We start from the raw sequence: 144,179 nt of genomic DNA, 5'->3' as shown, positions 1-144,179 counted from the left end.
AGGGTTGGGGGAAGAGAGAAACATTGATCGGTTGCTTATGCATTCCAACCCAGGATCGCATCTATAACCTAGGTAGGTCACTGCATATTGCTTCCGGGACAGGCCTGTGTAGCTTCTCGTGGTAGTTTTGTGTGTATATTTATTTATATGCTTAGTTTTTTGTATCTGTCTCGTCCACCCTTCCCCTCACATCTTTTGTTCCTTTTGATTCTCTCTCTCTTCTGGTGTGAGTTAACTATTTTCCTGGTTTGCCAGCCCAGTCACAGGTGGAGAATATTTATGCAACGCAGAAACTGCCAAGTTCTAAGTTGCGGCTGGAGAGAAACGCCACCGTGATTGTCTTAATTTTGCTGCTGTTCTAGGAAGAGCGGATCCCAGGCAGGTGTGTGGAACTGCATGACGCCCCCCAACCTTTCCCCATCATTTTATTCTCTTGACAGCATGATGAGCCAGGAATCTCCTCTGGGTATCACATTTTTCAAAACACCTAGGAAAACATTCTGAAGATGATAATGGTTCTTTGGCTTCCTCCCTTTTAGTACAGTTCCAGTGGCAGGAAGGAAGGAACTGTCGGAAGCTGGGGTGCTTTGGAGAGCACTGATCTGCACCTTCCCTTCGCGTCTCCCTCGTGCCCAGGGCCACGGCCATCAGGAGCTGCTGATTGTAACTTCCTCGTGCCAGTTCTTGGTGTCCTTGGGTCTGGCTGTTGCTTTTGTGCATTAGCATTTACACTACGCTCCCCCCTTCCTTCTGCAAGGTGATTGGCCATCCCACATGCCCGCTGTCTCTCCGTGGGTTGCTGGAGCCGGCCCACTGGGACTTATGGGTATCCTTGGACTTGATCAAAGCTTGGCTCATCGACCGGTATTGTTTTATGGACCGTAGGGGGCAAAGTTTGATTTCATGGTGAACAACGTAGATTTGTGATCGAGAGAAGACAAGGAAAGAGATCTTTTTTCCTTTGTGCAACTTCTGAAGTAACTTCTGAAGGACTGCCTCTTAAGACTGCAATTAGAGGGAGAGATTTTGTTTTTTGTTGTTTTTGTTTTATTTTACTTTATATTTTTAATTACTTTATTGATTAAGGTATCACATATTTGTCATCAACTCCCCCCCCCCATTCCCATCCCAAACCCCCTCACACGCATGCCCCCATCCCCCTGTTGTCCGTGATCACTGGTTAGGCTCATATGCAAGCACACAAGTCCTTTGGTTGATCTATCTCCCTTGTCCCCACCCTCCCCTACCTTCCCTCTGAGGTCTGACAGTCTGATCAATGCTGTTCTTGTTCTTCAGTCTATGTTGTTCATCTTTTCCCCTAGATGAGTGAGCTCATGTGATACTAGGAATACACTTATAGGAACCGAAAATGAGACAAGCAATAATGGTTATGCTGAGAGGCAAATGAATCAGTCTATAGTGAGTTTCTTTCTGGGCCAACAGTTCTTTTGAGTCCCGATTTCTATGTCCAACAGTTGTTTATGTGTTCATAACAGCAATGATATTTCAGTTCTGGATGGTGGACAAATGGTGGTAATGCAGGTCCGACCCTCTCTGGTTTGGTCCTGGGCAATCTGCAGTGACGCACAGCTGCTGACTGCTAGTGTGGCAAGGCGTTGTCAGCATCTTCCATCTCTGGACTGTTTCTCTTCTGACTTCATGGCTGGAGCACTCCTGTCAATTCCTCTCTGTTTCAGGAATCCACATGGTCTCAGAGTTGTTTTCTGAAAATATACAAACATATTCTCGACCAAAAGTTAAAAAAGGAATATTTTCTATAAATTTGACTTGCGATCCTTTTTCATTTTTTTGCCCAAACGATTTAGAGGAAGAGATTTCGAATGGGACAGTCAGGTTGGCAGTGTATTGGAAGGGGCCCCCAGCAGCCTCCTGTTTCCAGTTGCTGACAAACCTGGCTATTAGGACAGAAAACCAGGTGGAGTCCGTAACTGAAGGTGGTGCAGCCCCTGCCATGATGGAGCCAGGAGACAAGCAGCATTTCCTGTGGTGACAATGGTGACACCCAGTGTTTCTGTTCTCCGGGGGCCTTCCCAAGGCTCCTTGGGGTAATAAATTTATAGACGAGGAAAGTGAGGCTCAGGGGTCAGGTGATTCGCCCCAAGATTCAACCTTCTGAGTGGGGAAGGAGGACCGAGGTCTGTGACCCCAGGATCACGTTCTTACCACCTCTGGTAGTTCTGATGATTGTAGCTTAAGGTGGCCGAGGCCAGACACATTTCCAAGAGGCAGCCCAGCAGCTGCATCTCAGCTCCAAGCCTATCGCTTGGCTCCTCAGTGGTGAGGCTGTTGTATAAACAGATTTTTGTGTTGAAAGCTTTACCTATTGTCGCCACCCCCGTAGGACGCCCACCACCTCTTTCCCCGGGGCCAGGATTCTGACTTTACCTTATTTCAGGCCTGTGACAAGGTGACTTCTAGAAGGATCCCATCACAGGCGGGTGTCTTCCTGTTGCCAGCTGGCAGTCTTGACTTGGAAGATTACTTTTTGGAACCGTATGAAGTATGGATTGGTTATTTCCTATAAGCGAGAGGATGAAGACACTGTGTCCAGACTTATTTTAGGATGCTATTACAACCAAGAAAAAAAAGATCAAAAATACTGTATGTTCTATTCCTGGTGAAAGTGGCGTTTCGATAACTCCAGCTCATTGTAGTAGAGAATCTGTAAGGGCTGTTCCTAAAACTTGTTAAGTTTCTGAAACTAATATGTTCCAAACCTGGTGGGCTTTTAGAAACATACTGTTCTGAAGGAAAAAAAAAAATTCAGGTCAGGTGCTTAATATAGGATTATAGGATGTCCAAACTCAAATCAATAAAATATCCACCCAGTAAAAGATTGTTACTGATTTATCTTGTTTCTCCAACTTAGCTATCATCCAAATTGGGTGGAGGGTAGATGGGGAAGAAAACAGATTCATGGTAATCTTTTCATTCTTCCCTAGAAAGGGGACATCTGCCTTGTTTATTATTTTTATTTCTTGCATTTAGTGTACTACTTGTTTGTATTAGAAAGTCAGGAAATACTTGTTTAATTCACTTGAATTCAAAGTTTGGGATAAAAATAATGTAGAGAAAGAGTAAAATAATATAGTGCTTGAAACTTACTCTCAACTGAGGAAGTTTTATTTGCATCCATAGGTTAACCCTGTGGATAGGTGATCTAGCCCACAGATCTGCGTAGTCTAGAGCTTGTATTCTCTTCTCTTGGGGCTTTGAAGTATGCTGTCCTTTTCTGATTTTGAAGTATAATTTATTAGCATTTTTGAAAGCATTTTTCCAGTGTATTGATTGAGGTGTAAGCACTACAGAGGAATGTTCTATTAAGCTTTTTGCCTAGTTTAAAGGACTTTACCAACTCACCCAGAATTGTAGTTTGTCATTTGATTGATTGATTTAGTTAGTTTATGAATAGCTTTTTATAGACCCCCCTCTGACAGATCTTGACAACCTTTTCCATTTCTTCACAGTACTGTGTTTTTCCCAGTATTCGTTTAAATTTAAACTAATCACTAATACTGTATTAATTTGGGACAGTTTTTAAAACATTTGTTGGGATGGGAGAAGCATAGGAAGTTTTCTTTGTAGAAACCTCGGGAGACATTTATTTATTGAAAAAGGATTTTTTCTTAAAAGGACCTGAATGGCTTTTGGGCAGCCCCTTAATCCTAAAGGGTTTTTTATGTTTGTAAGAGATTGATAGAGTCTGGGAATTTGCTCTAAGTTATCAGACAAAAACAAGGAAGAAAAAAAGAGGTGACAGAAAGGAGAAGGAAGTGAATTCTCCATGTGGTTTGTTCCCTCATCCACACAGCTCATGGGAATTAATCATACCGTGAATTTATGACATTACTATCTTTCTTGCTTATTATTTGATCATTCCACTTACTAGAATCTACAGGGTGGGGCAAAAGTAGGTTTACAGTTGTTTGAATGGAAAATAATGTAATAATCCTATAAAATAAAACCCTAATATGCAAATGGACCAAATGTCAGAACGACCAGTGGAATGACCAGTCGCATACTGACCACCAGGAGGCAGACGCTCAACGCAGCAGCTGCCCCCTGGTGGTCAGTGTGCTCCCACAGGGGGAGTGCCGCTCAGCCAGAAGCTGGGCTTACAGCTGATGAGTGCAGGGGCTGTGGCTCCCAGCCCACAGGCCCTGACCAGTGGCAGTGGGGGTGGGGCCGGCAAGCGGTTGTCGCCAGGCCAGCCAAGGTGGGTACGAGCGGGGGCCCTGATCACCCCACCGGTCACTCCACAGATCAGCCAGCCATGCCTAGGAACCCTACCAGTGCATGAATTTTGTGCACCGGGCCTCTAGTTAATAAATAATAATATAAGAATAAACAAAGTGTTTCGCATACTCATAACTGTAAACCTACTTTTGTCCCACCCTGAATTGTTTATTTTAATATATATATTTTGATTTCAGAGAGGAAGGGAGAGGGAGAGGGAGAGGGAGAGGGAGAGGGAGAGGGAGAGGGAGAGAGAGAGAGAGAGAGAGAGAGAGAGAGAGAGAGACAGACATCAATAATGAGAGAATCATTGATTGGTTGCCTCCTGCACGCCCCTACTGGGGATCGAGCCCACAACTCGGGCATGTGCCCTTGACCAGAATCGAACCCGGGATCCTTCAGGCTGATGCTCTATCCACTGAGCCAGACCAGCTAGGGCCTACTTAATTCATTAGTATCTTCAGAGAGTTGGATTCTGGTGGCTAGAACAGTTGTCTTCTCTTGTTTTTAATATTATCTGGTAATCAAAACTTTGAATCCCTGTTAGTTTAATCATCTAGAATTGTTTCTCTTCGATGTAGCATTTTTCTAATTGGATCTTATTTCCTCACAGCTTTTAGTTCTCACTTCCTTTTTCCTAAGGTGCCGAAGGAAGCCATGGAAAATATGCACAACAGCTTCCACCCTGGAAAAGGGGGAGCTCGGAGAGCTTAGAGCATGTTTCAGTTCAGGAGAGAATTCTAATGCTGCTTCCTGCAGTGCTGGGACCACAGGGATGCGAGTTAAGGGCTGGTGTGGGAACTGGGGCTGGGTACTACCCGTTGACTTGTGTGTCTGGCCTTTTCTTAATGGTTCTGTAAATTAGTTTGCATCTTTAGGACACCTCTTCAGTGTTTTCAACTACATTGGAAGCTCCTTGATGTCAGTGATCCTGTCTTACAGCTTTATTCCTTGAACTTAGGGCCTGTTTCTTTAAAATAAAGATGAATATTATAAAATTACACATGCCAAAGGTAAATATTGCATATAAGGTCTCGGTCTCTCTCTCTCTCTCTCTCTCTCTCTCACTCTCTCTCTCTCCTTCTCTTTTAAAAATATATTTTATTGATTTTTTTACAGAGAGGAAGGGAGAGGGATAGAGAGTTAGAAACATCGATGAGAGAGAAACGTTGATCCAGCTGCCTCCTGCACACTCCCTCCTGGGGATGTGCCCGCAACCAAGGTACATGCCCTTGATCGGAATTGAACCTGGGACCCTTCAGTCCGCAGGCCCACGCTCTATCCACTGAGCCAAACCGGTTAGGGCCCTTCTCTTCTTTAGTGGTGTACTCAGTCTCAGAACTCTGGCTGCTGTGAAATTGCCATGTATAATACACACATTTAACCAGTTGGAGCTAATCACTATTCTTTTTAAAAAATATATTTTTATTAATTTCAGAGGGGAGAGGGAGAGAGAGATAGAAGTATCAATGATGAGAGGTAATCATTGATTGGCTGCCTTCTGCATGCCCCACACTGGAGATTGAATCCGAAACCTGGGCATCCCCTGACCGGGAATCGAACCCTGATCTCCTGGTTCATAGGTCAACACTCAAACACTGAGCTATGTTGGCCTGGTGCTAATCACAATTCTTAATATATAAATTGAGCATTTTGATGTGTTTTTTTTTAATGGACATTGATTATTACTATACAATAATTAGTTGCTGATAGAAGTTAATTTGTTTAAAAATATCTTTTGCATTAACAGTGCTGTTTTTCTCCATCCATCCCTATGAATAATTAATACTTGACCGTATCTATTTGCAGTCTCCTACCTGGTGAGTTTAACAATTTACTTGGACCACACAGGAGAAGATATGGCGTGATACTTCTGTAACCACTTTGCTTAGATGGAGACTCTGCTTTTATACATGTATTTATGACCTGTTTTATACAGCTTCAAAGCATGCTATATTTAAAAAAATATTGTTGCTTCAGGACCGGACTGAAGTGGCTGTGTTTGCCAGGATTAAAGAGGCAGGCTCCAGGGATGACCGCCAGCCCGTCATTTAATAGCAGCATGAAACCATTTCTGGCTGTCCAACGAATGGCTGCTTTCTGCTCAACACAGCGTTGTTTTTGAAGCCCATAGACAAGTTGGGAGCTAAGGTGGATGTTCTGATCACAGAAGGCGAACCTGAAGAAGGGTTATTGGGCTGGCTACACCCGTGGTTTGCGCCTGGTGTACACACACACACACACACACACACACACACACACACACACACACACAATCCAGGTTATATCAGCAGCTCCATCTGGTATGTCCTATGCCTGCCGTGACATAGCACTGTTTGTTCTAAAGCAACTCATTTTAAAGCTGCAATATGTTAAATGGGCAGCCCTTCATGGAAGGCCTTGGGTGTGTTGGCAGTTTATCAACAGCAGGGTTGTGATCCTGCCACTTCTTGTTAATGAAGGCTTTTTATTTAGCTTAGCAAATCATATCTCCTGTTAACATCCACTCTGTACATGGTGAACTTGAAAGGGGTGTTTGTGACTTTTTATTAATTAGTAGCCATCAGGGCGCTTGTGATGGCCGCTTTGGTATATTTCTTCTGCTGAGATACAGCTTGCCTTCAATTAGGAAAACCCCCAAATGATTAAAATAATCCTTTGTGTGTTTATTTTTGAAACGGTTTTGTAGCTGTCCTCTTAGGTGGCCATTTCCTCCCCTCTCAACTTCCCTTCCATTTCAACATTTCCTAGCGGGGGTTTCATCAGAGCATTTACTTTCCTGAGGCAGCAATTTGACTTTTCAACAATTTGTTATTTCTGGACAGCACCCCCCCTCCCCCCCAAAAAAATACTTTGTGTTTATATTTAACGTGCATTTCTTAAATATAGCAAATTCAAGGACATCAGAGAATGTGCAGGCTGGAGGGGTCCTTACCCAGTGTTGACCAACACCCTCATTTCATGCATGCGGAGGAAGGGATGCTAAAGATGCGTTGCCTCATGACTTACGAATAGTGATAGCGGTTGGTCACTCCAGACCTATGGCTGGTTCCTGCCATGCCTTTTCTTCCCTCAGTGCCCTCTCCTCTACACTGCTGTGTTATTTTTTTAATTTTTAAAATGCAGGCAATGCCTTGGTGGGACTGTAAATTGCTAAGTTTTTAGAGGTTTTTTTGGCAGCAACTAGCATATTTAAAAAGGCAAATAGACTGCAGACCAGCAATTTCTAACTTTAAATTTATGTTTTTACTCTCTTGTATAAGGTATTTATTGTAAGCATATTTTGAAATATTGAAACCTTAAGTGTTTATTAGTAGCGGTTTCGTTCAATTAATTTGGGCGTATCTATCAAATAGTCATCTATAAAGAAAGATTTCTCTGTGTGCTGATATTTAAATGTAAAAACCAAGAACAAAGAGCATTATAGAAAGATCTGTCCCTGTGTATTTGTTTTCCTCATCTGTGCTTGTCCACTTTTGTGCTCCCTTTGAAAATGTTAACATTGTTAATGAATCTGTTAACCTCTGGGGTGTGTTGGAAGAATTAGATTTCAATCTCTCATTTTGTAAGGGTCAACAGTTATTTTTTTTGCATCACATATTTTTAATTTTCAAAAATATTAACACATAATTACTGATTACTTCAAAAGATAAACCCCCCGTCTATTTTTCAGAGCATTTTATTAGATTCTCAATATTATCTACATCTAAACTGTTTATTAGTGTTCAGTGCCTGTGTTGAGCCGAGCTTTATGCCATGTCTTTGGGAGTTCAGAAGCAGTACGATATGGATGCTCTCCCCAAGTCTAGCTGGCAGCCCATAGGCAGGAAATGGGATGAGTTGATTATGGGGTTCGGTAGGGGCTGCTGCCTAGTTGGGAGAGGGTTCATGAAACCTCCCAACAGTGCCATGGCAAATAAACATGGCACTGTTGGGAGGCTTTATGTAAGTGGAGGGAGACTTTTTTCTCTAGGAGAAAAGGAGGGTAATTCAGCATGATGTCCTTCCTAGCATTTTTAAAAAAATATATTTATATTGACTTCAGAGAAGAAGGGCGAGGGGGAGAGAGAGAAACATCAATGATGACAGAGAATCACCAATTGGCTGCCTCCTGCATGCCCCCACCTCCACCCCCATGGGGATCAAGCCCGAAACTTGGGCATGTGCCCTGACTAGGAATCAAACCATGACCTCCTGGTTTGTAGGTCAGTGCTCAACCACTGAGCCACGCCAGATGGGCCTTCCTAGCATTAAAAAAAAAATGTTCCCACTGATCTCTAGAGAGGGACATCGATGAGTGCTGTGACCAGGGGCTGTCACTAGCAAGTTTTACCTTGGCCCGAGCCTCAGGTCTGTCTTTGGGGCTGTGTACTAGCTCTCAGAAGTTTCTTGTAGCACTAGCGTTCTATGATTTATTCATGTATTTTTTATAGTGCTCTCAACACTTCACTTTCTATAAATAACACACATGCCCACACATCTACGTGCACGCATTTGGAGCACTTTGGAAGGTCACATGAGCTAAAAATGCACCTTGGAGTAGTTCACCTAAGCGTTTTCTTTTTCCCTACATTGCTTTCATTGTCCTAGTTTGTTTCTTAAATAGAAATTGACTAAATGGTTCTGTGGGTGTATATAGAATCTTAACCTCTTTTGTCAGCTGTTGAACACATCTGCACTTAAAAAAACAACTCTCCAATGCATTTATTTCCTCCCCTAATTAGTCATAGGACTAGGTGGGTAAGAAGGACGAAGGTGAGAGATCACCCAAACCACCACGGTCAGGCAGGGCTCCACTTGTCTGTTCCAGGTTGCTATGGTAGTTGGGAGAAGAATTGCCACAGTAGTCCCTTCTTCCTTTAAAATGCAAATTGGGGTTGGTGATGGTGAGTGGATACCTAGTTATTTCTCTGTATATGATTCCACATTTAATATTCTGTTAGAATTAATTTCTTTCAAGTTTCAGATTTGCTCATTTACACATTTCCTGCATTTTATTTGGATAACAAGTTCCTGAGCATTATCTTTTCAAGTATTCAGACATTTATATACCCTGATCTGAATGAAACATACTTATTCTTAAAGGTACTGATTTCTATTTAAAAGTAAAGTTTTTTTGCTAGGCTACCTGTGGTGGATGGGTGAAGATCATTGATATTTTGGATTTCTTGTTGCAAGAAATGTCTCTGAAAATTCTGAAGTCCTTGAGGGCAAAGAGACACTTCTTTTTTTAAAGTGTCTTTTTTTTTTTACTGATTTCAGAGAGGAAGGAAGAAGGGAGAGAGAGATAGAAACATTAGTGATAAGAGAGAATCATTGATCAGCTGCCTCCTGCATGCCCCCTACTGGGGATCAAGCCTGTAACCGTGGCATTTGCCCTGACTGGGAGTGGAACCATGACCTCCTGATTCATAGGTTGGCGCTCAACCACTGAGCCACACTGGACACTTTTATATTGTGATAGTTCCGTGTACACCATAGCTTGATGTTTATTGAGTGAATGATATAAAACCAAAGACTTCCTTTCAAACCAAAGACTCAGTATAAGCAATTATCACTCTTTTAATTTTTGGAAATCCCTGTAGCTATAAAAATGAAATCTTCAAACTGAGAAAATTCTGCCTCATTTAAAAGAAGGCAGCAGTGTATCTAGCTAAACACCTTTTGATCTATATATCTTTATATCTGTTTATATCTACATACATGTATAAAATTTGAGGTGATCACCAGTAGTGGTGCTTTTGTGTGTATTTGTTTTTATATTTCATTAGAGGCCCGGTGCACGAAATTTGTACACTTGCGGGAGGGTTCCCTCAACCCGGCCTGCACCCCCTCGCAGTCTGGCAGCCTCTGGGGTATGTCCAAACCGGCAGTCAGACATCCTTAGTGCTGCTTCAGAGGTGGAAGAGGCTCCCGCCACCGCCGCTATGCTCGCCAGCTGTGAGCCCAGCTTCTGGCTGAGTGGTGCTCTCCCTGTGGGAGTGCACTGACCACCAGGGGGAAGCTCCTGCATTGAGTGTCTGCCCCCTGGTGGTCAGTGCACATCAGAGTGACCGGTCATACTGCCGTTCGGTCAATTTGCATATTACACTTTTATTATATAGGATACTTTCAAGTGTTTCCTGGTAAGGGTATCTCTAAAGGCAAAGGGCTGTTTTGAGAAATAACATCTGGAGGGCAGTGCATCTGTTACCTAATCCAAATAGAAATGAAAAGCAAAAATGGAAGGAAGGATGGGCTGCTATGCCATTCACCATATTGAGGCTTAAAACTGGGTCCAACTGTAAGGTTTATTGGTACATAATGGACCCCGGATCTGAAAAGCCCAAAAAAGGCGCGCTTGCTTTGCAAGAACAGGAAGAGGTGTTTATGCCAGCTTTCCTGTGGCTTCTGTTTGACAAATGAGAATGAGATCCTCTGAGGAGATTTAAAAAGCATTCCCTGCCCTTGAAGGGTACCCATTATCAAATGAAAATAGACCTCAATTAGTGTTCGAATAGGAATTTCATACATTATGTGCTTCCCCAAAATAAATTTGAAGTTTAGTTTTAAGCCTTCGTGAAACTTATTTTGAGTAGTTGAATTTTTCTAATTATTAAGCTCACTTGCTGAAAGGGATTCCAAGTTAATTGGAAGTCGCTTTCTGTTCTCACGATACCTAGGTTACGACAAGTTACGTCAGTAAGGATGAGGATGATGACCTGCAGTGGTTCTCAACCTTTTTAATGCCGTGACCCTTTAATACAGTTCCTCATGTTGTGGTGACCCCCAACCATAAAATTATTTTCGTTGCTACTTCATAACTGTAATTTTGCTACTGTTATGAATCGTAATGTAAATACCTGTGTTTTCCGATGGTCTTAGGCGACCCTGCTAGTGGTTCTCAACCTGTTGCGACCCACAGGTTGAGAACCGCTGCTGTAGAGCGTAAGACCATCGGAAAACACAGATATTTACATTACGATTCATTAACAGTAGCAAAATTATTACAGTTATGAAGTAGCAACGAAAATAATTTTATGGTTGGGGGTCACCACAACATGAGGAACTGTATTAAAGGGTCACGGCATTAGAAAGGTTGAGAACCACTGACCTAGAGTCCTTGAAAGCCTTTCTAAAACTTCGGTGGTGTTTTAAGAAAGCAAATGGGGCCGCAGTCCATTTTAGGTTGCCCTTGACCGGGAGGAGAGGGCTGGGGGAGAACCTGTGCTCAAGGTAGCAGGTTCCCATTGAAGCACACTGACATTTGCTTATCCCTGTGTAGCTGAGCTGCTCTTGGGCAGCACCATCTGGGGCTGTGCAGTGGCCCTTCCATGAGCTGACAACGTGGGGACACCTGCCGGTGTTGGGTGAGCTGGGAGGAAGGAATAGGAACGCTTCTGTTTTAGAATTTCATTGTTACACCCGAGGTTAAGAATTCAGGGTCCTTATTCAAGTCACCCAGACTCGCCAAGCTTTCCAGCTTCTCACCGGCAGGCAGATGGGAATGATGATGACACCGGCGATGAAAGCTTGGAGTAGGATGCCGTAGTAAAGCTCTCAGAAACGGTAGTTGTTTTCTTTTCTGGTTCCTGAGTCGGAATTCTTTGGAAAACTGGAGATACTTGCTAATGTTAATGAGATCACTTTATGAGGAATTATTTGACTTTAGGGCTTTATTTCTACAGTATTTAGAATCCTTTGAATTTTGCATGAGGTATCGGATCTGTTCTATGTACCAGAGACCCCTTGGATAGCTAAGGTGAAAGGCAAAGCTGGCTCTCAAAGCTGGCTCTCACAGCTTTTGGGAAAGTGAAGAGAATGCAAAACTAAAGAGGTTGGATTTCTCTTTTCAGTGATAAATAGAGCCCTTTCAGGGTTTTCTAATTCTTAATAGATTTCTTGCCCAACTGTGTGTCTCCTGTTTGGTGTATCAGGTCCCTAAAGAAGCTTAGTCTAGCCAGAAGGGACCTGGGTGTGGTAAGGCAATTACAGGCTCTCAATAGATGAGGCACTAATTAGTGATCCACATCCCTTTCAAACTGGGGTGTCGGCTGCCTGGAGTAACAGGAGTTACTATTAAGCACCAATGACTAAGAATTAATCTTATTTAGCTGGGAGTGGGGGCAGAGATTGTAATTAAATGTGAGAAGCACAGTGATCAGACTTGAAAATGTAGGCCCTTTAGATTATTTCCGTTTCTCCCACCCCGAGGGTGGGGTGGAGGGAAGAGTTTTGTAATGGAAGAGACCTGGGTTCCAGCCTTGCTTTGACCTTGAGTGTCTCAGGAGAGCACATCCTTCATTCTCCGGGTTTTCTTCTCTCTGTGTGCTTTTCTCCTTTAGATATCTGATTTGCTGATGTCAAAACCAGGGGAAGGGTTCCATGCTGTTATGAGTGACTTTGTTTTCCTGTGTAGAAGTAGTAGGTGAGAATTAAATAGTTTACCTTTTATTTTGGACATTTTGTGGGCAGTTGTTTGGAGACAGGTGAAAAAATTTAAAAAGCTGCTCAGAGAGTGTCTGTCATAATTGGATAATAATTAGCACTTTGGAAGGCTATTATGATCAAGTTTTTAATAGTTCTTCTGCCCTTCACTTCACATGACCATCACCTGTGAGAAAATTTTGTGCACCTATCAAGGAAGAAAATGATCAAGTTTTGGCTTTAAGAACCTAACTGTTAAGTCTTAATTAAATGATACCTATTAGGTTGTAATTACATCTACCCATATGAAAGAATGATAGCAGATTTGATTGCTGGTTTTCTAAAGCAATTTTTTAAGATAATGAGTTTTAATTGCGTATGTATGCTTGGGAACCATTTTAGACCATTGAGGGGAAAATAGAAAAGACATATTGAAAAGGAAAAGTGTTTAACTAGATATTTAGCTTTTAGCTTGTGGTTTTGAGAGGACAGGAACAGAAAAAACTGACCCTTTTGTCTCTCCCTCCTTCCCCCCTCAGGCTACTGAATCAGTCAATATTCCTTCATTTTTATATGAAACTAGAGGCCTGGTGCATGAATTCGTGCACTAGTGGGGTCCTTCGGCCTGTCCTGCGGGATCAGGCTGAAACTGGCTCTACGACATCCCCCAAGGGGTCCCGGATTGCGAGAGGCTGCACGCCAGGCCAAGGGACCCCTCTGATGCACAATTGGGGCCGGGGAGGGACGCAGGAGGTTGGCCAGCCGGGGAGGGACCGAGGGAGGGCTCCAGGGCGTGTCTGGCCCATCTCGCTCAGTCCCGATTGGCCAGACCCCAGCAGCAAGCTAACCTACCAGTCAGAGCATCTGCCCCCTGGTGGTCAATGCACATCATAGTGACTACTTGACCGGTTGACTGTCTGCCTCCTGGTGGTCAGTGCACATCATAGTGAGCAGTTGAGCTGCCTTAGCATATCATTAGCATATTGCGCTTTGGTTGAATGGATGACCGGACGACCGGGCACTTAGCATATTAGGCTTTTATTATAGAGGATAGGATGTTAGAATATCAGTCAGATGTCAAAAGGATATGTATGGCATAGGAGTGGTTGTGTTAGCATCACTTGGAAGGAAACTTTTTCTTTGTGCCGGGCACTGATCTCAAGTTCTCAGAGCTCTTGACAGAAACTGCAGCCCAGAGAGGTTAATGTAAGCCCAGGCACAGCCAATGGCAGAGCTAGAATTAGAGCTCATGCAGTCTGGCTCCGGAGTGCTCGGTTATCACGGCACTGGAGTTGGGTGTCCAGGTTTTGGACCTAACATTGTGGGCCAGTTGGAGTACTGTTTGGCTTTTGTAACTTTTTTAGCATTGGTTTTTCTGAACCATCTCCTTGGGTAAAAATAACTTTGTGGAATTTAGACACATTGAGTTTAGAACCGTGTGTGTAGGAGACGGGTGAAGGACAGCTCTGGCTCTGCCACTCCTGCCTGAAGCCTCCCCTGGCTCCCGATAGGCCCGATTTCAAACACTTTCAGGCAGAGCTCTCCATTCTTTCCCAAGTGCCATGTTCACCTTAGGAGCTTAGCCAAATGATATTTTTTTACTTGAACATGGTCAATGGATTCTTAACCCATGCTTTTTATTCATTCACATATCTCATTATAGCAATCCTAAATCCTACACAATATCCTTTTTCACCTCCTCTTATCCCCTGTCTTTTATTTGTTCTGTCATTATCTCCTCCTGCCCCCCAACCAGAACCCCAACTTTCAGTTTTCATTTCTCCCAGTGCCTGGTATTCAAGGCTCATTTAAGTGTGTATTGCATGAGATTAACCTTACATCATGAAGATGACTCACACATTTCTTCACTTAGTATTGTTTATATTTACACCGATCCTGTGATGTATTACCGACTTAAGGATCATGCATTTACTTAGGGTTGTGTTTTAAGATTTAATTATTTTTAGAAAAGATACCATTTTTGAAGTGCTTCTGTTTGCATTTTTTTTTTAATTAAAAAACATGCTTATATTGTTTTATTTAACAGAGTGGATGGATGTTCACTTGGTTTTAAACAAAAAGTAGGATTTATGCTAGATTTTGGCTCATTTTTCCCCTCAAAACTTAAGCTGTTCAAATCCTATTGTTAGCAGCCTGGAACAGAGCTGGGCAGATTGTATCCATTGTATAAATCAGGCCATTGGAGCATAAAGGTCAGGTTAATTCAACCTGTGTCCACTTAGCTAAATTGACTAACTACCATGTCATGCCTATGGGTTGGACTCTACATTAACCAGCTTTGCTTTCCATCATCCCATTCCTCATCCTATATGCATCCCTCATCTATCACATGCATCCTTCCTGTTGGCCATACACAGAAGGGGGATAAAGCGAGTGGATAAGTAAACCTAAATTCCTTCCCTCTATTGTACTAAATCAGTGGTCGGCAAACCGCGGCTCGCGAGCCACGTGCGGCTCTTTGGCCCCTTGAGTGTGGCTCTTCCACAAAATACCACGTGCGGGCACGCACGTCCAGTGTGATTGAAACTTCGTGGCCCATGTGCAGAAGTCGGTTTTCGGCCTGGGCGAGTCTATTTTGAAGAAGTGGCGTTAGAACATTCAAGGGGCCAAAGAGCCGCATGTGGCTCGCAGGCCGCGGTTTGCCGACCACTGTACTAAATGGTCATGATATTGGCCCAGTAGGGCTACCTATAGAAAGGACATAGACAAGTGCAGTTTGGGATATTGTGTTTTGAAGAGGTTTAATTATAGAACTAAGATTAAATGCCTTCTTGTTCAGATAATCAAATCTGTACATAGATTTTGACAATGACAATGTCAAGGCCCCCTAAGGATGGTAAACCCTGAATACCTTACTTATCAAAAATCATACCTAGTGAGATAACTCACGGATCTTGGACCATAATGATTCTATAGCAGAATTATAATCTGGCAACTTTGTGGGTTTACTGTTAGAGTGTGAAGCTGTTTTTGCCTTTTGGCAGTAGTTTGCTTTCATCAAGATGATCTCAGCTTTCATTAAGTTTTCATCTAATTGAAAAGATTGATTTTCGAGTAGGTGAGGCCTTTTATGCAAAGTCTCAAAGGACAGCGTATGGGTCAAATCACTCTTCAAATGGAGGGTAATTGTGAAGAAGAGGCTTTTAAAATGGAGATAGCAAGTTACCCAGAGCTTATTGGAACTAAGAGCTTTTATATGTAATAACCTTCTACATTTGTAAATACCGGGAACCTCAATAACCCAACGAAAGCACCGAGACCAAGGCTTGAACCAGAACTATGCTTTTACCTTTATTACCCTTCTAGTACTATGTTTTATTGTAGGCACTCCTTCCGTAGTGGGACCTAGAAAGTTCTTTTTTTTTTTTGATTGTGGAAATATTGTCCTCTTCATAGTTCTGTTTCCTGTAAAATTAAGACTCAATGAAAACTCCAAGGACAAAATGAGTACACTTGCTCTGTGTGATATTCCACAACCTGGTGGGGAAAAAATAGTGAGATCAAGTAAGTCATTCATTTAAGTGTTTTCCCCAATCTGTAAGAAGGTGGTGGTGCTACAGAGCAGGTTGTGAAGAGGAGTAAGTATTAAAAATGATTGCTTAGCTCTTGGAAATACTTTCCTGGAAACGATAAATAGCAATACATCCGCTTTTAGAGAGGAGACACATTGCCATTAAATGTCTTGTTTTTGTGTCAGCTTTGTAATGAAAAAAGGAATGTTCTTTCTTAAATATGTGAAATCTTGAGATTTTTAAATTCCATTGTAAGATGTTTATGAGTCCTACTCTGTTTGAGGTCATTTTATCTACTACTAGAGGCCCAGTGCACGAATTCATGCGTGGGTGGGGTTCGTCAGCCTGGCTGGCGATTGGGGCCGATTGGAGCCATCTTGCCCAGTCCTGATTGGGGTCAGAGCCAACCTCCCACAGCCCCTTCTCCCACTGGCCAGCTGGATTGGGACCCGGCTGGTGGGAGGGACCGCGGGAAGTTGGCCAGCCAGGGAGAGGGACCATGGGAGATTGGCCAGCAATGGGAGGTTGGCTGTGGGGACACAATGACCACCAGGGGCCAGCTCCTGTATTGAGCGTCTGCCCCCTGGTGGTCAGTGCACGTCATAGTGACTGGTTGACCAGTCGTTCGGTCGTAATGGTCGCTTAGGCTTTTATATATATAGGTTAGTGACTATGAACCTATTATTATTCAGTACTTAAAATGGTGTCTTGTTAGTGTCTTAATAGTCACTGGTAGGATCTTGAACTCTCAGAATCTTTTTATAAAATATAAACCAAATAAATTACTTGCTTAATCTTGAGCCTATTACTCTTATGGTGTATGAAGGCAGGGGCTTAATTTGTTTTTCAGGGTTGTTGGCTTAGAAAATCTGCTTAGAAATGTGTTTTAATATCTAAAGAACAATAATGTTGTTTTACTCCTGTGGTTTAGTTTGATAGTTGTTGATTTGTAGGGTATGTATACAGGTGTCTTTTGATTTGTGTGTTTGTTTAAAGAGAAATGTTAATCCTTTTAGCTTTTGCTAATTTTTATTTTTCTGGGAGCTACATATAGCTACCATGTATAGTCCTGAGCCTTTGCTTATTACTCTAATGATAAAAGGCAGAAGTATTAATGCATACTTTGCCATATTTAAATTTTATCCCATTGGACAGTAAATCTTACCAGATTTGAGAGAGAGATGCCAAGTGGTTTTGTGTACTGGCTCGGAAAAGATTAAGTTGCATCTAACCACGTACATTTTAGAATGATTTCTCTTAAACACTAGGACTTGATTGTACAAGCTTTGTGTAATTTTAATAGTCTGGTTTGACTAATGTAATTAATTATTTGATCTGAAAAGTGTTGATATTTTGGAATTCTCAAATTCTAGGAATTTTTAAAATGGAAAGGTTTCTTATTCAGCCTTGCATTGAGAAAGGGGCTCTCTAACCAGTAAGGATTAGAACATATCTTTCACCTCTTCAAAAAATTGTCCTCAGAAGCTCTTAAGAACTCTGGTAGGACAGCTTGCCTTTTCTCCTGCAAGAGGCCTGCTGTACATGTGTTGAACAGTCAATCTGTCTTAGAAAGTGGGTGGTTCTTTCCCCTTTTTTTGATGGGAAGCTGATGGCCCAGCCCTCTTGGGCACTTGGTGTTCTAGGAAAAGAGAAATGTGAAGTGTCTGCATGTTATACTATCCGTTTGCTTCTGATTCGGGACCCTGCTTGTGGATCCACGTGGTGTCATTTCTCTGTACTCTCACCGCCGAGTTAGAGTGGGAAAGCGGCGCATCCAGCGGTGTGAGTGCTCTTGGTGCCTAGTCCGTGGCGTTGGAGTGTCGCTGATTGCTGTTGACTATAGGCTTCTCTGGTTTGAGTCGGAGCCATAGAGCTAAGGCTCTTTCAGTTTAGGTCTCCGTGCTAGTTAGGTCTCTCCATAGAAACTACACTTACAGGTGGAGTCATTATTGGTGGGGTCTTAAAAGTATATGATACAGTGCAAGCTAGGTGACCAGGAAAAAGCTCTTGGAGGACTGTTTTAAAAGGGAAGGAGGGACTTGAAGGCGAGTGAAGTTTTCATAGCGGTGAGCACACGTCTGAATTGGAATAGGGGAGGGAAGATGCCAGGTGGAGAGAGAATGGCAGATGTAAAAGTATGGAGGTGGAAAGGCCAGTGAGGGTGAGGTGTTTTTTTGGAGGATATAAAATTAAGAGCCAGACATTCAATTTGTGGAAATCTTGATATATTACTGTTTTTTTTTTTTAATTTGTCAACTACATGATGAAAATAAATAGGGGCCCTAGCTGGTTTGGCTCAGTGGATGGAGCGTCAGCCTGCAGACTGAAGGGTCCCGGGTTCGATTCTGGTCAAGGGCACATGCTAGGGTTGCGGGCTTGATCCCCAGTAGGGGTCGTGCAGGAGGCAGCCGATCAATGATTCTCTCTCATCATTGATGTTTCTATCTCTCCCTCTCCCTTCCTTTATGAAATCAATAAAAATATATTTTTAAAAAAAGAAATCAATAGGGATCTGGCATGTTGATGCTCAGTTATGTCTTCACAAAAAGAGGGTGGAGGAGGCTTGTGAAATTCTCTGGAGAACTCATAGGGAGGGGATCATTGAAAATTGGGAAAAATCTGAGCGATTCCATTACAAGTTTTATTCTGGGATAAACTTGAGCTCCAAGGTCAGTCTCCGGGTGCCCCTATTGGATTAGGGTTCACCCTTGTGACCTCGTTAATATTAACTACCTCCTGAAAGACCCTATCCCCAAATACAATGACATTGGCATAAGAACTTCAACAAGTGAATTTTGGGACACATTCCGTTCAGAACAGGACTTGAGGTGGTGGTGGGTTTGGAAATAAAACAGGAGTTTTGAGAGGAGACATGCTTGAACTCCAAGGTCAGTCTCCGGGTGCCTCGTGGTCTCCATACCTTATGTGAAACTTAGGATGATAACATTTCGGGGAAGATGAGAGTCTGAAACTTCATGAATTTCAGTTATGTATGAAATTACGTACGATAGTCCCCACTTCCTATTTGTATGGAGAGGGAATTTTCCTGTGTTGTGGAAGTTAAACATCACTGGCTCTCAGTAGAGCATGTAGTCTGTTTTCAAGGGCTGGTAGAAGCCTCATGGTTTTTCTCCTTCATACTCTCAAACCAGAAATAGTCTGGATGTGTTATGGAATGCATGGGCATGTTATGAAATTTGTGATTTTGATCTCTTGTTTTTCTTTTACTAGATGGTTCTATCTTTCAGAACTTGTGCATGATGCCTTGGTGGGGCTAGCAGCCTATTTGAATGAAACACATTTTCTGGCAGGGCAGCATTTTAGAGTTTTTGGTTTTTTTTCCGCAGCCCCTTTTGATGGGACAGTGTTCTTCATAACTTCTCTCTTCCAGGCATCATTTTAAAGAGGAAATAGAGCAGAACGGACATTATAAGTTGTTGCAACAACGTGAATAAAAGCAAGGAAATAGAAAAATGCAAGAGATATTCACAGTATGGCTGTGAGTCATTTTGACCTTGTGCAGGGCTTTTATTTTTTATTTTTTATGAGAGGTTGTGAGAAAACGTTAGGGTTGGCAGATGGTTAGACAGTTGAAAAGGCTCCTGGATGCAGGTGTGTACGAATGCAATTGATGGTATTTGAGCAGATGATATAGCATGCGATGCTCTTGGGAAGTGGAAGCTAGTTAGATTGGAATTAAGGGTAGGTGGTGGTGAGGAGAGAGAGAGAGGAAGAATTATATATGGTAACACGGGCTTGCCCTGGTGTCATGGAAATAGAGAATGAAGGGTGGATGTTGGTGGTAGTGAATCAAAAATGAACAGTTGTGGATTCAAACGTGCTGAGATGTGGTTCAGATGTTCCCCGCCCAGGAGTCCGCAAGGTTGGCTGACGGCATTAGAAAGCAAACTATAACTGAGAGAAAGAGTTGGTTTGGGGGTTGTATCAGTCTGCTCAGGCTGCCATAACCAAATACAGACTGGATTGTTTAAACAAAAGAAATCCGCTCTCTCTCAGTTCTGGAGGCTGAAAGTCCCAGATCCAAGTGCTGCTGGCGGGGTTGGTTTGTGGTGAGGCCTCTCTTCCTGGCTTGTAGATGGCCGCCTTCTCACATGGCCTTTCGCCTGGTGTCTCTTCCTCTCCTGATATGGTGCCCTATTGGATTAGGGTTCACCCTTGTGACCTCGTTAATATTAACTACCTCCTGAAAGACCCTATCCCCAAATACAATGACATTGGCATAAGGACTTCAACAAGTGAATTTTGGGACACATTCCGTTCAGAACAGGACTTGAAGGTATTTGATTCCTCTGGGAATGAAGGGAAACTTGTCTCTTTCCCTTGATTTTCCATCCACAGCTTTTCTTGTTCAGTGTGGATAAGAAATATTTTCTGATCTCGACAACTAGTCAAAGGCTCCTTGCTCCCACCCCCTAGGGATCAGGCATTTCCAATGTGGAGATTCCCCATCCCTCTCCCCCCTTCCCCCGCCCCTTCCACCCTGTACAACAGCTTCTGATCAGCTCTGCCTTTTAAAGTTGGGTATTGATATACAATTGATTTCTCATCTCTTCACTTCTGTAGTCTGACCTCTTGCTACAATTGCTTTTAAAGGCACGGTGCCAATGCTTTAAAAGCCACCTACACACAACATAGCTGGAAGACAGGATGCTTTGCCACAGGTGCCACGAGGGTCTCGCAGTGTTCTCCCTGCACACCTCACCTGTCTGCTGCGCTGAGACCTCTGGGCTCCCTGGGCTTGAGCATCAGGAGGCCAAGCGTTCATCCTGGAACCTGTGATATTTGTGTTGGAAATGCTGAGATGTGAGGTTAGGGACATTTTTTTGTTTCTTTTGCTTTGTGTAGTTGCCCAGGGCCCACCTCTGTAAGTCACGACTTCTTAATGACGGCTTGGTTTTCAAACTTAGAAAATTTGCAGTGGAACCATCTATATATATAAAAGCCTAATGACCAGCCAACCAGTCAACCATTCAGCCAGTAGCTACGACGCGCACTGACCACCAGGGGGCAGACGCTCAACGCAAGAGCTGTGATGACTTGGCAGCTACGTTTCTCAGGTGACACACCCGGAACCAGAGAGGAGGGAGCCCGATTCCAGGGTGCATCATCCAAGAACCGCCCTTTTGCAATCCGGGACCCCTCAGGGGATGTCGGAGAGCTGGTTTCAGTCCACTGGTGCACTAATCCGTCCACCGGGCCTCTAGTAATGTATAAAACACAAAACCAAAGGTTGGACGTAAATGGCTAGCAATGACTGTATTAGCAGGTCAGTCTATAATTACTGGCCCTGCCCTAACTTAACTATCTCCCTGTCTCTTCAGGGTAACTATGAGATTCAGCCCTTACTGTCTCCTCTGGGGGCGTGCAGGGGTATTTTCTCTAGGCCGAGGTGTGATAGGTGTTTGTGGATTGAGTTGTGAGAATGGCCTGGAGCCTGAGCTGGGTATCATCCCATTTTCTTCAGCCAGGCTTTAAGTGGAGCCTCATTTTGCTTGAAGGTGAACTCCCAGGGCAGCTGATATGCTTGTAATTAATCCTAGCTAGAAAATCGATTCCAAAAGCAAACCGATATTTTCACTTTACCTGTGCAGGCACAGAACCGGGAAAGAGAATGTGGATTCAAACGGTTTGGTGACATTATCCCATCTTTTCATCAAGCAGGCATTTCCGTGTATTTTGGTGCCCTCTCTCTCCTAACCCTTTTCACCATTTTAGGTTTTCCATTTTAGTATTCCCTCTCTGACCTCTCCCTTCAGTATAACTGTTAGATCTATTTTGTTTCCAGCACACAACAAGAGGACAGCAACAGGCCCTTCAGTTCTTTTAGAGTGGTTCTCTAGACAAAGAATGATTTCAGAGAAAATTTCTCATTTACCGAAAGGCTTTTCCCCCCTTCTTTGCAACAACTGTCATTCCATGTGTCTAATGGGTTATCCAAGCATTATTATCTTTCCCTTTGAAAACTGGTTTCAGGAATTAGAAATGTGTGCCCCCTTATGTCTGAGAGAGGGTTAAAGGAACACAGCTCTTTAAAAAGCATCTTCAACATCTTTTTCTCATTTGTAAACCACACTTGGGAAAGGCTTGAAAGATATGAGAAGCTAATACGTTTTACAACTGTACTCTATTTTTTTCCATGTTGGCCTCCCTTCCCCTCTGTAAGAATGCTTATTTTCTTGGGGAAGGAAAGATACCCTTACGCAGCAACTCAGTTTTCCATCATAGTGACTGGACAAGATAGTTTGCATAAGTTATTCAGGAAGACATTTCTTGCCATTTAGAGTGTGAGTTTAAAGATCACTTAGCTAAAAGATTAGCTACTAAGTGTGTGGGAAGTCATCTTAAAAATAAGGTAAGTGAAGATGAATGTTCAATAGGAAATCTCGCAGACTACTACCAAGCTTTATCATCTGGCCGGTGTCAGATTTTAAGTTGTGTGGGTTATTTTAACCAATAGTTGAAAGTTTAACCAATCCTGTTACTAGATTTGTTTCCTGAATAATACTTGGCCCCAAGAATTCACTCAAGGACATACAGAGTATCATCAATATATAATTTTGTATATAAGTTAATGTACGAATTATGTACATTTAATTTATCACTTATATAAATTTACCAGCCATTTGTGAAATAACAGTCACTTCCCTGGGTGTGTGTTCCACCTTACCATTTAGAAAATTTTTAATTTTTTTCATGGCTTGGACTGAGGGAGAGAGTACTGTGATAGAAAATAGAATTTGAATAGACAGGTGCATTTACTGAGCCTTGAAAACTATCAAGGCCATTTAAAGGTGTAATGGTAAGAAGGGGAAAATTGGGATACTGTTTTCTCATACTGTACTGTATTAGAATACAGAGGCTCTGACTCTGTTTTATTTGGATTATCTCATTTGTTCCTACCAATAAGTGAGCAAGATGATGTGATTATTTTCTCCATTTTCTAAAGGAGGCTTAGAATGGTGAATGCTTAGAAAGGGTCACCATAGAGTTTATGGTTGTAAACACTTCTGATTGTTCAGCAAGTCCTGCTCGTTATCTGTCCTTTTGTAGCTCTGCCATTAGCTTTAGGTTAGTCAATGGTTATTTCTTCCTTATCTTTCTAAAATTTATATCCCTTTTGTCACCTTAGTTATAAAAAGTATTTCCCCCCTTCTTACCTACAGTGTTTTTTAAAAAATCTATTTTTATTGATTTCAGAGAAGAAAGGAGAGGGAGAGAGAGACCGAGACATCAATGATGAAAATCATTGATCAGCTGCCTCCTGCACGCCCCATACTGGGGAATTGAGCCCACAACCTGGGCATGTACCCTGACTGGGAATCGGACCGTGACCACCTAGTTCATAGGTCCATGCTCAACCACTGAGCCATGCTGGCCAGGCCCTACAGTATTAAAAGTACAAGTTTCCTGCCCCGGCTGGGTGGCTCAGTTGGTTGGAGTGCTGTCCTGTCCACCAAAAATGTTTGGGAATTTTTAAAAAGTACAGCTTTTCTCTGTTCCTTTAGTCACTGCTCTGGTGACACTTGCCCTGGGCATGCTCTTGCCGGCTCTGCCTTCACCCCCCCCCCCCCCCCCCCACTGATGGCCGCAGTCCTTTTCTCCCTAGAAGCTGGGTGTGTTCCCCTGTCTTTGACTACTTGACTCTTGCCTGTCTGCACCACCCACCTGATACTCCACTTGTTTTATGAAGGTCTTTGCGATGGCGCTCAACCCTGGCTGCACATTAGAGTCAAACGGGGTGCTTCAAAAAATAGCAGTGTCTGGGCCCTCAGGAGAGATTCTTACTTAATAGGTCTGGGGGGAAGCCAGGCATTGGGCGTGCTAATTGCTTTACTGATGTGTTACAAAGAGCATGTGCTTTGCAGTCTGAATAGACCTGGATTTACAAGTTTTGTAGTTCTAGGCAAGTTAATATTTTGAAGCCCATTTCTCCCTCTGAAAAATAGAGATAAAATGATCTATTTCTTTAGGTTGTTAGGATCACATGGGGATTGTTTTGCCTGGCACACCCTAAATTAAACTTACAGCTACTGTCTTTCTCACCCCATCCAAGAATGTCTTCCTTCCCAAATGTCCATATTCTTTCTCACATTTGCCATTTATACTAGTATATTGACTTTTCCCCCTTGTTTGAATTTATGACTTTCCCAGTAGAATTTGTTTATAGGGCCAAGATCCTTAATGATGTTTTATTCCATTGTGTGCTTAAGTAAAATCATACCTCTTAAAATATATTATACATAAAAAGCTTACAAGGAAAAATAGACATTAGCATAAAAATTCTTTGAGTAAAAATGTAAACTGGGTCATTTTAAAATTTCAGTGGCTTAAATTTTTAAAGGCTTTCTTTTTTCCCCTTGTCACTAAAAGACTATATTACTGAAACCACTGCAAGAGTCCTGCTAATATACTTTAGGAACACGAGGTCTTAGGTTTTGTTGTTGTTGTTAATCCTCACTGGAGGATATTTTTTCCATTGATTTTTAGAGAGAGTGGAAGGGGGGGGGGGAAAATAGAGAGAGACAGAGAGAGAGAGAGAGACATCGATGTGAGAGAGACATGGATTGGGTGCCTCCTGCAAGTACCTCAACTGGGCCAGTAACGAATCCCAACGCAGGTACCTGGCCTTGACCGGGAATCAAACCCAAGATCCATTGGTGTGCAGCTGATGTTCTAACCACAGAGCGGCACTGGCCAGGCAGGGTGAGGTCTTAGTTTTTTGCCTTAATAGGTTTCTAGTCCTGTCTTTACCTGAAGTGTATTCCCCCCCCCTCCCCCGCCGCCCGCCCCCATCTGCTTATGTCTTCAGGATAACTTTCTGAGTGATACAGTCTGTCTCCAGCAATAAAGGGCAAATCAACACCAGGAGTAACTTTTTTTTTTTAAAGATGGGTTTTTATTAAACTGCATTTTTCTGGGATGAAGAGAGGGTAAAAAGAGACTCTCTCTTCCTCAAAGCTCCCATTGTTAAGTCAGTGTTCTGATAAGTCAGTAATCACCTTTGGATTGTCATCATTTTAGCAATTCAGGCTTCAGTATGTTTCTAAATCATTCATGTCTTACAAGTCTTGGTATGAAATAAGCCTGCCTGAGTTCCTTGCCTGGCACAGTCTGAGCTATATAGTTCATCTCAATATAAATTAGATCTCTATTGCTGGCATCATTTTGGTAAAATTTGGCGCTAAGGTTTTAATTTTCTTGGAGTTCACCTTGACTTTCCCAGTATATGTGCTTTTAAACGGCTTTTCTTTCTCTCTGTTACTTTTAGTGCACACGATGTGGGTTTTCACAGCAATTCTTCTGGAAGGTGACTTTTCTTCAGTAACAGAGATAAATGCTCTGGTACAGACACAAATGTTTCTGATGTCCTTGGAAAGATTTAGAAATCTCTCAAGTTCAGCGAGCCTGAGACAGTTAGTGTCCAAAATAGAGCGTAGCATCAGTGAAGACCAGCTAGCTGTTCTTGCAGTAGATCAGTCAGCATTCTGGGAGAATTCCTGTTCAGGGTGACCCCATCCGGTGACTTTCAGGGCAAAAGGGTCTGGGATCCTTAGTTGCTGTTTCTGTTTTGGGACTGTGAACTATGTGGAAAGGTTGAGAGAAGTCTCCTTCACGTGGGACCCAGTGTTGTGCCGCTTCTGTTCAGAATTCCATCAGCTGGTTAACTGTTTTCCCCCATTATATTCCTGCTCCAGTTTTAACCTGTTATTCTTCGCGGGCTGAAACCTGGTCATATGCTATAGAAATGTCTGTTTACAGGTTGACCTGGACCTTGAGCAGCTGCTAATGGGCAGAATAGGTCCAGGTTTCTGTTACAGCTGAGCGCCGGCAGTGGGAGGTTTGGGTTACCCAGACATGAGATAGTGAGGGATGAATTATAATAGCTCCAATTTGAAGGACATTCCCCCCCCCCCTCCTCCATTATATTTGTTCCCACACTATTTGTAAAAATTTATAATGTAAGAATTGGAATATATGTAATTAAAATGTTTCTTTTTGACTATAATTGACTTCCAAGGGCAGCTGTAATAACTTCAGAGATTGAAAGTCCTTTTTTTTTTGTCTTGCAGGACACAGAATTGCATTCATGAAAATTCTCGGTTTATAATATACTTTGATCTGTACATGGGCCCTCTTTTTTTTTTTTAAAAATATATATTTTATTGATTTTTTACAGAGAGGAAGGGAGAGGGACAGAGAGTTAGAAACATCAATGAGAGAGAAACATCGATCAGCTGCCTCCTGCACACCCCCCCACTGGGGATGTGCCCACAAGCAAGGTACATGCCCTTGACCGGAATCGAACCCGGGACCTTTCAGTCTGCAGGCAGACGCTCTATCCACTGAGCCAAACCGGTTTCAGCTGGGCCCTCTTATTTTGCTGCTGAATAGTATTCAGTTGTGGGAATGTATGACTGACTGACTCTCTTCATGTCTTCCTGTTGATCTTCCTTGATAAGGACTGGAGTTTTTTTTCTTTTTTATGCTTTCATGAACAGTGCTGTTATGACTTCCTCTTAGTGGTTCCCCATGTTCTCCCCCATTCTCTCTGTGATAGTTGTTCCTCGATGTTTGTATTTCTCGGCAAGTACAATAAAAAATAAAAGTGTATATGGGGGGTGGTGTGTGCTGAGAGTTTTGCCAACTCTATCGCCAGGGGAAAGTATTTAAAAACATCCGACAGAATCTCAATTATCACTGTCATTTCCTGGATGCTTAGACACACAAAAGTAGGATGTTCATAATTTCAGAAGTGAAATCAAATACATTTCACTTTATGAGGAACTCGCTACGTTTTCTCATTTTTGTCCCGAACCCGGGAAGATTATTCTACGACGTCTAGTGAAGTGCTTGGCACTTTAAGCCCGAATCTGCTTCTTTTCCCTACAGATACCGTGTTCCTTGTACATTGCTAATTTACGGAGCTCTGATTTTCCAAATGAATTTTCTGATTGAAAAGCCCAGTGGGCAGTGTGGAGTGACTAATGGAGCTAATAGGCTGGGGCCTCGCCTTTGCCCCTACCTGGTTTACTGACTCAGAACCAATCTCTGGGCTTCCTGTCCTTCATTAGAGAAAAAAGGAATGGTTAACCTGGATGGGTTTCAGGCTTTCTCTGGGTTCTTCAGGTTCCATAATAGTCAAGTTCTGCTTACTGGGCTTCCACATTGTGTGTGTTTCCATCCCTCAGGACGCAGGTTGTATCTTACTCATCGTCTCCCTCCACCCCCACAACACCCAGCTGTTGCATGGCACCATCCCCTCCCTCCAAAGACCACTTCCTGCCTATATCTAAACGCGTTCCTTTAGGTCTCAGTTTAAATGTCCCGTCTTTAGTGAGGCCTTTTGTATCACCCTACCCATTTAATGCCCAGTTTTCATCTTTAAGTTTAAAAAAATATTTAGTTTTCTTCTTCTCCTTCTCCTTCTTTCCTCCTCCTCCTTCTTTCCCCCTCCTCCTCCTCTTCTCCCATCCCCTCCCCCTCCTCTTCCTTTTCCCCTCTCTCCTGAGTGCCTATCTCGTGGACTGTCCTAGTGGGCAGGCATGTATTAATTGGTTGAATCCACATGTGGCTCATCCCTTATTTGAACCTACGACAATGGATAGCCTAGTGTGTATGCCCTTTCTCGGTCCTCTGAACCTTTGATTTTTGTTCTGTCATCCAGATATAATCCCTCCTGCTCACAGTTACCAGATTGTGTCCTGTGTTGTGGTTCTGCATGGGTTCAGTCTTTTGCTAGACACCAAGCAGGAACTCCTTATCCGAGTTATTGTGAGTGTCCAGCACAGTGCATCTTGGGGGATATGCATATTAGAATGAATGTGAGTGTCTTTGCCCTTTATGTGTGTTGAGAGTTGAGGCACATCTATTTTTTTCCATGTCCTTTTACTTGTGACTTATGCCTCATTTGAAAGCTTCGTCTGAAAGGATTCCTGATGCCTTTTATTCAGTAACAAACTTCATTTTTGGTGAATGGCCACTTTGTAGTTGTCCATTATTGTGCAGGTTTGACTTGTCTGAAGTTATGTGTTTCTTTAACTTCTTTGGTTTTGCTTGTAGTCACTCCTGCTTTATAAGCTGAGATAGTGCTTTCTTCCATCCTTGGCACTTTGAGCATTTTTTTTTTTTTTTATGTTCACGTTGTCTATTTTTATTTGAGCAGTAAAGGGTAACAGATGTGATAAGAGTAGTTCTGCCCAGTGGATTATCAGGGAGTGTGAGGATGCCATCTTAGAGAGCATCGAGGTTGGCTGCCTTTCACAAGTATTGGAATACGTTTCCAGATAGTTTCTGCTCTTTTGAGGTGTGAGTTTGTTGGATGCATAGAAAATGAGATGGGCTGTCGCTCTCTAGCCAAATATTTACCAGTTAGTATCTTGGGATATTTGGGAACCCAGCTGACTTCTCAAATGGGAGAGGGGATGAGGGCTCTTTTGAGTAGCTGAGATATGAGAAGCTAGGAGGGAAGAAGAAGGCTGGGAATATGATAATAAGACTGTGGAAAAGCCCGGCCATTGTTGCTAAGTGGTTAAGCATCAATTCCTGGTCAGGGCACTTGGCTGGGTGGCGGGCTGGATCCCCAGTAGGGGGCGTTCAGGAAGGCAGCCAACCAATGATTCTCTCTCATCATTGATGTTTCTATCTCTCCCTTCCTCTCTGAAATAAAAGACACACACACACACACACACACACACACACACACACACACTAGTATATATATATGACTGTGGAAGAAATTTGGCCTCTTCCAGCTTTTCTTCCTAGTCTTCCTACTGCCTACGCCCCATCCAGGGCCACCTTTACCTTCAGTGCTCTGGAGTTCCCTTCCTCAGTTATGCTTTCTTCTAGTGCCCAGGTCTGTTCTGTAGGCATGTCAGTAGTTTATCAGTAAATTCAGGTAGGATTGCCTCATCAGCAGACTATAATCTTAGTGTGACATGGCAGAATCATCTTCAGGCTTAATTTTAGTTCATAGTTCTAGCTCTTTAAAATGGTCTAATCTCTTAGATGTTTTTAGGAATGCCAAGCACTTAACATTAATTGCAGGTGAGTCAGTTTGTTGACCATGCTGTGACCCTGTGTTAAGCACTATGGTAGGCCCTGAGCAGATGCTTACCAGACACCTTATTATGAATTATCTATAGTGTATGATAATTACCTACACTGAGTGGCCAGATTATTATGATCTCTGAACGCATAATAATCTGGCCACTCAGTGTATATCCTATATAATAAAAGGCTAATATGCAAATTGTCCCCTCGACCAGGAGTTTGACCAGTAGGCAGGCTGGCCAACTGCCTATGTCCCCTCCCCCTGGCCAGGCTGGCCGGACCCCACCCATGCATGAATTCATGCACCGGGCCTCTAATATATATATATATATATATATATATATATATATATATATATATATATATATACACACACACACACACACACACAAACACACACACACACACACACACACACTCACTCACTCTGAGTGGCCAGATTATTATGTGTTCAGAGATAATAATAATCTGGCCACTCAGTGTATAGTATAGGATAGCTATAGTGTATGATTCTTAAATTGGCATCTGAACACCACCATCAGCTATGTATCAACATACTGTTTTTTTTAAATTGGTATCTGCTTAAGCATTTCTATGTTAAACAGACTTTACTCAAATAGACTATTCTGTCTGCTGTGGTAGTTAAATATTTGGTACTTGGAACTTACTGTATGAGAGTATTCGGCCTGTTTATATGTGAGTTTAAGGTAGACAATGGCCCTCTTTCCAACTGAGTGAAGAAAGTGCAGTCTCACCTATATGCAGGAGTGTGTTGTGTGTATTTTTGTTAACTTTGAACAACTTGATGTTCACATACATTAGAAATGTGCTGTTGGAATGAGGTAGTGATAGCAGAAAAGAGTTCTTAAGGTCTAAGAAACAATACTTTATATGGTGTCCTATAATTTTTATAAGCCATTATTTTATCTATTACCTAACTTTGAGAAAAACCCTGCTTGCTAGTCAGAGTGGGAGAATCTATACTTTATGGATGAGGGAAGTTACTGATGTTAAAAATTTGTCAAAGATCAAAAAACTACTAAGCAATACAATTAGGACTGGCAGCCAGCTTCTTTACTTCATGTGGACTTTTACTTTGATTCTGTTTCCATATCCTCATTAGTTGTCTGTTAGACTAGGATCTGGAAGGAGATATTTAGCCCCTGAGGTCAGTTTCTGGCCCTGACATGGGTTGTTGTTGAAAGCTTTTACACTCCCACATTTCCCTTGCATGCTACCAAGTATTGAGACCTGTTTTTCTCCACCATGGTGTTTACCTTAACTCTTCTGAAGACCTGAACTGAAGCCTTCTTTTTACTACAAATGGATGCATTTCATTCCAATATTTTAAATATGGGAAATACTAGCTGTGCTGGGGAGCTGCTGTGTTACATTTGATCATTTTGATTCGAGCACTTATTTCTGTGACCTTGGCCCTTAATGAGGGATATAGTAAGAATCTTGGTGCAGGCCAACATAATTAATGATGTGAACTAAGAGCTGTAATTTTTATCTGCTATTCATGTATTCTAGAGTTTAACTTTATAAGGGCATAATAGATGGACCAAAAATACGAGAAAGTGATAGATAATACAGAGATGCATAAGGACTTAATACTTGCAAACTTTTGTCAGATTTGGGGGTATTAGTATGTAGAAAGCTTTTTTCCTAAATTTGTTAGGCTGAAATTTCACCTGAGGGTTAATTGTAATCGGGTATTGAGGGGAGAACTTAAATACTTGTCAGTGTTTATCCTATATAATAAAACCCTAACATGCAAAAATTGACCAAACAGCGAAATAACCGGTGGAACCACCAGTCACTATGACACACGCTGACCACCAGGGGTTAGATGCTCAACACAGGAGCTGCCCCCTGGGGGGGTCAGTGCACTCCCACAGGAGGGAGGGCCGCTCAGCCAGCAGCTGGGCTCATGGCGGGAACCTCTCCCACCTCCGCTGCAGGAGGGTGGTAAGGAGTGAGGGGCACAGGTCGGGATGAGGGACTCCCCCAAGTGCATGAATTTTCATGCATCGGGCCTCTAGTATTTAAAGAAAATGTGAGAATGTCAGATTCTTTTTAGAAAATTCTCTTGTTTGACTACTTAGTTTTGGAATCTCATACACTAGATTAGTAAACAAATACGAAATTATTATCGTAACATACTGCTATGTAATGCCAAATGTTGGTCTGTTCCCGGTTCACATATTATAATACAGCCCTGGAAGAAGAGAGGATCTCCCTAAATTACATCTGAGGTTTTGCAGGACGGGCAGTATGTTCCCCATGTTTGGGACCCCTTACCTCCTTCCTCATAATAGGGATTGGAAGTTCATAAGGAAAACTAGCAGGAGTTCTGAAAACACAAAAAAACAAAAGAACAAAAATCAATTCTTGGCAGCTTTAAATATTTGTAGTTGACAGAGAAATAATTTAACAGGTTCTATAAAACCCTCAATTTTGAAGTTCTTCCGGCTTTTTATGTTTAGCTGTGGCTTTTGGCTTAATGAGAAGAGGTGAAAAGTATCATTTTCTCCTAGTCTCTTGCCTGAAATCACTGCAACTTCCAGTTCACTGAGATGCTGGGGAGACCCTTGTTTAGGCATCAGGGTGGTGGTGTTGCCTGCTCTTGGCTCAGACAGACCTCTTGTTTGCAGAGATTTGCAAAGAATGGTGAGTTAATTGCCTCAGGATTTTAACCAAGCTGTAATTGCCCTGATATTGCCAAATGGACCCAGGGGCAGTTTGGCAGTACTTGGAAAACTTACACCTGAAACAAAATAGCAGCTTCGGGACTACGGGAGAGTGCATTCAGCCTGCCTTCCGGTGGCTCATTCCATCGCTCCCACCGGCTGGTGAAGCAGCCAGTCCTCGGGCCGGCTTCCCGCTCGCCCAGGGACTGGTCCAGCCTTTGTCCACCACCCCCTGCCCGCTGTTGGTCCCAAGCAGGGTTTCATGGGGATCTTTTTGGTGAAGCTGAAGCAGCTGGAAGAGTGTGGACTAAGACCTCTTTTTTATACACTTTTGTCCCTACTTACACTCTGTCCTACCTCAAATGTAATTTCGGTTGGCCATGAGAGACAGTTTTTACAGACTTTGAACTTAAAGGTTGTTTACATTCATTCAGGGCTTCTGGTATAATGCAAGGTCATCTTTATCTTTTGCGTGTGCTGGTCCCCCCCCCCCCCCCCCATCCTTGCAGTCCTGGAGATAAGCACTTAGTAGACCCCTCCCCTTCTTTCTGGTATGAAAATATTTACTTAGGACTGAGTTAACTCAAGAAGGGGCAGGGTATACTTAATTCTTTGTGGACAAGATAGCTTTCTAGTCCCAATCCGGGGAGCACAGGATGCCAAAATGGATCTCATTTCACAGTGCATTGAGCGTATGTGGCCGTCATATTAAGACGTATGGAACACAGAATGTACGCTCTTTTGCTTCCTTCTTTGTTATGGGGAACATTTCATGGGCTACTAGGTCTAAAATTAAAGATCCTGAGTTTAGATGACTATGATATGTCAAAAGGAGTGAAGAGGAATTCACCCCACCCCAGCCCGCCATTAGTTGTGCCTCTGTGCTGTCTCAACAGTGACATTTTCAAGCATTTTGCACTAGGAGTTCCCATTTCTACCCTTCCACTCCCACGTCAGTACTCCCGTCTTCCGAGATCCTCAGCCATCGCGATAGAAAAGCCATACACCCTTCAGCATGTTTGACCTTTAGGCTCTGATGTTCGACGTGAGATCCAGCCCTGGCAGGAACCAGGGCGTTCAGGCAAAGGCGTAAAGCTGGTCCTCGGAGAACTGCAGAGGAAGGGCTCCATTGAAAGGGCAGCCTGCTGGCTAGCAGCTCTGCGGGAATGTGGCCTCTGTTGCCAGTCTTCTCTGCTTTTTACTGACTTATCTTACTTTGTAAAGAGGAGCCAGTCATGTTTTTTTTTTTTAATAAATGTGAAATTGCTAAATTGGTAAAGTTTTAAAGGGCGAGCACTACTAGTTTTATAAAAAGACATTGGCTAGACCAGATAACACAGATGTGGACTAACTCCACCTCCTGGCTTCCAGGGTGGCTCTGGGCAGAGATCCTGGCCATTCAGTGCCAGGCTGCTTGCTTCTAGCTCTTGCTTTTCCTCCGAGAGCCAGGGGCATGATCATAGGTGGTTACTGATTGTTTGTTTTGGGACCTTTCCTTCCTCCTTTCAAATGTGATCCTGTAGCCTCTTTTTTTACTTCATGCATGGATTTAAGCAGAGTCCATTGCCACCTTTTACTTTTATTTTTGATTGTACTAACTGTGGTTATCAGACTCGGCCATTTATTTGAAAGTGTAATAACTTAGGAAGACTTTTGACCCCCCTCCCACCTTATGCTCCCTCTCTCCCCAACGTTTCTTCCTGCTGGTCAGAGCCACGGCTCTGTTCCCCATGCCATCAGGTATGTGATGAACTTTGTGCCAGGAAGAATGCTGCAAGTGGCCACCTGGCTGTGGTGCTTTCAGGTATTTGTTAATGTGTAGCCAACCTGGACAGATAAATAGGATTCATTTGTTTGCATTTTTGGTCAGTTCTCAGTATAGGAGGTCAGCTGTCTTTAGTCTGAGCAAGTCAAGAAGATGGGGCGTTTGCAGTTAGAAAAGTTAACTTTGGCGAAATACTGCTGTGTCTTGGCCAGTGATGCATAGTGATTGTTCCTTCTTGATCTGATAGCAGTAGCAGTGAAATTCGCTCTAAGGAGTGTTCCAATGCAGCGGAAGTGTTCTCTGGTCTGAATTTACCACTCCAGCTTCTACCTTGATGATTCCCTTCCCCCATCGGGGCTCTTGCTCTCCTGCAATTAGAGAATGAAAAATAGTATCCCATTTCCTCAGGACTCAGTTCTGAGTCCTGCACTCCCTAGATCTTTGTTGTGAATCCTGGGTTCTCTTCCTGACAAAAGATACATTTCACAAAAGCATGGTTGGCTGTGGGGGGAAGGGGGGGGAGGGGAGAGAGGGAGGCTCAGGTTACCATTCTGCATTTGTTATGTGATGTTTCTCAACCAGAGAATCAAGATCATGTCAAGGAACTCGGTAAAATATGTCTAAGAAACTATACTTTTGTAGATCTCTGCTCTCTTTATAGCAGTGGTTCTCAATCTTTCTAATGCCGCGACCCTTTAATACAGTTCCTCATGTTGTGGTGACCCCCAACCATAGCTACTGTAGAGCCTAAGACCATCGGAAAACACAGATATTTACATTACGATTCATTAACAGTAGCAAAATTACAGTTATGAAGTAGCAACGAAAATAATTTTATGGTTGGGGGTCACCGCAACATGAACTGTATTAAAGGGTCGTGGCATTAGAAAGGTTGAGAACCACTGCTTTATAGGAAAAAGAGTGAAAAATTTGGGTTTGGTAGCCTCAAAAATGGCTTGAGGATCCTCCCCCCCTACCCCCCAAATGCATTTGAGATAAAAGTAGTAGATGATGGTAAAAGTTTCTTTTAGGCTGATCCGAAAGATTGCAGTCATTCCTGCTGTAGACTATTATATATTGCCTGTTACATAGTAGGTACTTTCTGAAAGTCCTGCCAATGGTAAAATACAGTGTTCCTACTGCCAAACAATTGATGTGTTAAATCTACTGTATTGAGGAGTTCTTCTAAAGAAGCTTGTTCTTTTTATGGCATAGCAGGATACCAAGCAACTCTTAGCAGTCCCAAATCCGAAAAACTTCAACCTTTGCTCCTTTGTAGTTTCAAATTTTTATAATGAGGCAGAAATCCAGTTTAATGTTTAAATGCGAAGGCTCTGCACAAGCTCCTATTATTCTCTGGCACTTTAAACATTCGGAAGCAAAGTGCTTCATGTCTTCTTAAATATATGCCCAGGCTCAGATGTGTAAGTTAGATGTGGTAGTTTCCATAGCAGCAATGACTTTGCCCTTTTATCTTTTTCTTAGATAGTACAATTTTTAGCATAGGTCACCCAGAGAGAGTGTTATTTCTGACTGTAGGTTCTTAAGGACTGCCTGGCAAGCCTTTGACTTCTGGGGGTGCAGGTGTGTTCTGGAGGAGGTCCTTGAGGGGTGGAATACGAGTGTGTTGGGGGTATCCTTGTTTTCCTCGGCGTCTAGCACGGTGCTCCTGTCACGTCCACTGAGTCAGAGATGTTGCCTTCCTGGCCCCAGGCAGTTTCCTCCCAGCTCCTGGAGACCTTGGCTGGGCTGGCAGTGAGGGGGTGAACATCTGGGGCGGTCTTGGTTTTTCACGTTGGTGGTGAGTTTTGCTTATTTTTAACTGTGATTTGATGGTGATGGACCACTCCTGTCTTTCCCTCTCTCTCTCTTCCTTCCTGAGGCTTTTGTTGTTTTAACAAAGGCTTCTAGTTAGGATTTTTTTCTTTTTTTTGGAATGCTGATTCAACTTGAAGCTTGAGCAGATAATATAAGCATTAGTCGGTGTATCTGGAAGGGAACGTGTGTGTGTCAGTGGTGGGGAATGACAGCCTACGACAAGGCTGCCTTCCCCTTTATTAACGATCTGTGGAGATGTTGGCTCCTCCAGGTACAGAGAGTTGCAATGGAAGGTTTCCCACTTGGCAGGGAACGTAAACCCCATGAAAAATCCCACAAACAAGTGGGAATTACTTTTACTTGCTGTGTGCCTCTCCTGGCAATGATGCTCTTTCTCTCGATGGATCTCTGCACATTTCTTGCTGAGGTGACAAAGGTGAGTGTCTGGGCTAATAGCACGGAGACTAAGCAGTCACAGAAGGCTTCCTGGAGGCATTGTGCCTCCTTTTGAGAGCTTAGGGTGTTTGCATTGCCAGGAGAAGAATGGTAACGAGGCGGTTGCAGGCCCAGAAAAGAGCACGAGTAACCGTGGGAAGCAGCCCGGGCCTGGGAGGAGCCACAGGAGTTGGTGAGGGCCTCTGTGCAGCCGGGAGTGGTGGGCATGCGCCCGGGAGGTGGGTGGGAACAAGGTCAGGTGGGGTGCCTCACTGCGGAGCTGTTGCTCTGTAGGCAGTGTGCAGTCAGTGAAGGTCTTAAAAAGAGGAATGGTTGTGGGCTGCTGGCCCCTTGTTAGGTAGATCACTGTAGCACTGGAACGAAGAATGGATGGAGGAACAAGATTGGAAGCAGATAGGAGGCTTTAGATCAAGTTTTAGCACTGGTTTAAAAATCCTCGTTTCTCTTCTTAATATCTCTGTGGGCTCTTGAAGTTCTGCGATTCTCATTTGTAAATTGAAGCTACTGTACAGAGCTCCTAGTACATGAGAGGATTAAGTGGGATTTTGTTTGTAAAATGTCTAACTTGAGGACTTGTCTGGAATGAGGGATCAATAAAGGCTGTTCCCTACCCTCTTTCAGTAGTTAGGATTCATTCAATTCTACAAGAGGCAGTCAAATAATCTGAATCTCTTTTCGGCAGCAAAAGATATCCAAATCCTATGATTTGGTTCAGAGAATTCAGGAGGATGCCATATTTATTTTTCTTTTCTTTTAATTAAACATGATCTTAAAACTGAAGCGCATGCTTAGAAGAAAAATGTTTAAATTCAGATCATTTTGAAAATTGCAGTAGGAGAAAAATGGGAGGAGACGGTTCAGTTGTCTGTGAGGTAATTTCCCTTATGTGTGAATTGTAGAAGCCGTGACACCACATGATACGTCTCAATCTGCACGTTATCAACCTAGATTTTAGAGGACAATCATGGATGAGACTTCTACACTCTCTGCCTCTGTTGTAAATAATAAATCTAAATATAAGTGGAAGATGCTTGTATCATCCTTGGCGTTCTTAGCAAAAGGAACAGAGAGGTAGCAATTTCTAATCTTAAATATTAGAATCCCAAGTGGCTGAGCAGCTGAGCATGAGCGGACTGAGTTGGAGAGGATGGAACACACGTGCACGTGTGTGTGTGTGTGTGTGTGTGTGTGTGTGTGTGTGCGCGCGCGTGCGTGTGCGTGCAGGGGGCGGGTGTGGGGGGCAGCAGTGGTGTACTTTTTAAAGTAAGGTATACGAAAATAGACAAGGTTGACATTGTGATGTGAAAGACTGAGGCTATTGGTATCCTGTATATTTCAATAGTCCTTGGAGGTCTGGGATCAAAAATTGCAGCACTTTAAGTAAAAATTCTTATCCTCCTTCGTCACCGTTTGTGACTGTGCTAAATGTAGGTCAGCGTAGCATCTGCTCCAGAGCCCAGCACGGGAGCTGCCGGCCATGATGGAGAAGTCTGCCCACTGCACTTTCCATCCACGGGGTTCTTCACGTCAAGAAGCTCCCAACAGCCGAAACCGGTTTGGCTCAGTGGATAGAGTGTCGGCCTGCGGACTCAAGGGTCCCAGGTTTGATTCCGGTCAAGGGCATGTGCCTTGGTTGCGGGCGCGTCCCCAGTGGGGGGTGTGCAGGAGGCAGCTGATCGATGTTTCTAACTCTCTATCCCTCTCTCTTCCTCTCTGTAAAAAATCAATAAAATATATTTAAAAAGAAAAAAAAGAAGCTCCCAACACAGCTCTGCCACCTTGTTGTCCATTCAGACATGGAAGGGGGGGAAAAAAAAAGGCTAATCCATGACCTCAAAGCCAGATAAGCAGATTCTCTATGGTAACATTCTAAAAGAGGCATCTTCCTTTGTCCAGCGATAATGGTAATAGCCTCTAATATTCACTTGGGACTTCACAGTGTGTAAAGTGCTTTCACGTATTATTTGACTAAATTATACGTGTTTAATCAAAGCTTTTTGAAGAACACAGACCCCTCTATCCCTCTCCCTCTTTATCAATGTGGAAATATTTCAAAACCTAGATGCTTCTGTGGTTTGAGTCTTAAGAAAATTTTTCCCGTGTTAAGATGCATCCAGTTATTAACATATGTGCCCTTTTTCCTAATTTCAACTACGGGAAATGGGATATTGCTTATCAACTCTTAGAAATAATGTGTGTACATACATAAATGAGAGATATATATGTTCATTCAATCAAACCCTTGCTTTATTGTTCATTTATGCAGAGAAGAATGCCTTGCCCCAATATATTTTGAGATTTCTTAAGCATTTAGTTAAAATGTGCTTTACCTCAGTGATATTAAGGTAATTTTCAAAGAGAGAAGTCAGACAGAAGTTGAAGTGACAGCCCTTGTCGGGGAACCTAAACATTTTGACTCCTTTCCCTATTAGGTAGCCAAGATCTGACGCTAGGGGTGTGGGTGCCTGCTATGCATATAACAAGCAAGGGTCGGAGGCTGACGAAGACTTTTCCTGCTCTGTAGTCTATAGAATGAACTCCCTTTCTCCTTCCCAGCTTTAACTCTTCACATTCTTAGGCTGCCGGTTACCCAGAAATTTCCTCTTGATCCTCTCCCTCATCCACCTCCCCTAGTTGGAATCACTGGGGCTAAAAATAACACTTTAATTGAATTCCAGTTCTCCCCGCCCTCTTCCCTCTTGAAATTGTAGTAAATAACCAGGAGCTTAATTACCATAGGAAGGCACAGTGGTACTTAGGTGTTTTTTTCCTAGCTGGGATGAAGTTTAAAGAAAGTTGTCTTTGGAGGAAGAAGGAAAAGAGCTAGACCAAAGGAAATAAAGTCTCTTTCTTAGTGTGAACCTTGTTTTTTAAGATGTTCTAGCTTTCCAATCTAAATAATTCCTAGTCATGTTTCTAAATCAAAAGGATGTTTCTCTTGGGAATCACAGGACGTTTAAGTATCAACTGAAAAGAAAAATACATTTCCTAGTTGGAAGTCTAGGTGAAGTATCTATTGGAGACGCTGACATTGCAGGAGGAAGCCGCTGGCACCTGTGTTGATCAGGTTTACTCTCCTGCGGTGGCCGGGGGAGACCTTTCCCCCTCTCCCTGGTGTATCCGTTCATTACAAGATTTTATATGTCCCAGGGCGGCCTCGCATCATTTTCAGTTTTTTTCTGAAGTTCAGCAGAAATGTTTGTAGCCTCCCAACATTATTAAGGAAGTAGACCTTGTTTTTCTTACATTTCACTTGATTGACTTCATTCTGGTGTAAGCTAATTGAAGTTAACTGTACTCTTGGTTTTCTGTCTGTGAGGCCTGCAAATGACAGTGACGAGTGAAATAACGCTTCAGGGCCGCACGGAGTACTGTGGTCCTTTATTACACGGGTGAGTTAAAAATGGTACTGGTGACCATCAAACTTCCTTGTGTTTTCTATTCCTGGCAAGACTGGGCATACTGCCCTAGCCCAGTGGTCAGCAGACCGCGGCTCGCGAGCCACATGCGGCTCTTGGGCCCCTTGAGTGTGGCTCTTCCACAAAACACCACGTGCGGGCGCACACGTCCAGTGCGATTGAAACTTCGTGGCCCAGGCGCAGAAGTCTGTTTTCGGCCTGGGCGAGTCTATTTTGAAGAAGTGGCGTTAGAACACTCAAGGGGCCAAAGAGCCACATGTGGCTCGCGAGCCGCGGTTTGCCAACCACTGCCCTAGTCGGTTTGGCTCGATGGATGGAGTGTCGGCCTGCAGACTGAAGGGTCCCGGGTTCGATTCTGGTCAAGGGCATGTGCCTGGGTTGCGGGCTTAATCCCCAATGTGGGGCGTGCAGGAGGCAGCCAATCAATGATTCTCTCTCATCATTGATGTTTCGGTCTCTCCCTCTCCCTTCCTCTCTGAAATCAATAAAAAAAAAAAAAAAAGGCTTGGCATACTTTCTGTTTTGGAACTTGAGTATGACAGTTCTTAGGAGCTATGTTTTTCACCTACTGAATGAAAACGCCCAACTCCCGGGATTAGAAGATTTCCAATCAGTCTTTCACAAAGTTGTACTACCCTGAGGGGGGTCCCTTTAGCTGTGACTTTTGTAGAAGAATGTCTTCACATTCTCATGTTATACTCATATCCCTCTTTAGGTTCCGTAGCCAAATAATGACATGGACGTTAATTAGGCCCACTGAGGTTGGAATGAAAGAAGGAGGTTGGAATGATTCATCACTAGAAGGTAGTGAGTGTATGCAAGCCTGTAACCAAGATTGAGTTAATTTCTGGCTTAACCATCACTTAACTACTGTGGAGGTGTATAAATAGCCCAGTTGAAGAATACAGATTTTAAAGTTTGCTTCCATTTCACAAAATAATAACTTATTCTCATCTGATTTGTTTCAAATGTTTGGGCGGGGGGAAACTGGGAGATATTTTCTTATTTTGCATTTTTGACAGCTTTAATGGGGCTTCATAAGTTACAAATCAGTTTCTGAATAGTACTCTGTTTAGTAGTTGCATCTTTTAAGTTACTCTGGTTTTTTCAAAAAATTTACATTTGCTATTAAATGAATCACTTGCTCACTTCTTGGTTTAATATAAATTCAGGTTTTCATATGTTGGGTTTCTTTCAAAAGACCTTTCTTGTTTGTTTTTTTTTTCTTTGACATGACAAGCTATTTCTTTACTTACCTTGTATCCTTAGTGCCTGGAAATTAATAAATGCATTGGTGGTTTGTTTGAATGTGAGCAATTGAAATCTAAACTGCTATCTTGATGATAGATTGAAACAGCTCACTGAGGTAATTAAAGTAGCCCGTTAGTAACAGGTTTCCTTCTGGGTATGCGCTCTTCCCTCCCCTCTGATCCATTCCTGGTTGGAGTCACCCCCATCAGACACCTTGATTACCGCAGCTGTTTTCCCCCTGGTCTTCCTGCTTCCAAAGTAGCTGAGTCCTCCCACACAATCACACAGTGATTTACTTTCTTCGGCTTAAAACCTCCCTGTGATTTCCTTTCTGACACTGGCCTCTGGTGGGGTTTAGGAAACTACCCCAAAATATGGCACCTTGGCATATTGACTGTCTTGAGCTGAAGGAGATTGAGAAAGCAGCAGCAGGAGCAGAAAGTCCACTTTGACCACCCCCACCCTCCCCCTTCCTCCCTGAAACAGGTCCCAAAACTTCGCAGGTGAAAGGAAAGGTTCCCTCCGTGTACCAGGAGGAAGGAAGACATTCTCATCACCAGAGAAGGGGATTCAGGGCCAAGAATTCTGTACAAACTTCATTAAACTTACCTTGCTAGTTCTTCATCACTTAACTGTCCCTAGCCCGGACCCTTTTAATCTGTCAATTCTTCAGACATGTAGTGTTTGTCTAAGCATACAAACATTAAAAGCTTTCTACTCGGGTCACATCTTTGGGTCTTCAATTTTCTTGGTGAAGGCTCCCATGTAGATGTAAAAATTCAACAAAGATTGTATGCTTTTCTCTTGTTAGTCTGTCTTTGTCAGTTTAGTTTTCAGACCCAGACAGAGGCCTTAGGATTTTTGAAAAAAACGTGTTCCTCCCCACTATGCCTCCAAGACCGCGTGTGGTCTGGCCTCAGAAGGACTGGCCTTGGAAAGACTGTAGTTTCTCTGGAGGAGCTGCAATGGACCAAGAGACAGAGAAATGTCAGCATTCACAGCCAAAGAGCAGTCCCCTCTGTCTCAGGCAGCTGTTGCCCTTGTTAGCCAGCCCCAAAGCCCAAAAGCTCGTTTGACAGGGCTGAGCAATCCATAGGGCAGGCAAGGCAGCTAAAATGGTGTGGGGATGGGGCGGGGACTTGACAGGGATTCTGGGATTGAGGAAGTCCCGTGAAGGGTCAAGCCACCAACCTTTATCATTTTAGGAAGCACAAAGTGAAGAGCGTTAAAGAAAACAAACGAATGGCCCATTCCTGTAGCTGATACACCAGCCCCATGGATTCGGGGCTTGGTGGACTCTTCTATTGCTTAATTCTGTGAAGCTGAAATGTGTCCCCAAAATGCCATTGTGGTGGGAAAGATAAAACATGGTTCTGTAGGAATGGTGTCTGCTAGACAGATGACCCCATTTGCTGTTTATCCAGTTCTCTCACCTGTAAGCTCGCATCCCTTCACTGATTATTTCCAGTGCTTAGATGTGTTTTGGCCAATGTTGCTGTCTTTAGGTAGGTTCTGCTCTTAAACTTGAGAGACAGATGGTTTCTATGTGGTCAGAGGAAAGGTATGCCCTGGTACTGATTCTGCCATGGTATCTTGCTACTCAGAGAACCCTCTTGCTGCAAATAAGTGTACAGACTAAGATCACTTGACCCAAGCTGGACCTTTCTAGTGTGAGAGATGCTTGCCCTTGACCTTAGCCCTAGTTCTTTTTAGAGCTGTTGTCTTGTAGGTTTGCTTAAACTTTCTAGTCTGTGTTGAATTCAACCTGTTTGAAGTTCATAACTTAATTATGATGTGTTTTTAAACACCTTTGTGTTAAAATCTGTTCATTTTTTTCACACATACCTTTGCTTCTGCCATTTTTCTCAAGTTCGATGCAGATTCCAGATGCCACTGCTCCAAAGCCCTGCTGGCCAGAGGTTTGGAGCACATTAGTGTCATGTTTTTGTATTTGTCTTGGCTTCTAGCTTTTTTTGTAGTTGGCAAGTTGGCATGTTAAGCTCTTGGAAAAAAAAAAAAAAAGTACTCAGGTGGCTCCTGGCTGGTATGGCTCAGTTGATTGTAGTCCTCCTGAAAACCGGAAGGTCTTGGGTTCAATTCCTGGTCAGGGCATATACCTAGGTTTGGGGTTTGATCCCCAGTCATGGATTGTGCGGGAGGCAACCGATCGATGTCTCTCTCTCACATACATATTTCTCTCCCCCCCTTCCTCCCTCCCTCCCTTTCTCTAAAATCAGTGAAAAAAATAATTTTTTTTTTTTTAAAGTACACAAGTGGTCCAAGTAATTTCCTTTGTTAGGCCATTTAACAATGTTTGGATTTTAGTTCGTAAGGATGACTGAAGAAGTGTGCCAGAAACTGAAAACAGGTTTTCACGAATCTCTCTGGTTTGACATACTTGAGATGGAATAGGAAGACAAGCTACCCGGTTTGCATGCAGTTAGGGAGGTGATTGACCATTCCCGCTCCAGCTTTTTTTACAGGAACTGTTCTCGTCCTTATTTATGTTTTCAAATGCTTAGTCTCTACACCCCCTGACATGGATGTGGGGTGGATTTGGCTGGAGGCCTTCCACAGAGATGGAACCTCCTGAGCAAAGCCAGAGAATGTATGCCTTTGAATGTACTGCAACTGTTTAAGCAACACCAAGTGTTTCAGATTTTTCGTTACTTGAATAACTGGGCTTGTAGAGGCTCTCCAATGTTTATAAAGCTTGTACAGAGTACTTTGTCCTTCATTTGATAGGCAGGAGTGGCGGGTGGCTATTGAGGGTTTAGGAAAGTCCGTCTGGGAACAGTGTTAGTGCGGATCAGAGTGATGAGGGGACCTTTTGGGAGGCTGGAATGCAGTGGTCCGGATGAGAGGGGAGGGCCCAGGTCAGAACGGGAGCCATAGCATTGAAGAGACCGGTGCAGACACACGGGCCTTCCCAGGGCATGTGCCGCGGCCCTCGCAGCAGTCCTGCGATGACATTCCCCTGCAGAGGTCTGGTCCCCAAGTCGTGTGGGTTCCAGGTCTTAGAAACCTCCACTGCAGCTAAGGTCCTCAAAGAGAATTCTCGAATACATTTAGGATGCTTTTGGTGAGCAATCTGTTTTGTTTGGTGGCTGTCTCCCAGAGGTTTGAAATAGCAAAGAGGTTTTCAAGATTTTTTTTTTTTTAATTGGGAAGATTGGAAAATAGGAACTTTTCCTTTTCTCTCATGTGACCAGAAAACTGTTGGTCCCAGATATGAGAAATCAGGCACTATCATTGGCTTCCTAAAATGTACTATTGTGATTAACTTTTGAAATTAAAGTACACAGAGGGCCATTGAAGTAAAAGGGGAAACAATTCAATTTTAAACGTTTGTATAGATATATGGGAAGTAAACTGTGTGTGGGATAACATAGAGGTCACTCCCCCCTCCGATAAAATCATGCCACACCAAAACTAACACCTCATCATTTTCTCTTGGAATCCAGGGAACCTTTAGAATATTCTAGACTGATCTATGCGAAATTGCCTTTTCATAAATTACCGCTTGCCGAACAACAGGAGGAAAAGCAGTCTCAGTTGGCACAATTGATGTCAAAATTGAGACGTGAACATACATTGAGACATTTTTTTAAGCCTTAAAATTAATGGTTTTATGTCATTAAAATACGGCCTTTTTCCCTCTTTCCGAAGAGTTTCAGAGCCAGTGGAATCTATAAATAGCGCCAGCCTGGTTGTCTGTGGTAGATTGAGTAGAGCAGACTCGCCTGTCCTTAAGTGAAGGGGAAGTAGCTTTACATTTTTAGTAACTGAATTGTTGGCCAGCATAAAGGTAAGGGCCATGTGAGCAACTTATTTATAACTTCCCATAAAGGTATGTGTCTGCCTCAAGCAGGGAAACTGTCTGGGGTGCTTGAAATGTAAAAGTGCAGCAGAATCATTTTCCATACACAGCTTCCCCTAGCTAGTTGGTGCAGTACAGTGATCCTTGGCATCCCTGGGGCTTTCGGAAACGGGGGTGTCAATAGATTAGTTCATTAGTGTCCCCTGCTATGGAATAGAAGGGGACTGAGGCCATTAAGTTGGAATCTATGGTTTTCTATAGTGAAAATGTTTAGATATGAACTCCCAAGGGTACTCAGGATATAACAAGCTTGGTTTGGCCTGTTGGGTGAGATCCTCCACCTCTTTTACCCATGTAGGCTAACCATAATTAGGTTGTTGTCAAAATATTTCATGGGTTTAAAAGCACTTTATTTTTTCACAGGTTCAGTTCAACTATAAGTTGTTGTGTTTTTGTTTTTTTAAATAAAGAACATAGAAATCAGACTGAATTCTCTGGTAACAGTGGGAGAAGGGAAGAAGACGAAACATTGTCATGGCATCCTGTAAAGATGGTAGATGCCAGAACATGGACTCCATTGTTACATGTTATTAATGCCATCACTTGCATGAAGAGTAAATCGCAGCCAGATTTAACTCTGAGGATAAAGTCTTTATCATCATAAATATGCAAGTGAAAGCTGTTTTTGGCCCCTCTTTGTTGCTCATTGTTTATTTCAGAGACTGAGTTTTTTGTTTTTGTTTGTTTCTTGAATATTACGTTGACCATGTAAATCATCTGCATATATGGCTAAATGTAAACTCTGGCTTTCCTGCCAATACCGGTGGCTTTGTTTAGTATTCGGGCAAGTTGTAATAAGTCGTGAATGGCCCATTAACTATATTGGAGGCCTCATAGCAGCACTAATTTCAAATCGTGCTGAGTTTACAATTTACATATTAAAAAATGTTCACTTGATTTCGTTCAGGGACAAAGCTGACATCCTATATACGCATTACTCCAAACAATCCTATTTATTGGTCCAATTATTTCAATTGAAGGATGCTGGTTTACTGCCTCTTAGTATATGTGAACAATTCTCAGTGAAACTGTGGCAGAATAACCTCACAGGGTTCCGATTCACTTTTAATTTTCAGTCCCAGGATTAAGGATCATTTAAAGTATAATGTAACATTGTGGGCAAATATAGCTTCTCTTAATGCCCTTCTGATATTTTGAGGAAAGAGTGCTTTTATGCAAAGCATTCACTTATGAATTGCATGACTGCCTTTCTCACTATAAAATTTCATTCACATTTCCTCCCTTCTCCCACATCCATAAGAGTTAGGACAGCATGCCGTGTTTTTCTTCATTTTACGATTTAAAATATATTTTTTTAAGGTAGTTCTTTAGGATAGATGCCAAGGTAACTAGTTAATACTGTTTTGAAATCAGGCTCTTAATTTAAAATGCTTAATTTGTGCAAGAAAACGACATGTTAAAATGAATTTGGAAAGATTAGATTGGAATTGCCTCAAATTCAATTACGCCACACTGCATGGACGTGCTGGGAATATTAATGCAATCACTGTAAATTTTGTACAAACTGATCTGTTGCATTATCTTGCTCATCTAACATACGGTACTTTTTGTGTCCATATTGCAGACGGCAACTCCAAACTAACATGGCAGTCAGACTGTGTGATGTGGCTTCTCTGCTTAGAAGTGGTTCGTGGGCAGCAGAGCCTTGGACTGGGGTCTGTGGGATTTTTCTTAAATTCTGTAGGCTGCTTTTTTCAAGCATGTTGCAGGAAGTGCTGAGGCCATACCAAACACTTGAACTTTTCATTTGGCATACGAATTACTCTTACATTCAGCCGGTGACGGTATGGCCATCATTAGGACTTAAAGCCCATGGCAATTTTAAACCACGGTGGTATATGCAGCATCAGAACCATGCTTTTGTCTCTGACTTTTTCTATTCTAAATTAGGATCTAGTGCAGACTCAAAGAAAAAGAGTGACAAGCTTTCTTTAAAAAAAAAAATACAAAAAAGTTTTGGTATGGTCTGAATACTAAGTTACCGTAATTCTTTACATTCTGTTTACTATGTATTTTTTTGGTTACTAAATTTTTGAAGTTACTCACAATTCCTGACGCTCCCCAAAAGTTGTTGAAATGGTAAATCTGGCTGGAAATTATTTGCCCAGTAACTGTTGAAAGAGTTTGCATTCTGTGAACAGTTGTGTTGAGCCTATCAATGAAATATGCATTATTTGTAAAATATAGCACATTAGTATCATTTTATTCGGAGCAGATGGTCCTATAGCTGAGAGATGCTGTAATTTTCAGTGCACACAGCCTACTGCAGCTGTTCACTTGAATGTTGGCTTAGGAGCTCATTCTTGCCACCTGAACATGGAAATAAATGTGCAATTAAGTGAGGAGTGTTTGTTGTCCTTACTAAATCCTGCTAATTTCAGTCAGTGAACACTTTTATGTTTCAAATGCCATCCCAGTGAGCTTCAGTCCAAATCTCATCGTGGAGGCTCATCTAGTTTCTACACGTGCATAACCCTAACTTTGGAATAGCGAGTTGTTTTAATTGGCCTTGGCCTCTCTCATCTTGCAGCTCATTGTTTTCATAACTGCTGGGCAAAGGTTAATCCCACAAAAATTTTGCTGTGGGAAGTGACCCACAGCTAGTGTTCTACAAATTGGAACAGTTATGCTTTCTTAGGAGATCTGAAACCTCCTTTTTCAATTTCAGGTAAATTTGTTAATTACAATAAAATGCACATCTTGAATTGTGTCAGATTCCCCCCCCCCCCCCCACCATTCAGGTTCCCAAATGTTTCTTTATTCCTTTAAGCAACTCCCTGAGAAGACTTGTCCTAGAGCTGTAGCTTGCAGCTTGAAGAATAAAGACCCATTTCTTTGAACAGGAAATGCAGTCCTGGAGGGTCTATGGGCTGTTGGATGTTTCCTGGGTCCTCTGGCTTTGTCTCCTATTTTTTATCACGATAGCACTGATTCTTGTCCCGTGCGGCCGGCCTCATTCTGGTCAGTCTCAATCTGTTCTCTGCTGCCTTCTTTTGTAAACATCTCTCGCAGCAGAGATTTCTTCCTGTTTGCTTATGCACTGTTGTGTCCTTTTGTTTTTCCTAGGCAACACGGTTTTTTAAAAAAAATACTTTTTTTCCCTCTTTTCCTGTAACACCCTTTTCCTCTACTTTGCTTTTTAAATTTTGTCTCAGATTCTTTGCTTTTTTTTAATATATGTTAAAACATCCCCAAAACTAGTATCCCATCCATGCAGAATTGTCACTTTTGAGAAGTGGTTTTTTTGGTAAGATGAGTGGTGTATTGGATGAACGAGGAATGGTGATCCTTTCAGCGATGCTTTGGATTTTGGATCCCCCCACAATCTTGGCTATCCTGGGTAGATAGCTGTTGAAAGATGGTTTTAGAAAACTTGGGGCTGTGGTTATGAATGACTCTGTTGCTCAAAGAGCATAGGATTGATTTTCAGGGAATTAGATCCAAATTTCCTTAAGTGATTTTTAGAGTAGCCTGAAAAATTTGAGGCTATTTCCCCAACTCTGCTGTTGATGCTGCATTTGGAGTTTATAGATGCATTTTCAACAGGCTGTGTGCTCAATTGAAAATTCCTTGGGCTGGTCTGTTTGCAAAAGTTGATGTATTTACACTGCTGTTTCAGTGGACTGGATAGTTTTATTTTTTTTTAAATGTCAGACTTAAGGCACAATATCCATGTTGAATTGTTTGGGGATTTCATTTTGATGCTTTAGATCAGTTGCCTTGTTGGTGATCTTTAGCTGTCAAGGTTGACAAAAATGGCTAGTTAGGTTCTATAAGGTACACTATAAGTACTCATAGCTTCTTTCCCAAGATATCCTACAAATCCTTTTCACACCCTAGCATATAACATCTGATATTTTCTTATTTCTTATCAACAGAAGGGGTATAAGATATTGTCAATCAAAACCATTTTCAATATGTAACCAAAACAGTACATGTTGACAAATTTATATTTTTAAAGTACTTTTGCTTCTTCGTTTTAATTAATGGATGTCTGTCAGTTTTTAGAAGATTGAAATTCCTAGGCTAACTGAAAATCTCTTCAAAGTTAGGTAGGACATTTTTTTTTGGTTTGTTTGTTTTTGGTAGCATGTTAAGCCTTTTATTTTCTAGTTTGTTTTTTAGTCAGGGTTCAATTCTGTGCCTTTTGGTGCTAAATTTTCTGAAGTCTCTGGACACTGCAGGTGAGTAAGGGTATGTGAGTAGACTCAGAAGGTGGTTCTAGAGAATGTTTAAGATTTAAATTGTGCTTATGTGCATGTATGGAATATGTCCGTGTAAGTATCACTGTGATCTTAATTGAATAGCTTAATATGAAGTAAAAATCAGCATAGGCATTGCACTTTGTGTTGAAGCTTTATTGTCATTTCAGCAGAACAACTGTGTTTAAATTTTTGGGTGGAATTTTTAATAGTTGGTGAAATATGAATTCTGACAGAATTCTGACATTTCTTATTGTCTCTGTGTTTAGCAGGTAATTGCTGCCATGGAAACACAACTGTCTAATGGGCCAACTTGCAATAACACAGCCAATGGTCCAACCACCATAAACAACAACTGCTCGTCACCAGTGGACTCTGGGAACACGGAGGACAGCAAGACCAACCTAATAGTCAACTACCTTCCTCAGAACATGACACAGGAGGAGCTCAAGAGTCTTTTTGGAAGCATCGGAGAGATAGAGTCTTGTAAGCTTGTAAGAGACAAAATAACAGGTATGCAGTTTTATATATTTACTTATCTTGAAAGGACTGTGTTCCAAGGTGTGAGAAAACAAGTTTACTACTTGTCCTGCATTTTACACATCTAGTTATTTCCTGTGTGAAACTTCGCTTTAAGAGTTTTATTTCCCTTTTTTAAAGCATAAAATTGTTGTATGGGCAGTATCTATTATAACTAGACTTTTATATACTCTGAACTGTATAATAACATCTTGGAAAAATGTTTTAAACGTGCATGTGTCTGGGACAGCAAGTATCATGTTAATCTTTGGTTTTTAGCTTCCTGAGCTTACATGACTTAGCATTTCAGCAGTGAGATAATGAGGATACTAGTGTGTTAGGAGAGGGGAAAAACCCTCTTTGAATGTCCTTTCCCTTAAGTCTATATAGTCCTTCTGCGTATAACATATATGAACAGAGGAAATGGTAATATTCACATTGTCAGTGTATAAATATTTGCACTGATGCCATTTGAGTGTAGCAAGATCGCTTGTTTTGTTCCTTGACAAGGAAAGGATTGCTCCTCTTATAAAGATAAGAATGAAAAGGATGGGTAATTTGGCCTTTAATGATGGATGCTACATTTTGAATATTAGGTAGTAGAAAATCTCCTTGGTATTTTGTAAGATTTGACTAAATTTTTAGAATAAGCCAGAATCCAATTCAGAGCATGCTCTTGGGATAGAAGGGTTAGTGTTTCTGCAGGAGTTCTTTTCAAACACTGAGGCTGTATGACGTTAAGTGTAGACAGACTCTGTAGCTTTTTCACGGTGTTGTTACATGTGAGTAATGATGTCTGTCAAACTGGTTTACCTGGCTTATAACAAAAATAAAACTAAATATTCCAAGTGAGTAAAAGAGACTTAAAGACAGCGTGACAAGTCAGACCTGGAGTCTGAACTTTACTCAATTACCTTGGACTTGTCAACGCTTGGCTTCAGGTTTCCCCTGGTAAAATGAGGTAGAGGGCAGACGACAAGGTCACACTAGGTAATTTCTGAGGTCACTTGTGACCTGAAATGGCTTTAACTGTTCTTCTATTCAAGATAGCAGGGTTTTCCCAGCCGGTGTGGGTGGGTGAGCATCGACTTATGAACCAGGAGGTCACCCTTTGATTCCCAGTAGGGGCACATGCCCAGGTTGCGGGCTCGATCCCCAGTCGGGGGGAGTGTGCAGGAGGCAGCCAATAGATGATTCTCTCTCATCACTGATGTTTCTTTCTCTCTCCCCCTCTACCTTCCTCTCTGAAATCAATAAAAATACATATATTTTTAAAAAGATAGGACTTATTCTAAGATAAGTAAGTTCTTAGAGCTATCACCTTGTGGGGGCGGGGTGTGCTGTTGCTCAGCCCAGCCTGCGCCCTCTCGCAATTCGGGACTCCTTGGGTAGGGTCCCTAGGCCTGGCCGGCAATCAGAGCCTATTGGGCTTTCCTTCCCCCTGCTGCCGGCAGCTGGCCCTGCCCCTGCTATTGCCACTGCTTGTCATCTGTGCAGCACTGTTCCCCCCACCCCCGCAACCCCCCTCCCCACTTGTTGCCTCTCTCTGTGGGCGACAGGCATGGGGTGCAATTGCTTGGCTGGCCTGGGGCTCAGCCAGCGATCTGCGGGGCGATCGCTGGCTGGCCCTGCACACCCGCCACAGTGTCACTGGCCGGTGGTCTTGCTCACCCACCTCAGCGCCGCCAGCCGGATGGCATGGGCCTCCCTCTGTGGCCACTGGCAGGATGGCCTGGGGCTCCCTCTGTGGGGCGATTGATCGCAGGGCTCCGAGATCGATGGCTCCGCAGAGGGAGGCGCTGCCCACCCACTGCAGCGCCGCCTGCTGGGTAGCCTGGCCCTCCCTCTTTGAGGTGATCAATCGAGGGGCTCTGTGATTGATCACAGTGCAGAGGGAGGCCCTGCCCACCCGCTGGGGCTCCATGATTGATCGCCGTGCAGAGGGTGGCCTGGGCCTCCCTCTTTGGGGTGATCGATCACGGAGCCCACCCCACCAATAGCCCCACAGAGGGTGGCTCAGGCCTCCCTCTGTGGGGTGATCATGGGGTGATGGCCGGGCCCCCCCGACCAATCACATTGCACCCACCTTGGCTGGCCTTGTGCCAGTGTGTGTCATAGCCTGGTCATCCAGAAGGTTGTCCGGATGGTTATTCTGCTGTTCGGTTGTTTGGTCAATTTGCATATTACGTTTTTATTATTATAGATGTGTCTGTTATGATACTACTCTTGTATTATTTTTAGCAAAACAATACCCTTTATGTATGAATTTTGCAACCTCTTTGACATAAATGGCTGTGTGGTAAATGGTATGAAAGCTGTGTTATAAATATGTGTTTTCTGGTTTGACGGCTTAGTAACTGTCCCTGCCATTTAAAAAAATTGATGCTTGAATGAATACTGGCAAACTTTATTAATATTTGTTGTCCATTTCTTTCACCCCACCCCCACCCGACTCCCACCACCGCTCTTGTCTTTTCACTGAAGGGAGCTAATAGCGTTTCCCCCCATGGTAACATTTCTGTTTGACATCTCTGGTAAGCAAGTAGAATACCCAAGAAAACTGACAGCATGAGGGTCAAAGGATGTTTTCTAAGTTTCATGCCATATTTCTTGGAATAAGTCTTGCATTGACAGACAAGTTTGAGAAATTCTGCTCTCCCACAGTTTCCTATTGAAGATCCACACTGCAGATCATTAGCACATTAAAACTGTTAAAACGCTGCTGTAAAGAGAAACTGGTTTGACTTATAGTTTCCCAGCCTTATTTGACCACGGAACTCGTTCTGTGGATCCCCCCACACACTATATTCCCATTGGACATGTTGCTATAAAAGCTTTTGAAGCCATTTGTTAACTGGTTATCAGACAATTCTTCCGTGACCTTTTCACATCAATAAAATATGAGCATGTTTCATAAAATGAAAGTCCATGATAATGAACTATAAGTTAAAAAAGTTGGGTAGCAAATCTGAATACAAAGGACCCCTTCTTCTAGTAATCCTGTTTTGATTTGGCCCATTGACATCCTTTGGATAGGTTTAAATAGTGTTCAGAATGGTCTGACTTACTTAGTTTCAAGCATAAATTACTTTGTTTTTTAACATTCTGACTTTCTGTAAATTGTGTGTATTGAACAAAATAGTCTACGAAATTATAGATTTCTAAAACCTGGTTTTAATGGTTGCACTTTGCAAAGTGGGCATATCTTCCTAAGAACCTATTATTACCATTTCTCCAGAAGTGTTTGAACTAATTTGTGGGGATTTGGACCCTGCCCTGTGATGTTTGGCTTTAGCCAGCTGGTGCAGTCCCTCAGTTTACACGTTTAGGGACAGGTCAGAGTTCCTTGGTCTCTCTAATTATCCAATTTACCCTTCTTCCTGGGGAGCTATTTGGGCCAGCTCTTGGTATTCTGATTTTGTAGGAGGTGAGCATTAATTGTCTGGGTCATCAGAAAACTCTGGGATAACTCTTTGGAAAGAAAATTTAAATCCCTCCTTTTCACTTCTCGTAAATCTTTTCTTAAAGAATGCTGAATTAGGAAACAACCGCAGGTATAAAAATAACTACTTAGGAAAGTGTAGGCCTCATTCCTGAGTCCTAAAAGAAAGTATGTAATTTTCAAATTGTGTTGGTGTTAGCAAATTAATGTCACTATTTTGATAGAACGAGGATTAGGGAAATACATTAAGACACGTCTTCAGTAGCAAATACAACAGTCTTCTCTCCAGCCTACATTCTATTATGTTGTTCTCCAGGCCCTCTCTTTGGGCTCGTCCCCAGCCTTATGCTTGCTTCTGTTTCCCATCTATAGGCATTCATCACGAGAAGCTGCTGCCGCCGCTTGTGCAGCTTAGCTGATGTGGGTTCATCCCTTTGAGTTGTTAAATGCACTTCAGAGTCCTTGACACCTGCTGATGCTGCATTCTAGAGGAGTGAAATGGATTTTATGATGCAAGGAATGAATAATAGAGCCTTTGAGTCAGAAAAGCCCTTGAGGTGACCGTAGCCAACTCTCTCACTTGACAGGTGACGAAAGGCTGAGGCTTGTTGAAGTGACTAGTCCAAGGCCACGTGGCAATGAAGTGGTAGAGCAGGAACCAGAATTCTGGTTTTCTTGTTCTTTCCTGGAATGTTTCCTCCTTGCCTTTTTGGAGGCCAGAGTCTTGAATAATGGAAGTGCAAGAACAACTGATGAATGTACAGTGTAGACACAGAACTTGTACAGGAGGGGAGCACCTTGTGGGGGGTGTGGCTCCGTTGGAAGGCCTATGGGAGATTTTTGAGAGTGGAGGACTGAGGGATCCATAAGATGAAGATTACCCTTGCCTCTCTAGAAACTTTATAATCTATGGTTGCAAATTTGGATATTCTAGTCCAGTTGTTCCAAATCTGGCTGCATTCTGACCTTTAAAAATAAAGATTCCAGAGGCTTTGGGAATCTTGTCAGAAAGCTCCCCAGGTGATTGTGATGGGCAAGCAATCCCTTTGGGGACTCAGCTTTTTGAAGTATGGTCTGTGGGTTGTACCTGTATTAGAATCAGTGGGATGACTGCCAGAAATTCATGTTCCTGGGCCTTGCCCCAACATACTGAATCAGAATCTCTGTAGGTAGAGCCTAGAATGTTCCAGGTACCTGGGAGTTATCCACTTTTTCCCCTAACCATTTTGCAGAGAGATACAACCATAGACGGACTTCCAGATTTACCTGAATTCTGCCTGGCGGTGGGAGAGAGGTGTTATAACTGCAGTGCCTCATTCTATTGCAGACTAAGTTTCAGGTGCTGCCCCTCCGCATCCGTGGTCGCCGATGAGTTCATTCCTGGGGTTCAGGACTAGAGATCTGCGTTTAAAGTCATGAGGCTGTGTCTTTATTGAACCTCTTACCTGTCCCTGAAAGCGTTTGTTTGTATATATGTGCGTGTGTGTGTGTAATTAGTTTTCAAAACTCCAGGATAGCTAATTCTGTTGTTACTTTCCCTTTCTTCTAAAAGAAGAGGTAGAGAAATATAGTCTGTTGAAAAACCCCAGGGAATGAGTGTTGCTCTTTTCTTTTAAATCTTGGTGTGATGTCTTCACTCTTACTCTAGGAATTGTTTGAGGTGGGTCCTATGCTGACCCCATCAGCTGCCAACTAGAAGCTTTCACACCAAAGGAAAAAGACCAAAACAACCAACCAACTACAAAGTACAAGAGGCCCAAGGAGGCACCTTGCCAAGGTGGATTATGTCTGAACTGGCAGTACCATGGATGGTACACTGGCCTCCCCATTTTTCCCCTTAGAAAATCATATCTACACTAATAAAAGAGTAAGATGCAAATTGACCATACATTCACAACGCCCACCAGCCACTCAGGAGTGAGTATATAAATTAACCCAAAAAGATGGCAGGTTAATTTGCATATGCAGGTACTGAGTGGCCGGGGGCGGGGCCCCAGCCGCTCCAGGCCTCTGGGCAGCATGGGAAGGCGGAAAGGCAGCTCTGGGCTGGAGCAAAAAGGCGGCTCCGGCCGGAGCCACGGCGGTGTCGGCAGCCAGGGGAAGGAAGGCCTATTCTTACACGAATCTTTGTGCATCGGGCCTCTAGTATACACTGAGTGGCCAGATTATTATGATCTCTGAACACATAATAATCTGGCCACTCAGTGTATATCCTATATAATAAAAGGCTAATATGCAAATTGTCCCCTCGACCAGGAGTTTGACCAGCAGGCAGGCCGGCCAACCGCCCATGTCCCCTCCCTCTGGCCAAGCTGGCCGGACCCCACCCATGCACGAATTCATGCACTGGGCCTCTAATACACACACACACACACACACACACACACACACACACACACTCACACTCACACACGAGTGGCCAGGTTATTATGCGTTCAAAGACCATAATAATCTGGCCACTCAGTGTGTGTGTGTGTGTGTGCATATAGGTTCCCACCTAGGTTTAAATTATATCTGTATTGCTTCTTGACAACTTTAAAGTTACTTTTTTTTATCCTAGTTTATTTTATCAGAAGAATGTGATTTTAAACTTCATTTTAATGGCATGGTATCCTCCCTTTCTCTTTTTAACATACAATCATAGCTCCTTGGGATTGAAACAGATAAGTGGTATTTTATCAGACTAATACATAACTTCAAATTCAATAGCATTTATTTACTGTGATGCAATCAGTCAATCATACTGAGCTTGGGGGTGTTTTGATGAACCTCAATTTGAAAAGTTGGTTGTGTGTGTCAGTTACAGTCTTAACGTCAACTGTTAGACATCCATAGATAGTATCAAGAGGTCAACAATCTTGATTCTTGAAGAACAGTAGTTGAAAAAAGTAGGGTGAGTGGGTGGAGGGGGCCGGTGGTAGCCTAATAAACACCTCACTTTGCAGACTTGGGGTGCTATTTAGTTAGAAATTTGCCAGAAAGGGTGGTGTGTGGCCAGGTCTTCAGGAAATAAGATAATGGCTCCATGGATAAATGCTTTGGAGGGCCCTGGTGTGTTAACTGTGGGTTGAGTACATTTGAGTATGGCTATCTTGAGAGTTTAGTGACTACATTTGTAAATAATGAAATTTGTATTTTTTAAAACCTAATTATTTTTACATTGTACCTTTGTCTTTTTCAAAGGTAATTACTAATCAGTCATTTAAAAAATTTGATGTTACCACTATAGAAACATTTCATAAACTTTAAAAATTGTTTCTTCTTGGTTCATTATTCCTACTCAAACCTTGAACTGGGGTGTTTTAGAGAACAATTTTCAGTGTCAGTATTGATTAACTTAGACAAAAAAATTTCAGAACAATGAAATTTGAAATTTATAAAATTTAAGAAATCAAATACAGTTTTTTGTTTTGTTTTGTTTTTGATTTGTTTGTTTTTTTTACAATTGTTAAGGCTGAGAAACTTTTTTTCTACCCTCTTTATTCACAGGCCCTCAAGTCACTGAACCTAACAAGACAAATAATACAATGTTATATGTTGGTTTTATCTCAGTAAAACTAAGGGGAATAGTTTAAAAGGAGAAGAGGCACATAATTTTCATTAATATTTTCAGTGTACTGGAGTTCACAGGAAATAGTTGAAACTCAAGGAAGAGGGCTCATATTCCATTTTTACGAGGGAGGGAGGGTCTGGACTCGGAAGCTCAGTAAATTGTGGGGAAGTGACCAGGACGTATATGGCGGAAAGTCATGGAGGATATCAGGCTATTTTAGCAAGGATTGAGTATGGGTCTTGGTGTTGGCTCTCCACCTTGGGTGGTGAGAGTTGCTCTCTCTTCCGGGTACAGGAAAGGGATTCCTTCATTCACTGGAAATTTATGACCTGCTTTTAGGTGGGAAAGGAGAGGGCCGAGCACCCTTCCTGCTTCTGTTGCTTCTTAATTGCCCTCAGCTAAAAACAACCCTTATGCCAGAGTGGCATATTTGGGGTGGTCCATTCTGGAGCCCTTCACCATGAAACAAATTGTCTCTCAGTAAGCAAAGCGAAACAGAAGAGTTTCTTCTTTGCATAGTCTATGGTAATGAAACCTTAAATGGCTAGTTGCTGGGAAGAAAAAACATCTATTGAGAGGATGTAGACACACTTGAAACAACCATTCCTGGTTAATTTGTAAATCATTTGGATTTTTTGTTTCCCTGATTTCTTGATGCTGATGTCTGTGCTACTTTATATTTTATTCTACCAGAAGGAAATGAAATAAGTATCACAACTCCCAAGAACTAGATACTCATATGCCAACAGCTTTTTAGGACTGTTTACTGGGAAATAGAGGTTGGACCTATTTGGTAAATGAGGTTTAAGAGTTTGGATTCTGTGCATTCTTGGCCTTGTCACTAGGATTTTTAGAATGACCGTACCTGTCTTGCCAGTTGACTAGGAACAACTCTTGGGCACCTTTGACTTTCCTTTATTAGTTTGATATGAAACACAAACTTCAGTAATGCATAATCCATAGAAAATAAAATGCAGTTGAAGTTCTTCTGTAAGGATTTCCCCCTTAAAATTTAGCAAGGTAGGCCTGCTTGTGTGCTATTTGCTATTCCAGACCTTCCACACTGTTTTTTTTTCTTTCTATTTTCTGTTTACCTTTGCATTGGGAGATTGCTGGTACTATATAGAAACCATGTTCAATTTATTAGTTATTGGCTGTCCTGGTAAAGGTGAAAAAATGCGGATGAGAAAAAGATCGTGAATTAATGGGCGAAGATAAAGAGCAACTAAATTCTGATGGAGGATTTCTTCTTCCTTTTGTAATCTGTAGAATGTTAAAATCCTGTTTCTCCTCAGGTATGAATTTGACTTAATCCGCCCTGCCTGCCTCTCCTATCCCCCACCCCCCCAATTAAACCTGCTTTTCTTTGGCTGATTTTTATTCTCTATTACTCCCTTATCTAGTATTATACTACCTGAGCACACCAGCCTTAGTTTTGTAACTTTCTAAATTATGACTAGAGCAAAGCGTTTTTATTTTGCACCTATTGGAACATTTCCTTTTAAATATTTCCTGAACAAAATGCTATCAGAACTCGCAATTTCTTTTGCACATGTTCTAAGTTAATTGCCTTTCAGTGGAGTACACTCCTGCTACTGAATTTTGAGAGCTGTGGAAAGTGTGCTTTTCCAGCTAAAAAGGTCAACTTAAAAAAATTTTTTTTTGGCATTTATGTTGTGTCATTTGATTTGTCAGGCCTATGTGGCGGCTCATTTAGCATGTTTGGTTTAGCTTCTTAAAGTTTTAGATCCAGTGTTTTGACACCATTGGATGTCTCTTCTACTGGTAATGGTACCTGTCATCAGATATTTTTTGAGGAGCTCTCAGCTCAGCTGTAAAGCCGTATTGCAGCTCTTCCAAGTTTCAGTGCATATACAGATCCCCAGTGAAAACTACCTTTTTGTGTTCTAACTATTCAGTAATCTCTCCCATCAACATCATCGTTAGCTAATGGAGGGGTGATCATTCTGCATTGTTCTAAATTAGAACAAAAATTCTCACTCTGTATGCCTCCTTGAAGGAAAAAAAAATGCAAGATGGCAATGTTTAATTTTTAAACTGTTTATAAGCATTCTTTTACATCTTCCCATGTGCAGTGGACCTGAATGCAGTGGTAATAGGATTTTCCAAAGCCCTATATTATTATTCGCTTAGCTTGGGATCAAGTTCTCAGGATTAACATTGAAACAAAACACCTGCTACCTTCTCTCCTGCTAGGGAGGTGGCCTACAATTGTACTAATTTTAGAGGTTTTAGCCTAGAAAGAACATGTTACACTTGGGTTCAAATCCTAGCCTAGCTACTTACTTATAACGTAGCTTGTATGAGTTATTTGACTCTGAGCTTGAGTTTCTTCCCTGAAGTGCCTGGCACACAGCAGTACTCTCTCTCTGCTATTCCCTTCTCACCAGTTAATAATCAACTACTTGACAATTGCAGCCTATTTTCTTCGGGTACATTCCCCCCCCCCCCCCATCCTTATCTGACGATATGCTTATTGATTTGAGAGAGGGAGAGAGAAACATTGATTGGTTGCCTCCTGTACATGCGCCGACAGGGGCTCGAACCAGCAACCTAGGTATGTGCCCTGACTGGGAATGAAACCGGCAACTTTTTGGTGTATGGAATGATGCTCTAACCATCTGAGCCACCCAGCCAGCGTGGGAAAACTCATTTTTGATAAAATCTCCAAGGACAGCGTGTCCCAAAAAATGTATACATATGCTTTAATAGCTGATAGCTCAGTTTTGAAAATGAAATGTATTTTAATAAACACAGCCTTTGTAATTATTCAAAGTGTGTGTGTATACTTTTTTTGGGGAACACTATAGATCTGTTGTCTTAGCATTCTTACAGTTTCTCATAAAGTGGGAAGAATGCAAAGTTAATTTTCTATCCTTTGCTTTCTAGGTGATTAGACCAATGCGATTGATTTTCTAGGGGCGATTGCAAAGTGGGAATAGGAAGTAAGTACAAGTCAGGATTTGGGAGCCCAGAGGGTGATTAATGCCATTATACTAACCCCTGTGAATTAGAGCTCTGGAGTGTGGAGATATTGCTCTGTGTGGTGTTGTGCGAATGTTATTCAGAATGACCGAGCTGGACTTAAAATATGAAGGTACTCTCAGCCCAGCTTCCCCATTGGACTGTCATTGTCCAGGAAGGTCAGCAAGTTGTTAAATTGAGCCATGAGGTATCGGTTAGATAAAAACTAACTGGAGGGCTTGCTTTCACTTTTACAGCATCTTTTCCCTTAAGATGAATACCCCTTTAACATAAATTGTAAATCCTATTACTAAATATTCTGATTTAATAAAATAAGATGTTCAACCAGGGGAATGCAGGGGCCTGCGTATTCGGTTGTTGAGAAGCCCGGTATTCCTGTGCGTTAGCAGATCAGAGCACGTAGAAACAAGATTGCTGTCCCTTCGTTTTCTCTCTGTTGAAATATTCATTGAAAACATTTAAAGCCTTGCTTTCTTCAGTCATCAAGACTTTACAGATTTCAGTTTGTGGAAGGGGGCTGGTGATTTCCATGAGGCCATGGTTAACTTAGCAGATGCAGTTTTACATCATGTTTTCATTTTTTTTTGTTGTTAAATCCTTATGCATATTGTGAATTAGAGTTTATTTTTAGCTCTTAATGAGTTCTTTTCTCATCATTGTACTTTTTGTTGGAACACTGTTTTCTGCATGATGCTTTGATTTTGTAGGGGGAGTGTATATGGCTTGCAAGTTTTGTAATCCCACCCTTCAGCTCAACTAAAATTTGCATTCCAGGTGATAGATCTGGTTACTTATTTCCTTGTAGAGTAGATGTGTAAATGCCCTGACTCTTCACCACCTGTCTGACTTTCAGGCTTTATCCTGAGAAAGTCCAATTCTCCTTTTAATTTAAATTTTTTACATATTTTTATTGATTTCAAAGAGGAAGGGATAGGGAGAGAAAGATAGAAAGATCAATGATGAGAATCACTGATTGGCTGCCTCCTGATCAAGCCCCCAACCTGGGCATGTGCCTTGACCAGGAATCAAACCATGACCTCCTGGTTCATAGGTCGATGCTCAACCACTGAGCCATGCCAGCTGGGCTCAAATTCTCATTTTAAAGTGAGGTTTGAAGGAGTTATAGATGCATGTAAACAGGTAAACCAGAATCATTTCATTGGATTCAAGGTCACTGGAGCCTGAGGGAACAACTTTCTTTCCTCATATTTTGATTCTTTAAATTCAGTCTTAAGGAGTCCCTGGGTCAGTAACACCAAGGCAGTGTTTTCTGAATCCTTCTGCGACTCTGATTCTAATCCTGAGAGCTTTGAAATAAATTATAGTTTTCTCTTATCATTATCTAGCTCTAGAATTCTGTGATTTTTTCTCTTTTGTGACCATAACTGTTAAGTTATCTTTTCTTAAACATAGTGCCAAAGGATTTGATGTAAGGTGCCAACAGCACATTACCTTCTCAAGCAGAATAGTTTGGGATCTAACATTTTAACCTCAAGGTATTAATTAAACCAGTTTTTTTAAAAGACCCTTATATTCTGAGTATTTCTGGGCCTTTATTTCAGGGATAAGTACCATCATTCCTGTTATAATAGGATTAAAATACAGAATTGGCAGTAATGATTTGTGACTGTGTTTTATATCAATACATTTATTATTGTAAGTGTTGAAAATTAGAAACCTTTGCAAAAAGGCATGATACCATACCGTTGGATGTATTATATCCCCAAATTCCATATTCTAGAACATTAAAAATAGGACCTAATATGCTATATAGAAGTGCATTGTGGAATCTTTGGGGCTTTGCTTTCTTGCTCTTATATGACATTTTAGTTCTCTTGAGTGTTTATGGAAAGCAACACATGTGGGCATAGGCATCAATGTAGAGAGGGCATCTGATATTCTTTGCTGGCTTCTAGAGCAGGATGGTGGACTTTTTAAGAGTCCCTCCCCCCTTTATTTTAGGGGTGAGATTATTGCAGATGGACCTATGCTAGTTTAGTGTATACAGCTCGTAGGTCATTTTGGGTAGGTAAAAGTGGGCACCAAAGAGGGAGGAGTGAAACAACCTCTTTTCAAGACCCAATTCTGCCACGTGTGCAGACATTTAGCAAGGAGGCCCGAGTGATTGACAGAACTGCTTTGCTTAAGGAAGTCCCAGTTCTCTGTTCTTGTGAAGGTGCTTGGATAACACCTACAGGAATTGTTCACTCTGAGCTGACACCATCCCAGAGGCAGGGATCTGTGCCCCTGTTTGCATCCTGCAAAAAGAAACCCTTCTAAACAGAGGCTGGACCCAGGACCATTTCACATTTAGGGGTTCTATCCATAAGGATACAAGTGTCCTGTTTATACAATAGTGGCTGGTGTCTCTAATTCAGCCCATCTACATACCCTTGAATACCTTTAATTTTACCAACGAGACCCCCGTTTCTAACTCCCATTACACTTATTAACAAGTAACTAGCTTAAGGAACAAAAGCCCATTATGCTCATGAGCAGAGAATTGGTTGTTGATTTAGCTATAGAGAGTAGATAGGCAAGTAGTAGTCACCTTTGTATTCTGCTACTTAATGACTACTGGACTGCATTCATGATAGTGTATTAGATGACCAGCCCTAGAATTAAGGCTGAAACTCTGGGTGTACAGGTAAATTTACACTGATTCATACCAAATTAAAAAAATAACTTTAGTGTGATGAAGTATACATAACATAAAGTTGACCATTTTAAGTGTGCAGCTAAGTGACATTAAGTACATTCACAGTGTTGTGCAACCATTGCCACCATCCTTTTCTAGAACTGTTTCTCATCCCAAACAGAAACTCGGTACCCAATAAACAGTAACTTCCCACCCTCAGCCCCTGGAAACCACCATTCTACTTTCTGTCTCTATGAATTTTTGCCTGTTCTGGGTACCTCATATAAATAAAAAGTGAAAGCTATATGTCATACCATAGCATTTAAAAAGTAAATTATAGCGATTGTTTCAGGAGATGCTAGGTTTCTTTCTTGGGCTGTAAGCCAACCCCTCTCGACCCTGAAATAGCTTATTTATCTTCAAACTTAGTTCTTGCCACTTTCCCCATAAAAGGAATATCCAGTTGTAAAATCGGGAATTTGTGTAGCCTCTACCACATTGCTGACTGCTTGCCCCTCCGCAGTTGCTCAGCCTGGTTCAGCCTTGTTTTCTTCTTCCTGGAAGTTGCCTCCAATCTCCATCACTCAGCGAGATGGCAGGCCACCTGGAGGAGGAGGCAGTGGCATATGGTAGATTCAGAAAGGAGAGAACCAAGCAGGCTTGCTCCCCGATAGTCTCTGCCTTCACGCTTTCCTGCTTTTTCTTCTCCCAGAGTCACAGCAGCCAGGGAAGAACATCTGAGGGGGGTCCTGGGACACAGAGCAGCGGCTCTGATTTCCTTCTCTACCTCGCATCCTTGTCTTCTGTTGAGAACCCGATGGAAATCTTGGCAGAAAACCATTCCTCAGTAGAAGGTGCCAAAGAGGGAGAAGTAGAAATTATTCTCTTCAACAGTTTTAGCTTTTTCTTTCATTCCCCCCCAAAAAAAACAACACACACACACACACACACACACACACACACACACACCCACACCCAGCCAGCCAGCCAAACAAACAAACCAAGCCTTACAGAGCAGAGGCATTCTGTTTTTAGCCCATAGGACCAGCCACTGGAGCGGAGGAAGCCTTCAGCGTTTTCCTGAAGCACCGTTGGGAGACAGATGCCGATGTGGGTTGAATTTAGAGGCAGGTGGCCTGTGGCCTATTTCTGCCTTTACGTTCTTTCAGGTGCCGTGTTACTGAGTAGAGCAGTCTTCCTTTAAAATTTCAGGTCTCATAGCTTGGCCTCCTGCCTTCTCTGTTGGCATCAGCCAAATGCCTGCTGGCTGCAGGAACATCATTTCACACTTAGTGACTGTATTTATTTTCAAACGTTGGCTATTGACAACCGAAGAGCAATTCCATGAATTGAGACCTAGCGGAAAGCCTCCCCCAGGTTGTGCGAGTTTAACATAATGAAGATAATACTTCTTATGGCTTAAGGTCTTAATTCAAACTTCATCTAGACTTTTCTTCCCTCCATTGCCTGATTAGCGGGGAGCTTCCCTAGGCCTCTTACTGGAATAAGGGAGATCTGCCTCGGGGGCTGTGAGGTCTTGCCTGGGAACAGTGGTGAAGGCCATGCAAGCTCAGCCCTTAGTTTGGCAGGCTTGTCTAAGAACCGTGTGCATGCTGAAGAATGTCAGCCCGTGTTGGGACACTTGGTTTCAAGGTAGGTTCTCTCTGTTGACGAGATCCTGAGTTCTAAAACACTGATCGTGTAACTTCTTATGGTGGCACTTTATCATTGAGGTGAAACAGAGGTCTCCGGAGGGACCTCCCTGGCCACACTTGGGAAGGAGGTGCAGAACGTGCTAAACAGGCAACTTTATTTTTGAGCAAAATTTAGAAGCAGTGTTTCATATATACATAGATGATCTGGTCTGTGAATGATTTGTTGATTCTCCTGTTTGATGGTTCATCTTTGATGCAGTCTTTTATTTAAATAGAAGTAGGAGATGCATTTTTTTTTTCTTTTTGTATGGAGAAATGTGTAAGGCCTTTTATGGATCTAAGGGAAAGTTGTCTCCCTCTTTAGTTAGGACTATTCCATATTGGAATAGTCCTAACTAAAGAGTCCTAACTAAAGAATTCTCTTTGCTAGTAGATGGCTTGTGGGAGGATAATTCCAGAAGCCAATGAGGAAGGTCCTCTCTGTCCCTGCCTGAGTGTAGGCAAGGGGCCAGTATGGGGCCCACGTTAAACCAATTAGGTATTTTCTGCCAGGACCTGGACTCTTAAGGAAGTGATAGAGGGATGAGATAGTGACAGTGAGCCATCTCATCCGAGTCTGTCTGTTCTGGTTCTGAGATGGTGGTGGTTCTTTGTACTCTTAGCTCTCTGGAGCCAGGTGGCTCCCAGCCCCAATTAATTCTGAAAACCTCTGTGCCTCTCCCATAATCCCCTTCAGCTAGTTAGCTAGAGTCAATTTGTATTATAATTTAGAAGTCCACAGAAACAATATGTGTTATTCACATTTTTATCTCTTTATGTCAGAGGTCACTTTTCAACACATTCAAAAGTAAGCTTATTGATTTTTTTGTTGATAGTTTTTGAGCCATTAGAGGGTAACTTTTAATATTGCTCCGAAGTCCCTGCTTTGAACTCGCCACCTTGCCATACAGGCTTGTCAAAGGAAGTGGGGTTTCAGGCATCATCTTCTGGATGCCTTTGAAAGTCCGCAGTGGAGCCCGCCCGCATCTTGTTTAAAACAGAGTTTTCCATTAGGAAGTTCTTTGAATCCAAGTGGGAGACTGAGTCCTTTTCTGGTTCAGGTCATAAAACATGCCCAGTTAGTTGAATACCTTTCACACCTGCATCATCCTAACGTGAACTTTTAGTCTTTAAAGTACCTTGTACGCTCAACTAGGTTCTGTAAAGCATCTATGCTGTGGAAGAACTTGGATTGCTTTCTAGAGCCAGCTATTCAGATGTCTTGCTGAATAGGGACAAAGGCATAGTTTTTATTCTTTTGTCTGGAATGGTTTTTACCTCTGCTGACAGAGTTTGAGGGCTCTTGTTTACAAACTATCTTTCACGTCTAACAAAATAGTCACCCCTTTTGTAGAGTATCCTTCATTGCCAGAGCCCTCTAAAGTTGGCATCCTGACCTTTTCCCCAATGTCTGCAGGGCCCCCGTTTTCTCCCTTTGAACCTATTTGTCATAGCTGTGATGGATGAACTGCCGAAGCAGACTACCTATTGCCCACAGACCTTATTCTTTGTGGGACAATGTTTTCTTAGTTTATTGAGTTGGATTATAGTTCTTTTTTTTCTTTTTCATTGAATTTATTGGGGTGACATCTTCTACTAGTCCTATATAATAAAAGGCTAATATGCAAATGGAACGACTGGTCACTATGACATGCACTGACCACCAGTGCATGTCAGTGCAGGAGCTGCCCCCTGGTGGTCCGTGCCCTCCCACAGGGGGAACGCCGCTCAGCCAGAAGCCCTGAGCTGGGCTCATGGCTGGCGAGTGCAGCAGTGGTGGCGGGAGCCTCTCCTGCCTCTGCAGCACCACTAAGGATGTCCAGCTGCCAGCTTAGGGGCCTAAGCCATCAGTTGGACATCCCCCGAGGGCTCCCAGACTGTGAGAGAGTGCAGGCCAGGCTGAGGGACTCCCCCCTCCAGTGCACGAATCTCGTGCACCAGGCCACTAGTATACATATAAAAGCCTAAGCAACCGGTCACTCTGACACGCACTGACCACCAGGGGGAAGTCAACTTGGACAGATGGAAAGAGAAACAGGCCATTTAGTCTATGAAAGATCTCAAGCATATGGGGCTAAGCTGCAGTTTGCATTGGGAGGCTGGGCCATTGGCCCAAATTCCGCCGCTCCCCAGGCACTGGTCCAGAGGCGTGGTGCCCCAGACCCCCGTCAACCCCTCCGGCCATGTCTTTCCAGGCAGCCAGGACCAAGGGATGGAGGGAGGGAAAAAAGAGACCAGGAACTCCTTCCCTAGTGCCCATCTCCTCCTGTCAGACCGGAGCCACCCCAGGACTTGCAGGAGGGTGCGTGAAGTGGGCAGCCTCACCATACAGCTACCGCGACTTCCCGGTCTGCCCCAGGGGCCCCTTGGGCACTCACCCCACTTCTCCGAGCCTAAGTCTGCACCCCTAGCAGTGCCACGTGACTCCACCCTAGGGACCCACTTCTCCATAGCTGAGTGCGGCAGACCAGGAGATGCAAGAGATATTGGTGGAAGAGGAGGGCAGACGCTCAGCTGACCTGGATGAGCAGGGCCGGGATGGGCAGGAGCGGCTCCTCCCAGCCGCCTGCTGCTTCGCGCACTACTATATCCCTCAGGGATGTTGGATGCTGGTTTTAGCCCGATTCCCGAGGTAACTCACCAGTGCAGGAATCCATGCACCAGGCCTCTAGTTGGATGACAAAATTATATAGGTTTCAGGTGTACAATTCTATAATACATCATCTGTAGGTTGTATTGCGTGTTTACTACCCCAAGTCAAGCCTCCTTCCATCACCATTTATCTCCCCCTATACCCTCTTCTACCTCCCCCCACTCCCTTTCCCTCTGGTACCCCCAGACTTTTATCTTTGAGGAAAACAAAAGCTATTGGTAAAGGAGTTTGTCTATGCTTTGAAAGGTATGTATTTTGAAAATAAAGTCATTTGTCTTTCAAATAGCTGATTCATTTGATTCACGTTGTAGGTATTAGGGGAAATCAAAATTCTGATATAATTATGCAAAAAAAAATGAGGAACAGTGAGGAATATTGATTTTCCCTCCAAAGCAACATCTTGTGACAGCTCCCCCATTTTATTATGTTTTACTGTTGCTACTTTCATTGAGTGTGACCGAGAACAGCCTGGAGAATGTCTGAGAGGACTAGCAGCAGTGGCATCTTCTGTGATACCCTTCTGGGTGTTTTATCTCTAGTTTTTAATCTTCAGAGGTCTGTAATATTGTGACTCCTGCATGTGTAGCAGCTTACGAGAGCCATACATACCTTGCACAAAGACAGGCTTCCTGTGAATGACCCACATTTATTTCTTCTGCTACTTAGTCATCATTTAATTAAAACTCTTTGGTGTCTAGTCACATGGGGTCATAGGTATGCTTGGAGGTGTTAAATTTCTGTGTCTTATGGAATCAGTGAATACATCATCAGCATCAGTTGGGTTTTTTTGTTTGTTTGTTTGTTTGTTTGTTTTTGGGGGGTGCAGTCTTCAGTTCTCTGTAAAGATCAAATCCTGATTTTATCTTGATAGTTTTTTTGTTTCTAACTAGTCACTGAGGCGGAATCATAACTGTAATTGTAAGAATATCCAGTCAATTTGATCTGCTTGCCTTGTACCTTGTTTAGCTACTTAGGTAAGCTTAAAGGATTAGAATGGGCTATCTGGTCAAGTAGCTTCAAGTAAAAACATGGCGTAGGGGTGGGGAGAGGGATGGCCTGGCCAGGATATCACCAGGTTTTAGGAGATGATACAGAAAATCTTGGAACAACACCTTAATTAGACTGTAGATTCTGCATTGGGACAACAACATTCCTATGGATATTGTAAAAATCTAATTTAGCTCCTGGTCACAGAGTGTGTGTGTGTGTGTGTGTGTGTGTGTGTGTGTGTGTGTTTTCTTGCTAGGAAATATCTTGCTTGAGGAAAACGAGATTGGTGATCTAGGTATAAATGGAATACCTTAATGATGATGGTGTGTATTAGGAGAATTAGAATTAGCACCAACTTCATAGGTTGTAGTTGTTATATTTGGGAATAGGGCTTAGCTAGTGAGTGACCTAAAGCATAAACTTTTTCAAGTTTTCCCCAAATAAAGCAGATTAGTTTGCAGTATATAGCTCTTTAGTTCCCTGCTACTTTATAAATAGCAAGGCAGAAATTGTCAGCAACAAAATAGGAACACTCCTTGACACTAAAGGCTGTTGGATATTGGAATGAGCTGGAAGACTAATGTTTAGTGAGATCTTCATTTGAGTGGTGTACTTGTAATTGAGTACCTAGCGTTTTGTATAGCTTTTGACAGCATAGCCAGCTCTAGTTCTGGTGCATAGGTCTGACTTTATTTTTGAAACAAGGGAGGTGGTGGAGAGGTGGGGGAGACAGCACCTGGAGCCCACCTCTTTGTATAGAATCATTTAACAGATCGTACGTAAGGCTGGCTAGCAGAAGCCTTAAACGCCCAGTCATCTCCTTTTCTTTAGGAGACACTTTGTGGCCAAAAGATAGATTCTTCCGAATGAAACACCTTTTGCCACCTCTCTTTCCCCAGATCCTGAAATGTCTTCGCAGAGTTGCCATGTAATATGGGCCCAAGAGCTGAGAAGCTCTGTCTATAGAAGTTACTTCCCACATCAGATACTCCCTATAATTAATTGTTTAATCTGGTGCTGTGAAACACAGCCCCTTCCCCAAGAGTGAGCCTCAGATACGTGACTAAGCAAGTAAGTAATCAAGTAACTTCAGTCACGAAAGAGCATGTTCAAAAAGGTTCTTAACATGGGGAGCTCTTTCCCGAATATGATTCTTTTTACTCCACCCTGTTGTTGTTATAAGCTCATGGGTACTTGAGGTGATAAAATGGCAATCCATTAAAAAGATTATTTTTATGTTTAGATTTTTCCCCGTTTCATGGGGGGAAATGTGTCTAGAGGTCGCATCAGTGGTCCGCTGTACTAGGTTGTGGAGTACATGATTTGAACATTTCATTTTTAATAACATACGCTTCAGTGAGAGAGAAGTCCCAGCACTTCTCTGGGTGGGTGTGATGGTGCACTTACCGCGATGCTGATGTGGACGGTGTCTCATCACTTTTGTATGCTCATGAGTCATTGTCTGGGCAGAATTTTTTAAGCATTTGCTGCTTCTTAATCGAAGTGTTTATGTGAATTTCAAACTGGGAGGATTTCAGCAGCTAATCTTTCCAACTTTTAAACCAGGTGACTTTGCACGAAATGCTCCTGTGTGACATGAATGTGGCAATCATCAGAGCTAGACCATTTTGCATTTCTCTTTCGAAGCCATCTGTTAATTGGTGGGCAAATTGCCCTGTGGTCTCAGAGTGGCTTGCTGTCACAGAGCTGTCCCTTTATAAAAACGGAATGGATGTTTATTTCTGTCAGGGTACCTCTTGGACTTAATTTGTAACCATGGTTCCCCTCTGACCCACAGCCTTTAAACTTTTACCGTGTGCAGCTCCGCTTCCTCTATAGAAGGTGCCCCTCTGGGATCCTTTCCCTTTTACTGCTTCAGAGAAGGCTTCCTTGAGGCCCTGGAAGCTGTGTCTGCAATATTTAAATAGGTTTCTTTTATAGTCAGCACTTATACCCTAACCTGCCCAAACACAATGGGTCTGTTTGGGGATTTCTCCTAAGAATAAAAATCAGTGCTTTTGTGTGCCTATTTTAAATTGAGAGGGTAGGGGAAAAAAACATGTTCCTTATACTCTCTTGAAAATGTAACTGCCTTTCTTTATTAAATATAAACCAAACACAATGTTCTGTACAAAGAAGGAAAATCACATGTTATTTATACCTGAGTCTTTGTGTCGGCTGGGGACAATGGATGTCCTCTGGAATTTTACCTCCTTTGTCTTTGCTAAAAATATCACTAATGTTAATTATGGTCTTGCTTTTTGAAATAAAATGAACTACAGTGGAGAGTTGTGCCAGATGGGAGCCTTATAACGTACATGAAGGATGCTTTATCAGTGATACAGATAGGAAGGTGAAAATATCCATCTGCTTTTACTTTATTTGAAACTTTTTTTTGTTTGCTCTGATGATACGATGCTCTCCACTGGCCCTTTCGTGAATGACCTAGTCTTCCTCTCTCACTCTCTCTTTTTCTGTTTTCGTTTTGTATTGCCATATTATGTGTGAAGGACTTAGGTATGTGTGTACGCCCAGAAGTCATATGTAATCTTGTGATTGCTGCACAAAATGTCAAAATAAGGTTTTTTAACATTTGGGCCAACTTACCGTAATTATTAACATTTTCTGTCTACTCATAATAGCCGCTTAACCATGGGAATAAAAGGATTCAGGTAGACACGTTTTTGCAGCTATATAAAAGCTTTTCCCGGGCAGTTGTCTTGGGTTTTACCTTCTTGGTGGCTGGGGTTATCATCCACACCTGTGAGATGCATAGTGAATACATATTTGAGAGACTGTTGGGTTGGTGCTCTATTAATCTCTGGGTATTAACCTAAGTTCAAAAGGTTCCTTGCCCTCTTATTTCTCTTACAAAGGTGAGAGGTTATCACGCCAAGGAACTGCAGATCCTGGGGCATTGAGGGTTGCCTTTGATTCCAATCCTGGCTCTGAATCTGGAAGGCTCACTGAAGGGGAAAAATTACTGGGCCCAGAAGTTCATTTTTGGGCAGAAGGGAACTTGGATTGAGTTAAATCTCATTCTAAGCTAAGAGTGAATTTGGCACAGGCTCAGAGAACAGCACGAGCAAAAAGGTTTTGTGTGCCTTGGATAGAAGATTTGGGCTGGGGTCTGCCAGAGGAGAGGTTAGCCATGTAGGATTGGGGCAGTTTGTAGGGATTTGTAAAAGAGATGGTGGATTGCATCCTTAAGTTTTGCTTTTAGAGCTCCTGGGGACTTGATTGGAAGGATTTGGGTCAGGCCTTCTTCCTGGGCCAGCACAGCTTCTTGCCTTGATCCTAGACCTGCATCTCCTCAGTGGCCCAGGCCACCACAGCATCTTCCCTAGGTCTTGCCTCATTGCGCCTCCCTGCGTGATGCATCCTGTGGTATGACCACCACTAACCTTCCCAGGGGACACCCCGTTTTCAGGGTGAGCATCTGTTCCCTCACGTCTGCTCAGACCACTTACAGAGAGAAAGTGAGTCTTTGGTGTGACCATCTCTATACTTCCCTACGGATTAGCTCTTCTCCAGAAACCTACTTCCTTAATTAGGCTGTTCAGAAACCCCTGCATTTTATCCCTGTTTCAACCAACTGAGGACTTCTCTTTTCTAGATTGTTCTGGTTACGTGTGACGCCCACTGCTTAATCATAGGTATTCCGTGTTCATTAGGTGGCCCACATCTCCCTTATTTACTGCCATGCTTTAAATTTCTGAGCTTCAGATCTTAGAGGGCAGAAACCATGTGGTACCGATCCCACCTGCTTTTCTACAGCTCTGGAGCCACCCTCTGCCTAGGAAAGCATTTTAGTGCAATCTGCCGACGAGAGAAGTGTCTTGTGTGGGAGACGATTTTGGCAGTGGCAGACATGTTTGGCTTTAGCCATGAGAATTGCTTTCTGAGTTTCTGGAAAAGGAGTATGTAAATCAAATCCCATTTTAAATGAATCTTTTTATAATGTGGATATCTCTAATCTATCTGTTTTGTAATGATAGAGTTGTTTTGAGGGTTTACGTGATTTGTGTACCTGCAAGATGCTATTCTTTTTCTTTTATACATAGTATCTTGATGGATTGAGAAAGAATGTTGAATTTCTAGCCAATAGATTACATGACAAGTAACCAGAAAAAAATGCAGGTATAGTTGGAGTTTGTGATGAATATACTGGTTGCAAAGTTATGAATTTTGGGTGCACAGGTGTCTGCCTCAACATAATTTCCCAAACGTGGCCAAAGGCAGTGAAGTGTATGCCAGGAAGGCCAAAGTGGGAAAGGTCAGTTTTGATTTTAAAACCTACCTACCTCTTACCAGCTAGTTCTGTGCCTTTGAGCAAGTGAATCAGTAACTAGACCTCCATTTTTATATCTGTAAAATGGGTAGAGATGTTATCTACACAAAGTGTTGTTGTGAGAATTAAATGTGATAACTGTATGTCACATAAAGCTCTTAAGTTGCTTAGTAGCGGTTTAAAACTAAGCAGCGACAATGTATGCCACCAGAAAGCTAGATAGAAGCATTTATGGGAACAGACTTTTCCCAGACGTAGGGGGCTTTTCAGATTGGAAGGTTTTGGCTGGTGAACCTTTTAACTTTTGAATGAGAGAGATATCGTTTTTTTTGTTTTTTTTTAAAAAAACACACCACAACATTCTGTGTTCAAGAAGAAAATTAATCATGTCTAACAAGAATTTTTTTTTATCATGTGGACCTGGTGGGATTTTTGTAGTCTGACCAATGTTTCCCCATTGTCTGGTCAAAACTGGGAGCTCTCCATCCATAGTGGTTGCAGGACTGACAGGATTTCAGAAAGGGCACTGAGCTCATTATAGAGCTGAGGGTCTTTAGTGTTTTTTTTTCTTGCAATATCTGAGGGAAAATGATCTCTTACACAGAGAGAAAAACACATTAAGAAGCCATACTGCTTTTTGATGGACGGCTTACTGGTTTCCGTGTGTGTGTGTGTGTGTGTGTGTGTGTGTGTGTGTGTGTGTCTAGATTGGCACCAGCTGGCAGGGTAAGCAACAGCAGATGCCCTTTTTACTACTGCACTTGTTAACTGGTTTCCTTCTTTACCACAATAATCTTTTCGGGATATAGTTCGTTTGCCCTCATCTCAAATGATACTTACTTGAACAACTCCATCACCTTTTAAGTAAGCACAAGATAAAGCAAGTCATGCAAACTCCCCCGCCCCTCTGTGGTGAGGGGAGGGAGTGTGTGGCGTGGAATCTGTATACTGGCAGAGTTAATTATAATTAAAAAGTAATGAGAATATTGCTGCAGACCTACATCTCTCACTGAGAGTAGATTTTGCCTTAGCTCAGAGTTGTTAATGTTGTAACTTTTTTTTTGAACTGTAGAGTCTGACTTTCTGGCCAAACTGACAGTTTTTTGGCTTTTGCTCTTATCACGGGGGCAGGCAGCTCCAGTGTTTGAAGGTAGAAGTGCTGATTTTTCTTTTAGAGCAACTACCTAAATCACTAAGTAATGAGAACTGGCTTTTGTCTTAACAGCGGTGTTAAGATGCTACAATAAGTCACTCACTTGTCTCTCAAGCTAGAGAGCCTGCTAAGTTTAAGTCTTATCCCGGGATGTGCATTCCAGGTGAATTGGTTTGTTTTCCCACTTTAGATAAAGAGCATTTTCCCCAATCTTCGTGGTCTTGGATACAAGACGTCTTAGTACGCAGGTGCAGGATTGGAGGACTTAGAGGGTTGAATATGCCGTTGCTGTGCTCCACAGCCCAGGACTGAATTGTATGGGAGTTCTTAATGTTTCCTGAAATGGTGATGTATTAAGAGCCCACAGTTTCGCCAGCTTAAGCAAGGTCACGCTGCATTGCCAGCAGATTCATAATTACTGGGACTGGAGCTATAGGAAAATAGACCTCTACCAGTTACATAATCTGAGGAGAGAGATGGCCATTAAAATGAACTAGGAAAGAAAATACCCTGGTGCCCAGGTCATCGCCTGCTCCCTCTAGAATTAGGCCGTTTAGGGAATATTTACCAAATGATCACTATTTACAACTTTGATTTCAGCAGACAAGTTCCAATCGAAACATTTCTAGGTTACATCCCCAAGTCTCTGTGAAGTCCTGAAAACCGCTTTAAAATCTTGGGGCAGTTTCGTCAGGGGCCAGCTTGATCAGCATTTGGGTGGAAAAGGCTTCGGAGCGAGCCATCTGTTCTGTATTATGCCAGTGTCTAGGTTGAATTCTCCAGCCTGGTGCTAATCCCTGGTGATGCTCTTTGGGGAGCTGGTCGAAGTGCTCCAAGCTTTCAGGGAGGCTGGCTGGGTCTGCAGTAACAGCATCCCACCGGTCTCCCACCTCACCATTTGACCTCTCTCATGAGAGGGCGGCCAGGAGGACCCCTTTCGTTTGACCTGCGTGCACCGGCTGTTTAACTGGGAGGACCTGCTGCATCGGAGGGGACTCAGGCTGAGTCAGGAATTAATGTTCGGAGAGGAACGTGACTAGGGAAGAGTGCACCCCTCTGTTGTTCTAAGATTCTCTCAAACCTTTCCCCTACTATGCGGTACCTGCCTGGTTTTGTTACATATCAGATATGAGATACTTAAAAGCTCCTTTGTCAAGTCTGGTGTACGTTGCTCTGGTGCCAGAGTTGCAGTGCACAGCCTGTCTGAACAGACACACGTAATGAGTGCCCAAGAACAGAAAGTCCATCTGAACAAATACAGCACATTTGCAGCTTTGTTGTATGTTTGAGGAGGAAGAAGGAAGGGTATTAAAATGAGGAAAAGCAGTGGGTGTGTCCTTAAAAACCAGTACTGCCCCTCTTCCCGCCCCCCCACCCCACACACACCTTGGAGGGAAAAGTTGCTTTTCCATATCAAGTTATTTGCTTACTTTAAAAAAAATGAATGTTAAGGGATGCAGTTTTATATAGGGCTGTTTCTGAAGATAGTTTAAATTTGTCTCTCCGGCCCCGCCCCCTCAAGTGTTACATTATTAGTCCTTCGGTTGCAAATATTCTTGCTTGTCAGAGAGGACCACACCATAGTGACCTGTTCCTGCCAACTGTGGGATTTAAAAAAGATTCATGCTGCTCTTTGTCCTTTTTTATTTCATAATACATTACTACTGCTCTAAATGAAATAATAGATACACATCAATCAGTGTAGTCACCTTTAAATGTTGATTCAACTACCCGGTTTTTACAGAATTCACTCTGCATTTTATTTGACTTGTACTTGAATAGTCTCGGCAGACTTAATTATATTAGCGAGAAAGCACTTTCAACAAAATTATATGCTGACATGCCATAATTCATACTTACAGATTTGTGAAACAGATTTATGTAAATCTATCAAATTACTCGAGGTGACATTATTTTTTTTAAACTGGGACTTGATTTAAATGGTATTTGTAGAAAATTTTCATATGAAAAATTTTACAGGAACTATTTAAAAATATCTCTCACATCACTCCCTTACAAAGTCAGAATACGGTAACATTTGAGCATCTTGTCTTCCTTTGTTCTGTCATCCATCTGGTACAATGTAGGGACATGGGGAGCATGTTTATAAGGGCATCTCTCGTCTTCCTGGAAGGCAGATGGCTGTTTCTTCGTTTGTTCCTTGTTCATTAGCTCGCTTGTTCATTCGTTCATTTTTTTCCCCCATTCAGTGACCATGTCGTTAATAATCTGTATAGGGTCTTCTGAGCCTAGCTCAGTAGTCTGAAGGGGAGGCATGCAGATGGACCCAATACCCATATATGTACTAAGATGAAAGGGTAATATAAGGACTGTGGAAGGACTAGAAGGAACATGGAACACTGTGTATGGGAGTGGGACAAATCGGGGTAGGTAATGGTCTCAGAGAAAGTCTCAAAGGATGTACGGGAGTTGACAGTTTGAGAGGTCCCATTCCAGGCGCAGGACAATGGAATGTGCACTTTAGGGAATGTGCACTTTAGGGAATATGGTGAACATAAGCAAGAAGACGATGATGACCTTGGAGACTACAGCACAGTCAGACTCGTCTTTTAGAGAGATCACCAGACAACATCGTGATGGAGGATGACTGGTTTTGAAGTTAACAGGAATCTGGGGAAGGCATGCTGGGCATAGGGCATTGTAGCAGTAATCCAAATAAGACATGAGGACCTGTGCTGAGGCAGAGGGGAGGGAGGAGGGGCAGATGGAGCTGGTAGACCTGGTAGGAGGTGATACCTGTGTGGTAGAACTGGCCCTGAAATAAGTCTGCTTGCACAGCTTCCCTATTAGACTTGAAGCTATTTCCTTCAAGTCTTCGATTAAATGCGACCGTTAGGATGAGACCCACTCTGACCACTGTGTTTAAATAGCAGCCCTGACCCCTCAACCCCCACTCCCCACACTCTCACCTCCCTGCTTCCTTTTCCTTCCTTAGCTCTTATTTTCTTCATGGTAGATATTTCTTTTGTCCCTTCTACCAGGATATAAGTTTTATGAAGAGGAATTTTTTGTCTCTTTGCTGTAAACTCTGGGACTACCAAAATGTAGACTTTCTATAACTGTAGAGCAAATGAATGCTAAATGTTGCTGAGAAATAATGTAGTATGACCTTTTTGTAAATACAGAGTTTTATTTTTTACAATTCCATGTTGAGAAGGTTCTCACTTAGTATTGGTTGGATAAAATTAAATTAGTGTGCCAGGTTTATAATCAAGAATTATGGCGGTCTGTTGCCTTTACCTTTAAACCTGAGGGGACAATTCTGTACATTGGTAGTAATTTGAAGTAGAAAAGACTAAATAAAGTGACCTTTGAATTAAATGGGTCCAGAAGATTGTGTATTCTTAATTAAAATATGCAATTAAAATTTTAATTAAAGTGTGCCATTAAAAGCAGTGTAGGTGGCAAGGGAATGCTGCTGGTTTGAATTATGCACAGTTTGGCATAAATTGGAGTTTACTGTGTCTGCCACCAGCACTTTGTCACTACATGGATCCTCTTCCTGTTTTGCCCTTCCTGCTCTGACCCGCACGTGGCTCTCACCAGGCCTTGGTCCCATTCAGAGGCCTGTGAGAATCTCTGCTCAGTGCTTTAGATTACTTGACCTTGGTTCTAAGCAGCCTGTCTGTAACCATTTTCTTTTTGCCAAGCATAGTTTATAAGCGAGTTTCGTCTCTTGGGAAGAAGAGATCCTTTATTGTGGCAAATGTGTTAGATTAAAAAAGAAGATGCAAAACAAAGGCCCTCACGCACACTGTGTACGTAAAACATGTGCTGAAGTGCATGTCGACCTGGAGTTCTCAGCACTGTGTGAAGGTCTTAGGCTGTATGACTCTTCACATAGCTTGCTCCATAGTGAAGTCCCTGCCATGGCTGTCAGGGCCGAGGCTTGGTTTAATGGTTCAAAAATGCCTAATAGTCTGTGACTATAGGTAGTTTGTGGGGACAAGTAGTGCTGACCTCATTCTTGATGTTGTTACCAGAAGGCATTGTTTTTTGGTTTCTAAAGCCAGGAGAATATATATATATATATATATATATATATATATATATATATATATATATATAGAGAGAGAGAGAGAGAGAGAGAGAGAGAGGGAGAGAGAGAGAGAGACTGTGTGTGTGTGTGTGTGAGAGAGAGAGAGAGAGAGAGAGAGAGAGAGAGAGAGAGAAGGGGGGGAGAGAACGCCTTAGTTTTGTCATTTTGTTCAAAATTTTCTTTTAATCATACTGATTTCCATAATGACTATATTTGGAATTTAAATGTAGAGCTTCATAAATTTTTTAAAGAAATGATTCTTGGTTTTGGGATTGTCAATATGCACATTCTAAATTCAGAATGATTTGAAAAGTAGATTTGGGTGATATGGATAAACGAGGCTTGGCTTGCAAGCCTTCCCTGGTGGTTTATGACTGTTACTAGCTGATGAATATAAGAGCGGGGAAAAGTAGATCCAGGCTATATATTTTTTATTGATGGTTGACTTGACATAGTTTTATTTTTAAAAAATCTGCACTCACAATAACCTGAAATAGGCACTATATAAGATACAATTCACTTTGTCATAGGAATTAATAACAGCAGAGTAATTCATATATAGGGATACTGATATTTGTATAAGAAATACAGGAATTTGAAAAACAGTGGGCCACTGTCACAAAACAATTTTTTTTTTCTTTTGCTAACAGCCCTGTTAGAAAATGCCTGCCTGTTACATGATACTTCAGGCATATTAAAGATGTTCTGGGCTCAGATATAAACTAGTTCGAATTGAGTAAGAATATAGCATTTGAGGGTCATTGATTCAAGTCCTGACACAGCTTCCTACCTGCTTTTTTAGTCTGAAGAAGCTGATTGACTTTGCCTACCTTCAGATATCATTTCTCCCTGCAGGGGAAGAATGAGTCTCTCACATGATTAATGTGAGGCTAAATTTAAATAGTAAAACATTACACTGAGTGGCCAGATTATTATGATCTCTGAATGCATAATAATCTGGCCACTCAGTGTGTGTGTGTGTGTGTGTGTGTGTGTGTGTGTGTATTAGAGGCCCAGTGCATGAATTCGTGCATGGGTGGGGTCCAGCCAGCCTGGCCAGGGGGAGGGGACATGGGTGGTTGGCCGGCCTGCCTGCTGGTCGAACTCCTGGTCGAGGGGGACAATTTGCATATTAGCCTTTTATTATATAGGATATACACTGAGTGGCCAGATTATTATGTGTTCAGAGATCATAATAATCTGGCCACTCAGTGTATATAGCTGAAAGGTGAGAATGGGAGAGTCTTGCCTATCTTGGTGTCATCTGTGATATTCCTATTTATTTTAAACATCTAATAAATATTGGCTGACTTGGCTAACTCACTTTAAAAAGAAAATCTGTGAGGTTCCTAACTCCTTTGTGTTCCAGTGCCAACATTTTAATGCATCTAGGAGAGTGTACTTAGGAATGCAGCCTTTTAGCAGCAGATAGACCCCTTCAGATGATTTTGCTGGGGCTAATAGTAATAGCAATTTGGCTGACTCATCGTTATTATAGCTAGCCATGATTGCTCCAGGGGGTCAGGTCAAAGATCCATTAAATGGATGGGCCATGTGATGGTGATGTTGATAATACCTTTGGTTAAATACACAACACCATAATGCTTCTCATGTATTCACTTAGCAAGCTTTTGAGTGCCCAGTGTGCTGGGCGTGAGAGCTCAGAGGCCAGCCTGGGGGACAGCTAAGCAGGGACTGGGCTTTTCACTTCACCCAGTGACCCAGCTCCGCAGGCACTGCTGTGCTCAGCGTGACCTCAGCCGGCCAGTGAACGGCTTCTCTGAAGTGACGGGTAACGTGATGATTTTAGAAGAAGGACATCCACTGATACCTTAAGGCATCTCTGAAAGGCACCCTTCCCTGCAGAGTCACTTCACGTGTCCAGACCACAGCACCCGGCCCTCCTCAGGCACCCAGAAGCCTCATTCGTTAGCCCTTAATTATCTCTCCCCATGAACACTGTGACTCTCAGCGTTGGTCACCAGGATTTATAAAACCTAGTACAGTGCTTTGTAATAGACCAATAAAATAAAAATCCTCGGGACTGGGTCTTAGACCTCAGTTTGTTTTTCTTTATTAAAGCTTTGAGGATTATTTTATTGTGCAACCAGGATTGAGAAAGCACTGTGATTAGAAGCTGCTGAAATGCAGGTGTGAGGGTAGAGCCAGAAGCTAGGAGAAGTGGACTCCTAATGCTGGTACAAGTGATGATTTGATTTATTTTGTCATAGAATAGCAGTGTGACCAGAGGACACCATGCTTGGCTTGCCTTTCTATTTCTCATCTTCCTGATTTAATGTAATTATTAATTTATCTGTGAATTTGTCTTTAGTGTTGAAAGTCATACAGATATTCCTTTTTCTCCCCATGGACCTCCTCCACCCTGCAGCCCTCCAGGCCTTCACCAAAGTATTATCTGTGTCCATGCATTATGCATATACGCATATAAGTTCTTTGGTTGTATTAAACACCTTAACCTATAGTAGAAATACGTACTTTTTCCTCACTTTATGTTTTTCTTTCTTTCTTTCTTCCTTTTTTTTTTTTTTTTTTTTGGTCAATCCTCACCCCAGGATATTTTTTCCATTGATTTTTAGAGATCGTGGGAGGGAAGGGGGGAGAAAAGGAGGGTGGGGAGACATCAATGTGAGATAGACACATCAATTGGTTGCCTCCTGCATGTGCCCCAAATGGGGCCAGGGAATTAAACCTGCATCCCAGGTATGCACCCTTGTCTGGGAATCGAACCCGATTCAGTGCGTGGGCTGATACTCTCTAACCATTGAGCACACCGGCCAGGGCTCCTCACTTTATCTTTCGGCCAGAATAATCTTCCATCACAGCAGATGTTCGCAGCACTGTTGCAGCAACCTCATTGGGTAGGGATTTTCCTTCTCGTTTTCGAAATAAGGAAGTGGTGACTCAGGGAGGCTAAGTAGCTTCTCCAGTGTCACACAGCTGGTAAGTGGCACAGCCAGGATTGGAAGCCCCTGTGTCTTTCTCCAAAGCCCGTATTCTTTTCATCATAAACTGCTTCCTTGAGCAGGTATTTTTATGTTCAGCCAATTTGAGTCCTTCTCAGCAACAGTAGAGCTGAGGCACATTTCCTAAGAAGGCACTCACTACGCATGCAGTGCACACGTGGTGTTTGTCAAATTAGTATAAAGCTGAGTGCTTAAAATTACAGTGGTTTCACCTGCAACGTTCAGAAAATAGAACCATGAGTAAAACACAGTCTCTATGATTAGTAGGAGAGAAGAGGGTGAACTGAGTTAACTTTAGCTGTCCCCTACCGCCCCCCCTTTAAAAAAAACAAAACAAAAAAATACAACTTGATAAGAGGGCATAAGTTAGCAATGATTAGGCCAAATAAGGATAGTGGTCTCCAAAGTATAATCACAAGTTTTCATGATTATTAGGTATTGTGTTTAGCCTGCCTCCATACCTTCCCCCACCTCCATCCCCCACTCCCTCCTTTCATCCTCTCTCCTCCCCCTCCTTGTCTTTCTTGTTTTCTGTGTAGAACCACATTAGGGTAACCAGAGTGGCTATTCAAAATTCCAGTATTCATAACCACTAAGGTATCCCTTAAAACAGGGGTGGGGAGTCTTTCTCCCCCAAGGGTCATTTGGGTATTTATAACATCATTCCCAGGCCATACGAAATTCTCAGCTTAAAAATTAGCCTGCTATATTTGGTCAAGCATTTAATTAACTCACCCCTAATGCCTTGGCAGGGCCAGACCAGATGATTTTGTGGGCCTTAGAGGGCTGGATGTTCCCCAGCCCGGCCTTAAAAGAAAAAACAATCCCTCGTCTCTTTATGAAATTGATACAAAGATGCTGTTTATTTATTTACTTTTAAAGTAAGTTTTTATTGATGCTAGAGAGAGAGGAAGGGAGCGGGAGAGAGAGACACACATCAATCAGCTGCCTCCTGCATGCCCCCTACTAGGGATCAAGCCCACACCCGGAGCTTGTGCCCTGACCCGGAATTGAACCAGCGACCTTCTGGTGCACAGAATGATGCTCCACCAACTGAGCCATACCGGCCAGGGCCAAAGATGGTTACTTAATGCAAAGCATTTGGACCTTACTAGGCATCTTCCAGGAAAACCTACATTAAGTGTGGTTTTCCTTTCAGTGGACCATACCTCTTTTTATGTGCGTTTTGTAGTGCTTCTCACCTTCTCAAACCGAGAAACCTTCCCCTCGTTGAAAAATCGAGGCCTCTAGGATTGGCTTCCCTAAATGTGCATTTCATTGATTCCAACCCCTTGTCATTTCCTGTTGTTTTAGAGTTGGGGCGTGATTGAGCCAGGGGTGAGAGGGCTCATATGACAGGGAAAAGCAGCCATCAAAATACTTACTTGAAGCAACTCTTACTCCAAACATCCTGTTTTGTTATCTTTGTCCGTGCTATTTTTTTCCTTCCCACATGCGCTTGGGCATCCTTAGTGCAAAGCTTTGTGTTCATATTTCCCTGTATTCCTCACCTAGGCCAGTGGTCGGCAAACTCATAAGTCAGCAGAGCCAAATAGCAACAGTACAACGATTGAAATTTCTTTTGAGAGCCAAATTTTTTAAACTTAAACTTCTTCTAACGCCACTTATTTAAAACAGACTCGCCCAGGCCGTGGTATTTTGTGGAAGAGCCACACTCAAGGGGCCAAAGAGCCGCATGTGGCTCGCGAGCTGCAGTTTGCCGACCACAGACCTCGGCCATCAAACCCCTTTTAGAAAATTGGGCTCAGTTTATCTGAAGAAGCTTTCCTCTGAAATAAATGTCTGCATACATACAGCAGTGGGCAAAAGTAGGTTTACAGTTGTGAGTACACAAAACAGAGTTTATTCTTGTATTATTTACTAATTATTTGTATTACAACTGTAAACCTTCTTTTGCCCATGCCTACACATACATAACACACACACATTAACACAGACATACATATGATTTTTCACCATTTTAGACTCTGAAATAATTGTACTTGGTAAAGGCTGTAAGTTTGTCAGGGTTCGATGTACGCAACACCGACAGGTTTTTGGGTGGTGCTTCCTGCCCTCCCGTTTTATGGGTAGGAAACTGAAGTGAAAAAGTCGTGTCCGTGGAGCCCACTCCATGTAGATATAAAAGAAAAATCCGGTTTCCAAAGCTGAGTGTTGCCTTGCTGTGCGCTCCGGCTCAGGCAGGGCCGGTGTGCTGCTACTCGGGGGATGGGTGTTTCTTTAAGTGGCACAACTTGCCGAGTTCTTACTGATGTTTGAACGTGCAAACGGAGTGGAAAGGAGATGAAAAAGACCACGTCTATCTTTCTAAAGGAATTAAAGGGGACTTCTTTTTACTATGGAGAAAATACGCTGGTGTTAATGGCAAGACCATATGCTGGAATGAAAGGGGATCTCTGTCATCAGCATGTAGAACTGATGTATGCCTTTTTCCTTTCTTTTCCTTAGGACAGAGCTTGGGATATGGCTTTGTGAACTACATTGACCCTAAGGATGCAGAGAAAGCGATCAACACCCTCAATGGATTGAGACTTCAAACCAAAACAATAAAAGTATGTTGATTTTTTTTTTTAATATCTACTTGCAGAACAGATTTAAAAAGATTAATGTCTCCTTGTAGTTCTTTCCTTTGTTCATTTTGTGCCCACAGAGACACTTCTCTGGGGCTTTAGTGGAATTTTTTGTTTTGTGACATGATGGGGAAAGTTTATCTGGGAGTACTTCATGTAATCACTCCTGTATTAACAAAGGGACAGCAGCAACTTTTTAAGACAAGTACCTTATGAAGCCTCGTGAATTAAATCTCCTGTCTTTATAGCTAATTCCCTGCCACATAATTCGAGGAATCCTTAGGCCAGTTCTTCTAGTAACGGCATCCTTGTTCTGGAAAGGGCCACGTGGCAAAGATGGTAAGGTTTATGGGCCACAGTGTCTGTCACAGCTTCTCAGCTCTGCTCTTGTGGCTTTAGTTCACAGCCACGACATGAACTCATAGGTGTGGCTGTGATCCTGTAAAACTTTATTTGTGGACCCCAACAGGTGAATTTCGTGTAATGTCCGTGTGTTGCACAATAGTCTTGTTATTTTACCCCAATCATTTAAAAATATAAAAACCTTCCTTCTGTAGTTCACGGTCTACAGAAAGACAGGTGCACACCGGCTGTAGTCCTGGGCTGGAGGTTGGCTCTTATCTAGCAGGTTCAACTTGGCTTTGAGGACACTGACTAAGAGTGCTCCCATGCAACACAGGTTATTCATCCTGTTATATTTTTCTTTTTAAGACACATGGTAAATAATTTTGTGGCTATTTTTCTGTGTTGTTGTTGTTGTTGTGTGTGTGTGTGTGTGTGTATTTTTGAAGTTCTTATGTGGATTCTCTCTGGTAAGAAGTTAATCCAATTGGCGGTATAGATTTTTTTCCCTTTAGAAAATAAAAGGGATGTTGCCTCTGGCAAACTCTTAGTATAGGAGCCATCGATTTTCCCTCTCCTGCTCGGTGCAGACATTGCCAATCAATCACTGTAGTCTTTCTCCCTGAGTTTGGATGTGGCTCCCAAATATTTTTCAAAATAGTGTTCCAGACAACCTCAATCAATTGACTCGAGTTGGAACCTGTTTTCCACCCTTGATTTAAGAAGTGTGCTCAGATTATAGCCTGAAGTGGTGAGGGGAAGTTCGTCAAAGCTGACTGTGGCATTCATCTTGCTTAGAGACTTGTCTAGGAGATTTCTGCTCATTTCTTCAGGCATCTGGAAAGGCAGTGTCATCTTTGTGCTTATAAGTGGCTTCTCTTAGAATTGTCAGTTAAAGTACTTCATTAGCCCTGGGTGGTTTTGTCACCTCATTCTTTATATTTATTGGCCAATAGAAAAAATGCCTCCCAACTCCTGACTCATCCAACGGAGAAGTACATGTGTTGGCCCCCAAATGTACTTGAATGTAAGATGTTCAAGAGTTCTACATGTTTCTTGATCAAGAAAATGTCCTTTGTATGAAAAGGTTCACCCTTGGATCAGAAAATGAATTGGTTATTGTTATCAGAATTTGAGGGGGAAAAATTAGATCTCTAAGACAGTCTCTGCTCACCAAGATTTAAGTTTGCTTTGACCTTGGTTTTCCAGTCTGGGCTGCTTTTTCTAATTGTTCTTCCTACTCTGCATACTTTTGGTTTGTATCACAGAGATGATCCTTTTAAAAGCACTATTAATTAAGCAAATGCTCTTATTAAAGAAGATATTCGATATCTGATTACATTCGGATTGGTTTGTGTGTTCTTGATCCTGTTGCACATTTTCACAGGCCTCCCAACTTAATTTATTGTCAGGATTGCTGCTGAGTGATCATAATTTTGAAGTTCTGGGTTGTGGTTAAGAAACTGGGATAGATGGTTGGGATGGCTCGTTTCAGGATATACCCTTTTCTCTGCTCCAGAAATAACCACCCTTATTTTATTCTAGTGAGTTAGTTACTTTGCTCCACGTCAGTTCTTTGTCACATTGTCCACAAGAAAGCAGAAATGCAGGGGAAACAGGTCGCCATAGAATAGATTCCAATCGCCTGCAAGAAAGCCCTTTGACAACAGCTGCTTCCTCACTGTCCATCGCTGGCCTTCTCCGCAGGGCCCAGCTGGCCTGGGCGGAGTGCATGGGAGATAGGACAGTCATGCCTTGTGGCTTTTACTCTGTGACATCTGCTACTTCTCTTCTCATTTTCCGAAATGGGGGTGGGGGTGGTGGGCAAGCAGCAGGCTCCTTCCTTCCCCACCCCCATTCGGTTCCTTCAAAAATATCAGATAACAGCTGGTCTCCTCAGTTTGGCCCAGATTTCTCGAGAGGCAAAGCAGACCATTTTCCAAAACTACGTACATAGTACCATTTTTTGGTCTGTTTGTTCTTTCTGTGTATTTTTTTTTTTCAATGAGATGTGTTTTGTGTTCTTATCCAACATCTTGAGCCAGTTCTTTTCTGGTGTTCAAAGTTACCTTTTGGAAGCTCTTTTTAAGCCCCTTTCGTTCCTGGGATACTGTTCTATAAATTACTCTTTTTTTTCCTTCCTTCAGTCCACCCTGGAGGAAGGTGTCAGGATAATCTTAGAAAAACACAGTTTCCTCATGTTACTTTTCAGAACTCTCGAGTATTTCCCTACTGCTTCACCATATCATCTGGCTTAGCAAGGAGGGCCTAGGAGAAAGCAAGAAGCAACAGGGAGAGCCCAGGCTTTGGCTCCTTAGGAAGGTGATGGGAAAAAGAAGAGAGCCGAGGTGGGGCTGCCGTCAGCTCACTGGGAAGTCAGAGAAAATGGGGCCTTGGAGACAGGTTCAGGGTGTTGCTAGCCCGGGACAAGCTGCCACTCCCCTGCTTGCAAGTCTCGTGGGGACCCTTAGAGTTTAGGAGAAAGAAAATTCCCTCGAAAAGGAGATTTCAGTGGGTGTGCCCCAGGGAGGGCACGGTGGTGTAACTTTGGAGCCTCCATTGATATTAGGTTATTACTATCCTCCACCGTAGTCAGACGGGCTCTTGGCTTGCAAGCTGATCTTATTCCTCCTCGCCTCTGCACGTATCTCATGTAGCTCCCACTTCCTGGCATCCCCTTTCCCACGCATTTTAGTTTAATAGTGGCCATCCCCATCTTTCGGAGCCCATCTGAAGCCTTCCCTTCAGCTGCTGCCTTGCTGGGTTGTTGCAGCCTGGATTGGGTTTCCCCTTCTTTGAAATCTGTTCTCTTTACCCTTGAGAAACCACGGAATCTTTGGGGTTGAAAGCACCCATGTATAATTTAGACTTAAGCATTACCCTCTGCCCCCAATGAAAAAGTTGAGACCAGTAGTTTAGCTAAGATCAGGGAGTTAAAGATAGAGCTGGGACTCAAATCCTTGTCTTCTGATACCTCTTTCCTGTAGAGCAAGCATGTCAAACTCAAAGGCTAACACGGGCCAGATAAACAAGGTTTAAGTTTAAAAGGGCCGCAAAAAACACACAAAGGCTTCAATTTTCGTGGAAACGTAGGTTTATTTCAATAGAGACATGCTGAATACAAAGGGCTGAAATAAATGAGTAATTGTTAACATAAAATAATAGAACATTTTAATAAAAATTAATATCTTTTCTTGAACATTAACTTAACAGACACTGAATAACTGCACAGATTAATAAGTGTAGTGCAAATAAACCTATTTTTCTTGTTCTCTGAAAGTGAAATATTTCCTACTGCGCACACCAAACAAGTCAGTCCAAGACTAATGACGTGGCAATCGGCTGCTAAAATATTCGCTGCTAGTATTAGTGGCGAGAAATGGTGTGCCTGTATGTAAGGCGCATAAGGGAAATGAACGCAACATGATTATAGTAATCAGTCATTAGCGAACATTGTACTTATTAATAATTATGTATAACAGGATATTGTAAAAATTAAGTTATGAAATTTTTATTAAAAGATCTCTTACATACCGTTATATTGGCTGGGCCGCAAAAATATTCGTTGTGGGCCGTGAGTTCGACATGCTTGCTGTATAGAGCCGCAGCAGATTAATTAACATACATGGTATATACAGGTATACACGAGTTTGTGTACTCCTTGAGTGCAGGTTTCTGTTGTTTTCTAAGCCACCTAGCATGTAGTATGCATTTGGTAAAATGCCTGGTTATTGGAATATTGAAACAGTGCATCAAGTGCTGTGAAGGGTGGTTTATTTAGCAGTTTCTCTCCGGGCTTCCTAACAGCATTAGCCCAGTAGGGTTTTGTGCAGATGGAGCTTGTGTTGAACAAATGACAACTATTCAGTATTTCTGCAGTGCATGACGTGGAGTCCCTCGGGCACTTCCAAACCTGGTTGCATCAGAATCACAAGGCGAGGGAGTTAGTAATACAGGTTCCGGGAGCCACTTCAGACCCATTAGGTCAGTGGTCAGAGGTGAGACACAGGGATCTCTTCAAGTGCTTCCCAGGGAACGTGTGAAGGCAGGTCTAAGACCTAGCCCTTAGGAACCTCTAAAACATACCCTTTTTTGAGTGGATTTCCTAAATATTCAATAATTTTGCGTGCAAAGTTCAGTCTGTCTTTAGCTTTTACCTTTGTAATCCTCTTGTGGATAATTCTTTTAACCGCAGGATTGCCCATGCTTTCTCTCGAGCATGCTGCATGATAGCTCAGCATTCAGAGTAGAAAGTAGTTCATACTGTTTTCACTTTTTAAAAAGCGAGGCTCAGAAATGAGAAAACCTTAATTATTCACCTAATTTAGAAAGGTATTCATTTTAAGTAATAGCATTCATAAGTTAAAGTCTCAAGGTGGTTATTTTCTTCTCCTAAGGTCACTTCTTTCTCGGGTTGGGGCGATGTCCCAGCAGTTTACCTTGCTGGTGACGTTACACCATCTCTGAATTGTCTGGGAGGCAGGCAAGACAAGTAAAGCCTGTCCCTGGCATTGAGATGGTAACTGACATGTAATATTACAATATTTTTAACTTCTGCTATTAGGGAGGGCAGTGAAAAGGTAGCACATGTACAATTCAGACGTGCAGGGGACAAGAAAAATCTCATGGCCATGTTAAATATCGTGTGCTGGGGTTGGGTGAGGGGCCAGGGTTCTCCTCTGAGCCCTCTGGTCCCCTGTAGGAACCCATCATTTTGTGGACTATTCCGGCACCAGTGGTTGTGACTGCTTTGTTCAGTCTTTGTGTGATTTCTCTACTCATTTTGGTTTTAAAGGGGGTTAAGGACAGCATTGATAAAATCTAAAGACTCGTGAAACATTTATGGCTTAAAGCCAGTACTTTTAACCTTTTGCCTGGATTCATAGTATCACACGTAAGTGCATGATTCAATTCATGCATTTCTAAAACTACTTAGAGGCTTTTTTCTCCATCAAGTACTGTAACTAGGTGATTATCACCCACACAGTGAAGGGGATGCCTGGACTCAGGCTTCTCTCCTGATTCCCCCCTCTTCTGCTACAGGCTTAGGAAGCGTAATTATTCCTGAAATGAGCTTATTTTATCTGGAAAGTAGGAGTCCTGATCTCAAGGAATAGAGCTTTTCATTATTACTGATAGCTACTACCTCCAGGAATCCATCTATTCCCTACCCCAAAATCCTGTCTGAAAGTACTCCCAGAATAGGAAAAGTACCTCAGTTTGGTTTTAATTAAATGAATCTTTTTCTTAATCATTCAGACATAGACCAGGCTAAATTTTACCTTTGCTTAAAAATTAATTGATACTCTTGAGATTATCACATTTAAGCGAAGGACGTCAGATAGGAAAGGAGAAAATGGTATGATTCTACTCATATGTGGAATATGGAACAGAAAGTAACAAACTAATAAAATGAACAGAAACAAACTCATAGATACAGACAACAGAAGGGTGATTACCAGTGGGAGAAGAAGGTGGTGGGAGGGCCAAGTGGGTAAAGGGGGTCAAATATATAGTAACAGAAGGAAACTAGACTTCAGGTGGTGAGCACCCAATAGAGTGCACAGATACCCCATTATAATCTTGTCCACCCGAAAATTATAGAATATTATTAACCAGTGTTACCCTAATAAATGTAATAAGAATTGGTATACAACAATGTGAAATTTCTTTAAAAGAATTAAACCACTATTTAAGCACATAAGGAGAAATTCTCTTGTAAGAAATTTGGGATATTAATTACAAATAATAATATCTACTCCTTAACGTGTTTGGTTTATTAGAGAGTAAAGAAAGCTAATAAACATTTATTCTAAGCTACTGTATTGCTTTTATTTGTTAAATTTTATACTTTTTCCTAATTAGTCTTTTCTCAATTAGTAAATGTCATATACACAGACTTTTTTTTTTTCTTTTCTCTTTCGCTTGGACTCTATCTTTAATATGGAAGGAATATAGAACTACTGTTTTGAAATCTTCCCCTCCTGGACAGTGCTAACATGATTTAACTGGTTCTGTGATCTTGGACAAAATCTTGGTCTTTTAAGTTTCCATTTACATCTATAAAATGAATGAGTTTATTTATCGTTTAAAATACTTCTTATCTCTTCTTTTAAAAGTTTTCATGGTCTGCCAAAGTGCATATTAAGTAACTATTTTTGATGCACTCTTGCTTATCATATAGAATGACGTAGTGATGAAATGCAGCACCGAGGACATAATTTTAACTGTTTCCTTCCACTGTTGACAGTTAGCAGCCACAGTAAAATGAGTGCTGGGAAACACTTTTCTAGCTCAACCTTCTTTTTGGTACGGGCGCATCAGGGATAGGGTTGGTATTTACTTATTCACAACTAGCCTGTAGATGCTGCCTAATTCGACTGCCCACTGTGGAGAAGGAAAGAAAGGGCATGATGGGGAATGCACGTGAAGCCAAACTCCGACCTTGCCACCTGGTAGATGCTCTGCCAAATTCCTGCAGCACTCACTATTCTGGGTGTTTGCTATAAATGGGCTTTATAGTAGCACTGACGCCGAGGGTTCATGCTTTTCTAGGGAAGTTTGAAAACAGATGTTAAGGAAACCACATGTGCTAGAGCAGAGAGCAAGGATTGGGGAGTAAGGTGGCCATGAGCCCCAGAGCAGATAGGGATCACAGAAGGTAGGAGTACCGTGCCCAGGAGTCACGATTTTGTATGGTAGGTGAGAGAGAACCACCAGAGTTCGAGCAGAGCAGTGATGCGATTGGACCTGAGTATTTATTAGGAGGGGAAGGTCTGCTTTGGACTTAAGCTCCCCATCTCTCGGAGCATCTCAAGCCCACCCTTATGGAGTTGATGTTAATTTCCGTGAAGGTACAAAGACTTGTTGAAGAAGTGTGGGCTTCGCACCCTTATAAAGCATCTCCTATAAAGTACCCCTTATTTCAAAACTGGCATATATATGTCATTAATGACCCTTTTACCTTGACCAGAGTTGAAAAATTTGGACGTAATAGTCTGAAGGATTGGCCTCAAATTAACTGGCAGCTTTTGAAGTGTTAGCCTAAATTGTTTAGGTGGTCAGAGTTCTGTTTGTGGAGGGGCAAAAAGGGTATAAAAAGTACATATCGGGAGTGGAGGCAAAAGTAGAAACTGAGTAAGCAATTTATTTGCCTTTTTAAAAATACAGACTGAGGGCATATTTTTCTAACTTAGCTTTAGCCCATGGTCTGGAGCGTTCTGGAGCCAAGTGCCAGGTTTTAACAGTATATACCTACATCTGATTATCAGAAGCTCTTCAGTGCATTGAAACAAATTCTTACCTGTTTTGAGTCCAGTTTACACAGTCCTGTTTGAAATGAGGAGTAACAGGTAGTTTAGTGTGCTGTGTAATGCCCAGCATGTGTCTGTAGGCTGCTCCATTGTCAGCTGTGATTTTTTTTACACACTTCCTTTTATTTTTATTTATTTATTTAGAAAGGAAATAGTATTTTTTAATCCATGAAAAGTAATTTTAATTCTTTAATTCTTCATTGTTGAAAGTATTACATATGTCCCCCCTCCCCCCCACTGACCTCTTCCAGCTCATCCCAGTCCCCCATCCCAGGCCTTCACCACACTATTGTCTGTGTCCATGGGTTATGCATATATGCATACAAGTTCATTGGCTGATCTCTGCTGTGATTTTTTTTAAAACACAAAAGCCCCTGAGGTTGTTACTTGTACAGGGTGATCTAGAGCAGCGGTCACCAACCCCGGTGGTCCGTGAGGTCTGAAAGGTTGGCGACAGCTGATCTAGAGAGTGGGGTGGGTGGCCTCGCAGGGTCCACAACGTGGTGGTGTTGACGTCAGGCCTGTTGTCTTACTCCTGCTCCTTCCACGCTCTCACCAGAGTAGGAATTAGACATTCGAAAATTCCGAGAGGGCAGAGACTGGGTATTCCCTGAGTGGCTCTTCTGTAGCTACTTTCCCGCAGTTGTTGGGGCAGAGCCTGCGCCCGCACAGAGGGAAGGCTGAGGCGGAAGGTTCCCCTGTCCGAGCCTGTTTCCTGCCCACGCCTGCTGGGAAGCCTTGGAGGGTGGTGGTGGAGAGGATCTCTGCCGTTGACTGAACCATCTTCTTTTCAGGAGGGGGTTTATAGATCCTTTTCTTACCTGAGCATGCCTCCGCCGTTCCTGCCTGTTTCAGGAAAGTGCATCAGCAGAGGCATTTCTGCCAGCACCGTTACCGCCTGTCTGCTTGGTTCTCCTCTTGCCCTTTAAGGGTAGGGCAGGCTAGGGCTTGCCTTTCATTTATGGCTCAGGAGTAGGTCAGTTTGGTGGCTGCAGTCTGTCTTACCAAGCTGGTTTGAGAGGGTAAGTAGGTGTGCTAACTTCTGAAGAAGGGTCCCTTAATTCATTGTTGCACCTGCTTTTTGTAGTGTTTTCTTAGGGCTTTTATCCTTTTACTTGTCTGGATTCAAAAACAACCATCTCTTGTAGGTAGGCAAATACTCCCTTTGATCAGTGAAATGAAGCTCAGGTTAAGAGACTTGTTCAAAAAATAAATAAATATGGCTAACAGTACTTGTTACCGGGACCAGAATATAAGGCTGGCTGATACCTGTAGCTTTTATTGTTGTTAGTTTCCATCTCACATTATTGATATTCAAGTGTTTTCCTTAGAACCAGGTTGTAGATTCCGCTGTAAACAAAGTGGATGTTCTCTTGGGGACCTGAATTTGGGGCATTTAGTGTCCCGCGACTTTCCGAACCGGATCTCAGTAGGTGCGAGGATGTGGGGCTGTGCCTAGTGGCGGGAAACCTCTGCTGTCTTCCAGGCTGAGCGCTCAGCCAGCCAGACCTCCAATTTGACAAGAAAACACACATCTGAGGGTCATATTAAGCAGCTCGGTGAGTTAACATCGATTTCAGTATTTTCACTGGTATGGGACAGTAAAGGAATTATTAGAGTGACTTTCTGAATCTCTGTTTTATAGGGTGCTACCCATCCTTTAACCATTTTTTTTTTCTGGTAAGTTCTTGCAGGTCATAGATGCTAGTTTAAAAAATGCAGCAAAGTGTGTCTGTCTCTAATTAGTGTGGACTCTGTAGAAAAGCACCTGTGTCCGTTTTCTCTTACCCCCCCCCGCCCCCCCCACCCCCCCGCCCCCCCCCCCCCCCCAGCCAGATTATCCTGCATCGCCTTGAGCGTCAGCTCTCAGCCACAAGTGCCGAAGCAGAATTACTTGTGGAGTTTTTACTTCGGGAAGTTTCTCAACACACTGTTTATGGGCAAGCGAGAGAGGGGGCTTTACATTTTTTAAAACAATGCAGGAATCTGCTACTGGCCTGCCCACCCTCCTGACCCCTCCTGTGAAGAATCCTTTGAATACTGCCTCAGGACTTGGAGTCCCAAGTCCTGGATTTGAGCTCTGCTTTTGTTCTGTCGGTGTAGTTTTCTCATTTATGAAACGAGGGCGAGGGTACCAGGCTACACAGTTATTGTGAAACATTTTGCTTGACATCTGGAGGTAGGAAGTACTTGTGCTGACCTGTTACTTTCAGAGAGAGAAGATCGAGACTATTCCGTGGTTTTCCCATCTTCCTTTTCCATAGGAAGTCGTGTTTTAGAAACCTAGTTGGGGAGGAATGAAAAACTACTTTTACTCTGAAGAAAGTCACACTATTTAGTTGGATATTTTAAAAATTACAGTAGTTACCTGGTGTTGCAGAGAGATGGATTTTGAAAAAAATCTATACATCGTGGTAATGCGATCTGTTTTGTGGTCATTAGTGTAAGGTTACTTTCTCCCACAGGAATGTGAAGTTCAATCCTTCCTGCTTAGGTTCCCAGGGTTGCTAATGAGTCTTGAAGTGAGCAGCAGGGCAAGGAAAAGCAGAGCACCTGCCTGGTCCTGGAAACAGACAATTCAGAAAAAGCTTCAGTTTCCACAAGTTTTGTTGTAAATGACTCTAGGAACCCAAAGGTTGCCGCTTGCTTTACCCAGACGACCCTGTTCCTATGCCCAGAAAGCTCTGACCTCAAAATCAATGAAGCACAGCAGCCCTTTGCAGAGATTGGCCAAGCTGATGGGCTGCCTGAACCAGCTGGGCCACACCCAACCAGTCTGTTTTCTGGAACTACCTTTGGATTGATTTTAATGGGCTTTGTTTTACTTTTACATTTCTGTATTTGTGGGTAATTTATATTCACATGTACTTTACTTTCAAGATACCTGGGAAATTGTCTTATTCAGAAACCAGGAACTTAACATGGGTGGGTGGTGAGGAGGAGAGTTCTCCAGGGAACCCGGATTCACCCCAGAGTTTGAGGATCACCTATATTAAATCCCTCTACAGAAGGGACTGCCAAAATGTGAGTGTTCCTCAGGATCACTGACGTAGGCAGTTGGTAAAGTTCAACTTTCTGGAGCCCAATCAAGAATTGTTGTATCTGTTTATCTGCAGAATGAGGCCAAGGGAGTTTTATTTTGATGCCACCACAGGTGAGTCTTACCAGGTGGTGGTCTGATGGGAGAACCATAGTGGACCCTAATGATTTGTGCTTGCATAGGTCTGGGTTTCAAAAGAAATCTGTATGTAAATAAGATGTTTGCTTGTGGATTCTGTCATAAACTATCTGGGATATTTAGGATTAACAGATATACTTTTAATAAATATAATACTGGAATTACTTTTAAAAATATACACTTATTTTCTCTCTCTCTCTCTCTCATTCACTCACTCACACACACACAATTTGCTCATTTTCGGAGCATTTGAATGACGTTAAATACTTTTAGCATTACAAGTACATAAACATCATTTAATATTTGATTCTGACATTGGGGAATTTATAGTATAGTTCTTCTGGCACCCATTTATTTAAAATGAGTGTTTTGTAGTATAAAGATGGGGAGTTGAATTATATGATCCAGGGTGGTTGTGAATCCTTAGATTATGGAAGTTGCTTTTACAATGCAATTAAAATTTGACTCATTTATAGGCTCCTAACTGCACTCTTCTCCCAGCCCTCCCAGTATCTGGATATTTGAAATTTCTAGTCAGGGTTTGAACAAATCAGAATTTGCTCTATTAACATAAGAACATCCCTGCAGAACATATTATAAGTATTTAAAGGGAAAAATTAGTGTATGCTGCCTTAATTTATAAACCTTTTGACTTATAAGCTGAATTTAGTCCCACATTTATATGAAAGCCGTATATAGTATTGCCAGGTGGCTTAGCATGCCTCTGTTCTGCTCAGATTTGCAAAAATGGGTTAATAAGTCATCGTCACCAACTTGCAGGATTTTCTTTAGTTCTTCTTCATTAACCAGTGTCTTGGGGGAATTGTGAAATATGCATTGTCTGCAAACCACTCTGGCGCACAAAGTCAAATGAACTGTGAAGGTGAGGGCTGAAAACACCCCTCTCACCTCTGTGCTTTGTTCTCTGAGTATTAAAAGAACATTGATTTACCAAGTGGCAAAGGGTCTCCTCTTTGGCTGTTTAATTACAGCCAGTGAATGTAATTGATGCTATCACTCAGCAACCCAGGGAAAGGACATGGTGCCTGACCATTCGGTGCTCCCAGCAGTGCAATTAAATGCCGCAGGGCCGCCTTCTGAAGGTAAAGCGAGGTGCTCCCACACGCCTGGAGCAGGAGCAGCCACGGTACTGCCTCTTTAAGTTTCTGGAGGAGTTCTCTGAATGACAATGAGTGAATGGTACCATCTCTCGATTACATCCAGTGAAGGTTGTTGGTCAGCGCTTTCCTTAAAAACACTCAATTCTGTAAAATTGTGACAACCGCCATATAGAAGGCTTTAAGAATACACTAATTACTTTCTGTTAAAACTGTTTGGGGGACTATACAGCTCAGGTGTCTAATAGGTATTTGGAGGATGAGGGATTGTCTCAAATGAGACTATTAGTCCTGCAAATCAGTTCATTTAGAAAAGCGTTCCCTGTGATTATCCTCTAATGTCTAATCATGTTGAGAGAAAAAATACCTTGGCAGGTTTGAAGTTATAAAACATTTAGTAATGTTGTAGGGGCTAGTAATGTCCTAGGAATATTTCAGGGGCTATTCCTTTTAAATTATCTACTGAATAAATTTTTTATAGTTTTATAACTTATGCCATATTTATAAAATATGTATAGGTAAAACTTTCTTTGGCTCTGGGAAGGCTTGTAATAACATTTTCATTATCCTTTTTTCTCTTTTTTTAATCATATGATATATGTTTCTTTTTCATACATTACACACACATATATACATCTCATATCTCACACAAATTTTCATGCAGGCCTATTTGAGAGATGGGACATGCCAAAGACAATCCAAAGTATTTTCTGTAACTGCCCTGCTTTTTTTTTTTTAATATTTTTAATTGATTTCAGAGAGGAAGGTGAAAGGAGAGAGAGATAGAAACATCAGTGATGAGAGAGAATCATTGATTGGCTGCCTCCTGCATGGCCCCCACTGGGGATCGAGCCTGCAACCCAGGCATGTGCCCTGACCAGGAAGCAAACTGTGACCTCCTGGTTCATAGGTCGACACAACCACTGAGCCACTGTGGCCAGGCTGCCCTGTTTTTTTTAATGGTAAATGGTTTATACCAGTCAGGCTTACCAAGGACAGGCTACCCTTGAAAGAAAGTGAGTTGGTTTCCTAAAATTCTTGTGCTTGTGTGTGTGTGTACACATACACATATGCACACACTAGATACTTTACAGTTGGGTCAAAACACTAAGTCTTGGCTATAACAGTTTAGTTGTGATTCTGGCATACCCCAGAGATGTGGGTTTGAGTCCAGACTACCACAAAATAATTGGTAATAATCTTTTTGCTAGTGGAGGGTCTTGCCTTCAATTTGTAAAAAACACACACACAACATCTGTGAAGCACAGTAAAACCTGAGGTCTGCCTGTTGTACAAGCAGGAGGTCTGCCTGTGTAAGCAAGTGGTCTGCCTGTACAAGTATGAGGTCTGCTTGTGTAAGCATGGGTTGCAGACTGTTTAACATTTACATCAGGTGTTTAAAGGGGGATTATACAAATAAAATGTCCTTTGTTTAAGAGAAAGATTGCTAGAGATTTTCCTTTGGAAGTTTGAATACTATTTTACTATGCATTAAAGGTTCAGTGAAACCGATGATCATCTTCAAGAGTCCCATCCCAGCCCTAGTTGGTTTGGCTCAGTGGATAGAGCATCGGCCTGCGGACTGAAAGGTCCCGGGTTCGATTCTGTTCAAGGGCACATGCCTGGGTTGCAGGCTCAATCCCCAGTAGGGGACGTGCAGGAGGCAACCGATCAATGATTCTCTCTCATCATTGATGTTTCTATTGCTCTCTCCCTTTCCCTTCCTCTCTGAAATCAATAAAAATATATTTAAAAAAAGAGTCCCATCCCATTAGGTCCTTATTATATTATAGGCAGTCCTCAGGTTATGTCGGAGAGCCATTCCTACAGTGCAACATAATGTGATTCTCGCTGTAAGTTGGAACCCACCTGCATAAGCACCTACGTCACTCACATGGAGCACATGCATAGCAGTAATGAAGTGACACAGTAAAAAAAAAAATTAAAAGAAAGATAACAATTCCTGACCTTTACTTGTGGTAAATAAATAATAAAAAACATAAAGCACATATGTACATATGTCAAAATGACGGAACTTTTTTTTTTTTAATAAATAAATGGGAGATGGCAACGTAACCACGAAATGACGTACATCGAGTCCAACGTAACCCGAGGACTGCCTGTATATGGAACCATAACAAGAGCAATGGTTAGCCGCTAAGTTTTCAGGGAAGATCATGTGCTCTAAAAGTTACTAATGTTCATCCCCTTCTCTCCCACTCTCTCCAAATTAAGGACAAAAAAAATTAAAGGTAATGTTAAAAACATTTAATTGCAAATTGTTTTCTAAGTCTGTACAATCATGGTTTTACCATCTGGGGTGGGGGATATCTGTCAGTAATTAAATAAGTACTTGATTCATCAAGCATTTTAAGTGCCTAGGATGCACCAGGCAGTGGTGCTAAAATATGACAAGATGTGGCCTGTTCCTTGATGTCATTGTGTAGCAGGGGGCACAGCTCTGACTCATGTGGCCATCATCTGAATGTGTAAGGGAATGAGAGCGCAGTGGATGGATGTCACTGAGGAAGAAGAAAGGTAACACATGAAGGAATGCCTCGTCCAAAGGCGCAGACACAGGCCTTTAAGTGACATGTACTTTTTGGAAAAAACTTCCACCTGAAAACAATAAAGTGTGCTTATTTTACCAAGTAATAACCTTCTACCAAAAAATGATTGGTAGCAAAATTTGATTAAACCTGGCCCCATGTTTTACATGTATACTTCTTAAGTGACGACCTAATTTATAAGAGCTACAGGGATGAATTTTAGGCAGATGAATTCATTTGCTTGTGGACACATCTGCCTCGTTCTGCAAAGATCCCTGGTGACCTGTGAGTCTCGGTTAAGATATTTACAAATGGCAACACAATGGACATTTTCTATGGAGTATTTAGTGTCCACACAGAGACAGGATCATTGTATTTTCATTACTGTGTGTGTACGTCGGTCAAAGAAGACTTGGATAGCTGAATGAACTTCAGCTAAGCAGCTTTTCTTCTAGCTATAGGACAAAAGAAAACTTATTGCAGATGATATTTAAATTAGCTTTTTATTGCCACACTGATTTTGACTATTCTCCTCACCTGGCTTCTGATGGCAAACCTGTGTGCATATTGTACAGGTATGTGACATACACATTTCTATAGACTGTCTCACCTGACATTGAAGAGCTCCAGAATCTGCCCCAACTCTCCCTATTCAGTGCTTTCATTGCCCTACAGAATTTTTATCTCAGCTGGGTTCTTCATACTCAAATATGTAGAATCTGAGTCTTCCTGCTGCCTATACCAGTGGTTCTCAACCTTTCTAATGCCGCGACCCTTTAATACAGTTCCTCATGTTGTGGTGACCCCCAACCATAAAATTATTTTCGTTGCTACTTCATAACTGTAATTTTGCTACTGTTATGAATTGTAATGTAAATATCTGTGTTTTCCGATGGTCTTAGGCTCTATAGTCGCGACCCACAGGTTGAGAACCGCTGCTGTAGAGCCTAAGACCATCGGAAAACACAGATATTTACATTACGATTCATTAACAGTAGCAAAATTACAGTTATGAAGTAGCAACGAAAATAATTTTATGGTTGGGGGTCACCACAACATGAGGAACTTATTAAAGGGTCGCGGCATTAGAAAGGTTGAGAACCACTGGCCTATACCATTGTCATTGTTTACCAAGTTTTATTTGGCGCTTAAAAGGACTTAGTTTTCACTGCACATGACTTTTCTCTCCTGTTTGTGGTTTATTCTCTGAGGGCAGGCGTCTTTGTCTTCAGAGCACCTCACAGAAAACTTAGGCTCCTGGTGGTAAATCCTGAATGAGGAAGTTCATCCATATTGTTTATAAGAAATAGTAGAGCCGAAACCGGTTTGGCTCAGTGGATAGAGCATCGCCCTGTGGACTGAAAGGTCCCAGCTTCGATTCCGGTCAAGGGCATGTACCTTGGTTGCAGGCACATCCCCGGTAGGGGGTGTACAGGAGGCAGCTGGTTGATGTTTCTCTCTCATCGATGTTTCTAGCTCTCTGTCCCTCTCCTTTCCTCTCTGTAAAAAGTCAATAAAATATATTTTTTAAAAAAAGAAATAGTAGAGACCTTCTCTGAATTCTCAAAGAGAGAAATATTCACAATTTAAGTGAAATTAAAAGTGCAACTCTCACTTCTTGGTAGGCGTTACTACTCATTGAAGATACAGTTAAATGAAGGATGTGTGAAGGACTTACCTGCTCCTTTTTCTTCTTTCTTCAATAAATGAAGATTTAACTGTTGTTAAAGATTTTCTGCGTAATGTCTTCTGCCCTTGTCTTTGTCTATCAGTCTCTCTCTCTCATATATTTTCTCTCTGTCAAACTGTAGATGAAGGAGTTTGTGAAAGCCCTAGGATATGTATCCACCGACATTGGCTTGTTGAAAACCGTTTTCCCCATACATTGCTAACTAGTACTGGCTTTTATTCTTTTTTTTAATCCTTCCATGAGGTTATGTTTTTGGTGACTTTTAGAAAGAGAGGGAAGGGGGCGAGGGGGAGAGAGAGACAGACAGACAGACATCAGTGTGAGAATTGTCGATTGGTCATTTCCTGTACGTGCCCTGACCAGGAATCAAACCCACAACCTTTTGGTGTACTGGATGATGCTCCAACCAACTGAGCCACCAGGCCATGGCGGTTTTTCTTAAACAGCTCCACTCTACTTTCACCAGGTAGTGTGTTGAAAGGACCCTTAAGAAGCTGTTACTGGAGAACGGCTTTCGAAGAAGTGGATGAGTACGTCTGTTTTTCTACCAGTAGAAGCCAATTTAACTTTTGTATTGTTTCCAAGAGGCATAAAAAGCCAGGTAGTTTGGCAAGTACTGCACCTTCTAATCATCTTGCCTGAGAGGTACTTCAGAAGTAGCCCCTGCGGGATGCCCTGGAAAATATTTACTCGGCAGGTATTGGAGTGCTTACGTGGGGTGTGTGTGTATGTATGTATGTATGTATATGTGTGTGTGTGTGTGTGTGTGTGTGTGTGTGTGTGTGTGTGTGTGTTACAACCCTGTAGGAGCTTAACGCCTGATAATATAACAGCATTGCTACCCGGGGAGGAGGCACTGAGGCAGCCTGCTGTCTGGCCGCGTAGAAGCCCAAACACCTGGGATACTGAGTCCTGAGCCTTCCTTTCTTCCTCCGGTCTCTTATGTCCTCAGAGGGTGTTTAATGGAAGTGTCTGGAGTGAGGAATTCACAGTGCTACCTACTAGTGTAGCCTTCTTAGTGTTGGTTTATTCCCTGTGCAGTCACGTTGCTTTAGGCACTGATCGCAGAGCCTTGTAGCCCATTCCACATGCAGAAACATATGTGTAGCCCTAGCCTTAAATCAGGCGCAGCTTGAAATCCCTTCATTGTTTCTAACACTGTCTCCCCAAAAGGTATCCTCTGTGTTTCATCCTGCACCTCTTGAGGATCTAGCAGATCTCTACAAGAGAGAAGGAAGGAGTGGGAGGGTTTTGATTAGAGAAATAAAATTAAGTTGGCCTTTTGTACTAGCCTCATGCTTCATCCAGGCTTCAGACTCTCACACACTCTCACCTGCCATTGCCTTACAAAATACAATCAATATTTTATAATATCATAGTTATAAGTCGTAATTACAAATTTGTATTACAAATTGTATTGCAATGTAATAATTAATATACATTCATTTTTATAACTGCCATGGTTTTGGAAAACACCTTAGTTATTTCATCTTTGAACTGCTTTTCTGTTAAAGTGATGCCTCTTCCTTGTGTCAAGTTCTCCCTCTCTGTGTCTTCTTACCTGATCTAAGAGACAGTGGTATGTTTGAGTTTTTTCTTTCATAAACTGGGCTGCTGAAAACAATACTCGGTTCATACACTTGTGAGGATCAGTTGAGTTAGTATATGTAACATACCCAGACTAGTGCCTGGCACATGGGAAGAACTTAATAAATGTCAGGGGCTGTCATTAGCTGTGTTGTTACGAGATTATACACATGAAATCATTACATTATAATTAAAACATTACTATGGTTCTCCAGCTCTGTGTTAATAGTTCTATTACTCTATTTAATCCTTATGAGGTCCCTGTGAGGTAAGGAGTATTAAACATCAAATTACAAATACAGAAATAAAGGTTTCAAAGTACCAAAGGGAATTATTCCAGAGTTATGTAACTGGCAAGCAAGCAACAGAGTCCAGATCTGGACCTAGCTCTGTGCGACTCCATGCCTTATGCTTTTACTCCTTGACTTTGCTGTGGTGCAAGCATTCATTTCTGGTCACTACTTCATATTACACTCTGTGGTAGCCAGAGCCTCAACAATAATAATGCATTTTCTTCCACCTCCTATTCATGTTTAAAATTTTTAAAGATTATGTGCCCATATAAATCTCATTTTTACTTATTTTTAATAGTTTTTTTTTTAAAATTGATTTGAGAGAGAGAGAGAGGACGGGAGAGGGATAGAGATTTAGAAACATTGATCAGCTGCCTCTTGCTGGAACCTGCAAACCAGGCATGTGTCCTGATCGGAATTGAACTGGTGACCTCTTGGTTCATGGGTCAATGCTCACCCACTGAGCCACACTGGCTGGGCTATGTCTCATTTTTAATGTTAAAAGTAAAGGAGTCTGCTTTCTTAACCACTACTGACACTTCCTAAGGCAGAGCGGGTAGGAATGGACTTTGCTGGTTACAGCTGGAACTCCATCTATTTTGTGTGTGTGCCACTTTCGTGTAATCGCTTCCTAAAATTTTAATGGGCTAAGTGATGGCTTTGGGTTTGAAAATGGAATATGGAATATTTTGATTGATAGATTCCTGCTTAGACCTTGGCATGACTAATCCACCACCACTGCGGTAGTGAATTTCATTTAACTGCCACCACTCCTTCCTCAGATGCCATATTCATACCATGGCTCTGCTTGTGTTTTATTCTTTGTTGAATTCTTACATGCAGAGGTCTTTAGGAATTTGGAAGGCATTTGTGGCTTCTCTGAGTTGCATTTCAAGAATATCTCTACCGTGGACTCCCTGTTGGCCTTTATCAGCACGAGAACCCCTTTTTGAACCAAGTGAGTACAGCAGCCAAGCGGAAGCAACAGTACAAGGACAGATAGGATCTGCCAACTACCACACTTCAATAAAAAATGAAGATGTCTGTCAAAGACAGCCTCTTTAGACCCTCCTTTAGTTGATACACACAGATGAAACGGTGTTCGGTAGCATTTAATAAATTCTGCTCAGCCTAGGTTTTCAGAGGCTGAGTTGAAGGTGTGTGAAAAAGGAAATCTAATTTGCCATCTCTCCAGTTTATGATTCGTTGCTTAGTACAAATCTTTCAACCAGAATACTTTTGTTTTTTCTGTGGCTATTCAGTAGGCTTTGTGTTGCTTTTAACAATGCCGTCCATAATCACTTATGACATTATTTAGTCTTATCTTTGTCTGTAACTTGGATGTAAGAATCAGCTGCGTGGAAGTTTCATATGTTGCAATAAAGCTCTAATATGATGTGAAGTTGGGCAGTCTCTCTTCTGTAAACAACCACTTGCTGTTTTCACTTACTATTAAATGGTATCCAGTTTTTAAAAAGCAGGCATGTTTGATACCTAAGAGATTCTGACTATTCTAGGTACTTTTTAATTTAATTGGTGTAAAACACTAGTTTTAGGATTCATAGTTTGCTTTTTCTCTCTTCAATCCTCCTCCCCACATCCCACCAATATTAGATTTTCTCAAATATGTAAATAATTCTCAGGAATTACTAGAAGAAATACAGTAACTATCGTAATGGGATGACTCATTTTGATTTATGTCAGATGTATATAAAAAGATATTTAGCAAAGCTAAGGTGGTTACCTTCTTGAATATCTCTTCTGGTATTTCCTTGTAAATGTCTGGTCATCTTCCCAGTCACTCACTTTGCCATAAACTTGTGTGGTTTCAGACTGTTGCAGCCAATGGTTTAAAGGAAAACCCCTTGACAAAGGGTTAAGGTCCTTGACTCCCCCTCCAAGGTTTTGTTTGGTGTCTTTGGACACAACCAGGGAAGTGAGAGAGCAGAAAGCTTTGGGAAACATTGAAGGTTGTGTGTTTTTATATGGAAGACGTACTTAGTGTCCTGAGCATAAAGGACTGAGACATTTGAAATTAATCTTAGAGCATTAGGGAGCCCCTGAGGGAATTGAAGCAGAGCATAACATGATCAGATGTATTCCTCAGTATCTCTGAGCTACTCGCTTGAATGAACACAATCTTTGTGTAGACTTAAAGAATTCAATAAATCCAGTCTCAGTAACATTTGAGGTTCCATCTGTATTTCCCATTGATGTAGTTTTTCTAAATTCTGTGTCTTGAAATACCTATTAAAGGTGACTACCCCATTGTATAATACCTTCACTAAGCCTTCCTGCTAGGTGTGATTATTCCTTATAGCTCTAACACCTTTGCTAGAGCTATTCTTTAGTTTCTGATGGATCTATTTCTGTTTGCTCTATTCTCTCAGGCTTACTCATTTGCAACCCTTTGTGAAACATGTCTGTTTTTATGTAAAACCTAATCTTGGCCTAAGATACCTGTATATGCCTCAATGTGTGTTTGAATCCTGTTCCTGCTAGGATTTTGCATTTAGAAGCTCTAAGTACACGTCCTTCTTTTGGGTGAACTTTGAGGTCTGTGGCCTGAATTGAGGTTAGAGATCACATTCTTCTGTGTATTTTACTGCTCAGCTCTTTTGGAGGGTCCAGTGTAGTCACCTGTCTGTAAGCCTTGCTGTTGCCACAAGACCTTTGTTACTGTGCACCAGAGTCACAGCTGACTTTCATTTAGTGATAGTGTCATTTTTCAGACAGTCCCATCAAGGCTCCATTTTTTATAAGAACAGCAATTAACTCTCCGTTTAAATAGGCACAGCGATGACAGACTATGAGCACTCCCTTTCGCGGGAGAGATTGAATGGAGCTTCAGAAGTGGCAAGTGTCTAGTTTTCAGGATGTTTGTAGTCCTAGGTCAGTAATTGACAAGTGATAGAAGTTGTTCAATGGTGATCTCACCAGTGGGAGATTTTTCAAATGCCCTTCGTTTAATGAAGAAGGAATTGCTTTGTTCATTTATAGACCTTATCATCTTAATCTCTTGCATTAATGTCCATTGTCACTGATCTTTTCCTGGATGAATCAGAGAACTGGAGGCAGTTGTGTTTTTGGAAAAAAGCATTTAAATGGACTTGTATTGAAAGTAATGTTCAGGGATTTTAAACTTTACTATGCACATTTAAAATACCAGTTATTATCCATATTTCCATTCCTTTTAATTCTGCATATTATAATTGTGTACTTTTTTTTTAATCCTCGCCTTGAGGATATGTTTTTACTGGTTTTTAGAGAGAGGGGAAGGAAGAGAGAGAGAGAGAAACATTGATATGAGAGAGAAACATCAATCTGTTGCCTCCTGTACCCACCTTGACCGGGATCGTACCTGCAACCTTTTGGTGTATGTAATGACGCTCCAACCAACTGAACCACCCAGCCAAGGTGATTAACTTGGTTTTGATAGCTCATTCTTCATATGCTTCCTTGAATGTTTAATGTATAATTAGTTTCAGTTGCTGATGAAGAAATGAGTTTTTAATTGTAAGAAATATACTGTGTTTTAAACTATTCCGTTTTTGAGACCTAATTACTTGGATACATCTATTTTTATCTCTATTTTGTCCAATCTGATCTCATTCGTGAAGAACAAATGGAGAAACCATTGGCCAGAGTATTTATTTGCCTGGTACTTGCAACTGCCTCCCTCTCTCTTCCCTCAAGTAATCTCAGTATTGCTTGTCTTTGTTTATTATATCACTTGGAAGGTTGTGGGAAATTCCTGCATCAACCTGAGCTTTAAATTGCTGTCATTGGAGTAGATTGCTGTTCAGTGTAGTACTCCCTGTGTTATCTTTAAATATTTAAATTGCAGACTCTCTAGCTGCCTCTTAAATTAGATCCTTCACTTAGTAGTTTTGACATTTTGTAACCTTGCTTCTCAGGCATTAAATATTCACCTGTTTAAATGGCAGTGAAAATTTAAAATCCAAACCCATCTATTAATCCAGAGAATGTTGTTTGGAGAACAGCTTGCACTTGGTGAAGGAGTAGCTTTCTTGACCCCGCTGGGACAGAAGCTGGAGGTTCATCCTACTGAAGTATTTCTCATACAGAACTCGCCACAAAACCAACCATCTCGTGGGTCTTCTCCAAGGGATTTTAGCCTTGAAGAACCACAAAGATAGACAACATTTCGAGGTTTAAGATAGCCCAAGAGTGGTTCTCTCAGTGGGTATTAAAGCAAGGCACCAGTACGTACTCCAGAGCCACAGAAAACATCAGAATAAGGAAGGTAGCTGACAATTGCCAGATGCAAAATTTGATCTGGAAACTTATTTGGACCTTCAAAGGTGCAAGTCCTTATCCTGCTGCCAGCCTTCTTCCTCCTTTGGTCTCAGTCTAGTTTCTGTTTATAACCCTTCACGGTGGAAGAAAGAGAAGACGACATATTTTCCTGGAAGGGAGGCTGTGGGTTATAGTGCTATCCTTGCTAGAGGGAGAGAAAGGGAGCGGCTTTGCTCCCAGAAACAATAAAGTTTCAGGCATGAAACACAGCATAACGGTCTGGGAGGGGGACAGAGTTGCCCTTACAAAATTTCGGGAAGTGGGCAGGGGTGGAGTGGGGGTGTTGCATTACTCATGTAATTACATTCTAAAAATAAGAGAGTAATAAAACTAATTCCAAAATTCTGATAACGATGTGCAGTTTCTCTAGTTCATTGCAATTGGTGGCCACTCATCCTTTTCCTGGAAAAAGTGACTTTTAAAAAAATATTAATGGAAAATGAAATAAAATAACTTTTGACTTAATTATAATTTCTAGTACCATCTTGCTTTCTGCTCTGCTCACTTTCACTCTGTATTTAAGAAATAAACAAGGGACTTTAATTTTTCTCAACTCTCAGAACAAGTGTACCAAGCTAGTTACTACCGCGTGGTATTGTGGCAGAGAAACCAGACAAGTAGGCAAGAACATGGGGTCAGAAGATCGGAATTTGAATCAAGAGTTCAACATGTGTGTGTAACCTTAGCCATGTTATTTGCCTTGTCGATAACCTATTTCCCCAGCAATAAAATACTAATGTGTGCCCTACATACCTCACAGGGTTGTTGTGAGGCACAAATAAAACACTGTATTTGAAAATGCTTGGCAGATGAAGTCTCAGAAGCCCCTAACTGTAAGGGAAATGGGATTAGTGTTTGTCACCTCCACGAGTTTGCATACAATTTCGTACCCCTGTCCTGCCTATGGTGATTGGAACCAGTTCATTGACAAAGTTACTAAAAAATACTGTTTTGAGATTTGTTATTAGTTCTTGGGGCCTTTACAATATGCTTATGTGCTGAAAGTGTACCCAGGATTTGTGTTAATCAGGTATGATAAGACCTGCAGATGCAGAAATGATAGTTACAAAGGAAGAAGTTTATATTCACAAATGTCTACAAACCGACACATCATGCCACGTAGGGCCATATGGGGAAGCACCAGGGGCAGTCGGGTGTCAGAGGGGAGAGGGCAGAGCCTCCCCGAGCCTTCACTGGGGTTCCTGTGGAAGGAAAGGGTGAGGCAGGGTAGAGGAAGGTGAGTAAAGTTAGCATTCGATAGTTGGAATAATTTTGGAGAGCCCTGGGCTACAGGCTGGTTCCTAGTTGTCTAGTACCTGGCCCTGCGGTGATTTAGGGCAGGGGAACTATTGGTTTGGTGAGTTAGAGCAAGGAGATAGCAGTGTGGGCTCTGGATTCGTTGGTTTGTATCTCAAAGTTGTGCTCACCAGGGGAGTCATTTACTATCTCCAGGAAGGGGCAGGCTCTTCAGGATCAAGGCCCTGCATGTATCAAGCATACAGAAAATAAGACAATATAGTCAACACAGGCTGGGAATTAAGCAATGTGAAGGAAAACATACTTGGGTCAGTTATGTTATCTGCTTTTATTTTTCCAATGAAGGAAAAATAAAAGCAGATAACATAACTGACCCAAGTATGTTTTCAAAGCTTTTATATAAGCACTAAATATAAATCCGTTTTCCTAAATATATTTTAGGATAACTTTTAAAACACTCCACCCACACTCCTCTGAAATGCACAAAGCAGTAAATGCCACTGCGTGAGTCAATTTTCTGGAGCACAGTAATGGGCCCAGGTTACTCCCAAGTCTGGTAGTCTGGGTCCTTACCTACATTTTCAGGTGCATGTAGAGGTAAATAATACTTACAATATAGTCACCTAGCTTACCCAGAGGATTGGGAATTGTTCTTTTAGGCTCTGTGCTCAGCATTTTATGTGCTTTAGAGATTACTTATTTAATTATTCCTAATAACCACATAAAGCCAGTACAGTTATGTGGTAATGGACTTAAAGAATTTGTCCATCATGAAGGGAGCCTAGTTTTGAGGCCAGGCACATTGCTTAGCGAGCTAGCACCTTGACACCTACTATGTTACACTTTTCATGCCATGTTTGAGCTCATGGAGAGCCTGCCCGCCTCGGCTGCCTGCTTCATCAGCCATTGCACGTTAGCCGCCTGACTTTGAGAGGATGCCGACTCTGTTGCCCATGGGAAGTGGCTCTTCCTAAAAGGAACACTTCTTTCACCTGATCTGGAGCAGACTGACAGCTGACTTGCTGAGAGCTCCCTGCCCCTGAAATAAAGCCCCGGAGACCGTTAAGATACCAGGGGCGTCCAAGCAGTGGGATTCTAGCTTACCCAGAGAATTGGGAATTGTTCTTTCCTCACTGACTGCATAAGAATACATTGGCTTTATGTTTATATCTGTTTATCACTGTGCCAAGACTAGAGTGCATTTCCGTTGCTTTGTTGATCACTTGGAATTTTCCTTCATTTCTTATTTTTCACTTGGATTATAGTTCCCCAAGTCCATTGTTCCTTAAGTTCATCGTTCTTAAGGGTGTAGGCAGAAAAAAGAGTAGCATATGAGTAGTTATTTATCTTCTCCTTTTGCCTGTAGGTCAGGACAGTGCTAATATAGCCTTTGGGACAACAGGTGTATTTTCGCTTGTTAATAAGCAAACTTTGAATGAAGGATAAGAGTATTCACACTATTAGGACAGGGATAACATATAGCAAGACCTTTTATTAAAGTAGTATTAAACCTGGCCTGCTTTTTAAACCCCCTGGGAAATTAAAAAAAAAAAGGTAACAAAGAGCTATGAGCATAATAACCATGGAGAAAATATTTCATATCAAAGACTGTTTAAATCAAAAAGTTTTTTAAAAAAATATATTTTATTGATTTTTTACAGAGAGGAAGGGAGAGAGGGATAGAGAGTTCAAAACATCTATGAGAAACGTTGATCAGCTGCCTCTTGCACACCCCCTTCTGGGGATGTGGCCGCAACCAAGATACATGCCCTTGACCAGAATCAAACCTGGGACCCTTCAGTCCGCAGGCCGACACTCTATCCACTGAGCCAAACCGGTTAGGGTGAAAATAATTTTTTTTAAATAAGCAATGAAGTGGATTAAAAGTGGATACTAATGGATGAAAGCAGGCAGAAGTTACCATAACACTGTACCCCGTAAGTCAGTCCTAGAATTAGACCCATTTGCCTTTGTCATGAACAATCTGGAAGAGGGGATATAATGTGAAGTTTTTACCGTTTAGATAGACTCAGCTATCTAAAACTTGGCAAGGATAGCTTATAGGCAGAGAGCAATCAATTATAATTTGGGCAAGGTCTAGATGAGTTGATGAACTGTCCCTTAAACGCTGTGGTCCCATAAGCTGCTGTGGACCCATCGGATCAATGGGGGTATTACATTGGCTTTACTCAGCAAATATTTTAGCATCTACCATGTGCCAAGAGATTGAGGATACAATGATAAGAGATAAGAGAGTTAGCTATAGTTCCTCCCTGCATGAACTTAAGTAAAGAATGTTGATTATAAATAACTTGGACTTGTTTTCTCTTCCATCCCAGTAGGATTTGGGGTACTATATGTCAAAGATGGGCAGCTTTTTGACAGGTTACATAAAATTGCAGGTAAAGTCAATAAACAGATTTAAGATGTTTTGAAATCAAGATTAAAAAGACTTGTGGGCAAGACAACAATAGACAGGATGATAGGCGATACAGCTCAATCACATATTTAAATCTGGGAATTTAGAGGTGATATAAAGTTATTTTGGAGTAATTAAAGGGGCATATTTAACGATAATAGGGTAAATTGTTTAGAAATGTGGCACCATCTCCCCTGGAGATGGGAGAATTGAAAACAGGTTACAGTAATATCAGATGACTTTATAGAGTCCTTAAGCTTAATCATTGGATTGAGCCTAAATCCCTAGTTGAGGACAATCTGTTAAGCACAAGTAGCCATGTGCTGTGTGCATCACTGGTCTGTTTTCAAACTTACAAATCTAGGGGAAAATATTCTCTCCACCCAGGGGGGATGGCATTTCCCATTTGTTTAGAATTTCTCCAGCACCGAGTAAAACAGTCAGTGCTGGGCTTGCTTTAACTTCAGTGTTTGTTGTACGGTCCTTACGGACAAACCACTCACTCACTTGAGGCCGCCTTTGAGGTTCTGCAGGGAGGTACTTGAGTTTGCATGTACGTCTGATTTTGTTCCCCTTTCCAGGTTTCCTATGCCCGCCCAAGTTCAGCTTCTATCAGAGATGCAAATTTGTACGTCAGTGGACTCCCGAAGACGATGACTCAGAAGGAGTTGGAACAGCTTTTTTCACAATACGGACGCATTATTACTTCTCGCATCCTAGTTGACCAGGTCACTGGTAAGTAGGCAGCCGCCCCGGGGAATCTTTCACACTTCCTGCCTGGCAGATTGTGAAATGTGCTGCCTTCCCATACAGCAATCTTGCCTCTGGAACACATCAAAGGTATATGTGGGCCAGAAAATGCAATTTTCTGCTGGAATTGTTCATAAATATGCATGGATAAAAATAGGTTGTGGAGTGGAGTGAGTGAGCTTGAGTCATTGCCACCCTGAAGGTGCAGGTTTGAAGCCTGTTTCATGGCCTGTAATAAATTTACAGATGCTGTAATCTTCATTTCCAAGCTGCTGCGTGAGAGAAGCCCCCATCCTCCTTATAAAGTACTAATAAGCAATTTTATTTTTGTGAAACGCGTAGTTCAGTGCAGCAACACGCAGCCAGTTCTCCAAGGGCAGGTCATACTACAGCAGCGCTGGCCATTGCTGTTCAGGCTGATTTGCAGGCCCGTGCTGTGTTGTGTAGCCACGTGTAAGACTTTGCAATTTTGAATGTTAAGCATTTATTTTATGCCTGATTGTTAACTTTTAGCCAGATTGAAATGAGAAGACTAGTATGTTTATTAAAACTTTTGTATGCCAGGGAGCTCTTCTGGAAAGCTTTTAGTTGAAACCTAGCAATATAGATTTGATTATGGATTTTAAAAATAAAGTACAGGTATATTTTCCTATTACAAGCGCAGTACTTACTCTATTTAAAACATATTGAAAATAGAGAAAAGAGGGGGAAATCCCCTGTAGTGCCATAGACTCAAGCACTCACATTAAGATTGTGTGGGTTTTTAAAATGAAAACAGTAGGTTTTCCTCTTTTCTTTGTGTTTCTTCTTTCTCTCTCCCCTCTTTCATTCTCCCTCTTCTTTTTCTCTGTCTCCTTTTCTTATAATGACAATACCACTAGAGATGCATTGTGTACCAGAGTATCATATTTTGTTTCTTTTAAAAGAGGCGGATTAACCACAGAATTAAATCAGGCCAAGTGTTTAATTCTTCAAGAGAAGACCAATTAGTTGATCTGAATTTGATCAGGAGCCACCCATGATAAGCTCCCCTGTGCTGTTCATTAGACTCACAGGAGGCTAAGCACCACACGGAAGAGCTGTGTGTGTAGAGCCGTCGCTCCCATCACATACATGCTTGGGAGGATGACCCATAGGTTTGGCAGTGGATTGTGAGGAGGTGTCACCTGTGTTACAGAAGGGCCTTGTCTGACCTGCAAGTCCGTCCTGAGTCCTCAGGCTCACAGGTGGACCTACCCTGCCACCTGGTTTAGGCGGTGATTCTCACGCGTGGTCCTGCACCTGCAGCATCCGCCTCCTCCTGGGACATTGTTAGAAACACGAAGTCCTGGCCGCCCCACCCCAAACCCAATGCATAAAACTGGGAGGGTGGGCTTGGTGCCTGCTCAGGTGTGAGGACTCCTGGGTTAGATGACAGGCTGTGTAGAGGCCATTTCAATGCTCATTTGATGTTTTCTTCATGGAATGGGTAAGCCCCAGGGGTTACTAATTCCTAATAGGAGCAAGTCGGTAACTAAGAGAATATATTCCCTGTCATTTCACCATTTCATCTTTATACATATGGCTTTCGAGGCAAAAACTATTCATTTTACCTGACAGGAAAAACCCTGCAGTTTTGTTACTCACCCATCAGGTGGTAATAACGTGCAACAGATATACCTAAAATAGGGAAGGTACAGTGACAGGGGCTGTCTGAGGTAAGCATATTGGGGAAAAAACCCCTTACCTACCTTAGAATAAAATTCTAAGCCATTGACCGTAAAGCAAGGAGACCTGCATGCGTTTTCAAAGTTTCCATAAATCAGGATGGTCTCTTGCGTTTTCTCAGCCCATCTTTCTCAGCAACCTCTCATTCTTTTCTTCGATGACATTCTCTGAATCATCCAGACGTTTCTAGCTACTAGTCCCAAGCTGGTACTGCTGGTACCGATTCGCTCGCCAAGAAAGTGTCTCCTTTCCCTGCAACTGCTCATCTCAGGACGGCCAGCCGCGGCCACCCCCACTGGCCTGTTTAGCTAATTAAATGGAATGCGTTGGGCTTCCCCCTACCATGTCTCAGAAGCTGGGCAGGTATCAGGTCATCCCTCCGCTTTCCCATTCTCCTCTCTCCACGTGGGAACAGCGGGAGGCAGGGAACGGCGTTCCCGTGCTCAGGAGTAATGCTGCTAAAGCCAGGTGCTTTGAGGCTTCCCTTCTGTTTTATTTATTTTTAAAACCTCTTTCACCTCTTTAATATAAAGCACAGCTCGGCTAAAGCAGCGGAGGAGCCTCAGGGAACCCGGAAAACCTCTTCAGACATTTTCCTTAAAGGACCGGTATCCTTGTATTATATTATTAAGTTGAATTATATTTAAAAATTTAGCCGAAGTAAATCTTTCTACCACTGTGCATGTATTTTTAGCATAGCTTTTAAGCGTTTTCAGCGAATGCCTGGTTCTGTTCTCCTTGTTACAAGAAATGGAGCTACTGTGCCCGTCATTACTGTGTGTCCAGCAGCATAATTGGGAAAATGAAACTCAGGCATGCAGCTGACATTATGAAAGAGAGTGTATTGGAGGGAGAGAAAACATGGACGTACAGTGTGTTCCCTCTTCTTGTTAGTGTGTCGGGAGGTCTGTGATGATGGGTATTCAAATTGTATAGGTGGCTTCATGCATTAAAATTTGTGATTCTAGACTTAATGACTAATAAGTTAAGGTAAAAGTCTCCTCCTCTGATTTTGTGGCAGATGTAACGTGGGGGTGAAAACACATTCTTGAAAAGGAAAAATTAATTTTATCCTTTCTTCTTTTCCTCCTCTCTCTTTCCACTCTCTCTTTCCCAAATCCTTACCCAAATCTACCATAGGCATATCAAGGGGTGTAGGGTTTATCCGATTTGACAAGCGGATTGAGGCAGAAGAAGCTATCAAAGGCCTAAACGGCCAGAAACCTCCTGGTGCCACAGAGCCAATCACTGTAAAGTTTGCTAATAATCCAAGCCAAAAAACCAATCAGGCCATCCTTTCCCAGCTGTACCAGTCTCCAAACAGAAGGTACCCGGGACCATTAGCTCAGCAGGCACAGCGTTTTAGGTAAGTCTGGTCTGGCTCTTAAGCCAGACTACTCAACTCCGAACGCTCAGGTTCACTGTCCAATACTTGTATTAACAGGATCTCTGGTTTGCTACTATTGTTATTGCTGCTTTCCTTCTTTCCCTTAGGGCACAGAGTAAACCTACTTGGGGAATAGTGTCTTTTGCTAATATTGCAAGTGGGGACAAAGGGACAGTAACCTACAGCAGCGAACCTCAGCGGGTCAGGGGACAGGGGGGTGGGGGGTGTTATTTTGCCCATCAGGGGACACTTGGCGCAGGGTTGGCGAAACTTGGGTGGAGGGTGCTACTGGCATCTAGTGGGTAGAGGCCGGGGATGTAGCTGAACATCTTGTAATGTACACACAGCCCCCAACACCGCAGATTATCCCAGCTGCCAACATCAGCAGTGCCAACATTGAGGAACCCTGACCTACACAATACTGGGTTCTTCTTAACTGTTTCCAGTGCTTTTGATCCCCCCCCCCCTTTTTTTTTTCTTCTTCTTCTTGATAACATATATTTTTCCCTGTTTCTGATTTTAGGTCAAGATCTTTCAGTTACTTTGGTTTATAATAGGTCTACCACTTAAGGATATATAACCTATTTGACTACATTAAGTTTCTACAAGTGGGTGCCTCTCCCCTCTTTAAATTTGTATAAGGATTGGCGAACCTTCACTGTAAAGGGCCAGATAGTAAATATTTTAGACTCTGTGGGTCAGGGTCTCTGTTGCATGTATGTCTTTAAAAACAAAACAAAAACACAACTCTTTAAAAATGTAAAAGCCATATTTGCCTCCTGGACTCCCCTGAAACAGACTGTGTCTGGACTTGGCCTGTTGGGTGGTACTTTACAGACCCCTGTATAAGTCCATCGACTGCTCATGCATCTTTCGCAGAGAAGATACTCTGTCTGATAGATAAGTAGAAATATTAAAATTTTTGAAGTTCTGTTCTAATCCTGAGATAACAACCAAACCACGAGTCATTTAAAAACACCTCCCTAAATTTGAATGTGCGCAGAACAGTAACTTTAAGATGTGAAACAGCCGAAGCCGGTTTGGCTCAGTGGATAGAGCGTCGGCCTGCGGACTCAAGGGTCCCAGGTTTGATTCCGGTCAAGGGCATGTACCTTGGTTGCGGGCACATCCCCAGTAGGGGGTGTGCAAGAGGCAGCTGATCGATGTTTCTCTCTCATCGATGTTTCTAACTCTATCCCTCTCTCTTCCTCTCTGTAAAAAAATCAATAAAATATATTTTTTAAAAAAATGTGAAACAGAGCCCACAAGGCACAGTCACTCGGTTTTTAATATCCTTTGTGGCCACATTGTGTACTGCAGCCACAATGCCATCTAACCCTGTGCTATTTATTTATTCATTTTTTCAAATCACAAGTGCAATTTTAAATCAATTTTCTTCCTTTCCTTGCTGGGGCAGAATAGTTAATTATCAAAGATATAGTCACAAATGTAACTTAATAAGGAGTGACGTGTTTTTCAGCTTAATCACATGCATTTTTTTCATTGAGGTATTTAAAGTGCTGAGAAGAAAGTGGGAATAAAAACCAGTCAGATATCTCCCTTTAAAAATAACAGTTGTGTCATCTGAGGTCTGAGAAAGGAATTGCTATAAACACTATGTTCATTTCCTACCGAGGGTGGCTTTGCTCTGGGAGAAGAGGTGACACATTGAAAAGGCTCTGTTAGGAACCGGGTGCATGGGTACCAGTGGACTGAGCCTGGTGTTCACTTTGTGCTTTAACTTTGTGAGGTTAAAAAAAAAAAAAGCGTTGGTAGGAAGGAAACACTGCCCCCTCTGGCTGAGGTGGGTGGTATGGTGATGGGCTGGAGGGAGGCTGCATGGCTCTGCTTGATGCTGCTGCCCTTGGGGAGAAAGAGATCCTACAAAGCCTTCCGTTCCTTCTTTTTTTAGCTATGCCTGTAGGATTCCTCTGTGGCATCTTAAGTGGAGAATAGCTTTCTGTAAATTTAGCACAGACGAGCTTGCAGGAATTCTGGAGGTGTTTCCTAGGCAGGCCAACTCGTTAACGTCAGAGCTCCTTGGGGCTTAGGCAGGGAGAGGCAAGTTCTTTGGAACTTGTTGATTTTAACGCTGTGAGAGTATGACATGTTTGACGTTAGTAGGAAGCTGTATTCATTTAAATTGTTATTTTTGGTGTTTCCAATTTAAGCTCTGGTTTTTGTTTTATGGTCATTACTTAGTAAAACTAAGTTTTTAGAATCAAGATTGAATCCTGAGGAAGAGATTGGGCAAAAGGACTGAAGTGACAGGATCTTCAGGAGAGTCCCTGATTATTGAAATGGCAAGGCATGTTGGTGACTCAAATATGAGGCTGTTGATAACCACTGTATCTGCTCTCACCTTGATCAAGTCCCTCTGCCTGCAAGCTCTCTGCTTTTTATTTGCAGTTGGGTAATGTTTTACAGGATGTTCCCACGGTCAAATTTAATACCTTTTAAAATACCTTGTGCCCATTATGCGCTTTTATCTCTTAGCTCCATATGTTATTAACTTGGAAAATCTTTCTTTCCTTAACTCCTATAAACATTTGTTCCAGGGTTGAGTGGGTGAGGGAATGAGTTGTCTGCTGTAAGGGAAATTTGGTTTCAGAAAATAGGGCAGAATCTTATTGTCCTTTCATGTTCCTAACTCTTGTCTCCATCACTCCACTTCCCATCCCACCCCAAACCTCTGTCCAGATGGTAAGTTCTGAACTAGTCTTTGAGCTCAACGAAGGTATGTGTCTAGATGGAGTATTAGGAGAAATGAGAGCCTTTATTCCTAGAGTTCAGGTTTAACCTGATGTGTGTTTGGTTGTTTTGTTGTTGTTAATTATCACCTGAGGATATTTTTTCCATTGGTTCCTGGTCAGGACACACACCTGGGTTGCAGTTTGATCTCCAGTAGGGGGCTCTCAGGAGGCAGACGATTGATGAAGTTTCGCTGTCATCAATGTTTCTCTCTATTCCTTTCCCTTCCTCTCTCTCTAAAAAAATCAATAAAATATATATTTTTTAAAAAAGTGGGCTTGTGACGTTTATGACTCAACCCACATGAATCATTAGAAAGAGAATTCACATGAGCACTGCTGATCTAAATTGCTTATTTAATTGACTACAGTTTTCAGAATAAAACCATTCTTACTTATTTGGATGGCTAGTGTAATTTAAGCCCCTTAAGTATATTCTTGGGACATGGTGTCTGAATGAAACATTCAGCCAGATTTTTTCCCCCTCTCTCTCCATGCGGAGCAGCTTTAATTTTATTGAATGCGATCTAGTCTAATGGCCTGTGTGCCGGCTTCCATAAGCCTTTATGCATTTTTCAGGGAGCCTTTCAAATCAGCCCTGGAGTTGCATTTAAGGCATTTGCTGGTTGCACTATCAGAATTTCCTTTTGGGAGAAACTAGTATCAATTCTCCTGAATGATTGTTTTCTCTCTTAGAGAACAGATGATACTACCTAATTGGATAAGGGGGTAAGTTGGTGATCTTATGGTTTAACCTCAAAGCAGATCTTGGTCAGTGCTTTGGCGCACTTTTGAGAACTGATACTTTTAGGGTCCAGAGTTCTATTTTCTTATCCTTTGGAAGTAATCTCTCTTTACATTTTTATTTGACTTGAGTCAACTTTGAATTTTCTCTTTTACTTGTGTGTGTGTCATAGTGTGCCCTAGTGTTTACTCCCATAGTGTGTTAGCTAAATGTGTTGGAAACTAGGCAGGTACCTTCATTTTAGTCTTTACTTATCAAATACCTAACTTCGAAATGGGAATGCTCTCCCTAATATTTGGTTCTATTCGAAGTACTACCTAGTTATAGGCTGAGTTGTATTCTTATTAATAGAAAAGTGTTTGTACTTGTATCCGCAGTATATATTTTTCCATAAACTGTAGGCACCTGGGCTTGTGCTATTGTATTCATTCACTCAGAAACCCTGATCAGACATAGAAGATTAAGATAGGCTGAAGATGAAATAAACATATCAAAGGTCTTGCTAATTGTGCTGACTGGCTTTATATTTCATTTACCAATATCTTAATGGGTAATATATACCTTTTTAAAGCAAGAGTCACAAAATTATCTTCATAATTTTGAACTTCTGGTCTGACTTCAGGTGCGACATGGATTTTCTTGTGTCTGACCTCCTGATGCAGTTGGTACTTGGAGTAGAAGACATAACCAGCCCTCCCTTTCCTTCCTTATGATGTGGGTGACCCTTACTGTTGTCACCCTCACTCGGATCGTGATGATGGTGGTGGTTTTCGCAGGAATCTTTTTGAAGCTACCTATTCTTTGAGGATTAGTTTCATTGAAGCTAGGTTTGCGTATCTAATCCTCCAGATCCACTTAGTGAGTTATTTGTAAAGTGTATCCAGTCTGAAGGCTAGGTGAGAGAGAGTGGCCCTGTCCCTCTGCGGACTGCTCCATCTTCCCTCAGGAGAATATGTGATGCACGGGCAATAAGTGAGGGTACTGGGTGTAGTGCACTGATTAAATACGAGTGAAGAATACATTTTTAAAGTTTAAAAATACATACTTGATAGATGCTTGCCACACTGTGCTACATCATCCCACAGACCCCCTGGATCATTCTGGAGGCTACTTACTAACTTGGTCTCCACTAAATATTGGCTTCCATTTTTAAATGATCTCCCAGAGAAGATGTGTAATCTGGAGAGTGAGGGGGGGGGGCAGTCCTTGTGTCTTAGCTAACTGTAAACAAGGCCATTACAAGAGAACATGATGTGGTGTGTGCCATGATCCTCTCTAATAAAATGGCAATATGCAAATTAACCCTCACTCCGCTACATAAGCCACACCCACCATCCAAGCCACGCCCACCAGCCAATCAGGGCACGTATGCAAATTAACCCCAATCCAAGATGGCTACAGCCACAGAGAGCAAGGTTTCCTAGGTAACAGAGTAAGCCAAGCTTTCCATAGCCGTTGCAGGCCTAAGCCTCCACTCAAGCTACAAAGTTTCAATTATAGAAGGTAAACAAATGGCGGCAGAATGGAGTTTGAGAGAGCAGGCCAGGGTTGCCGCCGGCAACAGGAGAAGCAAAGCTTTCCACACACCCTGGCCGGGCTCACCCGCTTAAGGCAACAAAGTTTCAATTGTAGAAGGTGAATTAACTGCCACAGAAATGGCTGCCGGAGCCCCAGGCTTGGCTCCGCTCCAGGCTACAAAGTTTCAATTGTAGAAGGGAAATAAATTCCAGATACCAGGGCCTCCCCTTGGGTTGCCAGGGGGCGTGGCTGGCCTGCAAACCACCACAGGCCCCTCGCTCAGGCCTCCCCACACCCCAAGGGAACCCCCACCCTTATCTGTGACACCCTTCAGGGCAAACCAGCTGGCCCCCACCCATGCACCAGGCCTCTATCTTATCTAATAAAAGAGTAATATGCAGATTGATCATCACTGCAACACACAATATAGCTGCCCCCATGTGGTCAAAGATCCTGCCCCCATGTGGACACAAGATGGCCACCACAAGATGGCCAGCAGGAGAGGGCAGTTGGGAGGCACCCGGCCTGCAAGGGAGGGCAGTTGTGAGGGACCAGGCCTGCAAGGGAGGGCAGTTGAGAGGGACCAGGCTTGCAAGGGAGGGCAGTTGGAGGTGATCAACCCTGCAGGAGAGGGCAGTTAGGGGTGACCAGGCTGGCAGAGGAGGGAAGTTGGGGGCAAACAGGCTGGCAGGGGAGCAGTTAAGCATCAACCAGGCTGGCAGCAGAGTGGTTAGGGGGTGATCAGGCTGGCAGGCGGAAGCGGTTAGGGGCAATCAGGAAGGCAGGCAGGCAAGCAGTTGGGAGCCAGCAGTCCTGGATTGTGAGAGGGATGTCCGACTGCCCGTTTAGGCCTGATCCCACCAGGAGTCCCAGATTGGAGAGGGTACAGGCTGGGCTGAGGGACAACCCCCTGCCGTGCACAAATTTCGTGCACCGGGCTTCTAGTCACTTATAACTGTCTAGTTTATAGTATGCCGGCTGCTGCAGGACTTGGGGTGTGTGGTACCCATATGGAACCCCCGTGCCTTCTCCCAGTTCTCATGAGAAACATGGGTGTTTGTTACTGAGAGAGAAGAGAAGAGAGATCTGCTGGGCCCACCTGCTCCCAGGTAGGAGTTCTCAGCATCACCTAGGTCCTGTTTCTTAAGTCCTGTGGTCCTCTCTGCACACCTTGTTGATGTGGGAGAGGGGAGGGGAGAAGGAGTGGTAGAGGCAGATAAATTGGTTTAAGTTTCAAAGAACTAAATTTCTCCTAAAATGGGCACTGAGTAAAGAAATCAGTGAGAGCCCTAGCCAGTTTGGCTCAGTGGATAGAACATCAGCCCACAGATTGAAGGGTCCTGGGTTCGATTCCAGTCAAGGGCAATGTACCTGGATTGCAGGTTCCATCCCCGGCCCTGGTCAGGGCCTGTGCTGGAGGCAACCAGTCGATGGGTCTCTCTTACATCCATGTTTCTCTCTCTCTGTGTCTCCCTCCCTTTATTCCACTCTCTCTAAAAATCAATGGAAAAATATCCTCAGGTGAGGATTAAAAAAAGAAAGAAATCAGTGAGGGTCCTGGTATCACAAAGGATTTCACAGGTCAGACAATTGTGAGACCCACTGGGAGGGTCCTCAGAGATCCTAGGCTAAAAGCCCTAGGCCTCCCTCCTCCCTGGAGATTCCTGGGGTGGAGAGTGGGGAATGAATTCTCTCTCCCTTAACGCATCTAATTCACTTCGGTTTCCACCCTGTCTTAAAGATAGTGAAAGCTTGCTTAGGAGAGTCTATCCCTGTACTTTGGTTGGTGTCTAAGCTGCTGTTGGCAGAGTGTAACAGTTCCTGCCTGGGCCCAGTTAATGGGCACAGATGATACTACTAGTTTGAGTGAATTAATAAGGTTACTTCTGCCTCTGGACCTTTCACACCTTGGAAGGAGACCTCAGTATCTCAGTATGCTGTTCTGTTCTACAGGTATCACACTCAGATGCATTCTCTGTTGGTCATTCCAGCAATTTTATGAAATTACCTGTATCTTATTACTTTATGGTTGGTGATGGGATTTGTGTGCATCTTTATTTCTGGTATTTGTGGCCTTTATTTTGGAGTATAAAGACATGGCATCTTTGACTGTAGTCATCACCTCTGCAGAAACAAAGCCCATTCGCCTGTGCAATCTCTCCACACGTGTGCTTTCTCCCATGCGTGTCACACAGGCTCCCCAGCCAGCTCTCCTGATTACTTTTATTCTGGATTAAGCAGTTAAGGATAATGTTGGTAACCTGATCGTCTTTATTCAGTTAAACCTGCAGGATCCAGATCCGTGTTCCTGGATCAGTGATACAGTGAGGATGAACTATCCCTGGTTTTGAGAGGGTGGTTTGACAAGACACACACACACACACACACACACACACACACACACACACACACAGGGGAGGATCCTTGGTCTCTCTGATTTGTTCTGTCTCCTTACACTTTGCATTACATCAGTCCATTTCTTTATTTGCATTTTAACAAAGCACACAATTGCCCAGGGGTGATAGTGAAGAGGAATGTGTGAGATTCTTTTTCTAATTCTGAAAGACCAGAAAGAGAGGTGGTGTGGTTTTTTTTGTTGTTGTTGTGTTTTTTTTTTTTTGGCTTATAACACCAGAAGGAGTTTTCTCAAGTGAGTTTGAGCTTCCCTTGAGGCTGAAGGCTGTTAGACCATACGGGTGAAGCATTTCATTTCAAACTTACCTTTCACATAGGGATTAAAAGAGTAAAATTATTCCCCGGACCCAGGTCTTCTGTGGAGAATGTCCAGCATTGTGGCTGTTAAGGGTGGTTACATGGGCAGTGCATTAAGTTGTGCCCACCGCCCCTAAACACATGTAATTAATTGGTATGCATTGTGGACATTGGGAACTCTTTGCAACTGCTAAGTCAAGTTCTATACAATCCATTTAACTTCTGAAGTAGGAAACGGATGTGGAGAGTTCTAAATTAGAGTACCGACTCACCCCAAATACTTGCTTTCTAAAACATTTAAGAGAAGTTCAGGTTGGTTGGTTGGTTTGTACCTGGCTTCTTACACACCTGGAGCAGGGTTACACTCCTTGTAGCAAAATAAGCCTCACGCTCGGGGCCTGAACTCCTCCCTGCACAGCTCCCTGGAGTGGGGAGTCTCTTGTCTTTCTTTCTCTGGTTCTTGGCTGAGCACAGGGAGAAATGGGAGGTTTAGCGGAGGCTGTGTATAAGGAAGGTTCTTTCTACCTGTTATAACACACTTTGATTCTAAGAAATGGAAGCCTGCAAACTGCAGAGTTTGACTATCAGTGCCACCCCTGACTAGTCCTGTGCTCCTGGGCAAGTCACTTAAGCTTGTATGTGTGTCTCAGCATGCACAATAGAATTGTGAGAAATGAAGGTAGTGTTAAGTACGTGTAGGTGTATGTGGAGCTCTCAGAACCTCCTGGCAGAAGATAAGAACCCATGTGTTAACTACTCCAGCACCTTCACACTTCCTCTCTGAAGAGCATCCTCAGTGACCACCAGTGTTTTCTCTGTGTTGCACTGGCCCTCGTAGAGATACACCATATCCATCAGAAGAGCTAGTGTCTTGTGGCAGTGGGAACCCACTCTCTGGGAAAAGCCCCACTTTTTGATGTCCCATCCAATTAGTATACAAATATCCCCTTGGAAGATGGCAGTAACAAGCCCAGCTTTCTTGGACATCAAGGGGAACAATTAAAAACTGAAATTTGCTAAATGTGTGTTTTGCAGGTTGGACAATCTGCTCAATATGGCTTATGGAGTGAAGAGGTAATGATAGAGGTTCATGACGCTCACAATCCCTTCCCTGAGTGATTAGTTTCTTTGATTTGGGGAGTGACTCTCTTCTCAGTTTGTGTTGGGTTTTCTTTTGCATGTACGTACCCAATGAAAAGCTGCCTTTTGAAGCATGGTTGACTCAAGGGATATCTTTGTATCACTGGATGCCACCCGGTCTTTAAAAACCCATTATTCATTTTATATTGCATTGCGACGTTATAGCATGTTTACATATGTGTTGCGCCCCTCCCCCAACCCTGCTTAAATTCCTGAAGCCCGTTCTCAATATATATATATTTTTTTGCTATTGTGGACAATACTATTCAATACAGCATATAATGGCCATTTCATAACTTATTCATACCTCGATAGTACAGCATGTCGCTGCAAGCCACACACAGACTTTGGTTGAAACATCAAATAGTTGTATGCATCTGTAGGGGGAGGGGAGTTCCTTAAAGCTCTGGGTTGGGAAAGGGGAAAGAAGTCAGTCCATTGCTGTAACAGCCTGTTTCTGTTGTGTGTGTGTTTGTGTGTGTGTTTGTGTGTGTGTGTGTGTGTGTGTGTGTGTGTGTGTTTGTGTTTCCCATTTTGTTTAGTAGGTTTTCTCCAATGACCATTGACGGAATGACCAGTTTGGCTGGAATTAATATCCCCGGGCACCCAGGAACAGGGTGGTGTATTTTTGTGTACAACCTGGCTCCCGACGCCGATGAGAGTATCCTGTGGCAAATGTTTGGGCCTTTCGGAGCGGTCACCAACGTGAAGGTCATCCGTGACTTTAACACCAATAAATGCAAAGGTTTTGGATTTGTGACTATGACAAACTATGACGAGGCCGCCATGGCCATCGCGAGCCTCAATGGATACCGTCTGGGGGACAGAGTACTGCAGGTCTCCTTTAAGACCAACAAAACGCACAAAGCCTAATGCGCTCTTGTCCTCGGTCCATTTCTATATGAAAACTACCCAACAAAGGCAAGTTAAGAGAAACTTTCTACATTAGTAAATGTCTTTGTAAGTCAGTGTTGAGATGGGGATAAAAACGACTACTTAGCATCCTAAGAAATATGTGAGATTTTTTATTGCTAGTATTTGAATTAAAACTTCTTAAATATCTTTTATGTTTGAATATGGACAAGAGGTACAGGGTTTTTACCTGTCACATTGCATTCTATTGCCTTCTTTGAAGAAGGTGGACCTTTTAAAGTGTTTCAGCTAAGGGATGACATTTCTTTTCTTTTTACATAACTGCCTTGAACCTGTGAGTAAACCTGGAGGCTTTGTGTTGTAATTCCTCAGTTGGTTGTGTCTTTTTTCCCCCCCCCCTTTTTTTCTTTTTCTGATTAGCTTTGTGTTTTGTTTACATTTGAAGCATCGCTGTTATGTCTAAGAAAAGTATTTTGAAGTTTACATTTTTATTTATGAAGTTACAAACAGTATTTATTTTATAATTATGATTTGGGTTGGGGCAGGGGGGGGCTACATTATAAACGCTTATTGTAAGAATACTGGAGAACTTTTCGTAAAGCAGTACCTTGCCAAAGAGATAAGAGCCTCTTTGATGTGGGTTTAAAAAAAAGCATCTATTTTTATAAAAAAGAAAATTTGGAGAAACTTTTTACTGGTCCTGGAACAAATATTTTGACTTGAATACTTTGAGAAATCTCTTCATATGACACCTAGTGAGCTTTTAAAATTTACCAGGAAATTTGCAGTGGTTGGAAAATTTAGAAAGATTTATGATGTAGAAAAATACTTTTGAGATCTTTGTACGAAAGGAGTAGAATCAATGGGGGGAAACAAAGGCTGCTGGCTTCGTTTTTGTAATCACCAGTGGAGTGTCTGGTCATCCTGGTTATTATGTGATAGGTGGCTCACATTGATTTGTGATTTTGAAACAAATAAAAAAAATTTACAAAAGAATATATAAGAGCAGGCAAGAAATTTAAATTACCAAGAGATGGGGGAAAAAAATCTGTTCTTCCTAAAGAAATCCCTTCAGATAGAGCTCATGGTGTTTAGTGATGTACTTGCAGTATTGTTTGAAGAATTGTTTTGTCTTAAGGAAAAAGATGTTGCACATGATTTGTACTGCAGCAAATCGGCAAAAGTGATCTGAGTTGGATATATTTGAAGGTATTTTGAAAGTTCTGTTCAAGGCTAACACCTGAGCTTTGTGTAATGTAAATAAGACCTTGTGTTTATGACCCTTTCAGCTAATTTGATTTTCTTTTTCCCCTTACATGCCAAGTGATGTTCAGGATTTGAATGTTTTTGTATCGGTTTTTTTCCTTTGTAAATGGCATTAACATTGTTACTTGAGGTCTTGCTTAATCACTTTTGTTGTCCTGAGGACTTGAATTTACAGTGCATCAGATTTGTTGCTAATTTTGTCTGTAGATAGTCTAGCTTCAGCTGTTTATGGTGATGCTACCTTTTCATTTATAAATATGTTTGTGGTAAAAAGAAAATGAGTATAACCATAGGTTTTGAACAAATTTCCTTACATTTTTCATACAAAAATCATAAATATCTGTATGCTATTGAAATTTAACTTTGTATGATGCTTAAACCACTATTTGGGGAAAATAATAAAATAAGTCTTTACCATGTATGAAAGAAATTTTAACAAATACAAAATATTTTCTGATTAGCATCTAGCTTATAATAAATTTTCAAAAAAGCTGAAGGCAGAAACGCCTTCATCAGGATGCACTGAGAACTATATAGTTACGTCCTGCTTTTTGTATAAACTGAGATGCTCACATGCTTCCCCTTAGAACAGGCAATGTGCTATGCATAACATAGTTGTACATTATCTTTGCGGTTGCTTTTGAGTTTAATTTTTTATTATTTAAAATTGTAGTTATAAAAATTTTCAGTATAGTACAGTACATATACTGTGAGGCGCGTGCTAAAGTGAATAAGCGAGTTTTCATGCTGACCCACTCAATGCTATTCCGAGATCAATTGGCTTAGCACTTTCTCATATCCTTAGGTGCATTTAGATTGTCAGAGTTAACCTTCTGCGTTTAAAAAAAAAAAAAAAGCTAAAAAACTTAAAAACAAAATACATGTATATACTTAAAAAAAAATAAGGTTTCCCTGGCGGGAAAACAGCATCTACATGCTTCTTTCCTATACTACTGTAGCAAACCGAGGCATTGATGAGAGGGCATGCAAATTGTGCTTCACTTTACAGTGTTTATCAGAGCACTTAATAAAATGTAAGGCTGGTATTTATTTGAAGTTGTACAGTATGACTTAATTCACATCTGTTGGAATAGAAAATATATTCTGTTGAGTATTTAAGAGGCTGTACATGTTTTCTTTTGTGTTTGGATTCTTTGTACTTTTTCATGTTCAGTACATCAATAAACAAAGTTGAAGGGAAAGAACAGTGTGGTGAGTAGGTCTTTACACACATTTTGGGGGCTCTGTGCTATCTAATCAACTTGCTCTATTGAATTAAAAGAGGTTCCCTCCAAGCATTAGTTGAAAGCTGAGTTGTCGAAGGTAAGAATTCCTAAAGGCATGCCAATTAAAGTAGAATGTGCAAAAAAATTTTTTTTGAATGACATCTTCTGATTAGGTAGCTTTCACATACCACTTGGTGAATAATTTTTATAGGAATACGTGCTTTCATCGGCTAGTTGTAAAGTTTGGGTAACTGGATGCTGACATCATTCTATAGCTTTGATTTAATAACCATCACCTTTTTTTTTTTTTTACAAATGGGAGTGATTCTCACACATTTCTTTGAGCAAAAGAAAAACCAAATGGAAGGAAGGTAACTTATTCTGCTTTCCCTGGCGAGATTTGACTCACCTGTAGAACTAACTGTTGGTGTATGAAGTTTGTATTTGTTGTCCAAGAGCCTCTTCTCTAAAATCAGAAACTCGGTTTTCATTAAGTTAGAGTCCATGTGAGTAGTGCATGGGTACAAAGCATGAGCTGTGCCCATCCCGTGTTTCATGTATATATTCCATTCTTGTGACATCCCTAGCACACCCGTGGAGGGAGAAGAATGTTTCTTGCTGATCTTTTATGCAAAGGTTCTACTTCTATAGAACTTCAGAAAATTTATTATAAAACATTGACATTCTTTTTTTCTTTTTCTTTTTTCTTTTTTTTTTATGAAATCTACTAAATAGCTTCCTTTCATTTACTTGTATCTGTCAGCTTTTTTGGTAAAAAGCTATTCTAAAAAGTAATTGTCCTGAATTCACAACTTAGCAGTCAAGAGCGGATCTGAGTGACAAGACGATTCCTTTTCTTCCATCGTACAATTAATCACAGATCTCCACACTCCATTTCTTATTATATGAATCTATACTCTAACTTTGTGGTGTTAGAACGTCCTCCCTCACCTCTCTCCTCTGACATGCTTATCGGTATTTTGACTTGCTTGCATGCCAGCAGTGCTCATATTTGAGCAGATAGTGGAAACATCCCAAGGAAAGGTTGTTTGTGAAACTGCTTGACTTGAGAAATGTGTTTTCCTTAGAATCCTTTCTCACCTAATGCTTGGAAATAAATCATCTAGGGTATCACCATTCAGTGTTGGAATAGCCAGCGTAAATTTTTTAATCTTAACATCATTTGATATTATTTTAATACTAGTAGCCCATTTGCAGGAAGAATCGTGCAAGCGGCCGCTGCCGCCCGCCCCACTCTGCCCCGCCCCGCCCCACCCTGCCCGGGCTTTCCCTCTGGCAGCCACCTTGCTTTCCGCTTTTCCTCCCTCTTCCTTCTAAGTTGTCTTCAGTCTTCACTCCTCCCTCCCTCAGTGTATGCAAATTAACCACCATCTTTGTTGGGTAATTTGCATACTCACCCTGATTGGCTGGTGGGCGTGGTGAAGGTGTGGTCAATTTGCATATTACTATTTTACTAGGTAGGATTATTTGAGAAAAAGTGTTAGCAATTTAACATTCCTGTGTTTTTTGTGTGTTTTTATTTTTTAGATAAACAGATTGCAAGAATCCTACCATTACTTTATAATGAGGATCAAAAAATGTAGTGGAAACTTGTAACTTCCTGTTCAAAGCATTACCCAGAAATAAGAAAATGCATGTATTTTAACAATAAGTATGTTGAAATTTTAATAGCCTTGTAGAACAACCTGCATATATCTTTTATTGTGTAGAAGATACAAAAAAAGGAGGCAGTGATTTTGATCCTTTATGCCCATGCCTCCATTTCGGAACCTCAAACAGTGAAGAAGACAGAAATATCGCTAAAATTGTGACAGAATTTATTATTGTTTAAAGAACATTTATAGCTTCAGTTATTGCAACAAATGGTTTATTTTTTACTATTCTTTGTACTGTTTCTCTGAAAATTCACCAAAGTTGGCTCAGTGCCCTTCAAATTGGAAGGATTAAAACATCTACATCATTAACACAGGAAGCCTGTATTAAGCTTTCCAGAATTCTGGAAATAGAATTCATAGAAATAAACCAGAATTCTGGAAAAAGGTATTTTTTGGTTGTGCAGCACAGGCTCACTGGTTATTCTTGTACTGTGCTGTGCCCTAGGTCTATGAAAATGAAGAAAATGTGGCTCTTAATCTTCTTGGAAACGGTCACCCTGGAGGGAGGACAGACAAGCCACCAGGCCAGGCTGTACTGTCCTTGTGCTGGGAAAGTCCAGGAGCAGGCGTCAGGCTAACGTGCTGTAGTTTTTTAGAAATAAACCCAGTTACAACTTGCAAAACTGAGCCTGCTCTGCCCTTCTTACAGAAGCCGCTTTTCCTTATTTGGATTGATGATGAGCTCATTTGCATATGTTTCAGTCTGACATCAGTATCCTTCAGCTTGGCGAATCTGAAGATGCTCTTATATTCATTCAGTTGTCTAAATCCTTTCGGAGACAACATAAAAGTTACATACCTTAAGACACTACCTGGATAGTTGGGTTGATGGAGGCATTTGGATGTTCTTGCTTTCTCTAAACATTTAATATATGGAGTAATAATTTGCAGAGTACTCATATGGTACGATACCCTGAATATTAAAAGTATGCTGACTGACTTTATTCTACTTTGAATTAAGACATGTCACAGTGTTGGGGTCTCACATTCAGTATTAACATTCCTTTTAGTTTAAATAACTAACCATGTAGGTTAAGATGTAGTAGTTGATACTAACCCCCAGAAATACTCATGGCTCCTGTGCTTACACATACCTGATAGCCACCAGGCATGAACCCCTGCTGTGTACAGTGTCTTAAAAAGAGCAGACATAAGTGCGTGGAAGGCATGTGCCTCTGTTCTCACTCAGCTGCTCTCGTGCTCCTCCTCTGGCCACGCCCACAATTAACCATACAAGTCAAAGTCAAGGGTGCTGTGTACAAAGTGTGTGAGTGTGTGTGTGTGTTGGTGGGGAGAGTAATTCCTTGGGTGGGAGTGGGAGATGGCACAGGAATGAGAGCAGTTGGACTGGGCCATTAAGAGTAGGTGGGATGGAAGAGATTGAGAGAGAGAATTCAAGAAGAGAACACTGGTCAAAGACATGTTACCTAGGGTAAGCCTTTGTCAGCCCAGGTCAACATTTAATATAGACCTGAGTTCATTAAACGTTGTGTCCAGGACTAGTGAAATATCAGAGGAGTCATAAATTTAAGTCCATAATGAATTACAAAATATCTAAAAATATCTGCCAAGGTAAGCTATATGTGATTTTTTGGGAGTGGAGACATTTATTTAGAGCACGTGGTTCAGAGTACTCAAAAAGGCCAAACAAAAACACAATCTCCCAATAATACCATACTGGACCAGTGTATTTCCCAGAGTATATACCTTTCAAATGCAATAATTTGAGATGATAAAATCCTTTTTTTTAGTATTTATAGTGCCATAATGCCTGGTTTACGCTTAAGTTTTGATATATATTTTATATTTTTTCTTACCCATATCACTCAAGTATCACCTTCATAGAAGGTAAGGAGAAAATTATAAAACCAAATGTTTTGGGGATATTTCTAAGATGAGGTTTCGTCTTCATAGCTTTTTATCTTTGGTTTGGAAGCAACATGGGTTAGGAGAAGTGCAGGAAAGAAAGCCCATTTAGATAGCTCTTTAGGGAAAGGGCTGTCTGCTTTGTTTTTTTACTCCGAGGGGTAACCTTGATTGTCGCTGTGCACTCCTTCCGAGAAGCCTCCCCGCCCAGTTTCAGAAGCAACCAGCCCCTCCGTGCACCTCCTGGGACACAGGATGGAAGCAGCCGCCACTTCCGGGGGAACCCACCCTCTGGATTGAAGCACACAGTTGGCAAGGTAGCTCCGTCCTTGGATTGCACTGCAGATGGGACAGAGGTGTGGCACACCGTGGAACTCAGGTTGGGAAGCTCTGCTTTCAGTACTTGGTCTTTTTAAAAACGTCCCTTTTGGCAATTCTCTGACTGACTGTACATTGAGCTCCTGCTCTATGCCAGTTGCTGTGCTGTCTTTCAGGGCTGAAGATTTCGTTTCTGTTTTTACTCGGGTTTTGAGTTGTTCAGCACCTTGTTTTGCAGAGGTGTCAGGCCCAGGGAAGTTAAGGTGCTCCACGGTTCTTTTGCTAACTTGAGACCTGGCGCTTGACCCCAGCTCTCACAGCTCTTGGAACGCTGTCCTTTGTTGTCATTAAAGTACTAACATAAACACTGAATTAATGTGCATTAACTGTGCCCTTTTGTGGGGTCAGATTTCTTGAATCTTGCAGGAAATGTAAGGCATCTAAAAATTGACTAGAGGTAAGTACATTAGCATTCTATTTGACACATTCTATATAATTTACATCCTTGTGGATAATTTCAATCAATAATAATGTAGTCACTGGAGAAAATTTATTAAGTACAGCAAGTACAAGTGGAAAGTTATCCAGTCCTCCCCTGAAAAAGATACCTATTTTCTCTGATACTTTTTGTTTTAAGTTTGTGGTTACATATCTAATCTTTTCTTCATAAAGATAAAACATTCAAATTGGTGAGGGTTTTTTTCCCCTCGAGAAGGATGTTTTCCCTCTTTTTGATTTATTTACATGAGTGTATGGGAAAGATTTTTTTTAAATAGACATAAAATAATGCATTTCTAATTTTGGTTTAAGACACGGTCCAAGCAAGCTGTTGTCTGGTTTTTATTGCATGGGTTGCTGCTGACATTTTGTCAGGGAGGCGTCAAAATCAGAAACCCTGCTTGGTTTTCCATCAACACTCCATCCTCCAGGCTTTTATCAAGGCTGAAGACAGATTGATGTCCAGAACCTAGGGGTGATGTCTTCATATCGCAGTTTGGGGAGGTGCCTGCATGCTTACTGCCACTCTCAAGGTGGGCAATTTGGTTTGCAAGTTTCAACTAAGGAGCAGGAGCCTGGCGGGGGGGAGGAGAAGTAGGAAGCTCTGAGTCCTCCTTGGAGACAGAGGACACAGAGATGCCCGGAGTACTGATAAGTCCACTTCTCTCCTTCCTCTCTTTAGCAAAAGGAAAGGCTCCCTTCCTGGACAGAGACAAAGAGGGGAGGATGACCAGCCCAATTGTGGGTGAGTAATTTTCCCTCTTTTCCACGGGTCTCTGATTGCAGTGATGTGTCTTGCCGGGGTCTGGGTAAATGCTGGCTCCTTCGTGCACGGGCTCAGAGAAGTCGTTGATGGTAGATGCGCACTTTAAAAAGGATTGAGGGAGCTGAAAGATGCTCGTTAGAGTGCACCTGGATCCTGCCATGACATCACAGGCGGCCCATAAACAGCGCTCCGGGAAGCAGACAGCCTTTTCGCCCCTTTCTTAACAATGAGACGTAGATTGGGCCTGTTCTCTATGCAGGCATCCGTATGAGTAAATGTCTATTTTTACGGTAGAGCTGCGCTTTAAAAATAGCTCCAATCAATGCGACTTTTTTCCCCCATATGTTAAAAAGTTATACATGAGTTAAAATATCTCAGATTGCTTAAATTCTCCCAGACACAAGGCACTTTCCTTTTTCCTTTTTTTCTTTTTGGAGGTGAGGGTGTGGGCATTAATGGTGAAATGAGGACTTTCCTTCTGGCTTCCTCAACCCTGTTTGTGCTCTCAGACTTCTTTACCAGAAGCAAGGCTTTCCAACCAAGATTTGAGCTATCCGCCTGTTGAAAAATTTATTAATATTTGGCGGGTACAGTCTCCTTCCTGGAGCGATTGTTTATTTTGGTTGCTGAGAGCAATTAGCTAGAATAGTCACAGTTGCAGCTGTTAGATACTGTACGCTCCAGCAGAGATCGCAAAAGGCCTCCCGTGCATTTAGAATCTGTATGGGGACGGTTCTTCATGTGCTGCTTCTAGAGTCTTCTGTGCTAGCCAGTTCAGTTGGGTGGTCCGGAGCCAGATCAAGTGCTCGATGGGATCGTCAGCATGCTTGCCTCCATCAGAGGCGCCCGCACACCTTGCTCTGTGGAAGCCCATGGCTGTGGCCGCGTAGTGCAGGAAGAACCTGTACCAGCCCTTTCTCTCTGAATCCTCCCCACGCTAACCTGGATATGGCTCATCCCCAAACACTCCCCCTTTTTTCTCTTCAAAATTTGTCCTTTTTGTGTGTATGGCGGTTGACTGCTTGGGGATTTTGTGGGCTCATCTGCATGTGTCAGTGTGAGAAGGAGACCCACAGACACACTAGTACATGTTTAGGAGAGAGGGTCTTCCTACAGTGGCTCCAGTATGATGCCTGCCACTCCAGAAAGAGCGGTGAAATCCAGGGATTGTTTCGCTGTTTTTATAGCGTCTGCACTTTTGCCTTTGGAAATAGGTTTGATAGAAAAGAACGGGTGTGCACATATTTAAAAATCATACTGCTCAGAATTCACAATATGCTTTTTTTGGTACATTTTCTTGTTTGGATCTCACAGTAACCTTGTGAGGCAGGGACTTGTCCTTATATTACAGAAGAATTGATAGTCTCAGAGTCGGCAAGTAGCCAGCCGCCTGCTTAACTTTTCTGTGCTGTAGCCAGTTACTTTGGTAAATAAGATGGTACGTATTTGGTGTATTTCACTCCTGGCGTATTGAGCCGAAGCAGGCTGATGAACTTGGCTTGATTTTAAAGGCTGCCGGAACTAGCTCTAAGACACAAGACCAGTTTATAGTGGGTCCTCGGTAGAGTGGGATCTGGCTCGCTCAGTAGAGTGAACTCGTGTCTATATTTGAAGGAATAACTTGGGAATCTTAGAGAGTTTTGGGGATCCAGAATGTACAATGGAAGTTGTTTCCTGCTAGCTAGCATAAGTTAATTAGAAGTCATTATGTTTTGATTAGATGTAGACACTTGTATGAAGATACATTTAAAGCAGCCTTTCACGTGGCAATTGGTTGACCAGATGGCAACCTGCTTGTTCAGCCAGCTTGGACCTATTACTTAGTCAAGTGGAGCAGTTCTTTAGTCACACCCCCTTCCAATAAAAATGTTCATATAAATGGAGAAGAACACCGGTGAGTTAAATAAATGTTAATTTAGTAACTTGAATGAAAATTTTCTGTGAAATCTTTCTTTTTGGTGACTTTATTTTTAAGCAACAGCATAGTCTTCTAACTTGAACACAAAACATTCAGCAGAGTGCAAGACTTTGTTCCTTCCTCCCTTCTGAAGATTAAATATGTGTAATAATATGACTGGTGGATGGCTTTCTTGATTTTTCAAACTCTGTGACACAGCGTCTTACATTTATAAACCTTTTGGAAACCTAACCAGTATACACTAGGGCAGTGGTTGGCAAACCGCGGCTCGCGAGCCACATGCGGCTCTTTGGCCCCTTGAGTGTGGCTCTTCCACAAAATACCACGGCCTGGGCGAGTCTATTTTGAAGAAGTGGCGTTAGAAGAAGTTTAAGTTTAAAAAATTTGGCTCTCAAAAGAAATTTCAATTGTTGTACTGTTGATACTTGGTTCTGTTGACTAAAGAGTTTGCCGACCACTGCACTAGGGTACCACATATACTAGAATTGAAGTGTGTCTGTTAGACAAAGTTTTTAATACTCAGATTTGATTATAAATACTTTTGAAAGCAATGTGGCAGTGTACTCTGAGGTAAACTAGTTCACGTAGATTGGCCAGAATATTAGAACAGAGGAGCTAGGGGACCTCCATGTGACGCTATCCTTTCCATCGCAGCAGACGGCGGCTGAGGGGAGCACCCCATTAAGGAGACTTCTGGATGGGATTTTGAACAGAGATCCTGAGGTTTTGAAGACTAGGCAGCGATATTAGCCTCAAAGGAAAGCATCATATCTGAGCGGAATCATGTCTAAAGCAGATCTTGCATTACTTATCGAATGTGCTGCCCTCCACAAGGGTTCTCCAATGTAGGTGTGCACGATACTCCCTTTTGAAGCTTGTTGATATAGATGCTTGAGGCTCACCCTTAGATTCTGGTTCACTGCCGCTAGAGCAAGTCTCAGGCTCCGGAACAGGCTCTTACTGGTCTAGCGGTTGGAATGAGCTGCTGAGGATGTAGGAATGCAAGGTGTCCCTACTCTGCCTATTTTCCCTTCGTTCTCTCTGGTTCTCTTCAGGTCTTGATAAGCCTGTGGTTGTCTATTCCTACCTTAGTTTTCACCTAAAAAACTTATATTTGTTTGCATATTTTGAACATGTTAAAAAGTTTATATGGAGCGTGTCAGATTTAACATCACAAGAGAGGTACCCTAATGATCTCTATTTTACAGAGGAGTAAATGAGACTTAAAGAGGTTAAGAAGCTTGTCCAAGGACTATAGGCAGTAAATGGTTGAGCGGCCAGACTGCTGTGCACCATCTGACTTTAGGGCCTGCCGTCCTCATGACCAACAACCGGAATGGTTACCAGCGGGCTGCCATGTTGGAAATAGTAGATTTTACCCCAAAATGAGGTAGTTTGGTTTTATTGCTGCAGATACATCTCCTATTGGAAAGGAGTCCAGCTGGTACTTCCTGTTTGTTTTTGTGACGTCTACAATATGCAGATATGCCATTTCATGTGTTAGCTTGCATTCTAGACTGGGAAGTCCCTTAGGGTAGGGTCTTTCTGTGGCTGAGCTCAGTTTTCTTTCCCTCTGCGCCCACCATGGTGCCTTATACATCGTAAGTGCTCAGAATCCTTGTCCACATAAAAGGGAAGCAGGAAGTTCGAGCAGCTGCTGCTTGCTCACCATTAGGGTTGTTGTGAGACATAGTTTATTCTTACATTTATGTTCTCTGTCCGGAAATTAGTATTCCTAATATCTGTGTTTCGCAGGTATTTCCGGTTCGCTTGCTTTGTTTTGAGGGTGAGTCAGGGTTGGGAATCATACCTAAACTGTAAAAGGATGATGCGAAGAAAAGTGTGGAAAAGGAATTACTGTGCTCCCGGAGGAAGTGCCGATCGATACTCCAGGGCCTTTTTGCCGCACGTTCTGTTTTTATTCCCCCTGGATAAGAAGGTCTGCAAAGTGTGGCTATAGGAACATGAACAGTTGATTTTTTTTTTTCTCTCTTGGATAGTGTGTGAGCTGGTCCCATGTCTGAATGGTGTGTGAGGCAGAACTGTAAAGAGAAATTGAAATCTTTGGTTCTGTGTCTCCGGGATCCCAGGTGACCTGTTATTTGGTGTACATTTATCTATATAAGATTTCCCAGCTCTTCCCATTTTTATGTGTGTATTATGGTGTTAATAGCCAGAAAACAAACCTGGCCTCTTTGAATTTGCTCTGTGTAACAGAATATTTCCTCGATAGAGTTTATAGCTTGACTAATGGGATTTCTTGACCAAATCCAAGTCCTAAGAGAGTCATATAAGAATATCAGGATGTTAAGTATAGTTTCTTAGTTCAGGCTGCTAGAACAGAGTACGTAGATTGGTAGGCTTATACACAGTAGAAATTTATCTCCTAGTGTGGGGGCTGAGTTCCGCGGTCAGGGTCCAGCAGGCGGGGTTCTGGTGAGGCCCCTCCCCAGGCTGCCGGCTGTAGGCTTCACCTTGTGACCTCACATCGTGAGAAGTAGCAGCCTGCTCTCTCGGACTTCCTTGGATAAAGTCACACCCCATTCATGAGAGTCTACCCTCATGACCTAACCACCTCCCAGCGGCTCCGCCTCCAAATACCATCACACTGGGGATTAGATTTCAACATGTGAATATTTTGGGGGGCAGAAACATTCAGTCAGCGACATACAGTGTGGAAGTGTAGGGTGTATTTGGACAGATATCTCTAACTCACTATCAGAGTCATGCCATAAAACTGTCTTGTCTTTAACGGCTTTCTTCCATGGAAGGTCAACCATGACTCTGTCACGAGGTGGGGCATTTCACCTGGGTTATTGCAGATTTCATGGTAATTCTGAAAGGTCATGATATTACCCCTCTTTTGCAGCTGGGGAAACCTGAGGCTTGGGGAGACCATGGAACTTGATGGAATAAAAATGCCTTAGCTTCTTTTGTCACTGCTAACTAACACGTAAAGGAGAGTTCTCCATCTCCAGGTAGGTAAGCGATAAAGGATGTGCCATAGTTCCCCCATCCACAGTTTCACTTTCCATAATTTTAGTTAGTTATCCATGGTGAATTGAGGTTAAAAAAATATTAAAGGAAAAATTCCAGAAGTAAACAATTCATAACTTTGAAATCACCTGCCGTTCTGGGTAGCGTGATGCAATCCCATGCCATCCCACCCAGGATGTGAATCGTTCCTTTGTCTAGCCTCTCCGCACTGTAGACGCTCCTCACCCACTCGTCGCTTAGTAGTATCTTGGTCATCCATCAGATTAGCTGTCATGGTATGACAATGCTTGTGTAAGTCACCCTTATTTTACTTACTAAGGACCCTAAAGCACAAGAATGGTGATGCTGGCGATTTGGAAACTATAAAGTGCCTCCCTTAGGTGAGTAATAAGATATTTTGAAAGTAAGAGAGACCATATTTTGCATAAACTTAATTAAAAATATTGTTACAATTGCTTTATTTTATTACTACTGTTGTTAATCTCTTGCTGTGCCTAACTTACAAATTAAACTTTATTATAGGTATATACATAGAGGAAAAAATGCGGTATAAATAGGGTTTGGTGCTATCCACTGGGGATCTTGGACGTAACCCCTGTGGATAAGGGGGAGGGTACTACTGTATTTGGTAACTACCTTTGGGACTGGAACTCAGATGATTCCTCGTGTCTTGTAGTACATGCACCTCCAAGAGATCAGAAGTCTTGTAAACTTGAATGGGACCTCGTTCATATTAGTATCTTAATGTTTCTGCCTTCAGAGACAGGAGGGCGTGTGTTCTTTTGGTGGTAAGATGCTCAATTATCCTGCTTTCTGTGGATAGAAAATTCTTCCTCTGTAGCAGTTGTGGCTATTTCTGTGTTTACTGTTGCCTATTGGTCGTGCATGTTACTGTGCCTGGAAAGAGGATATACGCCTGTGGATTAGTTGGTAGAAATGCCTTCGTATGGCAGGTGAAGAAATCAGGGAAGGGAGAAGCAATTGAATTGACCAGTGGTGAGCACTTACTGTGTGATTAGATCCGCAGACCTCCAGGTGCCGGGCTGTGATTTAGAAACTGAGCGGTATCGTGTGAAATGATACCTGGAATTACGTTTTGCAGCAGCACTCACCGTCTAAATTGAAGTGCATAAAACTGGAAGGTATGGGTTTTTCTAAAATAAAACGCACAGTATTTCAGGCAGGGGTCCATTTACACCATCACAACCTCTTCCCTTCAATCTCACATCATCTTGGCTTCCTAATTAGATTGCTAATAAATTATTACAGTGCACAGAATGGGAGTGTTGGACTCTGTTCTCGAAGGTCTTGCTATTCTAAGTGTGGTCTGCGGCTCAGCAGCATTGATGCACCTGGGAACTTGTTAGAAGTGCAGACTGTCTCCCACCGCCAACCTACTGAACCACACTCCGCATTTTAGCAGAATTCCCCGACTGATCCACATGCACACCCACCCTGGAGAAGGACTCGAAGGCATGTTTCTCAAACTTGAACGTGCTGGGGAGTGACGTGGAGAGCTTGTTAAGCACAGAGCGATGGCCCAGAGATTGACTCGATGAGTCTGGGGTACATGTGCTGGGAGTTGCCCTGTCCCTGGACCCCCCTGCAGCATTGGTTGCATGGCCGCTGGTGCTGGGATACTACTCTAGGTGTTATTTGAATGGTTGAACTCAGTGAGGTTAAGGTCCTGTGCAACCACCTCTGGGGCCTTTTACGAAGGGCTCAAGAGGGAGTCCACAAGTGTTCCACTTTTATTTATTGCAGAGTTCCTCTGTAAAGGACTAAGGTGGATGGAAAACTCTTCTGTGGTCACTAGGAGAAGGGAGGAACTATGTATACTGCTAGATAAATAGAACAGGACAGCCACATCCAAAGCAGTTTCCAATGAACCATTTACCAGGTTGACCAGGTGAAGCATTGCACTTTTTATCCAAAAAACAACAACAACAACAAAAAAAAAGTGGGGGAGCACATCTGAGCTTTTCTAAGATTCCACTTTCTCCAAAGAACGTGACAATTTCTCATCCCTCCCCTTGCCAAGTACAGGACACACAGACCAGACCTTAGCAGCTGACGTGGCCATCCGTGTGATCCTTTTAAAATGATTTAGGGTGGTTTTTGTGCAAGCAAGAGTTGGCCATCTACTACGTTGCCTCAAGGTGTATTTTTGTGTTTATCTATTGAGTGGATAGTGTGCCTCTAAGGCTTGCAAACAATCCTGCTGATTAGTGTGGTCAGGAAGTACAGAACCCACAGGGTAAGACTGCTAAATCTGCAGGGTGGTGGATATGGATGGGTTTCAGTAAGTATGAGTGCCTTTGTGTCAAAAGGAAAACTCTTTGAGTTTAAGCGTATTCTGGTTTGCATCATGAAATTTAAAAACAGCAGTGGCACTGGAAAATGCACACATCCACAAAATAATTTTTTCCAGAGGATTTTACCCCTATAAAGTTTAAGTATTTGATGCCTTAAGAAAAGAAAACAGCCGAAACTGGTTTGGCTCAGTGGATAGAGCCTCGGTCTGCGGACTGAGGGGTCCCAGGTTCGATTCCGGTCAAGGGCATGTACATTGGTTGCGGGCACATCCCTGGTGGCGCTTGTGCAGGAGGCAGCTGGTCGATGTTTCTCTCTCATCGATGTTTCTAACTCTCTATTCCTCTCCCTTCCTCTCTGTAAAAGATCAATAAAATATATTAAAAAAAAACTAAAAAAAAAAGAAAACAAATTTGGTGGGTCTGATACTCAGCAAATTGCTTTTTGAACTTTGCAAATGAAGCTTGTGTAAGTGGCGTTATACACACACACACACACACACACACACACACCCTATGTAATAAAGAGGTAATATGCAAATTAACCCTCACACCCTCACAAAGATGGCTGCCTACGGCAGGGGGGTTAGTGAGGGACGACCAAATGACTGAACAGCAGGCTGCATGGGGTGACCAGGCCAGTGGGGGGGCCGTGAGGGGCAACCAAGCCAGTGGAGGGGGCAGTTGGGGGTAACCAGGCCAGCAGGGGGGCAGTTGGGGGCAACCAGGCCGGCAGGGGGGGCAGTTGGGGGTGATTAGGCCAGCAGGGGGGGGCAGTGAGGGGTGACTAGGCCGGCGGGGAGGACAATTGGGGGAAACCAGGCTGGCAGGAGGGGCAGTTAGGGGCAACCAAACCAGCAGGGGGGGCAGTTAGGGGCGATCAGGCCAGCATGCAGAGGCAGTGAGAGGCGAGCAGGCTGGAAGGGGGGGCAGTTAGGGGCGACCAGGCAGGCAGGCAGGTGAGCGATTAGGAGCCAGTGGTCCAGGATTGTGAGAGGGATGTCTGACTGCCTGTTTAGGCCCGATCCCTGGGATCGGGCCTAAACTGGCAGTCGGACATACCCCAAGGGGTCCCGGATTGGAGAGGGTGCAGGCTGGGCTGAGGGGACACCCCCCACCCCCCGTGCACAAATTTCGTGCACTGGGCCTCTAGTGTCTATACACACACACACACACACACACACACATATATGTATGTATGTATGTATGTATGTATGTATATAGTAACCATTAAGGGGGGGGGAATTCCTTATGATGTCAGAATTTTAAAAGCTGTATTTTCTGTACATTTCTTTTTCAGTTGTTTGTTTGTTTGTTTGTTTTGCTTTTGGAACAAAATAAGGGTTGAAAAAATTTGTAAGGCTATTTTCTGGAAAATATGTCCTAGGAAAAAGTTGGGTTTAGTGTTCATTTTGGGCATGGCATGTGTATATACTTACTATTTGACAAGATGTTATGGTATCATAGAGCCGTCCGATAATTGCAGATGTTTTATTTGGAAGATGCCATAGGTTTCGAGGAAGAAATCCAGTGTTTCATGGAGCACCCAGGGTTAGCCTAGCACTTGCGGGCATCTGACAGTTCTGTGACATGAGTTGTCCCTTCCACTCTGACAGCTGAGGAAATAGGCTTACATCAGTTCCCGATTTCTTTGCAGAGCAGAGATTGAAATTTGAGTTTGAACGTGGAGTCCAGAACCCATTCTCAACACTGCCAACCTACTGAATGTTGAGCCTTATTTTGTTGAGAGCTACGTAAAAGAGATTTGAATCTGTGGCAGCCGTGAAAAGTGAAAATGCCTAATGCCTACCTCAGGATTTTAAAATTTTAAATGTGTAATTTAATTGAATCCACATAATTTTGTGAAGTGGACAGGGCAGGTGCTAACGTACTGACTTGCTGGTGGAGTGGGTGGGTAGGTAAGAATCTGAAACTCGGAGAGGCCAGGACTTGCTGAATTTAACAAGGTTGGTGAATGGCAGAGACGATGGCCAAGCACTCCTGTGGACTCCGAACCTGGCATGCTTTCTCAGGCCTGCCCTACCTGTTTGCCAAAAAGTGTGTATAAAACAGGCTGGATGCATTGTTAAGCAGAATATCTCAGGGTTTTGTGGCAGTTTATAAAAAGGCTTGTGAAATATACCTTTCCTCCCCCTCCCCTCATCCCATGTAAACCGTCTCTGACAGGAAGCTGTGTGCTGGGGAGGACCACCTGGTGAAACGTGTGATGACTTGGGGCCTGATCTAATACTATTTAATGCCATTGTCTTCAGAGCTTAATTTTCCTGGGAAAAGGTTTTTAAATGTGCTCCCCTTTTGATTTTTATTATTTTTTAATATATATTTTATTGATTTCAGAGAGGGAGGTAGAAACATCAATAATGAGAGGGAATCATTGATCTGCTGCCTCCTGCACGCCCCCCCGCCCCCCCCCCCCCCGCAAGAGACAGAGCCCGTAACCCGTGCCTCAACAGGGAATCCAGCTGTGACCTCCTGCTTCATAGGTTGATGCTCAACCACTGAGCAACACTGGTGGGGCTGCCGTCCCCTTTTTGTTTTTGTTTTGCCCTCCCCTTTTTAAAGTTAAGTTTTCTTTCCAGTGGATTGATCATGCTTACTGTAAAAGTTTGTTGATCTTTTCTCTTGTGTTGCAGTTAATGTTTGCTAAATCTTTAATTTGTTTTTGTGTGTGTACATAAAAAAAAGAGCCCTTACTCACCATAGAACATTTTAGCCTCTTTGCAGGAGAGACCTTTAGAGTTTGAAGGTAGTGTCCAGTGTGAACACTGTGTCTTTGATGGTGAATGTCACAGGGGTGGGTTTTTTCTCCCTGGAGGGTGACTTTGCTTTCATCGTGACCCATCATCAGTCCCGAGTGTCTGGCTCTGCCTAGTCATGTGTGTGGGTGTGCGCTTCCTGACTGGTCCGCCAGGCTTGGGGAGTGACTTGTGACCCTGCCCCGAGAGCCTGCTGGAGAGGGCTGGCAGACTCTCCAGTCCTGCCGTGAGTCCCTCAGGCTGGGGGAGGGACGACAGATGGTTGAGCTAAACTCGGAGCCACCTCTCTACGTCACGATGAAAAATGACCAGCCTTCGGTAAGTGGAAATCAGAGCCCATGCACTTTTAAAGTCTAAGAAACAGGACACTGAAACAAACACGGAGTGAAGAAGGGGAGGAAATCCTTTCATAAGTTACCAACCTGCCTTTGTTGGTACTTTACTTACTAGTAGGAAAATTCCTCATGTACATATTTGTTCATCTGTATAGTCAATATGCATGGACTGTTGGGACTGAGCACTAATCCTCTGTGCCCTTTGGATATAAATAACCTCTCTAAAAGCTGAAACTGTGAGGCTGGATCACCCAATACAGATGCAGAGTCGCATTCTGTACTGTATGAGCAGCATGAGGCCCTCGCTGCTCACAGCCCTTCAAGGTTGTCTGCCTCCCATGACTCATGCTGAGGCCATGGCATCTGCAACCCTTGTGGCCCAGGCTTTTTTGCACCATTGGTACCTGATTCAGACAGTCTGTCAGTGGGCTAGTCAGGGAAAGCTACAGCATGGAAGCAAGTTGGTAGAGGGCAGAAAAGCAGGTGGGCAGAGTAGCTGAGTCCCAGCTGTCATGGCATATGAATGAAGACTCTTGAACTTGGGCTGCCTAACTAACCCCTGTAAGATCCCTATCTTCCTCATTACCATTCACATCCTATGATAACACTAGTTTAAGCTGGCCCACTCAAGGTGCTGTCCATGGTACTGGAGCACAGCCAGTGTACGTGAGTCTGAAGGCTTGGCTTTAAAGCCATCTGCCCTTTCCTAGTTGATGAGTTTTGGGATGGGGTCCTTGCCCTCTGTAAGCATCAGTTTTCTTCCCCTATAAAATGATAACAGTACCTGCCTCAGAGTGTTAATACATAACAGATGAGGCCCTTTGCATAGTGCCTGGGACATAGTATGTGCTCAGAAAAGATTAGCTGCTGCTATTGCTATTACTATTTTCATTGTCATCACTCAAAGGAAACTAATGAATATACTTCCCCCCTATGCTGAGAAAGTAGGAAGTCCCAGGGCCATCATTGTTCAGATCTTGACCTCTGCTACGATTGTGTTGGGCCTTTAACCAGTGACATTAAATCATACAAGGTTTTTCTTTCCTTTCCTTAGCTAAACCCCTAGAACTCTTACTGTTGGCCTGATCTTTGTCTATAAACCTGAGGCTGTTTTCGACCGCTCCTATTTGAGAAACATTAGCATACAAAGGGAGCCCCCACATCCCATGAGCTTCAGACTACTGAGGGAGTTGTCTTCCTTAAGTACAAAGGCACTTTAAATGTCTCTCTGCAACCAATTATAAAAAAGAAAGGGATTTTAATGATGTTTTTCCATATTTTCCCAGATAACCGTGGTTGATCACTGAAGTATGCAAACTGACCATATCTTGTTTCCCTTGGTGAGCAGGCTCTAGGTTCTCTCCTGCTGGTGCCTGGACCAGGTCAAGAAGGTGAACAGACAGGTCGTTTATCTCTGGACTGTTCACCTTTGGCTAAGCGCTCTGCTTGTGTGCAGGAAAGAGAAGTAAAATAATTATTGAGGAGAACTTCCCACTGTTAGTGCTGTGACCTCCTTCTCTGGCAGCCAACTTTTTAAACAAGCATCTTACTATTTCAGCAGATGGTGCTAAGGTTTGTGCAAGCAGCCCACAGTATTCCCAGTTCATTCCCACACTTCTGGATTCTTTGTAATTAGCTGACAACATGGATGAAACTGAGCTCAGATGTAAGGGAGCGCCTTGGAGCTGGGAGGAGAGGCATCTGCTGAGGGTGTGGGATGACCTTGCTGTGCTTTTAGGGAGCTGCCTCGGGGGTGAGCTCAGAGATTAGCAGCGGCTCCCAGCCGCTTCGATCCCTGCAGTGTGTTCTGTGGTCTGTCCTGGCTACCCGGGCACGGCCAGATACACTTCGAGTACTGAGTTCACTTACAAAACCCTTGGTAATTTTTGTCCCCAGCCTAGTTTTCTTGAACATTGGCCCTCACTCCTTGGTTATTTTTAGTTCATTGTCTCTGCCCCTGTGTTTTGTACATGTATCTGGGGATCACATGTGGAAGGTGTTCCAATTTTGGAAAAACATTGAGTTAGATTTTATAAACTAAGAACTAGTGTGTTCATAAGAACATATTGTAAGGCTGAATTGAAGGTAAGTGCTTGATGACAGCGGGTCAGTGACACCATTTCCTAACGTTGCAGCACTTTTACCTTCTCTGTAGAAGGAAGTCCTTTCCTTCTGACCTCTGGTGTGATTGCGTTGGGCCTTTCAACAATGACATGAAATCGTATAAGGCTTTTCTTTGCTTTCCTCAGCTAAGCTCCTTGAACTCTTATTGTTGGTCTCACCTTGAACTCTGAACAACCCACTCGATGCCTAAATAATGCTGGCTGGCAGTTATCTCTTGATTAATGGATGTGGCAGAGCATCATGTGCAGACACCTCTGTCATTTGAGGCAGCATCTCCTCCCTGGATGCTGCAGCTTGGGCGAGGCCGTGTAGGATGGCCCTGCAGGTTACCCCACAGCTGGTTTGGGACCAAAGGTATTCTGCGCGTGAGAGTGTTGTAGTATTCTTAATGATAGGAACAGTGGATGTAGAATTCAGTAAATTTTTTCACTAAGAATTTTCCTTGTCTCCAAGTAGATGACTGAGAAGAAAGTCAAGGAAGATACCTTTCCCTCAAGACTGCTTCCAGTCCCCCTGTGTTCCTTATTCTAACAGCAACTGTGCTCTTTGGAAGAATGTGGCTCAGGAATGGCTGATAAGTACACCTTAAGGACCTACTGTGACTCAGGGGCAGCTGAGTGATCTATGTGTATTTTCATTCAATTCTTACAATAACTCCACAGGTAACTTGGTTATGATATAGTTTAACAGATGACGAAGAATGTGAGATTATCCAGATAGTATATAATACAACTGGGACTTGAACCCAAGTCCATCGGACTTCAAAGCTGCCAGCTGAGGCCGAATGAAAAGAATCCTTCATGCCCCTGTTTCTAAGTTTCCTAAATTTTCTTCTTTGTCAGTTCTTAATTTTGCCTACTCTTTATCTATGGACTGAACAGACCCAGTGTACACCCTACACACTGTGGAGCTGAATGAGGAATGAAATGGGGGGAAACATCATATCTAAGTTCATTAAGTTGGCAGATACATGGTTTATTCTCAGGGAGAAAACCGCTCAACAAGGTGAGAATACCAAAGCTGAGTGAGAGTGGTTAAAGAGCAGGCGAAGCATCGCTGTGCCTAGTGGAGGCTGCTGCTAGCAGATGAGGCGGTAACCATTGCTCCTCCTGCCTTCTGCATGTGGCACAAAGATCGGGGTGTTACTTTTCTCACCTGAGAGGCTGACTGTCAGAGCAGTGAGTAAGTTCCTTGAAATGGAGTCTCTAATGGAGTGGTTAGCTATTCTGGTCTACATCCTTATAATTATCTTCTGTCCTTTTAATTATTTGAGATTTCTTGTCTCAAGGGCAGAATCGGAATGCTTGACTGGCATTTGGACAGAGAGCGAATACCTGAGTTTCGTGCCTTGGTACTTAGGATTCCCCTCCTGAATGTTGAGCAAATTCAAATGGCAAAGGTTCTCCTAAGGAATCCTTTTTGGCCAGATGGAGCAGGGCTACATTTCCAAAATTAGTGCTGCACAGAGAATTCTCTCTCACGGACTAATTCTTCTCCCCTCTCTCAGGACCATCTGTCTCATGGGCAGAAGAAAAATAGGCATCTGTTCAGATCTGCAGGGTTGCCACCTGGACCCGTTCCTATAGAGTTGCCAAGTGGAGGGTTGTGCTGTCTTTGGGCCAACCCAAAGCCTTAAATACTGGGTCTTCAGTGAAGAATTATAGAATCAAGACACAATAATTTTGATCCAGAGCCTGGTTTTGTAGAGCAAAGATTGGTGAATGAGTCATCATCCCAGATCAGGGATCAGCCAACTTTTTCTATAAAGAGCCAGATAACAATGTCCTTGCAGGCCATGTGATCTCTGTCACAACTGCAGGCCTTGTGATCTCTCACAACTGCAGGCCATGTGATCTCTATCACAACTGCTGGCCATGTGATCTCTATCACAACTGCAGGCCATGTGATATCTGTCACAACTATTCAAGTCTTTCATTGTGACACAAAAGCAGCCATAGATAATATGTAAATGAATGGTCATGACTACGTCCCAACAAAACTTTATTGACTAAAAGAGGTGGCTGGCAAGATTTGGCCTGCAGGCCATGGTGTGTTGACCTCATTCTAGACCACAAGAATTCAGTGTAAGAGCTAATTCCTTCA

The 144,179-nt window shown here is 42.4% G+C and overlaps 1 protein-coding gene across 6 annotated transcripts; it reads left to right on the top strand.

Annotated features, from left to right (window-relative positions):
- Positions 1-46,141: 46,141 nt before the first annotated feature.
- Positions 46,142-121,997, top strand: ELAVL2 (ELAV like RNA binding protein 2; the record flags this gene model as incomplete). Of its 6 annotated transcripts, none has more annotated exons than XM_079791306.1 (7): positions 46,142-46,228; positions 49,045-49,288; positions 82,228-82,331; positions 108,997-109,150; positions 112,013-112,238; positions 121,020-121,058; positions 121,667-121,997. In XM_079791306.1, 7 exons carry the CDS (start codon positions 46,157-46,159, stop codon positions 121,995-121,997), a joined length of 1,170 nt encoding a protein of 389 aa, XP_079647432.1. The 6 variants fall into 6 exon arrangements, with proteins under 6 accessions (XP_079647432.1, XP_079647428.1, XP_079647429.1 ...); XM_079791302.1 differs by having other exon boundaries at positions 46,157-46,228; positions 49,048-49,288; positions 121,670-121,997; XM_079791303.1 differs by having other exon boundaries at positions 46,157-46,228; positions 49,048-49,288.
- Positions 121,998-144,179: the final 22,182 nt, after the last annotated feature.

The sequence above is a fragment of the Cnephaeus nilssonii genome (genome assembly GCF_951640355.1).
Source record: "Cnephaeus nilssonii genome assembly, chromosome: 14".
Taxonomy (NCBI): Eukaryota; Metazoa; Chordata; class Mammalia; order Chiroptera; family Vespertilionidae; genus Cnephaeus; species Cnephaeus nilssonii.
Note: the sequence above shows the minus strand (reverse complement) of the source record. Positions and strands in the feature narration are given on the sequence as shown.